Source organism: Phragmites australis, chromosome 19, assembly GCF_958298935.1.
Source record: "Phragmites australis chromosome 19, lpPhrAust1.1, whole genome shotgun sequence".
NCBI lineage: Eukaryota > Viridiplantae > Streptophyta > Magnoliopsida > Poales > Poaceae > Phragmites > Phragmites australis.
In genome coordinates this window covers 236,460-380,638 of record NC_084939.1, presented here as the reverse complement: position 1 = coordinate 380,638, position 144,179 = coordinate 236,460, and the positions used below count along the sequence as shown (strand labels likewise).

The window sequence follows — 144,179 nt, the reverse complement described above, 5'->3', positions numbered from 1 at the left end:
TTGATCCCCTCTCGAGGCAGCAACACCTAGCAACAACTCTCTATAGGCCTATTAGCACTAATCACTTTCTAATCATATACTTACATGCCTTGGATGATCACTTTTAGCACTTTGATGGCTTGAATGTTTTCTCAAGTGTCTATGAGCTTCTCTGACTTCAGTACACTCAAATGACCGAGTGAGGGATATTTATAGCCTCAAACTAACGTGCTAGCCATTACTCTAATGGTCACAAAAGACTGTGAACACCGGATGATCCTATGTCAACAACGATACAAACACCGGACCATCCGGTATGTACAACAGTAGAAACTAGCCGTTGGAACTCCACTCAAATTCATTTATGAACATCGGATATTCGGTGTAACCTTCAGCTCTATCACCGGACTATCTGATATGTAGACTTAAACGTGACCGAGCCACTTCTCAGCATTGTTCATTGTCCGGTATATATACTTCTGATCAATGGACCATTCGGTGTGTACAACTTCTTACACCTCTTAAAACTTTCTGGAAAATCATCCGGTGAAACCCCTGGTGTATTCTTCTCTTTATCGCCAGGCCATCTGATGAGTTCAAAGTTCTTCTGCACTAAAAACTTTCTCCTAAAAAATACTCTAGTGTGCATTTCTCCTTAACATCGGACCATCCAGTGTGTTGAACTGCAGAACCTCTTATGAGACAAAATACTCTAGTATGTATAATCTTCAGAGCATCGGACCATCCGGTGTGGTCTTCACTTTTCTTCTCTAAGACAAACACTTCATACTTAGCACCGGACCATCCGATGAGTTCTCCTTTCTGAGCATCGAACCATCCAGTGAGTGTATTTTCTTCGAAACTCGTTCAATTGAACAATTCTTGAGTTCGGCTTCGGTGGCTTCTTCATATATTGCATCCATGAGACCTACTAAAGCATATACTTGACAAACATATTAGTAACATTAACTATATTATCATTGATCACCAAAATCACATATATACCCTAAGACGACTATATTCACTACAGTGTGCTAATTTTGCCTAATTGTTTAGATTGGTACTGTGATGCACATTACATAAGATCGATCATCTAGCCATACATATATGTTTGTTATGACCATGACTTGGCACATTACATTATTTGATTAGATCGAGCTATACAATATGATGTACCAGAAGATTTGTGTGTAGATATGGATGAATATATCCTGTAAATACGCTCACAGGAGTTCACATGCAATCAATTATCATATGTAGGACATGTTTTGATAGAGTTTTAGCTCTAATTTTTTTTGAAGTTGAATATCTCTAACTTCAAAAATACTTAGAGCTGAAGCTATGGTTAGAATTGTGAGATGTTTAAATGAAGCATCTTGTTCGCATCTTAGGTCAAAAGCAAATGCTTAAACAATTTTATATTAACTTATAAACTCCAGAGCATGAATTCTAATGTTAAAGCTCTGCCAAACGATCCTTTACCCCAAATTCGCGGATCACTCCCTCTTAATGAAGAGGGGCATCTTCGCATGCGGTCTCGTTCATTTTTTGAGTTCACATGCGATTTATTTACAGCTTAATCAGCTGGTCTTTTCTGTTCAAGTGCATAGACGACGAATCTGCTACACGCAATTGATCATCAATTACCCAACGACCGATTGTTAGGCTAGGCTGTATGATATAGACTGCACCTTCCTTCGCCAAATAAAGCCGTGCAAATCCCAGTGGTCAAATTTGCCCGCAGTTTACTACTACAGATTGATGACAAGTCAATCACCGTGTCGATATATTGAAAAGCAGCTGGCAACTCGTACTAGCTTCTGTGTGGATTGTCACTGCAAATGGCGATCGAAACCTAACAAGCAAATCCCAGCGATCAAATTTGCCCGCAGTTTACTACTACAGATTGATGACAAGTCAATCACCGTGTGGATATATTGACAAGCAGGCTGATATGATGGTGTAACTCCTACTAGCTTCTGTGTGGATTGTCACTGCAAATGGCGAAACATTACTAGCGTGGTGGGTGTGCGAATTGCCACTAAGGTTGTTTTTGGTTGGTGGAAAACTGATAGATAGATAGATACATACATATATGTGAGATTAATTTGTATATATCGATCGACGACCAAGACCAAGACTTGGCAGACCTGGATATATCATATCGTACGTGTGTGGATATGTATTGGATATTGATCTCAGCTACATATATAGCCAATGGTAAACGGTGAGAGACTCTCAATATCAAGTCAACAGCGAATATATATTTTACACACTTCAGGTACGTTCGCGGCAATTAACGTTATTAGCGTCCATCTTGTATATCCTGCTTCCTGGATGGGGGAAATTAACGTACGTACGTGTTGTTTAAATTAGTTCACTGCCTGTTGATATACATGATAGATACTGCATGATGCACAGAAATGAGGGTGTAGCTATACCTACTCTTTCAACAAAATCGGCCCATCAGTGTAGTAATGTAAAGCGCGCGCGTAATTAGTAATGAAATTAAAAATTTTGCGTTTCCCTGATTTGTTGGAAGCTTGCACAAATAAAATACACTGACCTTGCACAAAGTTGATAAGAAGCTTAATAGAAAGTATAATGTTTTTTTACCCTTCCTTAGAGGAGGAAGCAGAAGCCAAACATTTGTATAGAATGGCCTTCAAGTGTGAAAAGTTCATTGGGCCTTCAGTTGGAGGATCTGCTGGCTGCTAGGCCTGCCTGTATAGTAACAGAAAGTAGCTTTTCAGTGCCCAAGAAGCCAGCAGGCTGTGCTTGTCGAATCCTGATAGCACTGAACTGAATTGCAGTGGGTAGTGACAGTGGCTTGTCACTATTTTTCATGACAAGATCGTGACAAGAATCTATATGTCATGCAATGGGTATAATGAAATCTCCACCCTACTGTATTGTCCATACATCAAAACAATATCTATTTCAGCACTACTAAGAATCCCCCAAAAATAAGGCAGCATGACTGACTGACTAATGGATAAAACACCACCAACTTGATATTTACTGTAATTTTAGCAAGCAGCACGGCGGCATTTCAAAATTCAAAAGGTTTCGGATAAATCACATTTCTCAAAAGGTTTTAGCAATGATAAGCTGAACATTTCTGATGAGAGGGGCAGCAAGCACGGTGTTCTCACAAGCAACAGATTTGTTTTCTGCAGTTAATCTCTACATTTGTACTGTGAAGGCCACAATAACCAGCAATATTTTCTATTCAATTCATAGTACGCATAGGATGAAACGATAGAAAATTACCTTTAAAACCAAAAAAGGAGACCTTTTTAAATCTAATTGAGCAAATGACGCCTTTCATATGAATCAACTCATGGCCACCAGCATTTAGATTGGGTACATGTAAATCACAAGCTGCTATGACCTCTTTTTCTATGACTCTGCGCACGGCGAATAAACACGTGAACATGTACACTAACTCGTCTACTTCACGTAGACCTATAGATATAGGTATAAACATATATTTGTACAGTAACTTGTCTACTTCACGTAGGCATGATACACTTATACATGTACAAATACACAAATCAAGCTTCGTCATCTCTTGATCCATCCTAGGCTTCCACAGAACAAGAACAAAGGCAAAAATAAAAAAATAGACGATATACCAAATCATATTTAAAAAAAGATAACATGATGTCGTATTACAAATGTAGCATGTGTATTCGGTGTCTAAATCACTGAATACGGGTTTTTGGTATATCGCACATCGAAAAATGGCGGACCTAGGTGTCTTCGGCACCTCATGTACTAAATACGGTGCACAGTGTTATATTCGGCTCATGAGGTGCTGAAAACCCACTGTATTCAGCACATGAGGTATTAAATACAGTGCGCAGGGCGTATTCGACACCTCATGTGCCGAATACAGCTGGGCCCTATGGCGTTGTCACCTCTGTCGCGTAATGTCTCTTGTCGCCTCTGTTGCGTGCGGTGTGAGGGCTCTGTAATGAATTCGGTTGGATGCGAGGGCTACATACCTACCACTTGCAGCTAACGAGTTGCATGCAAGTTGAGTTTGTGTTGCTCAAAGACAATGCATGTTCAAGGGAGAGTTATTGCGATGTCAGGGTAGGTCTTAGGAAATCCTGTTATGTTCGTCAACAGAGAGAAATAGTCGTGTTGTCATTTCAGGATAGAGGTGCTGTCATTTTATGTTTAAAGCTATGTCGTATAGTCACTCCATGTTTAAAGCCCGAGTCGGGATATTGGTATGAACATATCTCATGAAGTGTAGTAGTCTTCCTAAAAATCATGTGTGTGATAGATGGAGAAGGGTCATGCAACTATTTGAAGGTCATCCACCAAATGATTCAAGTAGGGACATGTTCGATAACCGCTTACTAACACTTCTCGTCTGCAGGCAACAAAATTGACAGATGAACATGTATGAATCAATTATTGTTGCTGAGGCCTGTGACCTTATCCTTGTTGCTGAAGTATGGAACGATGTGGCAATATTCCCTACGGTATCACTGATCTCAAGATGCATAGTGCATAACTGTTGAATACTTAGATCATCTTAAGATGACGGTAGAAAGTGGTGACGCAAATTAGTAGAAGAATACCAGTTGTGCGACTCAATGCTATTAGGGTAAGATGGTTGTCGTCTTCAAAGTGGTGATGAAAAGTTGTAAGGATGGGTACTAGCAAATCCACTATCATCTTCAGGATCATTAATATCCTCCGGAGATGCAGACCTCATAGGGAGGGGTCATTGTGGCATGAAATCGTTGTCGTTATCGTCATCTTGAGCTATCACGGTAGGAGCACGTCCTTTTGTAGTGTGCATAGAACCTTCTCCTGTATTGCTGATGAAACATCGAGGCTTTAGTGGTATGAAATCATCATCCTCGTCGTTCTTGTTATTTTCGGGTTGAATAGTAGAGGGCACCCATATACCTCTTAGGTTCGCTGATCTTCGTCGTCTTCTACGCAAACTAGGCATTACACCCCCTCCGAAGAGCATATATATCACCAAGAAGTTTGGGATGTCTTTGTTGATGAACTCCGCGTCTTCCAGGAACGCCTAACGCAAAATAGGAGCATTCGAATCAATGGAAAAAAGATAAGCAGGGTGATCAAATAGAAAATGATGAACTTGAATGTGGGATGCATACTGGACAGGCAACATACTATCCTTCTTTGCCTCCTAGAGAAACCTAGCACAGAAGGATGGTTGGCTAGTTCGCACACCCTAAGATACCTTTGACGCCGCTCGTGCAAGAGGACGCTAAGGTCGTCGGTGGTTACATGTTGGAGTATAGCGGTTAACGCAGAACACAAAGGGTCTTGCATGCAATTTGGACACAGCTTGAATTAGGTTGTTCTCCTAGAAGGAATCATCCTTCCCTTCACACACAACCTACAAGGAGACATTAAGTGTTATATCGATCGTTGCAGGTGTCTATAGAAAGCTTGTACTAAAAGATCCCGCTATAGATTTATTGATCCTTGACTGCAATGTTGTGGCTCTGCACCAAAGTACGAATCCCTAATTATTTAAGAAACATTAACAAGTACTAAATGTCATAATTAATATGTAACAATGCTTAAAAATAACTAATAAATAAAGTTATGTCCCATAATTATTTAACAAACATTAAATAAATTAAAATTAATTACATTAAAAATACAGTGAATAAGACATAATAGAGATGACTATGACAATAAAACGAATAATACATGTGTCATGAACAACTACAAGTTCACCGAACAACTGCACTTGCTACTCAATGACAACGATGTTGCACGCAATCCCCACGAGTGTAACGTTTGGTGGGTGTGTGGCCCTCATCCCAGCGCCCTGCGTTGGCCTTGTCACGTGCTTTTGCTCGTCATCTTCATCGTTCTGCCCTGTGGGACCCCACCGAACGTGCATCCAGACCCGCTAGCTTGGCCCTGCATGTACCATGATGAAGGATCCTCATGCGGAAGTCTGGACGCCTCTAGTATGCGTGTCAATGGAGTCCGGTGTGCCGAAGGCTCACATTGCTGGTACCACTGTGAACCCCTAGGTGCATCGGAATAGTGGGGGTACTGTCCACTGAGGAGCTTGGTGAAGCTAGAGGCCTGCATTGCAGCAGCCCAGTCAAAATCTTGCGTGTCGCTCCATTTAGGCGTCTGCTGCGTGTAGTCAATGATGACCTCTTGATGAGTAGATGCTGCAAATGGAGGTGTCATCGTAGTCTGAGGAGGCTGTGTCCACTATGGGGGCTGTGAATCCAGTGTACACTGCTCGAGCTCAGGAGCCCGCATGCACTCCTCTGCCTCAGCACTAGAACATGACACACAATACTCCACAACCGAAGGTGCCTCTCGCAACTGTGCCTGAACGGGTTCCCACGAGCACTGGATCAGCGCCTGTTGTGGGAGGCACGAGACAGGTCTATTGTTGGTTGGTTGTACCCCCTCCAACGTGGGGCACAACTACCTAGACCACGTATAGTGAACAGCAAGCGGGACCTTCTCGTCCTCATGTAGTCCCTGAGAGGGCTCAGATCCATCTGCGTTGATGACCCACTTGCTTCCTCACAAGCTTACTCCACCTACGTATGCATCTTGTACGCTTCTTTAGTTTGTATAAGATGAGGGCCATATCAGTAATACGAATGTTTAACCAATAAAAATTGTTAGAAGTACCGCATCACTTACCACAACATGAAGAAGGTAGGCATGATTCTCGAGGAATGGTCTGAGGGCCGGCTCTACAAGTCCGTTGAGTAAGGGGGCACACGTGCGCAGATGGTACAATGAAAGGTACTCCTAGTACATGGTGTCGTCGTATTGTCCAGTAGGAATGACAACATCTACCATGACAAATTCCGTCCACCTCTATATGTGCTCGACATTCACGGATGCCCAATCCTGCATGCCTCTGCTCCCTTATGCACTCCTCTTGTATGTGATAAAAACAGTTATAATTTCTTAACATGGATCACCTAAGGTACTAATGTTACGTATAATAACACACTTACTTATGCGCCCATCCGACATCTCGTGAGGGAGGTACTAGCACCACCTGTCGGTACCTGAATTGTCTCTATACATGCTCAAGAGAATATACTTCAGCGTTGTTCATGTACAACAAGAAGCATCTGGTCATCCATTCGTCTGAGTCACGCAAACAAAAGGATGTGATGAGCGCTCCAGTCATAATTCCGACCACTCATACCATACGTCATGGATCCCACTCCACGAGATCGGCACTGAGGACGTCCAGATCACTGATCACTCAGAAGTAGCTACCATGATCTTGCTGCTGACTCCATCTTAGCCTGGCATGAATCCACTGATACCCCATCGTAGGTCTCATGTCATATGCAACGCTATTAGAGATGGGGACTGGATAGTAGCTCTTGCTCACCCAAGGCCGACAAACCTGGAGTTACTTCCAACTTCATAGTTGTAAGAGGTGTAGGCAGCTTGTAACAGATCCCTTCTTCTTTGATCGCTAGGTTGCAGCACACAATCCTCAATAGGTTATAGCAAGCACAATAAATCTCCAACTGTAAGATGTCAACTCATAAGGACGTGACGCGAGTTGACCCGCTAACCATACAATATAGGGGAGGACATAATTGCATGTCATGTTGCAGAGTATGATACCTCCCGGCAGGATGTACATGTACACCTCATAGTGCTACAAATTGTAGCATCGTCCGCATCCGATGGGCATGGACCGAACTATAGCAGCCCATGAATCCAAGACATGGAGAGTCCAACATCCTTCATGTCATATTGCACACCATACCTATAAGATGCAGATGATCAATGAAGCTTGAATAGCATAGAACATTTGAAGTGCATTACATAACAAATAATTATCTGGCCTCAATGTAGCCCTTCCACTGCTCCTTTGCTGGCCATGGAACTACTAACAGGGCACCCCTAATAGACAGCCCGTCAGCATGGCCACGTCTCTCAATGTTACAGCCATCTTACCAAAAGAAAAGTAGAACGTGTGCGTCTCAGGATGCCACAAGTCAACGAGACCTATGACCGGTGCCGCCTCAGTCGGTGGGAGAGGTGTCCTGCCACTGCTCGCCATGGGAGCTCCAACCATCATAAGAGCTAAATGTAGCAGTCCTGCCCATGCGAGTAGCTCGTGAAATTGAGTGTCTCACTCCTTAATCGTCTGGACACTCCGGGCAAGCAACGGAAGCAACCGCAAAGGTATCCAATACATGTTATCAATAAGTAACATATTATCATGGCAATTAAAGAACATATACAATCGTGGTACCTCCTGCCCTGTGAAAATCATCCTTCTCCTACAGCTCTCATCGTACCGCTGCTGAAGACGCTCAGGAAGACTACCATGAGCTATGACAATAATTTCAAGTTTCAAGGTTCAATAAAAAAAAACATCATCTGTTATGCTAGTACCTTACGATATATTACAAAATAGGTAGTACAATTAATATGTGAATAACAATTTACAATACAAACTATATCTATGAATAACTTCATAAAACAAACTAAATTACAACAACTCTAATCCAATATAGTACGATAGTGGCCTGAAAGTTTACTACCGGGTCGGGCAAGTCCGCATGTCATAGCTAGGTTGTTTGCAAATTTTGCACTTGCATAGGCCATCAACAGCATCTGCTGCATCCATGTCACCTTGCAGTTTCGTAGCTCTAGGCCTTCTAGGATCCGTGCATCGTGATTGGGGATAAGGTACCCACTTAGGCCCCTCAATCGCTTTATAGCTCCTTCCGATGTTGAAGGAACACATCTTTGCAAGTCATGTGCTCCTCAATGCATCGATCGTGAAGTATAGTGATACGTATTGTGATCCGTCGTTGCCGCCCATATCTCTGCAAGCGGCGAAGACATGGGAGCATGGGATATGGTGCAATTTTAGCTTATTGCATGTGAACTTCACCTCATGAGACCCAAGTTAATATTGTTGCACGGTGTCCCCTGCACTATACCCTAAAGCAAACCTGTGGCAGCATATGAGCTCAAATTCATTGTTTGCCAGGTCGTAGATCCTAGTCCGATGAAAGTGTGCCTTGTTCCTCATTCTGGATATGATTTCCTCCACCTTAGGTGTGAGTCACGTGCTGCACTTCATATCAGCATTTCCACAGTCTCGAAAGTAGTTTGTCATTCTATAGAATGTGAGCTCAATGATGACACACAACGGGAGACCCCGTACACCCTTTAGGATATTATTGAACACCTCAGTTATGTTTGTTGTCATGATGGTGTACCTAACATAGGATACAATAATTTTAGAATAGCTATTTGTAAAGAAAGGGTAAAATAATATTATTAAAATGCTATGTGCTAACCTAACACCATCAGTGTTATGCATTAGGGCCCGACGCTTAGCCGGCTTCTCCGTTATCCACTGGCTGAATGTAGCACATGAACGACTAACAATAGTTTGCCCCCCCCCCGCCCCTACCATTTGCGTTTGTAGATGGTCCTCCTGTGCTTGCTGCTCTGCCATCATCTTGCGAGTGGTCTAAATTAACTCTCTCCATATCTCGTTGAACTTCGCATGCTAGTTCTGAAGACACAACCCTTTGAATATCTTTACAAGAGACTTGTTGTGGTACCTTGTGTACAGGTTCGCTCTCTCATGCATCACCTTCTCTCCACATCAGACCATGCAATGAAGTAGTTTGTGCTATCATGCAACACGTCCAACGCATGCAGAAGGCCCTTGTTGCGGTCTGAGATGATGCAAACGTGTTCCCTATTGCCCAGGATATGTGTCCTCAACAAGGTGAGGAACTACAACCAGCTAGTATTGTTCTCACTCTCAACCATTGCAAAGCGAGAGAAATGATCTGATTATTTGCATCCTCTGCCATCACTGTCATAAGGATACCATAGTACTTACCACTCAGAAATGTGGCATCCACGAATACAAATGATCTACAATGTCTGAAAGCTTCGATGTATTGTCCAAATTACTAGAATAACCTAATGAGGTATCAGTCAGTGGTGCAGTATGACCTATCCTCTAGCTTGATCGGCTCATCCGCCATGGCCCACTAAATCCCTGGATTTGTCATAGCAATTTTCTGCAATAGCCTCGAAGCATATTTGTAAGACTCTTTGAAGCTTCCAAATAGCATCTCAACACCTTTTGCTTTGCTCGCCACGTGATATAGTAATTGATTACCATACTCATCTTAGTCTATACTTCCTCTATAATTGATTTTGGCGACAAATATATGTTTGTGCCAACAAGGGTGATGAGGAGTTGGGCTATGAACCTTGCATTAACAGCGTGACTCACATTTCTAACAACCTCTTTGCTGCATGTATGTGGAGTGTGTCTACTGATCACAAAATAGTTCTCATATTTTGGCTTATGTGCTCATACGAAATAAGGATAATTCGGGTGTGTAAGACCACAATCTCAAGATCTCCTATACCTCCTATATCAGTCACTGGATAAAGTAGCTGATACGCACAGTACAACAGTTGTAGTATCATAATTACTAAGGTTAAGAGTACAAAAGGTTACAACCCATAATGTATATTACAAACCTGACTGAGAGGCCAAGAAAACACAGTGAAAAGCAAAGTCCAAGACACAAGCAGCTTAACGTGACTTCTAAGACTATTCTTCATCCTCGCCTTCACATTCGGCGAAGTCGGCATCGGCTTCCTCATCCGAATGACAGCAAGAATGAGTACGGACAGTACTCAGCAAGTCCTATATTACTTTAAGGTGTTGATAGATGCATAAAGGGGATAATTCAAGGATAAAGCTATATGGTTTAGTTTTAAGTGTAAAGCAGGTTTTATGCAGGTATCCAGTTATATTCTCTATTGTTAATATTTTGAAACAAAGGTAACCTTCTAACAAAGCTTTTGAAACAATTTTAAATCCAAAAATAGTAACAAGTTATATCTGTGAATTTTTCTGTCCTGGGAGGGGCTACACCTCACTTCGCAGTCCCTTTCAGCACATTTGGTGTACCTCTAGTACCACACAGATCCTGACGGATTTAGCCAGCAACATCATCACATGGACATCTAGTCCACACACTCACTCATGAAGACACATGCACCCAGAGTCTAGTCAAAACAATTACTGCTTTTGCATGTCCATGACCATGGACACGGCTATTCGAATAGGTTTACACTCTGTAGAGGTTGTACACTGTACCCACACGATATGCTTAGCCTCCAATCGTTGCAAGTGAAGGAGTGAATCATATTGAGACATGCTAATCACCTTTCCTATCGGGCTTTTCTACAAGATTTACCCCCAAGCGCAAGAGTCCATGTACTAAAGGCAAGTCCCCTTTTTAAACCTAAGCCAGTGAAAGGATCGAATAGCCCAAGAGGGGGGGGGGTGAATTGGGATATTTTTTTTTTTAATTAACTACTGCTTGACCAAATAAAACTTATAAGAAACGCAAGTAAGGAATTTTAACTAGCACAAGATAGCTACCACGCAAGAATTAACTAAGAAAGACAATTCCTAAGAAGAACTTGCAATAATAACAAAGCTCAAAATAAGATGCAAGAAAGTAAAGAGTTGGAGAAGACAACACCGATTTTTTTTCCGAGGTTTCGAGAAGTTGACACTTCCCCCTAGTCCTCGTTGGAGCATCCACCAAGGATGTCGCTCCCCCTTGAGTCACCAAGGCTCAAGTGCTCCCTCTTGATTACCCCTTCTCCATCTCCGGATTGGCGGGTATCAAACCAAGTACATCCTCTTTTTCCGGGGCTCCCACAATTGCTCCAAGAGCTCACCGAGAAATCCTCCGATCACTAAGACCGTCTAGGTGTTGCCAACCACCAAGAGTAACAAGCCTCAAGCTTCACTTGACAAAGACCAAGCCTAGACAACAGCTAGATGCACACTTGTTACTCTCCAAGCACTTAAAGAAGTCCTTAATCCTCAACTAAGAACTTAAAATGGACACAAGTGCTCCCTCTCTTGCCTCTAAATGACACACCAAGTGTATGAGCTGCTACAGGGTCGCAAGAGCAACTGTTGAAACCAACTGAGTGGGTATTTATAGCCTAGAGATCAAAAATTAGCCGTTGGCTAACCACTCTCATTTTACTGCAATCACCGGATAATCCACTGGCTATATCCTTAAGATCACCGGATAGTCCGGTGGGTTCAAACCCAGAGCCAGCTGTCACTAGCCGTTGCACGGCAACATTTGTCCGGTGATAAACTCCGGTGAACAACAGTCAACACCGGATAATCCGGTGAGTACAACTCACCCGACCCTTCGAATTTCAGAACCTTCTGCAAGAAATACTCCGGTGATATTTTTGCTAGCACCGGATAATCCGGTGAGTTCAATTTGTCTGAGTTTCTTCACAACATTTCTCCGGTGGTCTGCCAGCTAAGTCACCGGATAATCCTGTGAACGTAATTTTCCACTGTGGCCCGAAGCAATGCTCTCTGCAAGAAATAGTCCGGTGTTCATATTATGCATTCACCGGATAATCCGGTGGGTACAAAATTGTTTTTCTCCGAAAATTTTCTCTGCTGGAAAAGCTCCGGTGGTCACCGGACTTTCATCACCGGATATTCCGGTGTAACACTTCTGAAATTTTTCATATAATTCGGATGCCTCAATTAGTGTTTATCCGGTGAGTATTAGACATCCATCAGAGGATAATCCGGTGAATAAATGTTTTGTGAGCTTGTCCAATTCAACTCTCTTTGAGCTCTAATTCCTTGACAGCTTCACCATGGACTTGTATGCTCTACCTAGTGCTAGAATTTAACAAGTGTGCATCATCTACGTCTAGACTCACTAAGTCAAGCTACTACTTTTAGCCCCCCTTTATAGTACGGTCAAAAGACAAAAAGAAAAGGAGACCTATACTACTCTAAGTATCCTCCATCTCCTTTGTGACACTTAGAACTAGAAGATCCTTAGTCTTAAAGCATATGTCCTTTGATTGTCCATATAAGCACTTTAGGGACCAAGATTAACCAAATGTCATTGTATACTGAATTTTTGATTCCCTTCAAAACAAATTGTTAGTCACAGTAATATGGTTGTCATTAATCACCGAAATACTTACCACTTACCTAGGGGCCTAGATGCTACAATCTCCCCCTTTTTGGTGATTGATGACAACACAAATAACAATAGAGATATGAACTTGAAGAGCAACCTATCATACTAGGCAAAAGAATGTATAAAGCAATAAAAGCGAGATAAAGCCTAGCGCTACAAAACTATCATGCTAGAATAGGTAGGAATTATGCGAGCATGAAAATAAACACAATGTGATGACAGGCGAAACACATCCATATACAGAGCCAGATAGCCTGTCATAACATCAAAATAGCCTGTCATAACATCAAAATCAATCCATAAGATCCAACATTTCAAAACTAGCTACCCAAAAATCTAACCTCCCCCTGAATCAAAATCTCACTAGACCCACCAGCTACTTTCTCTACCAACTCCCCCTATTACTAGACTCTCCCCCTTTGGCATCTAAGCACCAAAAAGAGAAAACTAGGACATGACTAAGCAGCCGGAGCTGGAGAAGATGGAGGACCCGATGCTGTCGAAGAAGGTGCCACGACGAACTGAGAACCGTCGGCCTCGGAGTCGGAGCTGGACGAACTGTGACCCGCAGCTGCTGTCGCCTCAACGATCTGATCCTGCACTGACTGAAGAGTAGCATCTGGAGAGTCAAGTGCTGGCTCAGCGACTGAAGAAGGCACAACTGACAGCTGAGGGACATGAGGAGAGATGACTGGCTGCTGCTGCTCGGGGACTGTCGGCTGTGGAGTGTCCTCGAAGCTCAGAGGGCCAGTGGGTATAGGAGAAGTCAACGATGGTAACACTGGCCTCTAAGACATCCCAGCAGGCAGAGAGTACACTCCGGAGGCCAAGAGAGCTGACAGAGGGAAATCGGACCCTGGAGTACGCAAGAGTGCACTGACACTGCCTGGGAGATGACTCGGGGCAGGAGCCGAAGCAGGTGCTGGAGCTGGCAACTGAAGGCCCTGTGCCTGGAAAAGAACGGAGAACAATCTGGCGTTGTTCTCACGGTCTGCCTGAAGTGCTGCAAACATGGCCTGCTGCTGCTGCTGTAGTGACTGCATCAGTGCAAACTGCTGCTCCTCTCGGCGGCGAGCATCCTCCGCCTGAGCTGCCTGCTGCTGCTGCATCTGCCGAAGGATAAGAGTGATCTCCGAAGGCACTGCAGCAGAGGGCTCGGTGGTAGCTGTCTCAGTATCTGAGGAAGGAACTGAAGTCTGAGGCGCACCCTGAGTAGAACCACCAGCCTCAGCATCATGACGTCTCGGGAGTGGTGGAATGAACTCGATATCCTCCGAGTCACTATCGTCGTCTTCCAAGTCTATGAAGGCATGAGGTAGCTCTGCCTCGGCCTCTGCAAGGGCCTGGTCCTCAGCGGCAACTCTGTCTCGCTCCTCTGCTGGGATTTGCCGCTGAGCCTGCGCCATAGCACGCTGTCCGCGACGTCTGTCCGTCGGAGCGCTAGGAATATAGTCCGGGAATCGCTTCGGGGATCGCTGGTAGACGCCAAGATGCTCTGGATAATGAATCGAGCGAGCCAACAAATATGAGATGAAATGCGCGAATGGCTGCTGTCTGCCCAGACCCTCTGCTATGTTATCCTCAATCTCACACAAGATGAGATCTAAAATGTCGAACTGCTGATGAGTGAGGATAGATAAGAGCAACCACTGCTGGATACTGGTGATAGCCTCTGCGTTCCCGATCCTAGGCAACAGGCTGCGTCTGAGTGCAAAGTGAACTGCCCTCGCCTCCGGAGTCAGCATCTCTGGCAGTCTCAGTGAACCTAGAGGAAAGGGCGACCTGAACAACAGACGGATCTCGTCATCCGTCGGGAAAACGCCACCGGTCAGAGGACGACGAGGAGGATGAGCGTTCGGATGAACGACCTCATGCAAGAATCTGGTACTCTCCTGAAGCCTCAGAGCCTCGAGCATATCTGCCCGGTACAATTTGTAGACCTCTCCCTGAAACATGAACTGAATGAACGACCTGTCGGGAGCGATCCATACTGTCGCATAGAATATTCTGACCCAATCCCCAACATATCTGTCCACCTGAGTGAGGAGAGCGGTGAGACCGGGGAATGCATCAAAGTGTCGTCTCACATCTGCTCCCCCTGCAGCTGACTGCAAGTACTCCCATCTCAGCGTCCTGTGCTGGCTTAACTGAACGCTCTTCCTGCCAAATGAGCAATAGAAGCTCTCCTGTACCACTGTCCAGAACCGGGGATCAATCCCCTCCTCTCTGACCTCAGGGAACCACTCCTCGACTGGTACGAATCTTAGCCTCTTGATCCTCGGACCCTTGCAGGACGTGAGATCAAGCAAACGGACCTCTCCCTGAGCTGGAGGCTGCTGCTCAGACTGCTCGGACTGCTGCTGCTGTTCAGACTGCTCGGACTGCTCGAACTGCTGCTGCTGTGTCTCTACTGCCTCTAGCTCCTGGCGAACCCTCTTCCGGCCCCCTGACCGGCTGGAAGGCGTCGAACCTGACCTCCCGGAAGCACGAGTGCGGGTGGAACGGCGTGTAGGAGGGGTGGTCTCATCTCTGATCACAAAACCCTCCTGCCTGTTGTAGGCATCAACAGCAGCAAGCGCTCTGTCCCATTCCTTCTGAGTCTTTGACTTCTTCTGCTTCGGCTGCTCAATTGCCTTGCCCTTGCCCTTGTCACTGCGATTACGACCCATCTGACAGATGCAACGTGAAATAGAGATGAGTGATCATATTGGGTTTAAGATTTCGAATGAAATTAACCCTAAACGGAACCCTAAGCATGGATGGATATGAATTGAGACAATCATGCTATGGATATAGGCAAGAGACAATAGATATTGATCAATTGCATAGAGTAAGACTTGAATTTGGGCAAATTAATCAAAATAGGCATGAATTTGAAGCAAATGTGAACGATTTTGCTTGAATTTGAGTGAAATGAGCGATATATGGTACAAACAGATGAACATGCCCTAGTAGGTGATGAAAAGGTGGAGATGAAGCTAATTTCTTGATTTGATCACGGCAAGAGGCAAGATTTGACAAAATTCATCTAATTTGACATGAATTTGAGGCAAATTTGTATTAAAGTCAACGGATTTAACAAGGAAGACGCATAATTGATGAACATGCTCTCAATTTATGTCAACTGAAACTGAATGATCACAAATTTGAGAGAAATTGACTCAAATTTACATGAATTTGAATGAAATTTGCATGGATTGTCTTGAATAATCACGAATTTGGCCAAATTATGCGCAATTTTGACTATCATGTACTCAATTCATGTCTAAAAGATGGAATAGCAACAAATTGGATCAAATTTGCTTTGATTTTTGAAGAAATTTCATGAATTTTGGCACACAATTGTATGAATTTGATCTAGGGCTTCATCAATTTGAGTACACCGGCCACAAATGTGCTCACCACGATGAAGGAGAGAGAGAGGAGGTGGCGGTGATGTGGTCACGATGGCCGGCGGCGCAGGAGGGGCGGCGGCGGTGAGTGGGGCACGGCGGAGGCGGCTCTGCGCGCGGGAGCTCGGGGCAACGACGGGCGACGAGCCGGCGCTGGCAACCTGGTGGCGCCGGTGGACGGCGCGACTCCGGCGGCGGTGCTAGGGAGCTGGGAGGCGGTGAGTCGGCGAGGTGGCGCGAGGACGTCCGAGCGGCGGAGAAAAAACGAGAGAGCCGGCCGACCGGGAAGACATATATGACAGGTGGGTCCCGCAGTTTTTTGAAAGCACCGGATAATCCGGTGGAGGAAACAGAGAGCACCGGATAGACCACCGGACTAATTCTTGCAGAACCAAATTTCAGAGACCGAAATCTTCTGTTCACAGGATGTTCCGCTGAGCTTATATTTAGCACCGGATGACATCACCGGATATTCTGTTCACCGGATATTCCGCTGATCACCAGGAAAAGACAGCGGACTAATTTTTGCAGAACTAAATTTTTGAAGGCCGAAACCTATTATACTCACCGGACTTTCCGCTGATCACAACATAACATCACCGGACTTATGTTAAGATTTTGAAGTTCACTGAACTGATGAGCACCGGAATGTCCGCTGATAACTAACTGATCACCGGACCATTGCCATGGTTGAACTGATCTGAGACAGAGATCACAGGATATTCCGCTGGTAAAATGAAAGGAGCGCCGGACTATCCGGTGATATGAGAAAAACCAGGCTGAACTAATTTCTCTCACTGAGTCCAAGTTTCAAATAACCACTCAACATAAACACATATTTGGACCTGTTTGAGTGAATCCCTTACCCTCTCAAACTCTCATTTACAAATATTTGCCAAAAAGGCTCTAACATATATAATTTTTGAAATAATCAAATAAGAGCCAAAGAAGATGGTAGAAAACACCAAGGAAATATTTGAGCCATATTTCCTATGAACTTAAAGATGAAGGCTTTAAATTCGCTAGGACATGACTCAATAGGCATTAAGCACTTATATCTTTCTAATCACACTTTTAGAAGTGTACGTTCACATTGAGAGCGAACTATAATCTCAAAGAGTGATATTCTCCTTTGTGATCTCTCTACCACCAATGCTTAAGCAATGTAAGACATATGCATGAAAGTAGACATGAGTGCATATTATATGACATGTGAATGCGAAGCGTAAAATTAATCTATCTTGTCATATTACTTCCCTTCTCAAGCTTCTTCATGGTGAACCCAACAACATGCCTTGAGAAGAACTAGTGACTTACCATTTCAAGCAAAACCCATGTCCACCATTACCTTGAGAAGGTTAGACAAGGTCCTATTATGAATGCATCTATATGACAAGGTATCAAATGACATTAGAAGCATCGATCACATTTAGTTCATTTCGTAATCTATTAAAAGTGGCTTCATCTAGAGGTTTAGTGAAGATATCCGCCAGTTGATCTTCCGATCGAACACTACTAAGAGAGATATCATTGTTTGCCACATGGTCTCTTAGAAAGTGATGACGGATATCAATGTGCTTTGTGCGGGAGTGTTGAACGGGATTGTTAGTAATTTTTACGGCACTCTCATTATCACAAAGGAGTGGAACCTTCTCTAGACGAACACCAAAGTCTAACAAGGTTTGCTTCATATAGAGGATTTGAGCACAACATGCTCCGGCGGCAATGTATTCTGCTTCAGCTGTGGACAAGGCTACTGAATTTTGCTTCTTAGAACTCCAAGAGACTAGGGATCGCCCTAGCAAGTGGCACCCACCCGAAGTACTCTTGCGATCCACACGGTATCCGGCAAAGTCCGAATCCGAGTATCCAAGCAGTACGAAACTAGCGCCTTTTGGGTACCACAAGCCTATGCTAGGTGTATGCTTTAGGTATCTAAGGATTCTTTTTACCGCACCAAGATGAGATTCCTTAGGATTAGCTTGAAAACGAGCGCACATGCATACACTAAACATTATGTCGGGCCTAGATGCGGTAAGGTAAAGGAGTGACCCAATCATCGAACGATAGAGTTTTTGGTCAATCGATTTACCCGTTTCATCCAAGTCGAGATGTCCATTTGTAGGCATGGGGGTCTTGATTGGCTTGCACTCTTCCATCTTAAACTTCTTGAGGATATCTCTCGTGTACTTCTCTTGATGGATGAATGTCCCTTCCTTTAATTGCTTGATTTGGAATCCAAGAAAGTAATTTAGCTCGCCAATCATCGACATCTCGAACTCCTTAGACATCATATCACCAAATTTCTTGCAAAACTCTTTGTTAGTTGAACCAAATATTATATCATCAACATAAACTTGACACAAGAAAAGCTCATTGTCGATGATCTTTGTGAACAATGTGGTGTCCACCCTCCCGATCTTGAATCCTTGGTTGATGAGGAAGTCACGTAGGCGTTCATACCAAGCTCGTGGGGCTTGCTTGAGACCATAAAGTGCCTTGACCAACCTATAAACATGATTAGGATATCTAGGATCTTTGAAACCGGGGGGTTGTTCAACATATACGAGTTCATTAATAAGGCCATTTAAGAATGCACTTTTCACGTCCATTTGATAGAGTTTTATGTTATGATGTGAAGCAAATGCTAGAAGGATACGGATGGCCTCAAGCCTTGCCACGGGAGCAAATGTTTCGCCAAAATCCAAACCTTCAACTTGTGCAAAGCCTTGTGCGACAAGTCTTGCCTTGTTGCGTACCACCACACCATGTTCATCTTGCTTGTTGCGAAAGACCCACTTTGTTCCAATTATATTCTTGTCTTGAGGCCTTTCCTCAAGTATCCATACCTCATTTCGAGTAAAGTTGTTGAGTTCTTCTTGCATTGCCATCACCCAATCAGGATCAGTGAGAGCCTCATCTACATGTGTGGGTTCTGAACAAGAGACAAACGAGTAATGTTCACAAAATGAAGCACACTGACGAGAGCGAGTTTGTACTCCCCTAGATGGACTTCCAATGATCAAGTCAATCGGGTGATCCTTGGAAATATGTGTATGCTTCACTTGTGGTTGTTGAGGTGTATTTTGTGGTGATCCAACATCTTTAGCTTGAGCTTGAGCTTCCTCTTGAGAGATATGGACATCATGTGATGGAAGTGGTTGATCATCTTTGTCTTCTTCTTTATCAACTTGTGGTGGCATTGAGGTGTGTGGTATTGAAGTAGAGGGTACATCTTCATCGTCCTCCTTAGGCTTGATATCCCCAATTGCCATATTCTTCATTGCATCTCTCAAGGGTTCATCACCTACATCATCACAAGAAATATCCTCTCCTTGGGAGCCATTAGATTCATCAAACTCCACATCACAAGTTTCTTCAACAAAACCAGTGGCATTGTTGAATACTCGATATGCTTTGGAGTTTGATGCATAGCCAACAAGAAAACCAATGTCACAACGTTTTTCAAACTTGCCTAGGCGTTCCTTTTTCTTGTAGATAAAACACTTACACCCGAACACCCGGAAGTAGGAGACATTGGGTTTTCTCCCAATAAGAAGCTCGTATGGCGTCTTTTTCAATAGTCGATGGAGGTAGACTCGGTTAGAAGCATGGCATGCCGTATTGATTGCTTCCGCCCAAAACTTCTCCGGAGTACCATACTCATCTAACATTGCTCTTGCAAGTGTAATCAAGGTCTTGTTCTTCCTCTCTACTACGCCATTTTGCTGAGGTGTGTAGGTTGATGAAAACTCATGTTTGATGCCTCTTTCTTCACAAAAATCTTCAATTTGAGTGTTCTTGAACTCCGTCCCATTGTCACTCCGGATCTTCACAAGTATAGACTCAAACTCATTTTGAGCCCTTTTTGCGAACTTCTTGAAGATTTCAACGGTCTTTCCTTTGTCATCTAAAAAGAAAGTCCAAGTATATCTTGTATAATCATCAACAATGACAAGACAATATAAATTACCACCAAGACTTTTGTAGGTAGTTGGTCCGAAGAGGTCCATGTGTAGAAGTTTCAAGGGTCTTGACGTAGACATCATGGACTTGTATGGATGAGGACTTGCAACTTGTTTTCCGGCTTGACACGCACTACACAACCTGTCCTTCTCGAAAACCACATCCTTCACACCAACCACCTTCCCATTTTTGAATACCTTCTTGAGTTGGCTCATCCCAATGTGTGCAAGCCGACGATGCCAAAGCCAACCCATAGATGTCTTGGTGAAGAGACATGTAGTCAAGCTAGCATCATTAGAGGAAAAATCCACAAGATAGATATTCCCATGTCTAAATCCTTTGAATATTAGGTCATTATGCTACTTACTCGTTATGATAACATCAACATCACTAAACAAGCATGTGAAACCCAAATCACATAGTTGAGCTACGGAGAGTAGATTGAAGCTAAGTGATTCTACTAAAAGAACATTGGAAATAGAGAGATCTTTTGAGATAGCCACCTTACCCAAACCTACCACATTTGCCTTAGAGTTATCACCAAAAGTGACTTTATCATGATTATCCACTTCATCTTCTAGAGAGGTGAACATCATTACATTGCCGGTCATATGTTGTGTACATCCGCTATCAAGCACCCAATGTTTTCCACCGGCTTTGTAGTTCACCTACACACATGTGATCAAGCCTTTTGTTTAGGTACCCAACCAAGTTTGGTACCTTTTATGTGAGATACAAGAGATTTAGGCACCCAAAGTTGCCTAGGAAGTTTGCCCTTAGCTTGAGTTCCAATGAATTTTACCATAATTTTACCATTCTTAAGCTTATGCAATAGAAAATGATGATCATTAAATGTGGACTTGTATTTAGAAGGCAAAATAGGGAGAGGTTTGGTAGGAATTGGACACTCCCTTGTGTGGTGTCCGGTGACTTGACAATGTTGGCAATATGAACCAACTTCCTTGATGAAACAATTCTTGATCTCCGGTGTCTTTATGACCCTTTTTACCGGGTTGGGGAAGCATCCAAGTCCTTTCTTGTTGTAGTACAAAGCATTCATCATGAGGATTTTCTTGTGCTTGTACTCCCCCTTAGTCAACCGGGCCACACAAGATTTGAGACTTGCAATTTCACTTTCAAGCTCTTGCTCCCTTGCATGGTTAGTCTTAGATGATGATGTAATATCACATGATATATCAAGAAGATCATCACAAGAGGTAGATGCATTGACCTTAACTACATCATTATCAACCAATTCATCCAAGCTACGATCAATGGCATCATAGGCATATTCAAGTTCTTGGTGTTTGTATATTAGGCCATCATGCTCAAGTTTTAGCTTATAGTTACTTGCTTTAAGAGACTTGTTGGATTCAACTACTTCATCATATTTTCCAAGCAAATTATTGTGTTTAGTGAGCAACTCATCATGTTTAGAACTAAGCATGGAGTTAGCATTTTCAAGCAACTTGATTTTAGCCTTTTGCCTCTTGATGATAGCAGCATAGTCATTCATTAGCTTAGATAGATCATTAGGAGAAAGACCATTATCATCACTACTATCATCTTCCTCACTACTCACCTTGTTGTTACCTTTTGCCATGAGGCACATAGGTGGTGGAGGTAGAGGTGGATCATCATTGACGATTGCGAGACCCGCGAAGTTGTTGTCATCATTATCACTTGAGTCATCACTTGAGCTCTCACCGGAGACCCATTCACCAACAATATAGGCCTTACGTCCTCCACCTCTCTTGTTAAAGAGCTTCTTCTTCTTCTTATCTTGATCCTTCTTCTTGTACTTGTCCTCATCTTCACTTGCATCAAGCTTCTTGGACTTGTTCTTGTTTCTCTTGTCAGGATGAGGACAATCATATGATATGTGACCAAGATTACCACAATTGTAGCACTTCTTCTTGTCTCCACCACCGAACTTGTCAAATTTCTTCGGACGAAATTTGTTCTTCTTGGGATCATAGTTGTAGCCCTTCTTTTGAAACTTAGAGATCATCCTTGTGGTTCTTCTCATGAGAAGAGCAAGCTCGGTGTCGGAGTCATCATCATCATGTTCATCATTATCGTCATCTTCATCACTTTCACTTGATGATGAAGGAAGCTTGATCTTCTTCTTCTTGTTGCCGACCATCTTTGCTTTGAGAGTAAGGTTTTTCTTGGATAAGGACTCATGATCTCCAAACAAGAACATTTCATGCGCACATATCTTTCCAACGGCATCTGTGATGGTCATGTCATTGATGTCTCTTTCATGAAGAAGAGATATAACAATATTGTATTGTGGCTTGGGAAGTACCATCAAGATCCTACGAATAACATCTCCATCGGACAATTGAGTGAGTTCAAGAGAATTGATTTCTTCCACAAGCATGTTCATACGAGAATACATGTCATTGCATAATTCATTTGGAAACATCCTGAATTGATTTAGAGCATTCATAAGCACATGATATCTTTCTTCACGAATTCTCCTAGATCCCTCATGAATTTCACAAAGAGCGACCCAAATGTCATGAGCGAATTCCTTACTTCTAACTCTAGAGAAAACTTCTTCACTAATTCCCTCAAATATAGCATTCTTAGCCTTAGCATTCCACCTAACTTCTTGTTCGGTAAAAGGTTGTTCAAACCCAACGGAGGTTGCTTGCCAACACTCGGGGGAAATAGCCTCTAGATAGCTCGCCATGCGAACTTTCCAATACGCAAAGTTCTTTCCCTCGAACCTTGGCACGCTACTTCCGCTCCCCGGGGCCATTTCTCTAGGATTTTAAGCCTATCAAGAGAACGTGGCTCTGATACCAATTGAAAGGATCGAATAGCCCAAGAGGGGGGGGTGAATTGGGATATTATTATTTTTTTAATTAACTACTGCTTGACCAAATAAAACTTATAAGAAACGCAAGTAAGGAATTTTAACTAGCACAAGATAGCTACCACGCAAGAATTAACTAAGAAAGACAATTCCTAAGAAGAACTTGCAATAATAACAAAGCTCAAAATAAGATGCAAGAAAGTAAAGAGTTGGAGAAGACAACACCGATTTTTTTTCCGAGGTTTCGAGAAGTTGACACTTCCCCCTAGTCCTCGTTGGAGCATCCACCAAGGATGTCGCTCCCCCTTGAGTCACCAAGGCTCAAGTGCTCCCTCTTGATTACCCCTTCTCCATCTCCGGATTGGCGGGTATCAAACCAAGTACATCCTCTTTTTCCGGGGCTCCCACAATTGCTCCAAGAGCTCACCGAGAAATCCTCCGATCACCAAGACCGTCTAGGTGTTGCCAACCACCAAGAGTAACAAGCCTCAAGCTTCACTTGACAAAGACCAAGCCTAGACAACAGCTAGATGCACACTTGTTACTCTCCAAGCACTCAAAGAAGTCCTTAATCCTCAACTAAGAACTTAAAATGGACACAAGTGCTCCCTCTCTTGCCTCTAAATGACACACCAAGTGTATGAGCTGCTACAGGGTCGCAAGAGCAACTGTTGAAACCAACTGAGTGGGTATTTATAGCCTAGAGATAAAAAATTAGCCGTTGACTAACCACTCTCATTTTACTGCAATCACCGGATAATCCGCTGGCTATATCCTTAAGATCACCGGATAGTCCGGTGGGTTCAAACCCAGAGCCAGCTGTCACTAGCCGTTGCACGGCAACATTTGTCTGGTGATAAACTCCGGTGAACAACAGTCAACACCGGATAATCCGGTGAGTACAACTCACCCGACCCTTCGAATTTCAGAACCTTCTGCAAGAAATACTCCGGTGATATTTTTGCTAGCACCGGATAATCCGGTGAGTTCAATTTGTCTGAGTTTCTTCACAACATTTCTCCGGTGGTCTGCCAGCTAAGTCACCGGATAATCCTGTGAACGTAATTTTCCACTGTGGCCCGAAGCAATGCTCTCTGCAAGAAATAGTCCGGTGTTCATATTATGCATTCACCGGATAATCCGGTGGGTACAAAATTGTTTTTCTCCGAAAATTTTCTCTGCTGGAAAAGCTCCGGTGGTCACCGGACTTTCATCACCGGATATTCCGGTGTAACACTTCTGAAATTTTTCATATAATTCGGATGCCTCAATTAGTGTTTATCCGGTGAGTATTAGACATCCATCAGAGGATAATCCGGTGAATAAATGTTTTGTGAGCTTGTCCAATTCAACTCTCTTTGAGCTCTAATTCCTTGACAGCTTCACCATGGACTTGTATGCTCTACCTAGTGCTAGAATTTAACAAGTGTGCATCATCTACGTCTAGACTCACTAAGTCAAGCTACTACTTTTAGCCCCCCTTTATAGTACGGTCAAAAGACAAAAAGAAAAGGAGACCTATACTACTCTAAGTATCCTCCATCTCCTTTGTGACACTTAGAACTAGAAGATCCTTAGTCTTAAAGCATATATCCTTTGATTGTCCATATAAGCACTTTAGGGACCAAGATTAACCAAATGTCATTGTATACTGAATTTTTGATTCCCTTCAAAACAAATTGTTAGTCACAGTAATATGGTTGTCATTAATCACCGAAACACTTACCACTTACCTAGGGGCCTAGATGCTACAGCCAGTACTAGCAACCTTCAAACAGAGGGACAGATGGACACTTGACTGCTCACTGCTCTCAGCCTCCTAGTATAATGCCCAGCTCAATCCGGTGAAGGAGAAGTCAAGTCCTGCCCATTCAGGACGTATGGTTGTACGGGGTCTCTAAGCATGACGGCACAATAACTCGGTCCTTAAATGACCAGGAAGGTATCTTCCAGCAATGAATACCACAGAGGTAACTCAAGCCCGCAGAAGCATCCTCATCCAGAGTACTACTCCACCTGCCCCCGCTACACAGTTTTCACCCATTTTTATACATCACCCACCATATCCTACATGACATCAAGGATTTCACAACCATCACAGAAGTCACAACCATCAAGGATTCATGGTATATGAGCTATCATTGATAACAATAAATCTTATCTCTGAGGAGAGGTGTTTTAAATCGACATCTTCGAGGAAACATATTCAATCCTAAGCATGCTAGATATTAAGACGTCGTTTGTCATTAATATATATAACAACATATAATCTTAGAGTGATATGTATTTTGGATGGGATCAACTACGACAAGCAGTTTGTAAAAGCGTAATACATAGCACATGCGATATAAGTCCAATTTTAGTTGATCATGTAGATTAGTTGAAAATATAGGTTCAATATGATCAAGAAGATAGGACTTGCCTTCTTTGAGGGTTTTTTTCAAGATCTTAGTTGTAGTCAGGATCTTCCTCGTTCTTGACGCTTCCCGCGCATCACTAGTAGAATTTTGGCAATTCTGCAATTGTGACTATGATCATTAATGGACTATACTAGGGAAGAATCAAATAACATCAAATAAAAATCCAAATGATCCCTAATGGATATGACACTATGATGGATAGATATATCTCAAATTTAGATGAATTTCAGCGAAAGAATCGTCGGAATCGGAGCTAGAACGGAGAAGTTATGACTCCCGTAAGATTTAAACTAAAATTAAATTGGGAAATTATGAAACTGCACTATTTATTAATGGGGCCCATGGGTGGGACCCACATGAATAGTAACTTGGTGGGACTCATATGAGCAGTACCAACTGGGCTGTAATGGGCTCTGTTTGGGCTATGTCTGAGCTTAGATGGGTTGGGCTGGGCTTGGGTTGCAAGTGTTAGGCTGTATAGTGCTGGCTCGCTCGGGTTTGGGATGACTGGCTTAGCTAGTTGCGGAGCTGGGTCGGCCCACTGGGGCACGACCTTTTGTGGCTAGGCTGGCCTGCCAAGCCAGCCACTACTAAGCCTAGGCCACAGCCTGCTTGGCCAGGCCGAGCGGTACGCAGATGGTGGCCCAGCCATGCGCGCGGGCTCGCGATGCGTGACGAAAGGGATCGAACGACGATGAGGAATCATGGTAGAGCCGCGCCGGCAAGCTTGCCGGATTCAAGCTCCAGCTGGGGGTTCTCTAAGAGGAGTGGTCGCCGGGCTTCTGCACAACACAGCGAACTCGACTGGGGGCTCATCGACAGTGGGCCGGGACCAGGACAGTGCCAGATGGTGGCCGGAGTTGACAGCGGTGGTGCAACAAATCTCGGCAGCACCTCCCTCGCTCTAGCATGCTCTGGGCCACATGCAATCCTATGGCTAGGTCCACGTGACTAACACAATGCGAAGGCCACCTAAGGTGAGGGCTAAGGGTCACCAGCGGTGTGGAATTTCGGCGGCGGCTGGGAAAACTCACAGCCGCATGCGACTACGCGAAAAGAAGGCACGTGGATGGCTATACAGTAGATAAGAGGATACGGGAGGGGACGGGATGCTTACCGAGCTCAAGGCTAGCGAGAAGTTGGTCGGCAGCACACGTACGACGGCGTCCTCCTCGAGCTCCTGGGCAGCATGTGGACGGTGGATCAACAACGGTGAGCTACGGTGGCATGCAATGGCAGTGGTGAATTGGGGAAAATGGGAAGGAGAGGACCTGGGCTATGCTATTTATAGAGGGGAAGGGGTGCAGTGAGGCAGTGGGCACGTGACATCGGGCGGACGTTAGCGGGCAGCGCTGCAACGAGGTGGCAGGGCGGAGAGAGAAAGAACATGAAGGGTGTTGCAGCAATATTTCTCGGAGAAGGTGGCCGGCATGGTGGCAGGGACAGCGCGATGCTGTGTCGTGCTGGAGGAGGGAAGAAGATGACGGAGGTGCGGGCGCGGATGGCCAACACGTGGGTGGCTGAGCTTTCGCGTGGGCGCTCAATCGGGCAGGGCGGTGCGTGGTGAGGCTGGGTTGGCAGCGCACGCGAGTGGGCCGAGCGCAGAGGAATGAATTGGGAAAAAGGAGCCGGGCTGGCTAGGCGCGTGACAGAGAAAAGAGGGGGAGGAATGCCGGGCCGACTGGGCTGAAAAAGAGAGAAGAGAGGGGGAGATTGAGCCGGGGGGGAATGGTTGAAAAGGAAAAAGGGAAAAATGAAAAAAATAGAAAAATAGGTAGGGTTTTGGAATAAATTCAAAAGAGCGTTTTTGAATTTGGATTCAAGTTTGGTCTTGTCATAAATTTAAATGAGGACATTTGGATTTGGATTTGGAAGTAACACTTTGGGATTTGGAAGATGATTTGAATCAAATTGAATTTGAGCTGAATAGAATATAAGAATATATTTGAAATTGGGAGACATTCAATTTCAAATCTCCACACAAAGAACCATAAAAACCATAAGCCAACATATATGAACCAATTTAATGCAGGGATTATTTTGGAAACAATTTTAGTGCATTTTAGAATACCCGGTCAACTTAATATATTTAATATATGAATGTATACATACTGGTGTATATATATACTGGTGTGTGTATATATATATATATATTCTATACATACCTTGATTTTAGTTAGTCTAATTAATTACAAAAAGTTTTAATTTGGAGTGAAATTTGTAATTAATTAGCATGTTAAACTTAGGATGTTACAGGGTACTTGATACACCTGACCTCATACTCTGTATGGTTAGACCGGACGCACTTATTGTCCCTTCTTGTCACTACAATATAGTTTCTAATAAAGTGGATGACATCATCCCTGTTACGAAACCGTTGTCTGACCTGGATGTTACTATTCTGATATCCCTAGTTAGATAAGGTGTTATACTCAACGATGACACAATCCAGTAGCCTAGCACCACGAAAGTACTAGATCACTGGCTTCGAGTCATCGTTGTCAGCAGCTTCTTCATCCCTGCTACCACTGGTTTCATCATCCATGCATCCTGCATCTACTTCAAAAGGGTCCACTCCAGTTCCCTCTGTATAGAAATTGCCCTCCCCGACATGAACTCCCTCCTCTTCATGCATCACCTGCTGGCCTGATCCTTCCACACTAGTTACTGCATTAAACCATGCACCAGTCATGAAACTATATTTATGTACACCCTCATTTCAAAGTTCTCCTCCAATGCCTAGCATAAGTACAAAGCTCATGCATTATTTCTTCCCATCTCGAATAATGTATGGGCAACGACCGAGCTATTTGGAACAAGCTATCACAATAGACAACATTATGTAACTGCGCGTTCACACCCAAAAGGATCATAACATATGATTTCATGCCATCTAGGTCAATAGATAGCTCAACTGCACTATCTATGTGCTGGCAGTTCTGAATTATTACGAGTCTCTCGTGTAAAACAGTGAGACGTTATCCATAATAAATATAGATAGTTATATCGTATCAGCTAAACAAATGTATATGTAATAAATAACTACTTAGATATATGTACGATACACAACTAACTACGCCTCTTGAAAAATAATAAGTAAATTAACAATGCAAATTAGATAGTACATTACTTAACAATGTTAAATATTTAAGTAATTAACAATGCTAATTAAATCATCAATATTAAATTCAAAAGAAATAATTAATATTTAACATTGAATTAAAATATTTAATAAACATTAACTAAGTATTAATATACAACTATTGTGATTAAATATTTACTAAATATTAAAAATAATAATAAATATTTACTGAATAACTATTACATAAATATTAAATAAATTCCTGATTAAATAATATTTACTGAATAGCTATTAAAAATCACAATATTTAAAGTTACACGCCATAATTATTTGATAACCATTAAATAAATTTATAATACCCTATGACAACCATTAAATAAATTCACAATAACCTATTTAAATAATTCGATTAATCATATTACTTTACTTAACCTAAGTGATAAGTCTAGTTAATCAAATTAGTTGAATTAAACTAATTAATTCAATTAATCATGTAAATCTAATAACTCTGATTAAATTACGTAAATACTCTAATTATAGTGGTTAATGACATTAATATAATTATATTGAAAAATAATCTAATTATACTGATTAATTAAATTCATGTTATTAAACTAAGTGAATAATCTAATTACACTGACTAATCAAATTCATATAATCAAACTAAGCAAATAATCTAAGTAATTTAATTTATCAACTTAATATAATTAACAAATATAATTGAACGGATTAAACAATCTACTTACTCTAATTATTACTACTAATCTAAGTATTAATTAAATACACAATCTAAGTACTTACTATAACCGAAAGGAGCGCTCTCGAAATATTTAACTTGTGATGCTGCTCCTCGTGTTGCTCATCTTTTGCTATTCCTCCTCTCCTCACGCTGCTGCTCCTTCTCTTCTCTCGCGATGTTGCTCTTCTTCTCGCGCTGATGCTCTCTTCTCACGCTGCTGCTCACTCCCTTAACTGATGGTGCTCTCATTTTATAACTCCAGCTAAAAGCATCGAAACCACTGGACAGCAGTAGAAAGCGGGGACAACAACACGCCGACGAGGCTGACGTTGAAAGCACCGACAAAAGGGGAGCTGCTATATTCACACTGTGCATTATATTTGACACATCATGTGACGAATACGGTGTTCATACTATATTCGACAAATGAGTACCAAAAACCCTGGGCCTGTCCTTCTCTGGTGCATAATATATTGAAAACCTATTTTTAATAAATATGATATCAAATACATATACTATATTTATAAATACAATATTATATTATCTATTTTTATAAATACAATCTAGCATATTATCTATTTTAGATTTTTGCCCACGAACAAAAAGCGCTCTCTCTCTCTCTCTCTCTCTCTCTCCAGACAACTCCTCCCCTTCCTCTCCTCGTCGTGCTTCTCCTCCCTTTCGCTTCTTCCCCCCAAACTCACCAAGCCACACCACACGCGCGCGCGCGCTCGACATCCCAGCAACACTCCTCATGCCTTGTACCCTCCGCATGCCGAGTCACCGCATGGCCGCCGCTCCCCCGCAGCCGTGACGAGGCTCCCCCCTCTTCCTGTGTCATCCGTCCCCGCCCTTGGTTCTTGATTCGCCTCGTGCCTCTTAATCGCTCTCCTTGATTTGCCATGCCGCCGTTACGCGGGGCCAAGCGCCGTAGGAAGGCGGCGGCGGAGAAGAAGACCGCGGCAATGGCCGCCGCCGCCGCGGCGGGCGCGGACGGCGCGCCCGGCAACTGGTGGGACGGCTTCTGCATGCGGATGGCAGGTGCGTCTCTCCCGTCCGTCTCTTGCAAGTGGTGGTGGTGATGGCCGTACGTCTCAATTAAGATTTGTGCAGATTGTGTAGCTTGCAAGCATCAGGTGGCGATTGGTGGATCTAAGTTGCATCGGGGACGAATTATTTCAGTAATCTTGTTGTTGTATCGATCGTAGTGGGAAGTATTCGGCATAAATGTGCTAGTATCGTAGGAGTTGGAGCAATGCCATTGGGCTACTTGAGTGGTGTCTGTCGAGTTCATTGGTTCTGCATTACATCGTGGTAGTGACACTCGCTTTCTAGGTGTGATTTTGGATGCCGGTGATGCATAAGATGTCTTTCTCTGTTGAAATTTGGGAGAACAAAAATTAGGTTCCAAAGAACTTAGCTCCGAATTGTTTATCTCTGTTATGATTACTGGGCAGGCAGGATAAAAAAAGTTGAGTTTTTTTTTCTGTTCATGTGCCTAGTGTAATTGATTGGCTACAAGTTGAGATCAAATGCAGGCTTCAAACACTTTGAAGGCATAAATTTTGGTATTTTGTTTGATTACTGAAGCTAGTCAGTGCATTAATACAGTGGGCATTTGTGTTGTTGCATTAATTTCTTACAAGTTGCAGGACGTCTCAAATGCTAATTTGGTGAAGTAGAATTGTGGTACGAAAGTCATTGTTCAGAAAGGGTAGCGCTTTCTGGCTATATTTGAGAAACACGGTCAACCCCAAAGTTTATTTCTGAACTTATTCGAACATTAAACTTTGCTGTCCCGATTTCCCTTAGTTTAACTGGAAACAAGTTTGAAGTTTCTAAGAGAGCAAGTTTGTTTATATAAATTAATGATGATGCCTCTTATACTGGAGTACTGGAAATGGACCTTAGTATAGCAATTACTAGTTGTAGGAATATGATGCCTATCTTGTTCATTAATACCAGTATCCAATTTAGGTGCCCTCCACGAGATCCGCAAATAATCTCCGTGTTCCCTACGGTTACCATATCATGGATGACAATTACGGAGCTTGAAATTTTATCTTCACCTGACTAACACTTTGTTGACAATTTTTTTTTCTCGACCACGAGGAGAGACCCCCCCCCCCTGGGCAGTTTTTAAATTTAAGGTAGGAGAGTACCGAACCTTGGTTGGCCAGAAAACTCGCTGAAACTAGTTTCTCAGGGAGATACCCACAAACTGGTGCGCCCTAGGTTCAAGCCCGGGTGGTCATCCCCCCTACCAGAGGCACTAACCAACTGAGCTACTGCTTAGTTCGCTTGCTGTCATCTTTAACGAAGCTAGATTAAGAATGTTTTGATGTAATTCATTTGTGGCTGCTGGAGTCTCTTTTAACACTTGCAGAGTGAGCTTTTGCCTTGCCAGTTATGGATTTTGTAACCAGCTTTATATTTCCTTTTCAGGAACCTTATCTTCCATCGAGGACGCACAAAGATTTGAGTATGTCTTCAAAATGCCAAGAAGAACCTTCAACTATGTCTGCAGCTTAGTGAAAGATGAAATGATGGTGAAGTCCAGCAGCTACACCTTTCTTGATGGGACAGTGCTGTCTTTAGAAGATAGAGTGGCCATTGCTCTCCGAAGGTTGAACTCTGGTGGGTCACTGGTGACTGTAGGATCCTCTATTGGTGTGAACCACTCAACTGTCTCGCTGATAACTTGGAGGTTCATTGAGGCTATGGAGGAGCGAGGAAGCCACCACTTGCACTGGCCAAACTCTGGCGAAATGGAGAAGATCAAATCCAAGTTTGAGAAGATCCATAGTCTGCCAAACTGCTGTGGTGTTGTAGATACGACACACATCACAATGTGCCTTTCTTCAGCTGAACCGAACTGCAAGGTCTGGCTCGACCACGAGAAGAATTACAGCATGATCTTGCAAGCTGTTGTCGATCTGGATATGAGGTTCACAGACATTGTGACTGGATGGCCTGGCAGCATGAAAGAGTCGAGCATTTTGCACAGCTCTGGTCTTTTCAAGCTGTGCGAGAAAGATGAACGGCTGAATGGAAGCAAGCTGAAGTTATCAGATGGATCAGAAATTGGGGAATACATGATTGGCGATGCAGGGTACCCCCTTCTACCCTGGCTCCTCACACCTTACCCTGAAAAGGACCTCACTGAGTCCAAAACCGAGTTCAACAGGAGACACTCTGCAGCAAGAGCAGTCGCTCCGAGGACATTGGCGAAGTTCAAGGACACATGGAAGTTCCTGCAGGGGGAGATGTGGCGCCCTGACAAGCATAAGCTGCCCCGGATAATCCATGTGTGTTGCTTGCTGCACAACATAGTAATAGACCTCCAGGATTCAGCCATGGAGGAGGCACACACGTCGAGCGACCACGACATGAAATACAGGCAGCAGGTGTGCCAGCTAGCGGATGAGAATAGTGTCAGGGTGAGGGACAAACTGTCCCAGCACTTGACCAGCAGGTGACAAAGAGGAGAATAGCTTGTGCGTCTATGAAGAGAAGTGTACCGTACTGCTTGTTTCGTCTGTTGCCGGCAGCTCTGAATCTTTTTGGATGTTCAGTTTTGCAGAGTTGTATGAGAGGACGAGGGCATCGGTCGTGACTAATGAAACTCACTGTAATCTTCTTAGTGCTGTGGCCCGCAATTCAATCTGGCTCGTTTGGTTTATCATGTTGGTAGTGCTGAAAACGGCATGACTGCTTTTGAAAAACTTTGGGTGAAAATGCTGCCATCTTATACTGGAAACGGTTGTTATCGTCTAAGCTGCACCTTGTGTAGTGTAGATGCTCTATTTTTTAACTTTTACTTCTAGAAGGCATCTGAGGTTTGGGTTCATTTCTCCTATAGAACCCCCTGAAGAAGTTTAAAGTACAAAGAAGCCCTTGGAAGTTTCATAGAACTCGAAATGTTGCAGACCGAGGTGGGAGCTAATCAGCAAATTGTCGACGCCCTCACAGCATACTTCTAGACTTTGTAACGATAACACGAGATAAAACGAGGGCCTAATAACAAAACTAACATCTTAGCACTTAGCCATCCTCCATCTCTCTCGTCCACCCATGTGTCTCATTGCCAATTTTCGATAGTCTAAATGGGAGTAATACCAGACAGGTCGAGGGTTCCTATGCAGAATTACCTCTCTAACCAAAGATAACTAGCCAAACAGAGCTCCAATGGTAGCGAAAAACAGCATCACCAACATATTTAGGAATTGGCTAATAGGGATGGGATCAAAGCGTAAATCTAAAATTCTCGTTGGGGCTGCTGCTCTTTGCGGTTAAGTCACAAATGGTATTTGTCTTTTTGACAAAACAGAAGCTAAATCATATCTGCTTCAGGAAAACATGCTGGCTCCGGTTCTGGTTCTTGCAGCAACAGGAGGATAAGGACATGGTATGACTGGAGTGTCACACCTAGATTAAACTACAATCATGGAGATTTCCACGAAAGCGTTGATGGTGATTTAGCAACATGTTACGTGCTTGATATTTCAAAAACCTTATTGATGACATCCGTTTGCTATCTGTTAGTAGTTTGTTTATTTTAGCCTAGTGCTGCAACAATGTAACAAGTTTGGTGACATGCATCTTGGGCCGCAGACACTAGGATAAGATTTTATTCCATTATCTAAACGTTCAATTACTCTTTCCTCGATGTTGTATGGCCAAGTTTGATCCCAAGGTAGGAAGAAAGACGAGCAAGACTCTTGTGAGGAACATTGATGTGCTGCCTCGCTGACATGGTGGGTCCACATGTCAGCGTAATAGCAAGAACGGCCATGCACCGAGTCCAGCACGACACTCCGGCAAACCCCGCAGCCGTAGCATGGCCGTTCTACTGCTGTCAAAGTTGCGGCGCCCATCAGATGCTTCGTTTCATCACCACCGCCATGTTCGATTCACCAACCATGTCAACACCTCCAGCTCCACCATCCGTGGCCATGACAATGTCCAAGGCACTTGCCATCACCTTGGCGCTTGCCACCGTTGTCGCCGCGGCCGATGAGCCGGCGGCGCCGTCCACCACCAACCTCACCCTCCACAACCTCTGCCCCTACCCGGTCTGGCCGCTGATCACCGCCAACTCCGGCACTCCCTTCATCCCCGCCGGCCGCCTCGACGGCAACGGCGAGGGCCTGGCCACCCTCGCGTTCCCGCCCGGCGCGTGGTCCGGCCGCGTGGTGCCGCGAACCGGCTGCGCCGAGGACGTGGTTGACTCCTCGCCCTTCCGATGCGAGACCGGGGACGTGCCGCCGGTGACGGTGGCACAGGTGAGCGTGGGCGGGCCGGGCGGGCTGGCGGCGTACAGCGTGAGCCTGGTGGACGGGTTCAACGTGGCCGTGATGATCACGCCGCACGGGTTCGCGGAGGGGCGGCAGTGCCCGACGTTGGGGTGCGCCGTGGACCTCGGCGCGGTGTGCCCCGGCGACGCCAGGGCACCGGGGGGCGGCTGCGGGGCCGGGGCGACGGAGGCGGGGCTGTTCAAGGAGAGGACGTGGACGGACGTGGAGGCGACGCCGCAGGACTGCATCGCGCCCGGCGAGCTCAAGGTCGTCTTCTGCCCGACACAGGGCAGCGTAGTGAATCACCACTAGGCACGGCGTGTGTTGCATGAACATGGTGAGCGGAATAAGAAGCGACAGCGCTAGATGTGTACGCAGTGGATATTATTGATTGAGTACTTTGCAATCCAATTAGTCGTGATAATTAGCTTGCTAGCTAATTTGTCAGTCATTTTAGTGGTTCAATGGAATATGTCTCGATCCCAAGCTTGAATGATCGAGGCTCATCTGCTTGGACTGGTCTTGATCCATATGTGCAAAGCCATCACGTTGAGAAGACGAGTGCTACAGAAGAAGAGACTGTCTTTCAGAAAGAAAGGAAAGAAAAAACAGAACAAGAGAAGAGACGGAGCTGTTACTTGCAAGCACAATGGAAGGAACAAGGAAACAGAAACAGCCATGAATGCGCGTATCCGTCAAAGGCATCAACAAATCCTCGTAACCATCGTTGGTCGTCTTGTCCACTTTGTGCCGCCATTCATTAAGGCATGCATCACGACATCTCAAAATAATCTCGTCGCAAACACCTCCATCATGCTTCTTCAACTACCCACGCCCATGCCAAATCGAGCAAGAACGCATCCAACGACCGGCGTGCAAATTGATCGAAGCTAGCCTCCTGCACGCTCGATCTCGTGTGTCGTCGATGGCAAGCCCGTCGACGTACCGGACGCCGGTGTTCATTGGCCTGCTGGTCGTCATGTGCGTGGCCGTGGTGCTCCTGCTGCACCACTGCGTCCTCGTCACCTGCTGCCACGGCGCCGACAGGAGGCGCCGCCTCAACCAGCACCACCGAGGCGCAGCAGGAGGAGGAGGCGAGTTCGTCCTCGCGGGTGCAGGTGGCGCCGGTAGTGTGCTCATTCCGGAAGGAGGAGGCGTGGAGCGAGACAACGTGCCCGGTGTGCCTGGCCGACTTCGCGGACGGAGAGGTGGTGCGCGTGCTCCCCGAGTGCATGCACTACTTCCACGCCGACTGCATCGACACCTGGCTGCGGGGGAGCACCAGCTGCCCCATGTGCCGCGCCGAGACCACGCCGGCGCCCAGCCCTGGGTCGCTGCACCATCACCTCTCGCTCTCCGTCTCCCTCCAAGAGATCCTCGTGCGCACGTAGAAGCGTCCAGCTACTGCTAGTTCTTGTCCTTGGGGGACCGACGGCGTACGTTGCGCCTGATCGGCCGGGCAGCGAGCCAGTCGCCGGAAGCCAGCGACAGAGCAGCGCACGGTTCAGGGAGACGGTGCCCGGCGGGGAGAGCGGTGAGTCGGTTGGTCAGAGGAAGCAGAGTGTTGCTTGCTCTGTTTCGTTTGCTCTTGGTTGGAAGCAGAGTGCTGAATTGCTCCATTTTTTAAAGGAGACTCGGAATTAGCTGGAGAGATTTATTTATGATCTAAAAATGATTAGAGCAATTCTTGCTGTGAATGGCGCTGAGGCTTTTGGTTGACTCGGAATTTCTTTTTGTTTGTGTGTGCATTAACCTACTACTGAATGGTTCCTTCTCTTCTGTGAACCAAGTTTCACCGACCTTTTGGCCTAAAATTTACCCGGCGCCGGCGACGGTGGCCGTGGAGGTGGTGCAGTCGGTGGGGTCGCTCGTGTGTAAACACAAACTTGATGTAATCCTTTAATACTTTGATATGCATATTTTAATATATCTCGATCTGAGAGAAGATAAGATTATGTGTATATACATACATACACCTCCAAGTATCAATTCTTATGTGTGCGCGCTCCATATGCTATGTGTTAGACTTCCATGCGCTTAAAGCCCTTAACGTCGTTGATTCCCTCAAACAAATGACGCTCAGTCTCTTTTATAGATCTCAGAGGGACACCCTTTCATTGAACAGGTGCCTGTCCATTCATGCGAACAGTTGTCCATCACTCTAATCAAAATGAAAAGCAACTGCCATATACAATAACTGTTCACGTTAACTAATGACACCCTTTGATTGAATGCCAAAGCACTAACTGTCCACACAATGTGCATGAAGAGCTTGCTTATGCACATCAGTTAGCATTCTTCTTTACGCGTACATAGGCTAAATATGAAGTATCAAAGGGTGAGGAGAGGGTATTTAAACCTATAATTCTAATTCTTTTAGTCTAGTAACCATCACAATAAAATGTTTATTATAATTATCCGATAAATTACATATGTCACATTGAATATTAAAAATATTTTTACAGGGTGTTCTTGTTGAAGCTGACCGAGAGTGAGGCCATCAGGTTCTGTCGGTGTGTGTGCACCGCCGACGTCATCGAGTTGCTACGCATGCTACTTGCCCGCTTTATCGCGCCCGTTGGCCTCTGCCTGACTAGGCCTGGCAACGGGGTAAGTTGGGGCTTGGTGCAATAAGAACACACTCGACCCGAAATTTGAATCAAAAAGTCTGATCTGGACCTGATAAGCCTAATGGGTGCAAAAATGCTCCCGGCCCCAAATCTGATGGGGACCCAAAACCCGCGTAGGGACCCACGGGCGGCGGCGCGGCACGGCGGTGGTCGAGAGCCAAGGCGGGTGTGCTGGCGCGGGTGGCGGCCAGAAGGTGGGCGCGAGCAGGTGGCGCCTAGGAGCCGAGTGAGTGGCGACCGGTAGGCAGTCGCGGGCGGGAGGTGGGCGAGCACGTCAGCGCGGGGGGAGGGGGTGGCGACAACTGGGAGGCGGCCAGTGGCAGGCAAGTGGTGGCCGGAGCTAAGGAGGGTGCAACGGGATGAGGCCTGGGGCAAGCCGACACAGCGGGAGGCAGGCGTGGGCGGGCGACAAGCGACAATCTACCCTTGCCCTCGACCTGATCTGACTCGTGACCCCCAGGCAAAAATATGGCTCTATCCCCACTAGATGTAAAACCCACAAAGACCCAATCCAATCCGCCTTGTTGCTAGCACTACGCCTAGCATAGTTTTTTTTAAGATAAGGAAAAGTGTTTCTAGCCTCATGTGGTGTACATGGTTAATTATTACATCGTTGCAACATGAAGCTGAAACATCAAAGAGGAAAATAAATTAACAAACTACATAATATTTGAGATGTCATCTACCACATAGTCTATTATTAAAATATTATCTATTCTTGGCGAAGACTCTCATAGCCACCACTTCCAACATGCGGCACCTCTTGCACATATTTTTCATCTCTTCCAATTTCTGCAACAAAGTGATCTAATACCTCAGTCAGTATGTACCCCAAATAGTGTCTACTTAAAAGATGTATTGTCCTTTTGTGAAAAATAATATCAGCGTGACATTATCATATGACCCAACATAGAGCAGCTAGTCAACAAAGTTTTGCTTCTTATGTTTGTGCCTAAACACCTACACTCGGGAGGTGCTTGATTTTATTTTGAAATATATTGTTCATAGATTTAGCATTTCGTAAACTTTAATTACAGATCAATGTACTTTATTTATATCGTATCAGGTACATGAATTTGCTGAGTCATTAAAAATTAAACTTCTTAATTTATTTTCATATTATACTAAGACCAATAGTCAGACCGAATCTAGTAATAAAATTTTGATTAAGCTTATCACGAAGAAAATAAAAGAACACCCTAAAAGATGATATAAAATTTTATCGGAGGCTTTATGGACACATCATATTTCTAGACATGGCGCCACTAAAGTAACATCATATAGACTTGTTTATGGACAAGAGGTTGTACTACCTGTTAAAGTAAACCTTAGTACTTTGACATTGGCCGAGCAAAATAACCTGCCAGCTATGGATTATTATGATCTAATAATAGACAGGATTGATGAAGTGATGGATAAAATGTTACATGCTTTGAGATAAATTGAGAAAGTTAAATTAAGAGTAGTCAAGGCCTACAACAAGAAAGTGAGAGAAAAGTCATTTCAAATTAGAGATCTTGTATGAAAGACTATCCTACCGATTGGGTCAAAGGACAATAAGTTTAGCAAGTGGTCTCCGAGCTGAGAAAGTCCATATAGAGTTGTAAGTATCGTCCCCTAAAATTCTTATTTGTTAGAAATTTTGCAAGGGGAGAAATTGCATAGAGCTATTAACGGACGATACTTGAAGAAGTTTTATCCTAATATGTGGCAAAGTACTAAGATAAGATATGGCCGATGTTTTGCTTACCATCGTCTTTAGGAACAACTAAGGATATTGTTTTGTATCAAATATGTTTGTTCACCAAAAATAGGAGGGGGCATATGTTAACAACAAGATTTGATATCTATAATGGCCACTACAATGATAATTGGCTTAACATGATATTATAAGACTTGGTCAAATATACGGGAGGTGGTCTTCAAGTAGGTGACCACGGCTAGTGACCACAACCAATGACCATGACTAGCGACCAGGCGATCACTAACCACGATAAATTTCAACAATTGGTCTCTGAACATATGGAAGAACTGGTCAGATTCGAGCACATAGATATATCGAGCAATGAGTCTCTAAATAGGTAGTCAAAACGAGAAGGTAGTATGCGAGTAGATGTTCGGGTCGAGTATGTAGTCGAATCTAAGAAGACCGAACTACAATAAATGATATTTGGGTAGATATATGAGAATTTATATGGTTGAATAGGAAATGTATGTTAGTTATAGAAAGTTTGGAGATCGAAAAGCACAGATAGATCATATCTATAAGTCTTGTTCATTTTGAATTAGGAGTCTTGATCTTGTACGACTAAGACCTACCGTCCTTTAAATATGAGAGGACAATGACTGATTGAGAATCATCATCTAATTAATCAAATACGATTTACATTACCTTTCGCTTTGCCTAGTTCTTATGGTCCCGTTCATTTTTTCAATCTATATTGCTACGCATTTTTAATCTCGACAACCAAGGATAAGCCGCTGACCATCCACGCTACGACGGGTCCCTCTTGAGCGTAGGTGACGACGAAGATCCGATGATGTAGCGCGACGATCAGAGTATCCTGAATGCTGCACGCTGGATATTGCACACAAGGTGCTCGGTATTTGGTGTGGTATCTTTTCGCGTTAACAGGGGCTAATAATCATGTTTACATTAGATTTTTTTGTTATCCAATGAGTGTAATGCGACAGGGGCTTTATCCAATTCAATCTAACTTTGTTTCGGTTTTGATAACTTTTCTTTGTTGATATCTTGGTTTTTCTCTAGCCTATTAAAACTAGCTAAGCCTAATGTGTATCACTGCTACGGTAGAGACGTCTACCACGGCGGCCGGCACAGCTACCGCGCCTCGCCGACCTACGCGACCTTGGCCGTCATCGTCATCTTTCTCTTCGTCGTCGCGACTCCGCCGCTGGAGCAGGTAGCAGGAGGGTGGTTGTGGCCCGAGACCGAGCGGCCACGGCCGCGGATGTTAAGATTGTCTTAAAGTCCTCCCTCATGTAACTAAAACCACCATGCACGCCCCCCCCCCCCCCCCTCTCCCGATTTGATGTGTATATCATCTATATATATACTACAATAAAAATGGACAGACAGATATAATCGAATGCTTGCTTGTCTTGTGATCACTTCCAATACCTGAATCATTTCATGACTACGCTGCCATTGCACTAGGAGGTTGCAGCAACATATTGTCCTCACTACATCACCGGTAATTTCATAGGAAACGGTTCAATTCCCGCAAGAATATGAGAATATTTTCGTGTTATGAACAAGGCTTCCATATACTGAGGTCTGAGGATTGTCACACGGCTGCATTGTATTGTGGACAATGCCACCAAGAAAACAAGGAAAATTAATATATCCCAATGTTCAGCAAGTAATATGCATGTTCTCCGAATTCTTCCATCACCAAATAAGTCAAACGTACACCAAGTCAGTACCATAAGTAGAACATACCCTCAACACTCAATGGGATTATGAAGAGAACGCAAGGCCTAATGAGTGGTACAAAATATATACAATGGTCGATGTCGCCCATCCATACTGCAAATGAGATGTGAAAAAGATTGCCGAAATGGCTATGTATATATGGTACAAAACTACAAACAAAGTGTTGGGATATTTTGTCAGACTCCAATGATCACATCTTCCTCAGATTATCAAGCCGTGCCTGCAAGTCATCGTCTATTCCACCATCCGCCCCACCTGCGGCTTCAGCTTGGGCAGCAACTTTTCCGGCTGCAGCTGGCTTAGCAACTGCGGTCGCAGGAGCCTTGACAAGCTGGTTTAGAGCAGAAAATCAGTGTTGCATTCTGACCCATAAAACTACTAGCCAGCATATTTTATTCCAGGATCAACAGAAGAATACATCAACAATTTTACCTCTGAGTTGATGTCAATGCCTATTTCGTCAAGGACTTGGTTGACAAGTTCTTCTGTTTCTTCCTCCTCCTCGTCACCCTCCAAAGCGTCATCAATGGCATCGCCCATCACTTCGCTAACCATCTCCATCTTCTCATTCTGCATCTCAAAGTCCCGCATTATCTTCTGCAGCACTGGTAGATTCATCTGCCTGTTCATTTGTGCCATGGCCTTAGTGACACCCTTCATAGCTTCTCCCATTGCCTGTGTTGATTTCAGCGTCTACAAATTAAGCACCAGTTATTAGGATATTTTCACAGGGTTCATACTTCAACAATAAAACACTTCCACATTATAGTCAAGCTCACTAAGAAAAGGCGAGTCACCTCAGTTTGCTATGATTGATTGCATCACAATTTACTGATAAAATTGTGCCTAACTGTCTTGAAATAAATTTATCAAGTGCATAAATTCTTTAGCTACCTGAATGCGAAGAGATACGCCTTGTAGCTGGGACTTCAGAGCATAAAATTTTGTGATCTGATGCCTTGTGCGGATAAGGTCCTTTGCCATAACTTTCACAGCTCCCTGTAAACAATGTCCAGCACATCAAAACATATTATGCGAGCAAGCAAAGCCTTTGTTAAAAAATTGAAAGATGAGCATTTACACACACAATAAAGAACATGCACGCAACAGACACACATACTATGACCTACAATTTAAGGGAAAGGTTTCAACACCACATAAACAATGAATTTTGCATCCTGGAATAGAAAATTTCAACATGCTCGTTTAGTCATGCAAGTGCGCATTCAAACAATATTCAGAGAGTTACGGAACAATAAAATGCAAATAGGGATGCCATATTTGAAGCATTTGACCAAACCAATACTAAAAGCACCACCACAAGTTAAAACCATGGCAAAAGGCAAATTTAAGGAAGAATGATATTTCAGATGATCTTCTTTCTTGCATCGTTGTGCTATGACCAGGCATATTCCTTTCTACGTAACTTCACTTTTATTTTCTTTTACTAAATCTGCATCACTTCATTAGAATGTTGGAATTATCACAATGCACAACTGCACATTTCTAAATTAACATTCACAAAGACCTCAAAATAAGGGTTAAATCAGGTCAAACAAGATCCAAGGGGCTTGTCTTTCGCACGCACCATTTGTCCCTGCTTGGCCATCTTCTTGATCTCATTGATGAGCTTCTTCTCCTGGGCCTGCAGGCCCTGCCTCTCCCTCTCAATCTCCCTGATGGATTTGTCCAGCATCCGCTTATTCTCCCGCAGCAGCTCTGTCATAAGACCATCTCCAACAGTTACCTCAAATTTTCATCTTCAAAATACTATTACAGCATCCTCTATCACTATTATAACATCCCCTATCTCTAACACTGTAGCAGTACTGTATCACTGACGAATTTCTAGTAGTACAGTACTCCACAAAGTACTGTAGCACGAGAATTCTCAAATTTACAGATCCTGTTGGAGAAGGCCTAAACCAAACAGAGGCAAACAATAGAACACATAAACAGTTAATGAAATCAAAACGACAACATATCCAATTGTACGGCACAACAGTGGCATTACTATAGCAAAACAATTGACCAGAACAAACTCCACGGGCCCATGTTCCTTGCATTCCTAAATTGATTGGATATGCCAGAATAGTAACCAGACCATATTACAGTGAAAAGCCCACAGCTTTGGATCGTCAACAGGGGAAACAGTCAAGTTTTGCGATTCGATTGCATACGAGGAGCAACGAAAAAATAAAGATGTGCAATTCGTCGGTTATTGCAATTAATCCACAGCAGGAAAGAGGAGGGGTGATACCGGCTGGGGTCTTCCTCTTGCCGAAGATGAAGCTCATGGTGGCGGGCGGGAAGGAAGACGATGATTTCCTCCGATCCGGCGATTGGAGATCCCCCTCTTCCTCTTGTGATTTGTGGTCTCCGCTTGGGATTGGGAGGTCCTTTTGGCTGGGGATGCTAGCCTAGCCTAGCCTAGGTTGATTCGTCGCCAAGGCTTTGAAGCTTTGGATGTTGTTGGCTTCCATCGCCTGTCCCCTTCGTTACAACGCGGGATTGCGGCTGCCGACGAGATGGATTGGATGCCTCTCTCTCTCTCTTGATCTCCTCCTCGTCAGACAACGAGAAAAAAATCTCGTATTTATCTTCTCGCTAATCAAGGCCAGATTGGTAATCTTGTGAACAAAAAAGAAGGGAGCAAAGGCGATAAGTGACAGATCCATGGTCCCTCCGGATTCAGGACAAGGTGTCACTGAAGGATTTTTTATTTTTTTAAATAAAAAAATTATAAATATATATGTTCATTTTAAATTTTCGTAAAAATATACTCCTATTATCCCTCCAATAAGGAACATATTTATATATAAAAGGCTACGTCTAGCCTCCCTATGTATAACTATACTTGTTTGTTGCTTTCCCACTGGCGCGCAGAAGAGAGGTATAGAGAGAATCCTTCTCTCTCCTCTTCGTCTAATCGAGAATCATCAAAGGCCAACCCTAGTTATACCTTAGCCTCACCAACCGCTATCTTTTCGCCATCGTCGTAGCCGCCACTTCCCCCTTGCCACCATAGCCAGAGCCGTGCTGCCTCGTCGTCACTGTCGCCGGCCAGATCCGCCCCCACCCAGGCCAAATTCGGCTATCACCACTCTATTTTGCTAGTCGCTGGAGCTGCCACCGCTCGATCTTGCCGTCGGCCGCCACCATCTCATCCACCCCTCCTCTCTGCTCACCCCCTCCCTCTTGCTCTCGTTCCAATCGGATCCAACCTGAGCCAACCTTATCTCTCCCGCATGACATGTGGACCCTGCCCTTTAGCCATTTAACTGAGCCGTCCACCGGCCTGAAACAAGCTGACCAGTGAGCCACTACCTAAGCCGCCAATAGACCAAGCCAAGCCGACCCACGAGCCAAGCTGTGAGTTGAGCCGAGTCTGAATATTATGGGAATATTCTCTCTTTTCTTTTTCCCGAATTAAACTCCCGATAAATCTTTCAAAACTCGTTTCTCCTCCGTTCTAACTTTGTTTCTGATGATTTTTCATTGATATTCATCTAAATTCGAGATCTATCCAACCATATCAATTTAATATTCTTTAATATAATTTGTTTAAATTATTTATGCGTTGCCGAAAACCTAAAATTAGCTCTCTAGCTAGTTTTATAGTAGTTTTATATGTAGATAAATTAGACAACCATGACCTAGGTTATATAAGAAATATTAGTGCCTAGTTTAATTTGTGTAGATAATAATTAAAAGTAAATTTCCTTTATGATAAATAGTAACTTAGTTAGAATAATTAATAAGTAAATACATGTTAATTAGGTAAAAATGTTAGATACATATGAATCAAGGAATATGTCACACGTGCACTTAATAGTGTAGAGTAATCACTTAGATCTCATGTCTCAATTTCACATAGCAGTAAATAGCAATAGGGCATATCCCTTTAGAGCCGCTAGACCTGCTCTCCCTAGTGTTCATTCCTCGTTAGAAATTCGTGTAGATATTACCCGATCAAGCGCTTATTGATGTTCACTTTCATAGATTAGAAGAAGTGTTTGAAGAAGACTCCAAGGACCGGACTACAAAGAAGAAGCATATGAGGACCATAACAAAAGCAAGTCCTACACCGTTGATCATGTTGAACCTATGTTTTCAAACACAACTAGTAGAGCCGATGTTTCAAACTACAGTAATATGCATGCCTAAGTTATTAACTCTAATTTAAAATACTGAAATAGTTATGACCTAGCTTGTTTAAACTATAGAAGGTCCCCAACATCAATTATATTGATTGTTTAGATGATTTCTTACCTACTAGCATGCTTATGACTACTCTGTTTAAACAAAAGAATCATCATAATGATCTGAATCATGTTTTTTGAAATGTGTGAAATATGGTGTGCTCTTGGTGGTGTGAGTGAGTGTGTTAACAAAGAAACTCCAAAGATGATTTGACAGGGGGGTGAGTAAGATGAGCATAATGTTGGGAGACACTCATCTCGGTCGCATAAAGACTGGTTCATTTTGACATCTCACCTAGCGACCATCGTGCAACCATGCATCCTGTATGGGCAGGGCTTGCCCCAACCCTTTTCAACTTAGCTCGGTACCCACTCGAAGGCCGATAGTGGCAACAGGGACCAGGAGAAGACTCGGACGATGTACAATCGAGGTATGGCAGTTTGATTCATGGGATTGTTGTGTGGTCCTTCCCTTGATTTATTTAGGCCATGTTTGAGCCATGGGGTGGCTAAGTGATCTTCCCCTTATGTTATTCTAAGGCCCCTATTATTTTAGTATCCCGTGAGTGGATATTGTGGCTAGGTTGAGAGTATGTTGTGTCTCATTATGCCAGTTACAACTATGACGGTGGTGTGGGTCTGTGCATATCGTGTGAGTAAAGCTGTATAACCTCTGTAGAGTGTAAATCTATTCGAATAGCTGTGTACACAATCATGGGCAATGCTACGGTGTGATCTTAATGATTAGCTCTATGGTGTGAGTATTCCTTGGTGCGTGAGTGGGCAGAGTGCTCGCGTTTTGGAAAGTACAAGCTATGCATCTAGAGTTGGAGAGGACATGGTGTCCACCAACTATAAAACTTAGGAACTGACGGGACGGATTGCATCTCCCCTAACGCCAACAACCCTATTGTAACATCCCGAGTTTTAGCATTTATAATATAGCAAAATTCACCCATTTTTAAAAAATTCTAATTATTTAAAACAACATAAAATCAAGAAAATATATATTTGAATATATACATACTCGTATGCATATATTCAAATATATTATTTTGGCTAAGTATTCCAAAGTGCACCAAATTAAATTTTAAATTAATCATCCCAATAAATTGAATCATATGCATTTTGGTTTATTTGTTTTTATGGTTCTTTGAGTGGATATTTGAATTTGAATGTCTCTCAAATTCAAATCTATTCTTAGATTCATTTCAGCTCAAATCCAAAATGAATTCAAATCTTTTGAATTCAATCCTCTCCTAAATCTCGGAGCTTCAAATCCAAATTCTAATTCAAATACAATTTGAATTAATTCCAAATCCTTTTTCAAATCCAAACCCTAATTCAAATATTTCCATTTGAATTTGTCCCCAATCAATTACAAAAATCATTTCTCTCCCTGGGCCACCTCTCTCTGTTTTCTTTCTGTGCCAACCCGCTAGCACGTGGCCCAACGCACCTCTCCGCATCCCCCTGCACAAGCCTAGGCCGTAACGCCTCCATGGCCCGACACCGCGGACTCGCCCACGCGTCCTAGCCGAAGCGCCAGCCTACCGTCGCTCTCTACCTCGTGCATCACACGGATAGCGACTGAAGTTGTCTCCCTCCTCTAGCTCACCTCGCCGCTCACTACTACTAGTCGTGCCACTGCTTTTCCCTCCTTCAATGCTCTGCGACTTCTACGCCTCTCTCTCTCTCTCTCTCTCTCTCAACTCTCAGTGCGCACGCACCAAGAAGCATGGCGCACCGCGACTTTGGTGACCGTGGCCCGAATGGCCGGCACAGAGCCACCACACGCCGCACCTTTCCCGGGTAGCGCCTCAATCCATTGTCTCTCACCCCCCCCCCTCCACACTGTCCAACCGAGAGAATGAGCCGCTCATCACCGCCTCTCTGTTCCTCCCCCTCTCTCTATAAAAGTGGAACTAGCCACCAGTTTTTCTCCTTTCCCTCTTCCTACTTGTCAGCAATTCACCGCCGCTGCCACCTCATCCATCGCCGCCTCTTCCCCATGAGCAGCTGAGGAGCAAGTGGAGACACCACCGACATTGTGCCACCCCTTCCTCATCCAGACGTCGGAAGGAAGCATGTGGACATAGAGCTGTGCCATCACCATCGCCTGAATCTTCCCGCCCCCGGTTGCCTTCCTTCGCTTCGGTCCAGACGCAAGTAAGCTTCTGTAGCACCTCCTAACCCCCCTAGATAGCATGTCGTCGGTTGTATGGCTTATCCTTGTGCGCTTGACTTGGCTGCAGGATTTCCCCCTGCCACACCAATGAATTGCTCACCGCCGGGCCTTTCTCTCTTTCTGTGTGAGCCGGCTGTCATGCCATGTAGCCCAAGAGCACTAGGCTCATCTCCCTTGCAGGCAAACCATGCTCTAATAGGACAAGTGCTGCTCAATTATGCTTCGCCACCGTCCACGCCCGATGACGATAAGCGCAAAAATGGGTTCCCCATCGCACGTAGATACTCGGCCTATACATCTCGTTGTGAACCCCCGATGGAAACCCATCGCTAGCAAGCTTCCCGGCAAGGCGCCACAATGATTCCTTATCGTCGGCTGTCCTCTGCTTCGCTCCAGCCGGCAGGAGCACACGCGCCACGCGGGCCTTTTGCCAGCCCGACCAGGCAGGCCATGGCTCAGCCACTAGTGGGCCTGCCTGCTGACCAGCCCAGTGGCCAAAGACACTATTTAGATGGGTCGATCCAGCTGCAGTTAGCCCACAAAGCCAGTAGACCCGACCTCGATGGGTCGACAACTATACAGCCTGGTCCAAGCTCAAATCTAGCCCAAACCCAAGTACTATGCAGTGAGCCCCACCAGACATTGTTAAGTGGGCCCCACATAACTATTCTATGGGTCCCATCCATGAATAGTGTCATTTCATTTTTTTATTTAATTTTAGATTAAATCTTCCGAGAGTCATAACTTCTTCGTTCTGACTCCGATTCTAGCGATTCTTTTGCCTAAATTCATATAAATTTGGTATTCCATTGGTGTTATTTGATTTTACTCTAGTATATGTCATCATTAATTGTAATCACATTTGCAGAACCAGAGGATTTTGCGAAGAACCCGAAGGATCAGGACTTCGACCAAGGGTTACAAGAAGGCAAGTCCTAACTCCATGATCATTTTGAACCCATGTTTTCAATGATTTAATTTTTTAACTTAAAACATGACCTATTATCGCATGTGATATGTATTGCGTTATTTCAACTGCTTGCAGTAGTTAAATTCTACCAAACATTTTCCATTTCTTAAATGTCATTATCCATAATACATATCACCTTAGGATTTACCTATTATTATCTATATTAACGTCAGACGATGCATTGATATCTAACATGCTTAGGATGGAATATATTTCTTTAGAGATGTCGCTTCACTAAATAATAATTTCAACTTATATGCCATGAATCTTTAGTGTTTCTGAAATCCTTGATGTAGTATGAGATATGGCGGGTGGAGTGTAAAATAGGCGAAAACTATTTAACGATGGTAGGTAGAGTAGTCCTCCAGTGAGGATGCTCTTGGGGGCTTGAGATACCGCGTGGTACTCATTGCCAATTGTTGATGTAATAGATAAGAGGGCACCACACGAGGTGGGTCCCTCACTGCCAAATGTCGGCCGACAGTAGGTATTGTCAAGACTGCGGCCTCATTGTGCGACTAGGACAAGGCTCGGGCAACCAATCCTCTGGTCGCAAAGCAAAATTCTACGACCAGCTAAGGGCAGGTACTCACCTAACCAGTCAAGCCTTATTTAATGTTGCCCACTAGAATATTTTCCTTCCCCAGGTGCTCGCTTTTGGAGAGGCATGGTCGTGGGGCGGCATGGTATTGCAGTGACCCGTACTGTAGCATTTAATCCCGTGGGATGGTCAGACGGGTGAGCGTGATGTCAATTGGTGATGATACAGGGCATGCAGGACGACTAGAGAGGGGTGGGCGTGCTTACCCACCGTCATAATGAGCTAGGAATAGCTAGGCTTCGTCAGGCGTATGTCTGTCACCTGTTTTGGCATGGTCTGTTTGTATGAATATCTTTTTTCCCTGGTATATAAAGGAGTGAAGACCCTATTTATAGGCACAAGAGAACACACTTTGTAACAAGTTCACCCAACTCATAAGACAATACACAGGACGTAGAGCTATTATCCCATGGGAGGCCTAAACTTGGATAGACCCTTGTGTTTTTAGGTCCAGTTTGATATACACCCACTAGAAACATAGATCAATATGCCCATCGTCTGGTATACCCCGGATTCATTGTCAGGGATCATCCTCCGATAGTTGGTGCGCCAGGTAGGGGCGCGTTTTGTGCGTTTTCTGCTAGTTTGGATGCTATGGTTGGGCTATCCACATCCGGATTCATGATGGCTGCAGAGTCCTGTTCCAAGGATCCTAACCATCATGAGGTTTTCGTCATGGGGTACGACTCAGATGAGCCCAGTGTGCTGCAAGCATGCGACACCGAGCTAGAGTCCGAGGACTCTGAGACCGTATGTGAAGTTTGCATGGTGACCCATGCAGTGGGGGGCAACAACGATGCTCGTGCCACGGGAACCGGAGGTGAGCCCCATGCCATAGGCGAAGAGGGAAACCAATCTAGCGCCAGGCATGGAGATGGTCCTATATTTCCCCAGCAACACCAACACCACCTAGAGGAATGCCCACATGAGGTAGAGACCTTGGCGATAACGTTTTCAAGGCCATCGCATTGCACATGGAACACGAGCGCCGAGGGCTCCCCCCCCCCTCACGATGTCTCACCGCTCCGCGGTCAGCGGCTCAACTACGAGGCCATGACCCCCGCGCAAAACTTGCATAATTCATGAGTACTTCTTAGCCACCCGCTAGTGGTGGTATTAGAGGAATCACCGATAGCACCATGGTTACACGATCTCACTCTCTTGGTGGAGATCACCTGGCGCCAGACTGTGGCAGCCGCCACCTCGTCCACCATAAGGGACGATTGAGATGGTGGCCGACAGGGTTCACAGTGGGCTCTATGGCAGGAGGAACCCCGGGCTCCCTCAACGGCAGGGAGTACAAGGAGACTTCCACCACATTGGGACAGTCCACCTACTAACCTACGTGACTCACTTTGCCACCGTGACCTCCACGACGTATTCTGGGGAGAGAGGGCCACCCAAAAATAGGAGGACCACACCCGGCGAGAGAAATAAAGGGCAAGTGTCCCTATCACTCACTTTCCCCTCGTGGGGAGGCGTCGGACTCCTCTGTCCCTTCGCTAGGGCCGCGAGACTGTTGGCTCTCTCTCCGAGCTCGTGCAGCAGCCCAACAGCGAGCGATTCCCCGTTACGAGATGGGGTGCTACGCTTTCTCTGCCCTGCTGCAAGAGGTGGGCTGGCCGGACAAGTTTTGGCTGGTCCTAACTGAAAAATACAATGGCTCGACCAACCCGGAGGAGTTCCTGCAGATCTATACCACCATGGTGCAGGCCGTATGAGGAGACAGGAAGGTCATGGCAAACTATTTTTCGACCGCTCTAGCTGGTTCAACACGGTCCTGGATGATGAACTTCCCCCACGGGTCGGTTTGGTCCTGGGAAGATTTATGCGACCAGTTCGTCGCCAACTTTCAGGGGACCTACACCCGACCAGGGGTCGAAGATGGCTTGTATCAGGTCAGGCAACAGTATGATGAGCTGTTGTGACACAACATCTAGTGTTTCACCGAATGTCAGAATACCATTCCAAAGATCACAGGTGAGTCCGTGGTCATAACATTCTGGAGGGGGGTTAGAGACCAGAAGATAGTCAAAAAGCTGGCCACCAAGGAAATCCAGAGCACAACCGAGATCTTTGAGCTTGCAGACAAATGCGAGCAAGCCATTGAGGCCCGAGAGCGCTAGAACGGCGTGAAGTCACATCCAACCTCCGACCAGCCCTCTTGTTCCAAAGGGGTCGAACAAAAGGAGAAAAAAAATACAAGCGCAAGGCTAAACCACGCGATGTCATGGCTGTCAAGCAAACCAGCCAACAACGCCGACGCTTCGAGAAGAAGGATGGGAAGAATGGTAGAGGCTACTGCCTGATCCACTGTACCGACGCCAATGACTTGTTTGAATGCAAGGTCGTATGAGACATCATCAACTAGCAGCTTGGGGATCGCTAGCCCAGGCGCAACGATGATGGTGAGGATGGGGCCAACCCCATCCAGTTGACTCTAGGCTTTCAGCAAGCTGAGCACATGATTCACCATATCTTTGGGGGTGCCGCAACGTATTCCTCAAATAGGGAGTATAAGTCAGTGGTCCGCGAAGTATGTGCGACCATGCTGGGCCCGAGTCCACATCTGAAGTGATCGGAGGTTCCCCTCACCTTCAACCAGGCGAACCACCCTGCATACGTCAAATGCCCGGTCGTTACCCCATCGTAGTCGAGCCCACAGTGCATACTGTCCGAATGGGGCACGTGCTGGTCGATGGAGGGAGCTCCATCAACCTCCTCTTCGCCGACACGCTAGATGCCTTGTAGATCCCGAGGAGTGCGTTGAAACCATCTCCTCCCTTCTTCGGAATCACCCTTGACTCTTTGGCCAAGCTGTTGGGGAAGATCGAGCTGCCCATCACCTTTGGTTCGCTGAGTAACTTTAGGACCAAGAAGGTCCTATTCGATGTGGTGGACTTACGGACTGCTTACAATGCGATCCTAGGGTGACCAGCGATGCCCTAGTTCATGATCGTCGCCCACTATGCGTACCAGGCGATCAAGATCAATGGTCCCAAAGGAGCCATCATGATTTTGGACAATCAAAAGATGGCCTTGCACTACGACAAGAGGAGCCTTGACATAGTCAAGATAACTCCCGGGTCATAGCCCAAGAGCGCCAAGCCTAGTGGTCGCCCGATGAAGGTCCACGTCGTCGCCAATCCCGACGATCGGCTCAAGGCAATTTGGATGACTTCGACCTATCTAGGATGGTCCAGATAGGGGCTGGCGTGGACCCCAAATAGGATCTCATGCTCATTACTTTCCTCTAGGCAAATGCGGATGTATTTTCTTGGAGTCCATCTGATATGTCCAGAGTCCCTAGGGACATGATCGAGCACAAGTTGTCTGTGTGACCTGATGCGAGACCTGTCAAGCAAAAGACACGTCGATTCACACCCGACAGAAAGGAAGAACTTTGCGAGGAGATCAACAAGCTCCTAGAAGAAGGCTTCATCCGAGAGGTGCAATACCTAGAATGGCTGGCTAATCCTATCATGGTCCAAAATCCTAATGGTAAGTGGAGGATATGCGTCGACTTCACCGACCTCAACAGGCGAATTCCCCCGGTTATCTGTAACGTGCACCAGCATGCTCAACACGCGGAGGTTGTCCAAGGAACTGTCGTCTTCGAGGTAGAACTAATCCTCCCTCTAGCCCGATCGCGATGACTTGTGGCCCACCTCAATGTAGGAGTCCACGGCACCATCGTGAAGGTAGAATCCGTAGCTTCCGATGGCCGGCCCGGTCACCGACTGGCAAGTGTAGAAGAACCAAAAGAGGTCGTGGCACGGCTCGACCCCAACAAAATTCTCACACAGGTGAGCAAAGATGCTCAGCATGGGAATGGAGTTGGGGTTGAGACGGAGGTGGCAAACGTCGTAGAAGGAGATGACGGTGGTGAGAAACTCGGAGAAGGGTGGCACGAGGCCTGCCAAGTAGAATGAGACGAACATCACAATCTCCCCCTGGCGGGGAGCGGGCGCGCTCTCCCCAGAGTGGTACCCTGAGGTAAGGCAGCTGGTGAGCAGACCGGTGTCATACATCATCTTCAGCTTCGCTCTGTCGCACTTGGATCTGGGGAAGACGAGCTCACTGCCAATGCATGCCATCGGATGAAATGGATTATGCGACGAGGGCAAGAACGTAGACGGAGACGAAGAGCTCTGAGTGCAAAGGCTCGGAGGATAAGGGAGATGACGAAAGGATTCGTGGGGAACCATGGGTACTCCAATTTAAAGGGCTGATGCGGTATCTCAACCATCGCGGGCTCTAATCCGCGCAAAATTCGAAAGGCCACACGTGAGGAACTAAAATTCCCTCTAGCCTGGCGGAAATTAATGTTTAATTAATGTTTCTCTCTCCCACGATTTCCTCTCTCTCTCTCTCTGGATGTTTAACCTCCCTTCGGGATACGGTTTCCTGAGTCAATAACTAATGTGGGCTGCATCGACGACCACTCCTTGGCAAACTTATGATCACTTGGGGCCCAAGTGGTGCGACCAGACTCGACCACGACCACGTGGCATGCAGCGACCACGTATGTGACACCCGTTCCTTGCTGTCGGCCCGACCCATCTCCCTGCGCTCGAAGCCCAGCCCACTCCCCAGCTCGCTCTCTCACCGGCAAGCTGGGCCCACCTGTCAGCACCAACCTCCCGCTATCTTGTTACCTTGTTTACTCTATTCAAAGTTAATAGTAGAGAATGTAATGGTTCATCTGCATAAACCGCTTTACTCTTAAAACTAAACTGTAAAACTTTATCCTTGAGTCATCCTTTATGCATCTATCAACACCTTGATGTAGTATATGACTTGCTGAGTATCTTTCGTACTCATTCTTGCTATCATTCAGATGAGGAAGCAAATGCCGACTTTACTGGAGATGAAGGCAAGGATGAGGAGTAGATTAGTGGATGCATTTGCACCCTAGCTGCATGTGGCTTTGCAGTTGTTGTTCCCTTGTGCTTTTGATGGCCAGTAGGCCATGTTTGTAATATATCGTATAGTTTGAAGATATTTTGTACTCTGTAACCTTAATATTTTTATGTATGGGGTATAACTGTAATGCCATAATTGTTGTACTATGTGCATCAGCTATTTGATCCAGAGACTGATACATAATGCATAGGAGATTACAGGAGTGGGGTCTTACACCCATGATCTTAAACTCAACTATGGTCTTCTCAACTGCTTTGAAAAGGTCTTTGCAAATTGAACCCCTGCATCAAAATCTGGCTTTTCGCAAAATCTATGCATCTACTTATTCCCCTTGTGGTGGGACTTGCTAAGTACCTTATATACTCACTCTTACTATGTTAAACTTCTCTGAGCATAACTACACTGATGGCGATGAAGAGTAGAAGACTAAAGTTTCGTCCGCACCTAAGTTGCCTATAGGGCTTGGGTTTGCCCGTTGAGTTCTGTTGTATCGTAATATTTTAAACCAGGTATAGTTTTTGAAGTATGTCTGTGATATCTATTTTTGTTGAAATTGTACATATCAGCTACTGATCCAGGGATTGATACTGCTTGCACAGGGAGACCCAAAGGTGGGGTCCGACACCGAGGCTACTTGATCCACGTGTGGATGACAGGCAACGCTCCTACGTGACCACTGTTAAGGTGGAAAAACTCATGAGGTTGGACAAGCGTTAAATCTACAGGTTTGCAATATATTCCCTCACGTGCTTCTATTGTTTATGAAGTCTTGTACTTATATTATTATTTTTGTTTGTAGGCTGCACAAGAGTACTTTAGTGACTATGTTACTTATATAAGATATTATTGACATCTTATTTTTCTATGTTAGTATCCTGCATGCATCCGGTTCATTTTTTCAGCTTTCATCCTCCGTCAGCATCGCTATAGAGTACTCCAAGCAATCGTTCCATCCCCTAATCCATACAGTAGATTCCACGTTTACCTTTGCAAATTAAATTGTCAATTTCTACCCCTCGTATGATTAATACACTTTTAAAAATATCTCTGGAATGAATTCACAACAATTTGAAAAAAAAAAAATCAGAAATTTCTATTTCATAATCATTCCTAATTTTATTTAAAAATTAAATAAATTAAACTACTTGTCGCCTGTTGGAAGAGCGACATGTACCTGCCGCCTTTCCAACAGACGACAGGAGTATAGAATTGCAAAAATTTGAAAACAGACATATATATTTACAATTTTTAGATTTAACAAATATAAAAATAAAAAAAATCTCGCTGAAGTAGTCTTGTCGAAAAGCCGTAGCTGATGTGATGCCAATCGTGCCTGCAGATGCAGTAGTATACGTGAGCCGAGGCAGGTTAAATTTCCAGTTTTGCACCTTCAATTTCGTCATGCGTGCAGCGCAACTGCTACCGTGAGTGACGTACGTAGTGGCACTCGCCACGGTGGGTGATGCTCCAATTCATGACGCCGCGCCGCAGAGACCTTTGCAAAATGCAGCAACACGTACGTTGCAAAGTCCATCACCATTTTCCAGTGTCTATATAGGTCCCCCCTCTTCTTTCCACTACCAAATTAAAAGATCCATATACAAAGATCGCTAGCTTCTCCTCTTGACGCGTCTACTACCAAAAGTTCAGAGGCAACAGAAGAAAGAGAGTATGTATGTATCCTTGTCTTGTTGATGAAGAACAAATCCATGGATTTTTACTATCCGATGAAACTTGTTCAGACCTGCATATCTATGTTGCTAACTTATCGCTACGGAATGGCGAGTTTATCCACGGTTCTTTTATTTTCCCAACTGGATCGTGACGACTCTTTCTTTCTCTTCGCTATATTTATTTTTGTATGGTCGGTTTGCCCCCGCTCCGGTCGCCATGCATCATGGTTGATGAGGAAGAATTTATGGAGCAGGCAAGCACTAATAGTCCAGGACCATACACATCTTGCCTGCTCATTCATTTCGTTTCTTTCTTTCTTTCAGAGACTGACTGTGATAGCCTCGCAGCCATGGCCAGCAGCATCTCATATAGCAGTCCACACCACTAGTCTCAAATCTCTACTCTCAAGTGATGGATCTCAATGGTTGGCATGCGAAATCCAGCCCCAATTCTGATGTTGTTGTTCGTAGTTTGGTACTGCATGCCACTCCTAGTAGCGAGCATGCCATGTGGCCCTTTGCCTCAAGCATGAATGCATGATCTCAGCTTCATACCTGGGCCACTCACTCATCCTCTGGGGGCCACTTGTGGGCAGGAGACACCAACAAACCCTCTTCATATGCTGCATCTTGACTGGTGATTTGGTGGTAGTAAGATGAGTTGATGTGTAACCTAATTGTATAGTAGTACATCTCTTGATCCATGCATGAGCACTTTATTTCCCTTTCTTGCTCTCTGGGCTCTGCTGTCTGATGGCCTGGAAATCTGGAATGTGTCTCCTCATCAGGGAAGATATACTGCTTGGAAAACATGAACATGCACTACCATAATCCCTTCTCCTTTCATTCAGCTGTCTGTCTTAATGTTCATGTGCTCCGGTCCTGTGATGTAGTACTATTGCTACTGATAGTGTTGGAGAAAAAAGCTGCTCACTGCTCAGTGCTCCGTGGAAAGCCAAAAAACATTGATGGGAATATGCACTGTGCACTTGTGTATGTTCATTGTCAATGATAGATGGGCCTGTAAAATCAAGCTTTTGAATTTTATGTCTCAGGATTTGTGTGTGCTCGTGCGTAGTTGTCTTGTTGTATCAATTCTAACCTTTTTTCCTTTGATGACATGTAAATATTCCACCTGGGATGATTCATCATTGAGCTTCTGAAGTTAACAGCACCATTTTCAGGAAAACACGAGATGATAGTAGTATAGTACTTTCTGAAAGAGGAAGAAAAAAGAAAGAAGGAAATATATCCATGCTGATCATATAATTTTCAATTGAACCAGCTAACTCTCCACGGATTCACTTTATAAAAAGCTTCAGTCTTGTGGTGGCGCAACGGCTAAACTGAGCACATAGTGGTACAAACCTTTTGATAGATATATATATATATGCTAACCTTTCTGCAAGTAAAGGTTAGACCCATACTTGCTGAAAATTTTGTTAGTTCTTGCAGAGGCAGGATTTAAAAAATTTCCTAAGTGTATCTTTACACTGAAGGTCGTCATATTCGATTGAGGACAGACATTGGAGGACCACACAGTTGTACTCTCTGTCTGTATACATGGCTGTATACATCTGCAGTTATATGGTTTGCGAGAAACTGCTGAAGAATGAGCACAAGTATTGTTTGGTTTCGCATATACAACATTTCAGTCTGTGAAGCTAGGTGGCATGTATTGGACTCGAGTTGGGACCAGACAAGGATGTCCCTTCTCGCCTTTGGATACATTTTTTTTCGAAATAACGGCATGACCTCTGCCGATTTTATATTAGAAGAAGAGAGTTGACCTAATTTAGGAGGAAAATCAGACCCAAAAATCGTACAACTGTACGGTTAATTAGAGAGAGAAAAAGCAAAAAACCCCAAATGACACGATGACAACGACAACTAAACCAAAAGGTTCACATACCACTCAACACAGCTCTAAAGACGACGAAGTCCAGAAGTCCAATAAAAGGTCATTGTTGCCAAGCACGCTGCTCCAGCGACACAACAGCTCTAACTTTCTACAGTGGACCACAACCAACATCGAAACTTCATATCCTCATATGCCCCTAACGAGGCAAGGTGTGTATAAACTTTGTCGTCGACCACAACCACGTAGCACCCAAGTCGACAACCACCAAATCATAGGGAGAGTCCTCCAAGGTGATGCCTCCAAGAAGGACACGACGCCAAAGGCGCCACCATCGCCGGCCCAAAGCATAAACTAGGTTTTCACCCGGAAAGACCCATTGGGTGGGAAGGGAAGCCACATCAACAGACGCCTCCATGGAGGGGAACGACGCTTGAGGGCGTCGCCATTGTCGGCAAAACCGGGCTAAGCTTTTGCCCTAGGCTCCCCCAGCCCACCCACTATGAAGATAGACGGACAGTGGGCATGCCACCACTTTTGCAGTCTGCTGTCACCGTCCTCATGAGAGCGCACCACCCCATAGCCTCCCGCACACCGAAAGGCTCCCCGAGGGCCAGATCTGGGAGAATAGGCAGGTTCGGCAAGGGGAAGAGCCCGAGCAACGGGGAGACGGTGGTGCCAACATAGCCAGGGAGACCAGCAGCTGCAGCAACAACCGGCCATCACGCGCAAAGTGGCCGCGGGGAACATTGTGCGCCATCACAGCCCCCCACGTAGCCCTGCCCATCCATCCATGACTCATCTAATGTTCTCGGTCGCACATTGCAACGTTGCTCTCCACCCCTGGCTACATGCCGCCATCTCCCTGCCGCCTCGCGCTGGTGCCCACCATGGTGCCAGCCGAGTCACGGCGTCGGGGAAGTAGAGGGGCTCGAGCACGGCTACCGACCTCCGAGTCCTCCTGCACAAGCTTCTCCATTGCCGTGACCACGGTGGCATGGCTGTAGTCACCCACAATCATCAGGAGCGACCCGATGATCTCCTTCTTAATCTGGGGAGGCGCCACGAACAACACCTCCATGAACTTCTCGATGAACACGTCGGCAATGACAAGGAAATCCAACCAACAGAATTGCGCGACGATGAGCCTCCCCACGTTGTCCTACAACAGCAAACCATCGAGCGCGGCGACGACGAAGTGCTCAGGCAGCACCGCGAGGAGGAGCGCGAGGAGGCTGACAGTAGCGCGAGCACAGAGAGGAGCACACGCAGGGTGGTACGGAGGAGGGATGGTGGAACTGCGTGGGGAAGGACGCGGCGAAAGCAGTGAGGCCCGCGAGGAGGCGTGCCAGGAGGATGGCAGGATCCTTGGTGAAAGGGTGTTGCGATGGGAGGGACAGGGGCTGGTGTAGCAGGGCGAGGACGGCGGTGAACAAGAGCAGGACGAGACATCCCGGACCGCACGTCGCCGAACTGGAGCCGCGCGGCACTGTCGCATTGCCTCCCATCAGCCTAGCCCTGGATCCGACCGCTGGGCATCCGAATCTGCCCGCTGCTGCAAGCTCCATCGGAGATGGGTTGGCGACCTCAAACCCCGCCACCACGAGACGTTGCACCGAGAGGAGCAAGCCCCGCCACTGTCGTCCTCGCCACTGCGCGGGCTTTCAGCAGCCGGCTCAGATGGTGGCGAGGTAGGAGGGAGGGGGTGAGAGGGGTTGGCGACGCCAGGGGTGGAACCGCCCGAGTCACTCCTGGGAGCGACGCAGGGGCAGGGTTCTATTCCCTACTAGATACACTTATTTATATTGTTATGCCTGAAATGTATCGTACAGTAGAAGATTGGAAAAAGGGATTCAGGGAGCCTAGCATGTGTCATTAAGCGTACAAATCATAGCCCTTGTCTCGAGGTGATTAAAGTTCTAAACTCTCACAAAAGCTAGAGGATTAGTGCATTGAACTGAGACGAGTTGTGCACTAATTTCATTTTCAGAATGACTGTAACGGCTAGGTCTTGTCACCTGCATACGAAAATCAGTAGAATTATCAGTCAATTTTGGCGTCAGTTTTTCTTTGCTGGTGGGTATCTTGGTGGGAGGGAGGCCAGTAGACCTTCCAACGATCAAAATTTCAAACAAGGTCACCACTATCACCAGAAAACAATCCAATACTAATCATCGTCATCAGCATCACCTAAGCTAATCATCGTCATCAGCATCCGCAATCCAATCCATGACTTGCTCCAAATCCAGCCAGCTCTACTTTATTTTATTTTGTTGGACAAAAATCTAAAAATAGATAACATACTCGTCACATAAGAAAATATTAGTGAAATTTTCCAGATTTTTAGAATTTTTTTTTTACACTAACAATTGTTAGAAGTTATAAAAATAGTTTTTTTGAGAATTTTAGTTTAAAATATACAAAGGATTTTTGAGTGAATCCAATTAAAATAAGTTGTACATTGATTATAAAACATGTAAAAAAAATTTAAATTTTTTAGAGTAATAAAAGACCATAGTTTTAAAGAAGAGTAAAAACAAAATTTAATCGATCCGGCTACTGTTCATGCACGGGAGTAGATGGAGAGATGGGCTCTATTCGGTATCTAAGTTGCCGAATATAAAACTGTTCACTATTTTCGGTAAATAAGATGTCAAATACGTATGTTAAATTTATAAATACAATAATATATTATCTATAGACCCAATATATTACCTACTTTTAAATTTTTACCTATTTTATTCTATTATACGTCCTCTCCCTCTCGAAGACAATCTTTGCTTGGCTTTTGCACACACTCTCGAGTCTCACTCCCTCTCCACCTCCCCATGTGATGTGAAGGCGTGAAGTCGTCCCCTGCCTATTTCTCTCTCCTCCCTTGGACGCAGAGCCCTTGCCCCTTGGCTTGCCTTATCACCAATTCACCATACAAGTCAGTCACTACTTCATTTGTTTCGGTGCACTCTGCCTCTGTGCTGCTGCTTGCTGCCTTTGGTGGTCTCTGGTTTGGTCCTCTTCTTCCTTCCTGGAGCCCCTCTCCCCCTCCCTTCCTTAACACTGGGTTGGGTCAACTGTCTCTGCTCTTTCTTCTTCCCTGCTCTTTGTTGCTTCCACTGTTGCAGCTGTTCTTGGCAGGTCTCTCTGTTCCTGCAGTTGTTGCTGTTGCGGTTTCTAACTGTTCGTGTTTCTGTGAATCTGTCATACCGTCATGTGGTAGGATACAGCCAGATAGGTGCCAAAACTTTGAGCTTTATAGATTCAGCTTCCCTGCTCTCTGTAAATTTCTAAGCGAGTTCCGAGTTTCTCTTGGTAAAAGAAGCAGCTTTTGAGGCAGCTTGCAGTTTTCCTTGCTCTTGCTCTTGTGTTCTTCGATTCTTTCCTTCATCTAATGGTGGATCCGAGTTAGTTTGCTGCCAAAAGGAAAAGACCCCACTAGGAAAGAAAAGATGAGAGCTTTGAGCAGACTAGGCGTCGGGCTCGCGGTGGTGTCTGCGCTGCTCCTGCTGGCTCTCACCGCCGAGCTCTACTACATCTTCGTGCACAAGCGCCGGCTGCGTCGCCGCGCCGCTGCCATCTCCCACGCAGCCTCGTCTCCCTCTTCCTCCTCCCGCGAGCTGCTCCAGCTCTTCTGCTTCAAGAAACCGCCCGCCCTTGCGTCCACCTACACGGTCCAGGAGCCGCACGCCGGCGACGCCACCGCCGTGGCCGTGGCCGTCGGCGATGAAGATGACGACGAGACGGTGGAGGCGCAGCTGATGCGGCTGGGCAGCCTCGTCGGCCCGCCGCGGCTCCTGTTCACCATCAAGGAGGAGACCAAGGAGGACCTCGAGTCCGAGGACGGCCGGAGCAGGCGCGGCAGGAGCCGGAGCCTCGGCGAGCTGCTACATTGCTCCGAGACACCGTTCCTCACGCCGGCGTCCTCGCCGGTGCCAGTCGCGATGGACAACTCCTACAACCCACTGTTCGAGTCCCCGTTGGCGAGCCCGGCCCCTGCCCCTGCCCCGGCGTTGTCGCCGCCGCCCAAGTTCCAGTTCCTCAAGGACGCGGAGGAGAAGATGTACCGGCGAGCGCTGGCCGAGGAGGCGATGAAGGCGCGGAGGTCGCCCTCGCCGCAGCCGCTGTCACCGGCGGCGGGCGAGGAGGACGGCGGGTATATCACGATCGTGGTGGGGAAGAACAACCGGGTCATTCCACTGCCGTCGCCGCCCGGCGGTGACCATCAGTGAATGAGCTCTTCAGATGGAGGATTTCATTTAACTAGTTTGATACTATGCAGTGCTCTAGTGTAGCTCTTGTGTTGTAAACTTTTCTTATTTTTTTTGGTTTGGTCTATGGTCTTCTGATCATGCCGAATTGAATGATTGGATGTACATAACATCAAAATGATGAGGAATTGATAATTTCGTATCAATATGTTTTTGTTGGATGTCTGTTTGTGACTTGGTGCAGTGCTTCAGTGGAGCTTTTTTGGGTTTGAAATATTTAACTTTTTGCCATATTACTGGAGTGGCAATTGCTCAATGAGGATGACAAATGAGTTCTACTGAATCTATGACATTGTGTTTAGTGGCAAATTTATCACTCTACCGGAGAGTAGATGGTAAAAAATCAAATGCCCTTTTGGTTAGGTTCTTGATTGTACTTGTAAACAATGTATGGGAAGATGTATACAACCCCACATAATATGACGATGACTAACGGATTATGCTACCTGAAAGCCCATACTGACTTGTCTGAAAGTTCAACTTTTACTCTTTCTGACAGTCAACTTCGCAGAAGTACATATCCTAATGCAATTCCTGTCATGTTTATTGATTCCTTTCTTACTATTTCGGTAGTTTCACATTATTCATACCACCACCTTTGGTTAGTTCACAATGCAAATTCGTTGCAATTTTTCCCAAGTCTTCTTGAGTCCTTTTTAGCTGTCTTTTGGTCACACCTTTGTTCATTCTGCCTTTAGAACAAGCAGGGAGCAGCGAGAACAATGTGAAGAAAGAAACCATACCATCACCACTTTATCTAGTGTTAGCAAAGATTTTCTAGGCCTTTTCCAGTTTCCAAGTCCAAAGCATGGAATTTCTTTTTCTTTCTGCCCTGAAAGCATCAGGGAAAAGTTGCTATATTCCCATGGCTGTTGATCATGCCTTCATGTGCTGTGCTACCATTGTTATGCTAGGAAGATGTGGAAGCCTGCTGCCTTTATCTACTTTGCATTTAGTTAGTACTTTCTTCCAGCTCTTGATTTCTTTTCTTTTCTTGTTCTTTTGAAAAAAGGAAGCTCTTGGAGTTTTGAGACCAGTGTGCACAACACAAGCCTACCATCTTTGTTTTTTGCCATGTATTTTTCCCTGATTATATTGCTCTGTACAGTCAAAGTTTATGTGAAAGATGCAGAAAAGATTCCTGAGCCAATATCAGACACGCAGTGTACTTTAATCAAACCTCATAGTCTATGAACTGTTTCCTTGGAAGCATATATAATTGCTATATAATTGCATTGTGGACTAATCAACTAGCAATGCCAGGTTACGTCATACCTCTTTCTGAAGGTAGTGGGTGTGGGTGAAGTAGAAATCAGAAAGATAAATTCAGGATCAACAAGTCAGGAACTGTCATATCTTGCTTGGAATTGTCAGAAGTGCATAAATAGACAAAATCAGCTGTTATTTGGTAGTTAAGCACTTTTTCCCGTCAGTCCATCTTTATATCAGTCAGTAATATGGGCTATGATTTACCTGTCGTCGTTGTCTGCGTAGATATGCGAATGCTCCTCTATCTTTTCTCTCCCATTGAGTGACAGTGAAGACTAAGAACACACCAAAACGACCATTGTATCAATGACACGATGATATATGTATATGATATAGCTTTAGATTAGACAAGTGGTGTGAAAGGCAACAAGAATGTGCTGACCATGCAAGAACGGCGATTGCATCCTCATCTGCTCCTCTCCTCTCATCTATTCTGAATATTAGCAACAAACCAACAATTTAATGAGTGTTCATAATCTTAGCAACACCCAGTTTGATGCTAATTAATCATTTGCTATAATCTGGTGCTCAACAGAAAGATACCCTGCATGCATGCAATTGACTGGTTGCCTTGTTTAGGCTTTAAGCGTAAGATTCGTCTGGTAGCCTAACAGGGGATGCTATGCTACTCCCTCCCGGAGCTGGCATCGATCCCGGCATCAATGAAGCAGATGGAGATGACACGTCGACATGAACACAAACCTCTCACCGAATACAGATTGCGATCTGCAAATAATATATGCAGATCATCATGTGAGGGGTTTTCTATGTTCTAAAGCTGAAGTTGCAGCACAAGCCTTCTGAGTGAGATGCATCAGAGAAATCGAATTCAGATTTACGTCTGTTCTGGTAGCAGTTTGCAGAGTACCAGTAGATTTTGCTCTTGTTCTTCGAGCAGTTTGGAACGAGTTGTGGGTGCTTGTGTTTGCCACTGTCTTATCCAAAACCTCGACGTGTCATTCAGGGAAAGAAGAAAGATTGTAGGTGATATACGTTAACATATACCTACAACTGCATCTAATTAAGAATCCATCCATCCTGCTTCAATAGTTAGTTTGTGCAGCAAGCACTAGAGGGATAAGCGTGAGTCTCACTGTCAGCTAGTGCAAGCGATGCTCATGCATGAATTGGCACGACTGAGACATGGGGATTATATTTGGAGGTCACGTCTCAGCGCTTAATGAGCAGCACTCTTGTACATAAATGTCATGTGAAATCAAATTGTCATTTGTACATGTGCATGCTGATATATACGATGCTATCTATCTATCCTAACAGTCCTTAAAGGCTTGGGTAGGTTACTGTTCCCTGCCTTTTGATTAGGTGGTTCATTACTGAAGAATGGTGGGCCATTTCATTTGAAGGGACCATTTTGGGGAAAATGTGTGACAACTCAACCATCTGAAAACCTGATTTATGCTTTGCAGTCTTGCAGATACACAGCATGTGTACCGCAAAGGTGAGCAATTTGACCTCATGGCCTGCCAGGTGTCCAAGATTTAGGTGATACTGATACAGACAGGTCGAGTTCAGGTAAATAAAGGATAAACTGTAAGAGTTACTATCTGAATGTCGGTGGCTCCCTCCTTTTCTGCATTGGAATTATTGACAAGCCCACCAAACTAGCTCAAGTGGGCCGACACAACATGGGCCATCCGTACTCCATACCGTTTTCATTTTGATTTTGATTTATCTTTCTTGCTCCAGGAATCTTGGAACCAGCATACCCTAGCCGCCGCGCCGCCCACCATCCAACGGCAACCAACCCCATCGTCGCCGGAACCTTCTCAAGCCCACTCCTTCTCCTGCGATAAGTTCCCACAAAATCCTAGCCACCGCCATTACTCACCATCCTCCTCCAGCGGGTTCAAGTCCTGTGGAGGGAAGGGAGATGTCTGACAAGGGCGAGGGCCCCGCCATAGGTATCGAGTGATCGATCATGGCACGACCTACTCCTGCGTCGGCGTCTGGCAGCATGATCGTGTCAAGATTATCACCAACGATCAGGGTAACCACACCACCCCTCCTATGTGGCGTTCACCGGCTCGGAGCGCCTCATTGGAGATGCCGCCAAGAAGAAGCATATCCAATGAGACGCTCCGAGTCAATGAACGCCATCAACACAGTCTTCGGTGTCCACTAAAAAAAAAAACAGTCTTTGGTGAGTGATGTGGACTTTTCTTTAGCCATATGTTTCATGTCGCAACAGATATTGCTAGATGCATTTGTTTTACACTCCAGTTGCGCCACAATTTGCTTACGAGCGTCTTGTTATTAGGCTGTGTTACGTAGCCCGAAAAACTTCCTATTTTTGTGAAGGGGAGAAGTGATGATGCTTTATCCATACCACACGTCTGCATCTCAGATGATGATCAATCTAAATCATGCACTACCATCTGATCTCCGCTCTATACAGCTTTCGCTTTCAAAAGTCCTCTTTTGTTTCTGTTCTAGCATATGAAGCTATGCAATTGTTAACTGAATTTCAATGGCTTTGCCCTTTATGATGTAAATTTACTCATTTGCTCAACTAAAGTGATTATTCAGAAAACAATCACCATCTTTCGGCTGAGGTTGCATGCTTAGTTAAATGTCATTCTTTTTAATCAACGAAGAAACTTTAGGATGCTTGTAATGCCATCTGGTATCTGACACATGGGCTTCTTTTGTGACTATGCGTCTCGAAATATGGCAAATAACAAGGGGGGGACGGATCTTGCGACACTGGTTGCTCCTAAATGAGCCTCCAGTTACTATATAGCTGTTTACATTTCTAGCTCTCCTAGTTAGTCAATTGTGTAACCTATCTTGGTGCCTTATTTTCTAGGCTACAAGAATCATGAATCCGTGAACAAATATAATGCTAAGTCGAACTGTAAACACGACAACAGTTCAATTTCTTTTATGAGATGCAGATATAGTTCGCATGATTTAAATGTTTGCTGAACGATACGTCCTGCCATTTATATAATGTAGTTGCCTCCTTGAAATATATTCTGCTTGCAAAAAGTTACTAGTGGTAGTGATTGTCATGGCGTAACATTTAGTCGACTTTTTTTTCTCTATCATGTTTGGGTGATTTTTTTTTTTTGCAATGTTCTTTATTTACTACAAGCATCATCTTGTTACTGAAAAATTATACTGCGATTTGACAGAACACCTTCTCTGCAGATGCAAAGAGGCTCATTGCTAGGAGATTTACTGATCCTTCTGTCCAGGGTGACATTAAGCTCTGGACCTGGTGACAAGGGTGAGGAGAAGCAATTTGCAGCTGAAGAGATCTCCTCTATTTTTTCTCAAACTGGCAGGAGAGATGCGTGTCATTATATTAATAAGAAGAATAACCTAGTTTATAGGTAAATCAGGCCTGAAAACCTAACAACTGAGCGGTTTGAACGAACCGGCAAACAACCCCGAGACGATAACATGACCTTAACACGAAACAGACTCCCACACGAAAACAGACTCCCACACGAAAAGGCACAACCAGACAAACAGACAATTCCAACCTAACTCACCTCGCGCGCTAACCAGTCTGGCAATTGTGTCTCACACAACTTGATCAACGAAGCCCAGCTCTCACGCTGCAACTCCCTCACTCGGCTGGCAGAGGTCTGCTCCCACGCTGCACCTCTTTGACACACAAGTCAACAACACGTCGCTTCGGAGGAGCACGCATTGGACCAAGTCGCTGTCGTGAAGCGCCATTCGGAAGAAGAGCCATCGCAGATCAAGGATGTAGGGGTAAAACCTACAGGAGAAACAAGCAAACACTGAAGAGTGCGAAGGCCATCTGAAGTGACACCTTCAGGAAGGGAGCGACGATGATGTCGCTGTCACTCGACTGGAGAGCCGGTCAGGGTTTTCACTTGGAGAAGTCACAAGGGAGACGAATTCACCCCAATGATGCCTTAAGGAAGAAGATGACACCCAAGGGCGCCAACGTCATTGGTATCAACAGGTAATTGAGCAAACTTTTCGCCCACAACTCCACCGTCCCAAAGTCCACGCCCGAAAACTAGCAGACCTCCAAGCCGCACCATCCCAACACCTCCCTAGTGTCGGAGACCCTATAGCCCCACCAGGAGCCCCCACGAAGGAGGGGAGAAGCCGGGAGCAGCCCAGGCCAAGGGGGTGGGTAGGGGGAGGGTGGAGCAGCACACCCTCCGAGACGCCAAGCCGCCAACCCACACCGAAGCCGTCCATCACACAGCTGCGTAGCATAGAAAAGCGGTGTAGCGTGGCATGGCACGAAGGCGCAGCATGACGGGGCTGGCGCTGCACAACGCAGCACATCCTATATGGTGCTCATTAAGATGAGGGAGATTGCTGAGGCCTACCTAGGCACCACCATCAAGAATGTTGTTGTCACTGTTCCTGCCTACTTTAATGACTCTCAGAGGTAGGCCACCAAGGATGCTAGTGTGATTGTTGGTCTCAATGTTATGTGTATCATCAATGAGCTGACGGTTGTTGCTATCGCTTATGGTCTTGACAAGAAGGTTGCCAGTGTTTGTGAAAAGAATGTTCTCATCTTTGACCTTGGAGGTGGTACCTTTGATGTCTCTCTTCTCACCATTGAGGAAGGTATCTTTGAGGTCAAGGCCACAACTGGTGATACTCACCTTGGTGGTGAGGACTTTGACAACCGGATAGTCAACCACTTTGTCCAGGTGTTCAAGAGAAAGAATAAGAAGGATATCAGTGGCAACCCAAGGCTCTCAGGAGGTTGAGGATATCTTGTGAGAGGGTGAAGAGGACCCTGTCCTCCACTGCATAGACCATCATTGAGATTGACTCGTTATACGAGGGCATTGACTTGTACTCAACTTTCACCTGTGCCAGGTTTGAGGAGCTCAACATGGATCTCTTCAAGAAGTGTATGGAGCCTGTGGAGAAGTGTCTCAGGGATGCTAAGATGGACAATAGTACTGTTCATGATGTTGTCCTTGTTGGTGGCTCCACCAGAATCCCAAGGGTGCAGCAGCTTCTTCAGGACTTCTTCAACGGGAAGGAGCTTTGTAAGAGCATCAACCCGGATGAGGCTGTTGCCTACTGAGCTGCTGTCCAGGCTGCCATCTTGAGCGGTGAGGGAAACGAGAAGGTCCAGGACCTCCTCCTGCTGGATGTTACCCCTCTTTCTCTTGGTCTGGACTCTGGAGACGGCTGGAGGTGTCATGACAGTTCTGATTCCAAGGAACACCACCATCCCCACCAAGAAGGAGCAGGTTTTCTCTACCTACTCAAACAACCAGCCTGGTGTCCTTATCCAGGTGTACGAGGGTGAGAGGACCAGGACCCGTGACAACAACCTGCTGGGCAAGTTTGAGCTCTCTGGCATCCCTCCTACTCCCAGGGGTGTTCCTCAGATCACTGTGTGCTTCGACATCGACACCAACAGTATCCTGAACCTCTCTGCTGAGGACAAAACCACTGGCCAGAAGAACAAGATCACAATCACCAACGACAAGGGCAGGCTGAGTAAGGAGAAGATTGAGAAGATGGTCTAGGATGCTGAGAAGTACAAGTCTGAGGATGAGGAGCATAAGAAGAAGGTAGAGTCCAAGAACTCCTTGGAGAACTATGCCTACAACATGCGCAACACCATCAAGGATGAGAAGATCGCCTCCAAGCTTGACTCTGCGGACAAGAAGAAGATTGAGGATGCCATCGACGACGCCATCCAGTGGCTCGATGGCAACCAGCTCGTTGAGGCTGATGAGTTTGAGGACAAGATGAAGGAGCTCAAGGGCATCTGCAACCTCATCATCGCCAAGATGTACCAGGGCACCGGCGCTGGCTGGTGGCATGGACGAGGACGCTCCCTCTGCTGGTGGCAGCGGCGCTGGCCCCAAGATCGAGGAGGTTGACTGAGCGCATAATAGTGAATTGCGCTTCCAGTTATCCTGCATTATCCGCTTTTGTTATGCTAGTGCTTCATTCTTGAAACCACGGATTGTAGCACAAAACTATGTTATCTTGCACCTGGTTACTTTGGTTGGACTGTGTTGGAAGGTTAGTCATGGCTGGGTTATTAATATGGTGTGGTGAATTATTAGTTTTTTGTGCATGTCTATTACTTCTGTAAATAATTTGTTGATGCATTTACGTGCTGATTACTTAAGTTGAATTGTGCTGGATGTTGGAACATATATTGTTTGAATTGCTATGATGTGCTGGTGAATAATTATTTTTCATGCTTTTTCTTATTTCATCTGCAAACGTTTTTGCTGCATTTCTGTGCTAGTAGCCTGGTTTCATCATCAGCATGCTCTGTTTGTGTTCCATGTTGGCTTTATTGTAGTCATGTTTCACTCTGGCATCTGCTTGTGGTTTATTATGAAAGATTTCATTAGCATTGTTCATTTGTACCTAATGGTAGGGCTGCCCTTTTTTTGTCATTGTACCTAATTGTTTTACGTAATCCTGATTTGTTTTACATCACCTACGCTCCAATTTTTCAGTAAAGGAATCGTTCAGTGCAGAAGGTTTGAGGGGAAAGAAACATGCTTCGGAACAACGGACGATAGTGTTGTTCGCCTGTTCCTGTATGTTCTCTGCTGATAACTGAGCTGAAAGGCTACACTACTTTGTTAAACATCCACAAGCGTGGTATAATTATTGGTGCCGCTTATTGTTGCCATGCTTATGATGTAAGTTGCATGAGCTCGTATGGTATACATGAATTTCTTGTAGTGACAAGAACTTCAGTAAATACTCTTCTGTAGTTAGTAATTTGGTGGAGCAGTGGTTCAGGGCTATAGTTTTCAAGGTGAGTCCCTTCATGAGTTTTGCCTAAATGCTGGTACCTAATTGGCAGATTAACCAGAGTTCTGTAGGTATAATAAAACAGTGGGGAAAAAATATGCCCCAAATCTGGGGCCAAATTTTAACACAAGGACTCTCTAGCTACACTATAATTAACCCAAAATTACGTGAAAGTTGCATTCGACCTTCTCTCTTTATGAATAAACAGGACAATATCTGTCTATTCACTCTTGAACGCCCGATTGTGTGTTGTCAAATTGAAGCTTTTCTGATCTCCCAAATATTTGACTCATTCGATGCACCGCGTTGCGCAGCCCACCAAGGATGAAAATAATTGTGTTGATGAGGAAGGGCATCATAATATCATATACTACCTGCCAGGCAAGCCAACAACTGATGATGAGACAAAGTTAAGGCCAAATCAAAGTATGTAGCTGCACATGTTACTATGAACTGATGATCATTTTATCATTTACTACCGTGTAGATATATCAGGCATCAGGCTAGTTCACCGACTGATCCAACCTGGTCTCCAGACTCCAGTTGCAAGTGCGCCTCTAGCAGATGGACTGTATATAAGCAATAGAAGAGTCTCGATTAGGAATGCAGGTAATCAAGTGGATATTATGTATTGTTTGCTACTCCCTCCGATTTTAAATACTTACACTTTGATTAAGATCCAATCAAACTTTTAAAATTTTGACTATCAATATCTTCTAAAATATTTAGTTTGAAAACATAAAAATCATACGTGTAAATTTGTCTTAAAAAATACTTTCATAATATGGGAGAGGCTAACGCCTGCACGCGCGTCCAGATGAAGTTTCGCCCGCACACCCTCATTAGGAAACAAATCCTGATTAGTACACTTCCTAATTAGGCCACCTACCCAAAGAAGCAAACCCCGCGCGGGAGCACGACCACACCCAGGCGCTCGCGGTCCCACCGCACGTCTCCAACCCCCGCATGCCACCTCTTGGAGCAAGACGTGTAGCGGCGGAGGCAGCTCCAGATCGCCATTGCTGCTGCGCACCAAGAAGAAACACAGGTATGCATCTGCAACTTTCCTCTGCCCCTTTTTGCCCAACTGATCGACTTTTTTGCCTAGAAAGAAGAGCCCATAATGTTGATAAACTGCAGATCTAAACACAAATTTACTAAAAAATATGCATATCTAAGAAAAGACAGAAAGGTTGCCTATGCATCACAGATTTGCTTCCCTACTGCTATGCATCACAGATCAACATCTGTACCAATTTGGATATGGCAAAGATGCTGCCAGTTTTGATCCCCTACTGCTATGCATCACAGATCAACATGTAAATCTGCTTCCCTATCAACACAGCATATTAATAGTGTAGATCTGTTTTTCATCTCTTTATCAAGACAAATTGTCCCAATTCATATGCATGATAGATTAACATGCAAGTTTTCACAGCACATAAATATGTGCACAAGTTTTAAAAAGGCTGCCTCACATATTTCTAACCATATATTTACACATATTCACATACCTAACCTCTTCTGCATATAGCACTGTAGTTTAAACTACATAAGAAAAACAGATGCACAGATCAGGTAATAGAGTTTGAACTAAAAAAAGCAAACATAACTAGAAAAGCTTCACAATTTGCTTGATCCCAAATGAGTAGATTATTCTTCTCTTGCATAATGCATATACAACAAGCATTGCAGTGACAATTTGAGTACCTGCATTGCAAACAGAGAAAAAGAAGGGTGTATGAGCAATCTCGCTATATATTTACTTTGTACTAAATATTTGGCAGAAATGCTTATTAGTTGACAAAAATATGCTTCTCCGAACCAATTAAGTAGCCTAACACTGAATGCAAGCAGCAGTGGTCCATTTTACTTTGTCTAGGGCAACAGCCAATAGGGGATAGATGACCAGATGAAAGAAACAACCTATACTTCGTCTAGGGCAGTAGCCAGTAGGCTAATCTTTGCTTGTTTATACTTGTTAGTTGTTAAATTTTGTTTCTCCAAATATTTAATTACCTTAACTAAATAAGTAGGTTTGCTTGATAGATACCACAACAATATATCTAAGTGAAAGAAGCACAACAGATCTGATTTGGACACTAGTTACCTTACTACAGGCTGTTGCTTGGCATGAAACACAAAAGTGCTCCCTGTAAAAAACAAAAAAGAATACATAATTTAGTATTCTCTGTAGCATGTATTCCCACACAAAATGCACAAATGTTTATAGTATGGCATGACTAACATAATTTTTTTGTTAAAAAAAGCAAACATGTGAGTGTGATATGTCATTCAATTCAGGTTTTTGTTTCATGTCCATGCAGGAAAAAAAAAAGAAGCGATACAAGATGGATCTGAATAAACTACCACCTGATGTTGACTTGATTTCATTTTTGGAGCTAACATAGATACGGCTACAAACAATCCAACCTTTTGCACTTAGGTGGATACTGTTGAGCAGCGAGATGCTCCTAGCGCCCCAGAGGTTAGAATGTCACTTGAAGAGACACACTTATGCTATATGCTTATGCAACCATTGCATATATTCTTATGCAACCCATTGCATATATGCTTATACAACATATGCTTGTACATACTATTACATTTGCTTCTATCTTTTGAAAATATGCTTCTACAAAGGAGAAAATATGCTTATACAACACAAATTTTGCTTCTTGTTCATTGCATATATGCTTATGCAACATATGCTTCTACATACTATTACATTTTGCTTGTATCTTTTGAAAATATGCTTCTACATACTATTAAATTTTGCACTCAGGTGGATCCAATTGAGTAGCGAGATGCTCCTAGCGTTTCAGAGGTTAGGACGTCACTTGAAGAGACACACCGAGAAGAAATTTAGCAAGTTGTTCATACCACATAATTGGATGGTGGTCAAACTGGTACAGAAGGTCTTTTTCCAGATGCTACTGATACAGAAGTGTGGTCTACACCTCAAGGGCCACACAATGGAATGACATTCAGCACTCTATCGGAAGCAAAAGAGTACTACAATTCATATGCTAAAAGAATTGGCTTCTCAATTAGGACAAACACGTCACGCAGATTAGCATTTACCAAAGAGGTAGAAAATGTTCAGTTTGTTTGCAACAAATAAGGTAAAGGAAAGAAAAGAAAAGTAAATCTGAAGAACAAATTGATGAGCTCATAGATGATTTTGATGATTATAATTCTTATCAAGAGGAGGGTGCTGAGAAGCTAGGAGAATGAGAAGACAGGAAGCATAATAAAAAGAGTGCTGGCAGCAAAAGAAAGAGGAAGAAAATGAAGTATACGCAATACAAAGCAAGAATGGTTGTGAAGCTCATTGGTGCTAGGTGACATGTGATTTATTTCATATCTGAGCACAATCATGCACTCATTACCAAGCCTTCACTGACAAGATTCCTGAGGTCACATGAAGAAATTCCTAACTAACAAAGAGAAAGCCTTTATCACTTTGAAAATTCCTTAGGTCACATAAAGAAATTCCTAACAAAGAGAAAGCCTTTATCACTTTGCTGCATGGTTGCAACTTAAAAATAGGGCGCATTATGCAGCTAATGTCTGAATTCTATGGCTCTAGGCAACTAGTACCATATGAAGATAAAGATGTGCACAACTTCCGCTCAACACTCCGTACAATTGAAAAGTATAAAGATATGCAAGAAACGCTGAAATATTTTGAAGAATTGAAGCAACATGACCCAGATTTTTTTTACAAGTTTAAGTTGGATACTGATTACAAGCTTCAAAACCTATTCTGAATAGATGGTGCAGCAAGGAAGACGTATGAAACATATCATGACTTTGTGTCTTTTGATACAACATATATGACAAACATGTATGATATGCCCTTTGCACCCTTCATTGGAATAAACAGACATGGTCAGTCATTCCAGCTAGGTTGTGCGTTCCTAAGAGATGAAAAGACACCAAGCTTTGTCTGGCTTTTCCAAACATTCTTGGAAGCAATGAAAGGGAAAGCTCCGCTGAATATTATTACTGATCAAAATGGTGCTATGAGAAGTGCAATTGAACATATGTTCCCACATGCAAATCACAGGAACTGCCGATGGCACATAATGAATAAAGCATCTGGAACTGTAGGTCCATTACTTAAGGAAGATAAAGATTTGGAGGACAACTTCAAGGATTGTATAAACTACAGTGTGACGTCGGAAGAGTTCGAGACAAAGTGGCATGCTATGATTCAAAGGCATGGCTTAAAGAAGTAAAAGTTTTAACGCAGTGTTGAAGTTGTATGTCAGCCCAAACTTATCAATACTGGATTTTGTCAAGCAATACCAGAAGATTCAAGATAAGTGCCTTGTTTCTCAAGATGGGCAAGACTTCAGAACCGATGATAAGACTCGAAACACATGGTCGAAGAACCCTATTGAGAAGCATGCCTCAACCGTGTACACGAAGAATATATTCTCGAAAGAATTTGAAAAGATCAAAGAGTATTTTGTGCAGCCTATAGGTGACTACCAGTTCAGGCTTGTAACGAATGACAAGTTTGTTGATGGCTATGGCACTAGGTCATATGATGTGATAACAATTGAAGAAGAAGAAAGCTACTATTGCGAGTGCAGCAAGTTTGATAGGGATGGCACAATTTGTTGTCACATCATCAAGATTACGAGCAGATTTGGTGTCAAGAAGGTGCCTGACTGATACATATTGGAAAGGTGGAAGCAACAGGAAATACCAATTGGTACAAATGCTAATTCAAATCTTCAAACTAACGTTGGGACCAGTGGTATGCCTTTGCAGAACCAAAGGACAGTAAGATTCAGCAATCTTGCCTCTATGCTCACAAAGTTTGCTCGTGAGGGTTCAAATTCAGAAGATGCTTATGAAATTGTTACAAAGCACATTGAAATGATGTAATCTAAACTTGAAGATCTCAAAAGAAGAAGAAAAGAACACAGTGGAATGAGACATCAGCTAATACTGCTGCTGGTGCTCTCAATAATCCCAGCACTCCTGATGCTACAACTGCACATATTACGGCAGCTGCTGCAGCTTTAACTACTGCAACTTCAGTTGCTGCAACAACAGCTGCTATGTCTAGTCCTACTGGACTTGGGACTATTGGCACAAATCTACAGGATGCTTCTGTTCCTAGTACCTCAGGAAAAGTAAAGAATCCTCCAAGATCAGTTGTCAAAGGGCGAAAAAACTCAAAAAAGACTATCTAATGGAATGAATGCACAACCAAAAAGAAGGAACCAGTGCAGCATTTGCCACTCTAATAAGCACACAGCTCCCAAGTGTCCGAATAAAATAAAAAAAGAGTTCCAAATGCAGAAATGCAGCTATTCACATAGCAGTTATGCAGAGATATAAATATTAGAGTGTTTATTTAATTTATTTATGTAATGAACAATGAGGTGGTTTACTGAACCAAATGCTTGATGCACTTTACTTAATGATTTTGAAAGTCAGGTTGCTTCTCTGTTTTTAGAAATATGCTTGTACATACTAATACATTTTGTTTCTGCCTTTTGAAAATATGCTTCTCTTATATATGGCAGATCATCCATGATCTTCATCAGTAATCAACAAGTGAAAATGCAACAATATATACTAGCCAACAGAAAATTTGCTTCTTGTTCATTGCATATATGCTTATGCAACTCATAAAATTGCTTGTACGTCGAATTGAATGTAATAAAAATTCAACCATAGTATAAAGTATCAATTGAGATATTGTAGCAAGCAAAATGCTTCTACATACTATTTTGAATGTCAGAACATGTGCTTATGCATACTGACATTTTGCTTCTGCTTTTTTGAAAATGTGCTTCTCTTACATATTGCAGAACATCCAAGATTAGTAACCAGCAAGCGAAAATGCAATAAAACAATAGAAAATGTGCTTCTTGTTCTTTGCATATATGTTTATGCAACTCATAAAAATGCTTGCACGCCGAATTGAATGGAATAAAAAATCGACAATAGTATAAAGTATAAACTGAGATATTGTAGCTGGTACCTATTATATTTTTAGCTTCGGCTTCCAATTTATATTATTTTTAGGGTGGTTAAGCCATTTATATGTCAGCAACTTACGAATGTTTGGCATATGTTCTTCCTTGAATGTAGGTAGGATTCTACCATTCCAATGTTCACAATCTTAGCTGAAAAAAAAAGCACATAATTTCGCAATTTGAACAGACAAGAGTAAAATAAAAGGAAGATAAAAACATAAGTGATAGTATCGACTTACTTATTGGTCTGCAAAGGTACTTGAATGTCTATCAGTTCATAGGAGTCTATTTTCTTCTTTGTGTCTTGTAGAATATTTTCCAACACTCCTTGATTCATTGTTAAAGGGTAGCACAACAATTTACTAGCTTTTCATCATTTAGAGACCTCATGGAGTCAAGCACCTCAAAACACTTTGCCTACAAGTTCAAAACCAAAAGGAAGTAGTGCCGAATTTTTTCATCCAGCCCTTGTGATGTCCATGTTTGAAGGATAGGGAACAATACCTATATTGTTTCTCAAAATTATAAGCAACACAGCTTGATAACATACTACTTGTACTTAATAATTAAATAAAAAAAGGAGGCAACATAGAGCGAACCATTTGAAAACAATCCAGATGTTCTATACGTTTGTGGAATGCCCTTTTGACTTCAGCATGGTCCAGCTGACCATCTTGCATGTAAGTCTAGCAAAAAAGAAATACAGAGTAAGTGCAAGCTATATTGTTTGGAATGATTGAAAAAAGTAGAATGAACAAGAGGAGAAGGGAAAAGCATGTCATGACATTTTAGGCAAAAGCAAAACTGCAATAATTTCAAGAAGAAACCAAAAAATTTACAGCAATTCTTAATGGTAGTATTCATTTTGCTTGTACATCGAATTAAATGTAATAAAAATTCAACCATAGTATAAAGTATCAACTGAGATATTGTAGCAAGAAAAATGCTTCTACATACTATTTTGAATGTCAGAACATGTGCTTCTGCATACTGATATTTTGCTTTTGCTTTTTTGAAAATGTGCTTCTCTTACATATTGCAGAGCATCCAAGATCAGTAACCAGCAAGCGAAAATGCAACAAACATATACTAAAACAACAGAAAATGCATCAAACATATACTAAAACAATAGTATAAACTTATAGCAATTCTTACAGTAATTATCTTGTCCATATATGCTTATGCAACTCATAAAATTGCTTGTACGTCGAATTGAATGTAATAAAAATTCAACTATAGTATAAAGTATCAACTGAGCTATTGTAGCAAGCAAAATGCTTCTACATACTATTTTGAATGTCAGAACATGTGCTTCTACATACTGACATTTTGCTTCTAATTTTTTGAAAATGTGCTTCTCTTACATATTGCAGAACATCCAAGATCAGTAACTAGCAAGCCAAAATGCAACAAACATATACTAAAACAACAGAAAATGATTGAAATACAGAGTAAGTGCAAGCTACATTGTTTGAAATGATTGAAAAAAGTAGAATGAACAAGAGAAGGAAAAATCATGTCATGACATTTTAGGCAAAAGCAAAACTGCAACAATTTCGAGAAGAAACAAAAAAAAACTTACAGCAATTCTTAATAGCAGTATTCGTTTCATCCGGTACCCACTCTCGAAATTATTCAGTGCATATATTCCGATTTCAGCAATAGTGTTTAGTAGCTTCCCTGTTGGTCTAACAGACTCTGAAAGATGAGCCAAACTAGCAAAGCAGGCGAGGTAGTTGATGATAATAAGGCTGCACAAAACAATAAAACACAAAAAGTATCACGAACGAAGCTATTTATGCACAATTAAAACTGCATAAATAATTGTAAAAATATGACAGCTATATTGCTGAATATGGTAAATGAAAATGAAGATGGCATACTTTTTTGGACTGGAACTTTGGCTGGACCTTGTAGACCTTCCACTGACTCGGAACACAACATTGTATAACATGCATATTTCCTTACTACACTTGAAAGTATTCCTCTGCATCCCCAGAAGCCTCTTTGTCTTCATTCTCTGAAATGACATAGGGAGTCGAGTTAAACAACCAGCAATGTATAAAATGTAGTAAGGCTAAACTGAACCAACAACAGGAAATTCAGAAATGATACAGATTGAAGGAGCAATCGGATAAATAAAATGAAGCGGTTATGTTAATTCACCTTCAGATTTGGAAGAGCTGTTAACGATGTTTGTCTCCAAGTTGAAAGGATCTCTTGTGTACAGCACGTACCATTTCCTTTCAGTATCTCCATCGTTTGCATATGCCTTGACATGTTGAATATGGCTAAAGTTGTCCCACTCACAGCTAGATTTTCCTGCGGCTATGGAAGTGAGCAGTGATAAGTGACAATCTAGCTGCAAATGCCTTGGGTTCACATCCTTCAGGTATCCAGGGAGCGTCTCAGTGTTGTAATCCTCCACGTCGAGTCTTTCGAGTGCAGAGACACCCTCCAATACCTTCAGCTTTGGGCACATAGATATGTGAAGCTCCTGCAACTTGGGGAGATTAGCAATCCTCTTCAGGTCGGGGTTCTTTTTCACTTGGAGCTGAACAACAGAAGCAAAATTCTCCAGGAAGTTGAGGTGCTGAACCTCATGTACTTTTAACTTTTTCAAAGACCTCGCATGGGAGGCAAGGCCAGAAGGAATACACCTCAACTTGCAACTCTTGAGAAGAAGCTCCTCCAAGTGAGGCATGGCTTGCACTTGCTCCTCCCACTCCCACTCCTCCCATTCCACCATTCCCATGAAGTACAGGTGGTGCAATCTGGGAAACGCAGCAGACAACTGGGAAGGATGGTGGTGATGATGGTAGGGTTGCAGGAATTCTGGCCCAACACGCTTGATGGCTGGGGCTCGAACAATCTGAAGGAGCTCCAAGCAAGGTAGATGACACAAGCCATTTGGGAGCTCGGTGCAGCAAGCCAGATCATCCATTGTTATAATCCGCAGGTTCTTGAGGGGTGCAGCTGCATTTGATGTCATCCACCTTGGGAACCACCGCCCAATATATCCTTCAATTTGAAGAACATCTAAGCAGGGCGGAGGGCAGAGCTCATCAAACACATCCATGATTCGTTGCTGCTCTTCCTCAGAGACTCCTTCATCCTCTCTGACCAACCGGCCATCATCCCCTAGTCTACTAGTGCAATTTAAGAGCAGATAGCTCAGATGCATTTTTTTCACCAAGCTTGGCCTTTGTGGCGAACGAGGCAGCAACTACATCATCTAGACCATATACAGAAAGGCCCATGAGCCGGGAAAGAGGTCCCAACACTTGCAAACTACACCAGTCACCATCCATGTGGTCTGGAAACCCATACAGTTTCCTCAAGTTAGTTAGAACGTAGAATCCCCTAGGTATATTATTTATACTTGTGCCATTAAGGCTAAGAAACCTCAGCTGCCGTAGCTTTTCAATGCTACTAGGAAGCTTCACCAAATTTTCACAGCTATCTAGGCTGATGTACTGCAAGAATTTCATCTTGCCAATGTTTTCGGGCAGTCTAGATATGTTAGTGTCGTCGATAGAGAAATACCTCAAGTGTTTGAGTTGATACAATGATTTGGCCAATACATCAAAATTTGTTGAGTCTATATGCAGGGTCCGTAGACTTGAAAAGGCAGCCAACGAATCACCAGCTTTAATCCCTATATGCCCAGCTACTATTAGTGTTCTCAGTGATTTCTGTGCTTGCAGAGAACTCCATGCTAACTCATCCGATTCCGATCCTTCAGTTTCCAGTGATATCCGAATAAACTTTTGTGAGTTAAGTTTACCAATAATATCGATTTGCCCTTCGTGAGCTACTAGTGCTTCATCTCTAGCCACATATTGAGCAAATGAGCGAACAACATCATGCATGTTGCAAACCCATCGATCAACGTACCAAGGATCTGGCTCCATAAGGTTCCTCAGTATTAACTCATTGTAGTACTCCGTTCCTAATTCTTCTAATTCATCCGAGTTGTCGTCAATAAATCCTTCACTAATCCACATACTAACAATGTCATCAATGAAGAACACTGTGCTCTTATTAGGGATGAGGGAGTAATGTAAAAAGCATTGCTTCAAAGAAGGATGCAAGTCTTCATAGCTAAGGTATATTGCATAGTTTAGCTCTTCAGGCATTTGAGATACTGACCATATTGAATCATTCAGGACTTTTTCCCAATCTCTTCGCCTTGCCATTTTCTTGCACAGGAGACCTCCCATTACTTTGACAGCAAGTGGCAAACAATCACATTTTGCTATAATTCTCATCCCAATGTCCTTTAGCATATCAATCAGAGGCTCATCATTTCCATTTCCGATTACCTGCAAGCAGTTCAAGCCAATAAAATGAGTAACAACCCTTTCAAAAAATAAAATAAAATGAGTAACAGATATATCACTAGTGGCCAGTGCCGCTTGGTGAGATATGCTTTTACTAATAAGCACATCACAAAAGAAACTACTCTAACGCACGATTTTGATGTATTTTATATATACGCAAAACCCTAAGAATACATTGTTGAACACTAAGGAGTATATTGTGAAACAAATGTAGTAGCTGATAGTGAAGCTAACCTGATACACAGATGCCATACTGACAACAAGATGCATTCATGGATGGGAATTTAAGTCTAAACTTGGTGTTTAGTTAGAGGAATTAGAGGGTGATGGATCATTTGATCATAGCTCTGAACCTAACCCACTTGTTTGGTCTGAGAAAAGGAATGATTTGATCCATCACGACCCCATTCCTCATAAGCATATGTTTTGATGTAATACATACGAGGAATGGGGTCATCTCACTAGAATTCACGAGATGGTCCTATGATGGACCATCATATTTAGGATGGATTGATCCCTAAAGCCAAACACCCTACTGATGATTTAGATTATATGATACACCTCGCAAAAGGAAAAGAAAAAACATAAAAGAAAAATAATACCGTACTGACCTGCTTCTTGAGCAAGGACCAGGCATCTTCAGGGTCTAGTTTGTCGACATGGTGGTAGGGTTCCCTGGATTTCATAGCTCGTGCAACCATTTCATGCCTTGTGGTGACTAGGACTCGGCTACCACGACCAACGGCATTTACCAATGGTGTTTTAAGCACATCCTCCCATGCTTGGTGATTCCAAACATCGTCCATTACCAGAAAGGTCTTGTGCCCCTCTAAGGCATTCTCCAGGATTCGCTGAAGGGTTGCTTTTGCATTTCCGGTTACATGGTGGTCTCCCCCAGCTTCAGTGATGGCTCTCCTTAGCATCTCAGCCTCACTGAAGTCCTGGTTGACACTCAACCATATTTTCTTGGTGAAGTCACATTTGACGGTGTCGTTGTTGAAGATCTTTTGAGCGAGGGTGGTCTTGCCGATCCCACCAACACCAACAATAGCGAAGACCATAATTTTCTTGCTATTGTCATGGCTACCAGTGGTTTCCAATTCCTCTGTTAGCATCTCCACCAGCTTCCTTGTGTCCACTTCAATCTTTTCGCCGACCACACTTGATCGGTCGAGTTGCCCTGACGTCTCACGGTTGGTAAGGTGGGATGATGTCACCTTCCTGCTACGGTCCTTGTAGGAACCGAGGTTGATGAAGCTGAACGCAGTGCTCCGCTGCTTGATGTCATCCAGCTTCTTGTTGAGCTTCTTGATGCTAGTGCCAATGTCATGGGCGAAGAGAGGATTCCGCATGCAGAAGAGCAAGGGGTTCAAGCACCCCATGTCCAAGGATGATGGGCCCCGCCCCATGGCCTTGAGTTGGCACAGGTCGAGTATGTCGGTTGCGTCGTACATGGTGTCTCTAAGCTCTCTCACCCATGCCTGCACACTCTGGTCGGTGATGTTCCTCCTATCAGCGTCACCGAGGAAGTTCTTGATGTCCCCGAGCTTGGCGCCAAGTTTGTCGATCTCGTCGGAGACTCCTAGCAACATCGCCACCTCTTCTTTGGTCATCTCTGTTAGCATGTTTTGGACGTAGGATGCCAAGGCATCCAGGACTGCCGCCATCGATTGCAGTTTCAGTTAGTAGTCTGCAAAAAATAAAGATTGCTCTCCATATAAGCTTGTGGAATTTACCGACTCATAGTTGTACTTGACACTCTGCTCTTACATTTCTTACTTCCCACATTCCAAGCCCTCTGCTTGAAAGCGGATGTGCAAGCATGCTTCGGTTTATATAACTAGCTACTTGAAGCATGGGAAGAACAAAAATGGTTTCTACTTCCAATATTGTAGTGCAAAGAAAAAAACATGAAATCAATGTCACCAACGCAAGAACAGTAGTCAATAAAGCGAGAGAAGAAAAGTTGATGACGCTTCTTACTTATTTTGCAATGAAACAGTCAGTACACCACATTTTCTTTTACTGTGTGGTTGCCCAGCAGTTGTGGGCTGCCATTTCTGAAACGATTGGTGTTCATATTGGTTCTGATTTGGAGTCTGTAGCTAGATTTCGGGTTAGCAATAGAAACAATGGAATCGCGAATATGATTAGCTCTGCTGCCCTGTGTCTGTGTGGGTGGGGGGGGGGGGGATTTGGAAGCTAAGGTGTTTTCATAATAGGATCTGGAAGGATATCAGTATGTTGTGGAGAAAAGTTCTCCCCATGCTGAGAAATTGAAAGTTGCTCTGTCCCAAGAACAATTGGCCCAAGTAGGAGCAATTCATCAACAACTTGAAGAAGATTGCACTAAGACCTGGGAGGATCACACACAATCTGACAGATGGAAGGCTTGTTACCTGGGGGACTAAATAGGAGCTCTAGAAGGCCAATCATATGTCTGAAGTCGTGATGGGGGAGTATGAAATGTAATATCTGATTCTCTGATGATTGGAAACTGCTTGTACCAGTGAGATTTTGTGATTACTGAGCTGTAAACGATGTTTTGTCTGTTGAAATGCAATGAGACTGGGGCATCGTCCCTAAAACTCTAAAAACGACGGCTAATTAAGTACACAGGCATGCAAAATTGTGAACCCGGTGGGACAAGATTTGAAGCAAGACAGTTGAGTAGCTAAGGAAAGATGGTGGTCACCTTAATTTGCAGGCGGGGCGGGGCCGGGCTCCCTTGTTGCTATACCGGCATGGAAATAGGGCGCTAGGATCCATCGAGTCCTTTATAAACTTGGCATGAAAAACTTGCGGTTGCAGAGGCAAATGATGCTATTCCTTGCTTGACGAAGCAAGCAAGCAAAGCTTTCTTCTACCTTCACATTTGGGCTGTGCCAAGCTTCAGTGAGATTCCTTTGTTGCTAACATTGCTTCTTCTTTTTTTTTTTTTTTTTGCTTTTTTTTAGAGGAAACACTTTGCTTTGCTGGGCCGTGAGTAACATGGAATTACGTAGCCCAAGGCCCATCCCGGCGCGACGCATATTGGGCACGGGCACCATCCACGCGAATTTTTTTATATATTTTATTTCTTAAATATTATCAAGAATACACGGCCGTTTCAAAAAATCGCAGGTCTAACCTACCGTCGCCCGTTCAACGAGTGAGAACAAGGTCTCACCCGTCGAATGGGTGTGAGATCTTGTGGGCTCCAGCGGGCAGTGAATTTAAAAACCGGAGAGAGGAAGATCTCGTCCGTTCAACAGGCGAGATCTTGTTCTCGCCCTTCATGTCAACGGGCGACATGTTGTACTCGCCCACTGAATAGACGATATGTGCATATATAGATTTTTTTTAATTTAACTTTTTTGTATACGGCAATTTAAAAAATAGTGCATATTCATTCGGCGAGAAATGTTAGTTATGCAAATAGTTGTCAACAGTGGTTATTGTTTTGAAAATTTTAGTTCGATGTAAATTTGTCGAGATTTGTTTAGTTCTTTGATGTAAAATTGTATAAGTAATTTTTTAGTGAAGTTATGTTGGGAGGATACAAAATTTATTTTTTTGAATAATTATAGTTGTGAAGCACTATTAACATAGAACCCGGCACAGAGATTACATACGCTGACAAACATTATATAGAATATGGGGTTTATTGTCGCTGCATGAAAGGACCCTAACCATAAAGAGATGACGACAACAAACGTTGGCATGTACGGTACGCCAAAAGACTAATCTAATAGTGTGCTGCTGCTAATCCTAACATGCCTTAGGGAATGAAAAAATATCGGGTTACAATAGATGCTCTCTACTGAGTGCACCTAGGATATTTGCCCTTTCACAGGGCTTTGGGGCGCTACGCCTTAGCGTGATGGGCCTTCTCCCGCTTCCTTTCCCTCTCTGATTCGCGTGCTTCAGCTGCGACGTGTTCCTTCGCTGTCTTCCTCATGAGCTGCTCCTCTTGACGTTTTAGTCGTAGTTCCTTCTACCGTTGCTCCTACTCCTGGCGTTCGTACGCTTCCCTCCTCCACCGTTGAAGGTGCATCTAGCCCTTAAGTGTGGTTTAGGTAATTAATGACAATACCTATGGACTAACAATTGTGTTGAAAATTATTAGCAGGTTATTCTATAGGTGATGCGTGGAGAATTGAGCATGGATTCATTGAGGAATGCTATATGATCAAGAGAAATGCATCAAGATGAATGAGCTCTAGATGATGCTCGGGTAAGTGGTGATAATACCTATGGACTAACAATTATATTGAGAATTATTAGTAGGTTATTCTATAGGAGATGCATAAGTGATAAAACATAGATTCGCTGAGGGATGACATGAGATCAAAAGATATGCATCAAGGTCAATTGAGCTCTAAGTGATGCTTATGTGATAAAAAAAGAAGCTAGAGAGGAAGAGACCTCGGAGTTTGAGGATAGTCTTAAGAATATTGACAATAAGCATGAAGACCAAAGTTACTTATGAAGATCAAGTAACTAAAGGTATGGAATTGTCAATTGAGTTTTATGGACTAACCCATGTGCTATGTGCTTGAGAGTAAGTTGGGGTTAGGTTCCATATAAAGGCAAATATTGAATTGGAATATTCAATATGCCGAGTTTGAAGAGCAAGATCAAGACAAGCTTAGTGAATAACTTGTGTGCTTGATGCTTGCGGTTCATACCTTGGTGGTGAACCGGATGAAGATGGTGTGAAAAGAAAAGTTTTCCATACTTGGTGCATGGGAAGCAATCAAGTGTATTTCATCAAGCTTCCGGAAGATCAAGAGAGGATCGAAATGGGAAGCGAGGATGAACATCGTCATCAAGCATAAATGAAGAGTTTATGACAAGCCTAAAAGAAGCATCGGGACTTGGATGATGTGTTCGTCAAGTCCAAAGGGATGGCTAGCTCAAGGCAAATATATAAAATATAGGGCATTTTCTTTTACCGATCAATGGTTATTAGAGAAGAGAAATGATTAGATTGATAGGATAAATGCCGTACTATTAAGAGGGGTCTTGACGATTGCTTGAGTTTTTACTATGTGTTGATAAGCTCAATCTTGCATGTGCATACCCTCTTTGGTAGGATGCTATTGTTTGCAAATGGATTTTGCAAATAGCTCAAGCCCTTGTTCCTACTCCGTGTGGCATGTCACAAAGTTTGCAAAGGTATTTTGCAAGTTTTCATAATGAATGCCTTAACCCTTGGTCACATGAAACCTTTAGGTCGCAGATTTGTTTTGCAAAAGGTTAAGGTTCATGCAGTTTTCATTGTGGTGGATCTTTAGACTTTGTTTTAGGGTTGATCCAATGGGTTTGAGATCAAGAAATCAGTTGGGATGTGTAACCCTCTAAATAAGCTTTCCGTAGAGTCCAAGATCACCTAAATCGGACATTGGGTTCAAAAGTTATCGCCGTTTCTCTGAGTGTCGGTAGTGCTGTTCTGGGAGTGGCGGTCCGACCGCTAAGAATTCCGGTCTGACCGCCAGGGTGACAGTCTGACTCCTGGAACTAACAGAGAACTCTCATCTCTCTGGATCGGGTGGCGGTCCGGCCGCCAGGGTGACGGTCTGACTCCTGGAACTAATAGAGAACTCTCATCTCTCTGGATCGGGTGGCGGTCCGACCGCCAAGAGGCCGGTTTGACCGTCGGAGCTTGCAGAGAACCTCTATTTTCTTGTAGAGGATGGCGGTCCGACCGCCAAGGTGGCGGTCTGACCACCAAGAGGGTCGGTCTGACCGCTGGAAAGGTGAAAATGCTGTAATGGTTAGTTTTAGAGTCATTGGTCCAGTGGCGGTCCGACCGCCAGGTGAACAGCGGTCTGATCGCCAAATGTGCAGAGATGACATCTTTTGGTATAACGGCTAGTTTGGATGGTGTGGCCTATATATACCCCTTTTCCAGCGACTTGGAGTATCACTCCTACCCTCATTTAGCATACTTGAGCTAAGTAAAGTCCTCCCCAAACATTTGTGCATGTGTTGCACATAGAGAGGGGTGTGAGGCAAGAATCAAGTGCATTTGCATTAGAGATTGAGCTTTAGGCACTTGGTGAGAGTCGAGTTCGTCTTGGCTTGTTACTTTTGGTGTTTGCCAACACCTAGACGGTGCGGTGGCGTTGTGATCCGGTGATCTTCTCAAAGAAGCTTGTGAAAAGGCCCAGTGTGATTGTGAGAGGCTTTGTGCACGCCTTGCTGGAGCGGTAAAGTGCAACTCTAGTGGAGTTGAGGTAGTGAGTGGTTCATTGGATTAATCCGGCTCAAGATCAAGTTGCTCGTGGTGAGCCTCTTCTCGTGGTGAGAATTACATACTTGATAGAGGAGCAGTTAAAGGCTTGAACCCACCTCAACGTGGATTAGGGGAGACCGGTAAGTCTCTGAGACCACGATAAAAAATTCGGTGTCTCCTTTGTGGTTTGCCTACTTAAGCTTATTTACTTTGAGCAATTTACATTCATAGAATTATAATTGCTTACATGTCACCCTAGGTTGCAAACCATGACATAGACATAGAATTGATCACTTTCATTGAGACATAGATTTTGAGGGTTTCATATGTGTTGTAACCGATTGTTTTTAATTCTGCATCTTTATCGGTTATATCTTGCTAGAAATTTTAGAACCGCCTATTCACCCCCCTCTAGTCGGCGTCTTTGATCCTACAACCGCAAGCTCATGTCGACCCACCGCTTCTGGTGCTCATTTTGCTCCATGCTGAGCCATTCCATGAAGTCACAGATAGGTGGAGGAGACTTGACAAATGAAAGAAGATGGGAGATTAGTAAGACAGTGCATGAAATCATATGGAAAGTGCCACATAAGTGATCTATGTAGCTATACCGGTGGGTACTCGTATGGTACATGTCGAGGCTTGTTGTACTGTTAGTTGGCACACATGAAGAAGCGTAGGCCATATGTGTAAGAGATGTCATGGGACTCGCGAAGCTTACAAGGGTCGCCACAGAAGCACATCGGCGGTTCGACCCCCTAGGGGATGAAAATCCCCTAATGTTTCTTGGGTGGGCTTGTTGGAGCTGAGGAAGACATTGCAATTGAGAGAGCTGAGGAAGGAGTGGTGTATCAATGGATAAGAGTAGGATTATTTATAGTGGCTAGGGGCAGGTGCATGGACTGAGTGCATGGGCTTGCATGGGGGCTGGAGCATAGGATTCACTATGAAAGCAGGAAAAGTTATGGCATTGATGCTTGAGAGAGATTCTCTATGAAAGTTATTGCTTGGTGTGGTCATTTCATTCTGCAAAAGTTCAGCAATGAGTTATTGTTGCCTCTGTGTTGGCGAAAGAATAAGTCTTCCATGAACAAGTGTGGCGAGATCCTCTTCTAGAGAGGAGACTCAAGCTTGGAGAAGGAGTGGAGAGGAAGGACAACCAAATGTGTTTATCGTCAAAAGATTGCCCCCCTTGGTCTGATGGCCAAGGGTCTGTATTTATAATATCATTCAAGATGTAAACATACAAGTATGCCCTTACGGGGATAGAGATATAAGCTATCACTATACCACAGGGACCTAGGACCGGTCGAATCACACAGTGTGGGTCTAGGTAGAGTATTTTTACCCCTAATCAAAAAATATTATCTACTATGGTAAACATAGTGGTGTAAGCAACCCCAAGGGTATGGTGCTGAGCCGGTCATCAAGTGCGGCATGGCGCCGCACTGTCCTGGATGTCAGGATGGTCTCCACTTGCACCGGAATATTAGGGTGGACACCACTTGCACCGGCCTTAACTGCTGGTCACTTCGTGTCAGACCAGTTGTAGTTGTTGTCCTCCCTTTGCTGATATTCCTTCCGAAGGGCAGCTTCTTCCCTTGTCCGGAGAGGTAGTGGCTGGAGGGGTTCACGGTCCCCGGGAGCCGGACTTCCTTTTGGGAATTCAGAGCCTCAAGAACTCCGGAGAGGCTCTTGATAGCGACCCTTTAGTAACGTCTGTGGGCTGGGGTATTTCCCCCAACAGTACCCCATCATCCGCTGGCCTCGAGGTATAGATGGGTGAGCGGATGTAGAAGGAACTAGCTCCAGCCACGCATCATAGTCATGATATCCTAACATAGCTTCTTGCGATTGAGGAGCCTCTTCGTGGTGACTGTGAGTAACGACGACGAAGCTTGATGGTGATAGCGTAACCCGGAGAACACTGCGTGACTGATGGGGGTGCTGAGGGAAGGAATCTATAACCCCCTCTGTCGGAGGGTGAGCTCCTATCGCAGGGATCCGGAGGGACCCCTTTTTGAGATTCGGCCGGGGGATGATTCTGAATTTGTTTTGCGGGTGAAATAAATGGACGTAAATGCGATGGCAGGTGGAGTGGAAGGATCGAATGCAGAAGTAGTAAATACGCAGGAGGTTTTTTAGACAGGTTGGGGTCGCACTGAGCATAATACCCTACTCCTGTGTGTATGCTATAAATGTTATGAGGACATCTCTTAGAAATGTGCTGGTTACAAGAATGTTTGTCTATCCTAGAGCCTCGGGCTCCTTGTTCTTCGGTGGTCTCAGCTTCTGAGCTTGTACGGGGGTGTTCCTCTGTCTGTCCAGCCTCTGTCGAGCTTGTTTTTCTCCTCTTCGATCTCTCATCCCAGAGTCCGCCGGCCCGTCTTAAATACCCGCCGGCGGTAGCGTGTCCCGAAAGGGTGGGCACAAGTTCCAAGGCACCATAAATGGAAAAGCAGGGCGTCATCGACTGCTGCGCGAAGTGACGGGGGTTGGAAACGCGCCCCCGCATGGTCTCGGACGTCATGATGGCGTTCCGCAATGGGCGCCGTGGAGGCGGCCCACCGGGCAGCCACCGAGCAGCCCGGCGTGCCCGTTCGGTCTTGTACGCCTTCCACAGCAGGGCGGCAGACGGGGCATCTTGGGCCTCGGGATGTTATCCCGAGGCGCGCCGGATGTCGCGGGATGGGACCCGTGCATTAAATGTCTCCACGCCCCCCTGCCAGAACGTGGCAGGGGCTGTCAGGAAGCGTGGGGGGAGTAGTTGGAGGCGACAGGCCACACGCCCTCTTACACGCGGCATCGGGCCTTTCACTGATTGACACCTCACCGTTGGACCTCTGTGGGGGCCACCGGCGAAGGACTTCTGAGGTCCTTGGGGAACCGGGTGCTCGGGGGCCACTGTTCACAGCCCCGAGTACTCTCTCCCGGATATGCCCTTCCTTGGTCCTCGGGGAACCGAGTGCTCGAGGGCCACTGCTCGCGACCTCGAGCACTTTCTCCCGGAATCTGGCTGGTTGGGTCCTCGGGGAACCGAGTGCTCGGGGGCCACAGCTCACGGCCCCAAGCACTCTCTCCCGGAACTAACTTCCTTTTGGTCTTCGGGGTACTCGGGCACTCGGGGGCCGTTGCTCGCGGCCCCGAGCACCCCCTTCCCGGTACTCGGCTCTTTTGGTCGTCGGGGGACTTGGGTGCTTGGGGGCTACTGCTCGCGGCACTTGGTTTTCTCGGGTCATCGAGGAACTCGGGCACTCGGGGACCACTGTACATGGCCCCGAGCACCCTCTCCCGGGACTTAATCTTCTCGCACCTCAGGGAGAAAAATCCCTGAGGGAGTGCGCCACGTGGCACTCTGCTGATCTGGCCTCGGGACTTGGGGACCCCTGGTTCCTGTATCACTGACAGCAGCCCCCGGGCCCATTGGCAGGCGATGGCCCAGAGACTGCGGATGGGACCCTCGTCTTCATCGAGGCCGAACCCAGCTCCGATACCACGTGGCTGATTCACAAGCGTCGGTTCTCTCTAGCCTGGGCCTTCCGTACGGCCCAGCGGGAAGCCGAACGGGCGCGTGTCCGCCCAACTTCTGAGGATCGTGATAACGAGGCGGGCGGTGCGCGTGGCAACCGCGCAGATCGAGGGTAGTGCGCCTGGCAACCGCTGACAACTGCGCAGGCCGAGGGAGATTCACCTGGCGCTCACGTCGATCGAGGAATTCTGTCTCACCGAACGTGCCACGGCAGGCGTCGCCTGAAATCCCTAAAATATAAAAAGGAGAGGAGAGCGAACCGTCCCCCCTTTACGCCATCTTTGCGATCAAGTCTTCACCTTCTTCTTCCTTCTCGCACCCAGAGCTTTCGCCTTCTCTCCGGCCCGTAGCAAACCCTTCCTCCCCCACCGTTCCAGCACACTCCCCATCCCGAAATAATGCCGAGGGCAGGAAGCAGCCACCGCGACAAAGGGCCTGACAGCATATTGCTGGAGTCACGGATCGTTAACGAGGAGGGGGTGGACAAGGTGCGGAAGATGATGGTGCCCATAGGCCAGCGGGAGGCCTCGGTGGTGAGGCCGGCGAACTACCTGCCCATCACGGACCGGCCGGAGCGTGTCGTCATCTTCGTCTCCTTCATGGCAGCCGGACTGGTGCCGCCGTTCTCGACATTTTTCCTCCAAATCCTCGATACGTTCCGGATTCAGATGGCACACCTCAGGCCAAACTCGGTGGTCATTTTGGCGATCTTCGCGCATTTCTGCGAGATGTTCGTCGGAGTGCCACCGTCAGTGGCGCTGTTCCGCCATTTCTTTGTCCTGTGGCCGGCCGGGAAGAAGCGAGGCTACTCCACCGCGGACGTCGCCGGCTGCTGCAACTTCCGGCTGCGGGACAGCTTGACGGAGGTGTACATCCCCCAGGTGCTGCGGAGCAAGTGGGATGATTGGCAGCGCGATTGGGTTTATGTCGACGTTAGCCCCCACGACCGCCTCACGCTGCCGGAGATGGTGGCGGAGCCCCAGAGGTCGATCTGGGAGACGGCACCGGCGGAGGACGAACGGATGCGGCCAATGCTGAACCGCATCAATGACCTGCGCCGGGCGGGGTTGACGTCGGTGATGGTGGTGGTGGACTATCTGCGCCGCCGCCTGGCGCCTCTGCGGGAGCGGGCCCGCCCCTGCTGGGTATACACCGGGCCTCAAGACATTACTAGGACCTAGATTGGTGAGGATTGGGACCTGGATGAGGCGGCGCTAGCGGGCTTGCTCCGGGTGGTGACCGGCGTGGAAGACCTTACCCGGGCGGTGCTACCCCGGGAGCAGTTGGCGCTCTGTGCGGACCCGGGGCGGGTGGCACTGCAAGCGACGCTGCCCGAGTTCGACGCCCAAGGCCTGGTCGACCGGCCGGGGTGCCGGAACCCCGGGACTATCCATATTCCTGAGGTGGACGAGGAGACCGGCGGCGCACGGAGGACCAGCGGCGGGGACGCCGCAAGTGGCAGGCCGCAGGCCACCGGTAGGGACGCCGCGGGTGGCTAGACGCAGACCAGCGGCAGGGACGCCGCGGGCCGGCCGGGGGGCTGCCGCAGGCAGCAGCCATCAGGTCGGCGGAAGAGGTGCCGTCGGTGGCCCCGGGGGACAAGGGAAAGCGCCCCCGGATGTTCGTACCCCAGCCGTCGTCCTCGTCGTCGTCGTTGCCTCCACGGCCTCGGTCGTCGGCGGGTGGTGCGAAGGAGGGAGGCCTGGGCAGCGAGTCGTCCGGCACGGGGTCCGCGACGGAGGCGAGGTCCAGGGCGCGGGAGCCCGAAGACCAAGGCCGGTGCGGGAGCGTAACTACAGCGAGTGCCCAAGCCGGCCCGCCACTGGAGACGGGCTCCACGGTGGAGGCGAGGCCCAGGGCGCCGGAGCCCGGAGACCAAGGTCGGTGCAGTGGGAGCGCGCCTGAGGTGAGCACGCCGGCCGAGCCGGAGCCGCAGGCGCCGCCCTGCCCAGAGCCGAGGGCAGCGACCGCGCCCGAGTTGCCAGCGCCGGCCGAGCCCGCCCCGAGTACTTCGAGGATGGGGCGAATGGCCTCGGCGAGGGTGGTGCCAACGTGGCAACAATCGGGGACCCCGAGCGCCTCTGCAGAGAGGGCTCGTAGGGGACCCAGCACCCAGCCGTCGTCCAGCCAGGCCGCCGAACCCCTCCCGGACGTGCTAGGAAGCTCCCGGGAGATGATCGAGCGGCTGGAGGCAGCCGTGGTGGGGGAGCGGGCGCAGCTCGAGGCAGACCGCACCGCCCTCGTCGAGGAGAGGGGGCGTCTGGAGGAGGTCGGCCGGCTTTTGGAGGCCCGCATCGCCTCGGCCAGCGTGAACCATGAGAGGGAGAAGCGCGTGGTGGCCGAGGAGCAGGAGGCGCTGGGGGAGATACGCGAAGAAGCCGTTGCCGCGCAGGAGGAGGCCACCCGCTTGGGGGAGATATCGTGGTAGCGGGCCGCGGAGCTGCTCGCCAGGGAGCGGCTGGTGCGTGCTCAAGAGGAGGCTATCTTGCCGCGCGAGGAGGCTGTGGAGGCCAACCGGGCCGACTTAGCCTGCCGTAACGACGAGCTCGAGCAGAGTCGCACCGAGGTCCACCGTCAGGAGGAGGAGGTCGCGATCCGTGTGAACGACGTCGGAATCACGGCGACGGCTTTGGACGCCCGGGAGGAACAGTTAACTCGCCGCGAAGCAGAGGCCGCCTCGGCGTCGGTGACCCTAACTGCTCGGGAGGAGTAGGCCTTCAAGTGGGAGGCCGAGCTGACCACCCAGGAGCAAGCCCTTGCTGCCCTTGCCGAGCAGGTGAAGCGGGGGCAAGCCGAAGCCCCGGCGACCAGCGTCGCCCCGACCAGCGCGGCCGAGGAGATAACCCTTGAGGAGTGGGTGCAGATCTTGAAGGACGAGCTCGAGACCGCCACCGCCGAGCGGGCCAACGTCAAGCTGATGATGCGAGACATCCTTTGGCAAGCACAGTGGTCCGTGAGGGTGGCCGGACTCGGGCGAGTCAACGTGGGCGACAAGGGGATGGACCAAGAGACCATCAGCCACATCGCCCTCAGCTTCGAGGAGATTAGCCGGTGACTGAAGGCGCTTCCCCGGGCCGTGCAGGAGTTGGCCTCCCGGGAAGGGCGCGCTCTGGCCCAAGCGGTGGCCGAGCACGTCCTGTCCTGCTACCGGAGCCGGGACCCCAACTTCTCGCTGGAGCTAGTCCGGCAAGGAGTGGCCGAGGCCGAGGAAGGGGCCGCCCGAGAGGCTGTCCGGGGCGTCGCCGGCGAGGTGGCGGTGTGCTTCACGCGGGAGCCACCGCCGGTGCCGAGCAGTGGCAGCAGCAGCGAAGACTCCTCGCCGCCTTCAGAGCCCGCCGACCTAGATTGGGCTTTTATTCTTGTTTTCTTTTGACTTGTTGTAAATATGGGAGTGATCCCTCCGAATATAATGAAAGCTTTTCTTTGGGATCGCAACTCCAGTGTTGTCTTGATGCTTGATGAAGTCTTTTCTCTTTTCGCCTGATGTCCCGAGGAGTACATAGCCGGACCGAGCCCGACCTCCCCCCCCCCCCCGAGAACGAAGTCGCCCTGACCACTCATCGTCCGAGTGGTGAGGCCAATCCGCGCGTTCAGCCCCCGAGCCCTCGCGAGTCCGCAGCGGCTAAGTCAAGAGACAAAGGCACGAACTTCCTTGCTCGCGTGATAGGTCGATCCAGCACGGAGCACGCCACGAACAGTGAACACTTTTCCACTTTACGACCACTCAAACAAGCAGACCGGAGACACGTGCGGGCGGAAATGCGACCAAGAGTCCCCACGGTTTGGTGGTGTCTGGGCTAGGACAGACCAGGCCGAGCACCGACAGCCCGCCCCCGGGGTCTAGGCAGTCTCGACCACTCTTTTCTCAAGCTGTAGGACTACCCGATAACCCCAGAGGCTCGTTAGTGCCCGGGGTACTGCAAAGCGGGCCGAACACCACGACCACCATGAAGGACTTCGGTCAGACATCGCCGTTCGTACGGTACACCTTTCTACTGTTCGTTCTGTCGTTCCGGGAAAAGCGAACACGTGGGTAGGGTTTTGTGCGCGAGGAAACCATCTCGTCGAACGGATTAGAATGCGAGGGCCCCGAGGACAGCTCGGGAACAAAAGATTGCTGAATATGTAAGAATGTAAATTCGTATGACTTTAGCCACTCACTGGACAGCTATCAGCTTTCCGGCCAATCCAGGAGGGATGTGCGCTCCGAGCTCGGGGTGCCCGGGAACCTAGTTCCTTCGGTCGGAGCACCCGAGCACTGGAAAGCATGAGAGGGAGCTCGGGGCCAGGCGGTCCCGACCACTCATGCCCGAACGGTAGGACTGCCCGGGGACCCCTTATGCTTGAGCAGTGGCCTGGGCACTGAGGCCCTTGCGGTCGAGCTGCTTTTATTCTTGGTTGTTGATCTGTAGCATAAGAAAATAGGAAAAGATTCTTTGTTTGGTGCGCTCTGTTAGTGCGGTACTCATTAGACTGCTCTCATTTTTGACCTGAGATCTTTCGAATACCCGGACCGGCGAAGTATGCAGACAGAGGCATAACCCAGAGGTCCTATGGTTCGGTGGTACCCAGGGTGGACTGACTAGGCCGAGCACCGACAGCCCGCCCCTGGGGTCTAGGCTCCCGAACACTCTTTGCTTAAGCGGTAGGATTACCCGAGAACCCCAGAGGCTCGGTGATGCTCGGGGTATTGCCATGCAGCCGGGGCACCACAGCCTACCACGACAGACTTAAGCTTAGCAGCTACTGCCCGTGCGCATACCGATGGGATTCTTTTATCAACGGGAAAAAAGAGAGAGCATGTTTTTCTCGCACAATCGAGCATCTCACCAGACAGATTAAACATATGGATTCCAGAGAGAAAGTAAAACTGAAATAAGAACTGGACAATGAGAGTATATGTATATTGATAATTTTGTACAAGATTGGGTGACTTACATGGTTGGTGGTAGCCCCCGGCCAACTTGGGCGGGGGGGGGGGGGGACCCCGGCCTGGTTGGCCCGAGCACAAACATGGTCACCTAAGGATAGAACTTGCGCAGATGCTCGATATTCCACGCGTTGGGGAGCGGCTGCCCATCCTCCACAGCCAGCCTGAACTAGCCTTGTCACGGGACACCGATCACGGTAAAGGGGCCTTCCCACATGGGGGACAGTTTATTCCTTCCTTCGCGCGATTGGACTCATCGGAGAACTAGATCCCCAACCTCAAGTGACTGGGCCCGGATGTGACGTTGATGATAGCGCCGCAGGCTTTGCTGGTATCTGGCTGCTCGGACGGTGGCTCGTCGCCGGCGCTCCTCCAGGTAGTTGACGTCGTCACGCCTTCGCTGTTCCTGTTCGCCTTCAGAGTAGGCATGCACCCGAGGGGAGCCAAGAGTGAGCTCGAAGGGGAGGACCGCCTCAGCACCGTACACGAGGAAGAAAGGAGTCTCCCCGGTGGTGCAACTTGGCGTGGTCCAATTGGCCCATAACACAGCAGGTAGCTCATTGATCCACCCTTTCCCGTGCTTTGCGAGCACGTCGTAGGTCCGGGTTTTGAGCCCCTTCAGAATCTCAGCATTGGCACGCTCGACCTACCCATTGCTCCGAGGATGAGCGGCAGAGGCGAAGTAGAGCTTGATGCCGAGGTCCTCGCAGTAGTCCCCGAACAGGGCACTTGTGAACTGAGTGCCATTATCGGTGATGATTCTATTCGGGACGTCGAAGCGACTTGTGATACCGCGGATGAACTGAAGCGCCGTGTTCTTGGTAATCTGGATGACTGGGACCGCCTTCGGCCACTTGGTAAACTTGTCAATGGCGACGTAGAGGTACTCGTAGCCCCTGATTGCTCGGGGGAATGGACCCAGAATGTCCAACCCCCAGACCGCGAAGGGCCATGACAGGGGGATGGTATGAAGAGCCTGAGCTGGTTGGTGAATCTGCTTTGCGTGGAATTGGCACGCCCTGCAGCGCCGAACCAACTCGGAAGCATCCTGGAGAGCTGTAGGCCAGTAGAAACCTTGCCGGAAGGCCTTCCCGGCCAGCATGCAGAACGATGCATAGCCACCGCACTCGCCCTCATGGATCTCAGTGAGAAGCTCAACGCCTTCTGCCCGGGTGATGCATTTCAGGAGGACACCGTCCGTGCCGCGCCGATAGAGATCCCCATCTACTATGGCATAGCGTTTTGACTGCCGAGCAATCCTTTCGACAGAGGCATCATCCCCGGGAAGGAACTTTTCTTTCAAGTACCCTCGGATCTCGTCGATCCACAAGGCATCTTGAGAACCACCGGTAAGCGCAACGCACTCGCTGGACGGCGACACCCTGACGGGGCTCCCCACTGAGGGCACCGCCTGGGTTCCCTCAACTAGGCTCGAGAGTTCCCCTTCGCCCTGGTCGGCAGGTAGGACGGAAGGCCATGTGAGCCTTTCTTCAAAGACTCCGGCAGGGGCGCGCGCACGGGAAGAGGTCAAGCGAGAGAGGTTATCGGCCAGATCGTTGTTGCAGTGAGATATGTACCGCAGCTCCAAGCCGTCGAAGTGCCTCTCCAGCCTCCTGACTTTCGCCACGTACGCCACCATTTGAGGATCCGCGCACTGGTATTCCTTGGACACTTGGTTGACCACCAATTGGGAGTCTCCCTTGACCAGCAGGTGATGAATCCCGAGGCCCACCGCGGCTTGGAGGCCAGCGATGAGGCCTTCATACTCCGCCATGTGGTTGGTTGCTCGGAAATGCAGCTGTACGACGTACCGGAGTTCTTCACCCGTTGGGGAGGTGAGAACCACTCCAGCCCCCGCGCCTTTCAGCGTGAGGGAACCGTCAAAGTGCATAATCCAGTACCCGGGCACGTCGTGCCCGGGATATGCGGAAATTTCTTCACGGTCGATCTCGGGGACGGGCGTCCACTCTGCCACGAAGTCAGAGAGCGCCTGGCGGCTGACGAAGTGAAGATCGAACTCCGCCAGCTCCACCGCCCACTTGATGATGCGCCCAGTGCCTTCTCGATTCCGGAGGATCGGCCCCAGTGGATACGTGGTAACCACCGAGACCTTGTGCGCTTGGAAGTTGTGACGCAGCTTCCGGGAAGCGACGAGCATGGCATAGAGCAGCTTCTGGGCTTGGAGATACCTTGTCTTGGCGTCTCGGAGGACTTCACTAACGAAGTACACCGGTCACTGAATGCGGCGGGCCCGGACTGAGGCCTTACCTGAGGGCTTGTCACAGCCCCCGAGCTCGGCATAGTGGTCGGGGTTGGCCGAGTGCTCGGGCTCAACTCCCTGGTCGGGAGGAGCCAGGTGCACGGGCTCGACCCCTGGTCGGGAGGAACCAGGTGCTCGGGCTCGACCCCTTGGTCGGGAGGAGCCGTGAGGACAGAAGGCTGCTCGGGGGCAGCCGGGAGCTGGGACCCAGCACCTTGCTCCGAGCACTCATCACGCTCCACCACCAGTACCATGCTCATGACCTGACGGGTGGCCGAGACGTAGAGCAGTAGTGGTTCACCCCGGAAGGGGCCACTAGTACGGGCGGTGAGGTGAGATATTTCTTCAAGTCGCGGAAGGCCAGATCGGCCTCCGGCGTTCAGTTGAAGCGACCGGTCTTCTTGAGGAGTTTGAAGAGAGGGAGCCCTCGCTCCCCGGGTTTGGAGATGAAACGCCCGAGCGCCGCCAGGCAGTCGGCGAGGCGCTGAACTTCCTTGAGTCGAGCCGGGGGTCGCATTTGCTCGACGGCCCAGATCTTCTCGGGGTTTGCCTCGATTCCTCGGCTAGAGACCAAGAAACCGAGGAGCTTGCCCGCGGGTACCCCGAAGACACTTCTCGGGGTTAAGCTTCAAGCGGGTAGTACGGAGACTGTTGAAAGTCTCGGCCAGATCTTCTAGCAGGGTGGCGCGGTCTCGGGATTTGACCACGAAATTGTCGATATAAGCCTCAACGTTGCGGCCAACCTGCGAATCAAGGGTAATGCGCACAGTGCCCTGGAAAGATGACCCAGCGTTACGCAAACCAAATGGTATCGATACATAGCAATAAGTTCCCATCGGAGTGGTAAAAGAAGTTTTTTCTTCATCCTCTACAGCCATGCGAATTTGGTAATAACCAGAGTTTGCATCTAGAAAACATAAAAGATCGCACCCCACAGTTGCATCTACAATCTGATCTATGCGGGGTAATGGAAAAGGATCTTTTGGGCAAGCCTTGTTTAAGTCGGTGTAGTCGACGCACATACGGAGCTTGCCGTTGGCCTTCGAGACGATGACTGGGTTCGCCAGCCACTCGGGGTGGAGGACTTCTCGGATGAAGCCGGCGTCCAGGAGCTTACTTACTTGCTCCCGGATGAACTCCTTGCGCTCGAGCGCCTGCCGCCGGACTTTCTGTCTCACCGGCCGTGCATCCGGGCGCACAGCCAGGTGGTGCTCGATCACCTCCCTACGGATCCCGGGCATATCGGATGGCTGCCATGCAAACACGTCGACGTTAGCCCGAAGGAAGGTGACGAGAGCGTTTCCTATTTGCCACCCAGGTCACCGCTGATCCGGACGACCTGGGAGGCGTCTTCGCCCACCACGACCTCCTTCGTAGGAACGGAGGCGTCGGCAGCGAGTCGGGGTTTGGATGAAGAGGGTCCCGGGCCCCCTGGGTGTCCTTCAAGCTCGGCCCGAGCTGAGACCAAGGCTGAGTATAGTTGCTCGGCGCAGGAGGCGGCGCTGCCGGTTTCGGCGGCCATAGAGATGGGGCCGCCGGGCAAGGCATCTTGACCGTGAGGTACGCATAGTGCGTGACCACCATGAACCGAGCGAGCGTCGGGCGCCTGAGGATGGCGTTGTAGGGGAGGGGGAGTTCCACGACATCGAAGATGACGTTCTCCGTCTGGAAGTTATCCCGGCTCCCGAATGTCACGGGCAGCTCGACCTGTCCGAGGGGGAGGGAGTGCCCGGGGGTCACCCCATAGAAGGGGAGCGACGGCTTTAGGTGCCTGGGAGGCACCTGCAGTTTCTCGAAGGCCTCCCAGGAAAGGAGGTTTAGGCCTGCTCCCCCGTCGATCAGCACTCTGCTGACCTTCACGTTGCAGATGGTGGGGGACACTACGAGGGGTAGTCACCCCACGCCTGCAGTACTAGCGGGGTGGTCGGCCAGGCTGAACGTGATCGGGGAGTCCGACCACTTCAGGGGCCTTGCGGCCTCCGTGCTCGGGGTCGCCGAACACACCTCTCGCCGCATGGTTTTGACACAGCGGCGGGATGAGGGCGTGTACGCGCCCCCGTCGATGAAGGCGACGGTGTGCTCAGGCTCCTGGAACCCGAGCTCTTGATTTTCGGGGGCGGCTCTGTCGTCGCCGCCCCTACGGGGCTCTTCGCGGTCCCTCTGGCGCTTCTCGATGAGACCTTTGACCGTGCGGCACTCCGTGAGGTCATGCCAGCGGGTTTGGTGGATCTCGCACCATTTTCCTGGCTCGGGCCCCGCGGGAGCGGGAGCCCTCACTGGAGCGGGGGCCCTTGCGGGAGCAGGAGCCCTCGCGGGAGCTGGAGCCCTCGGAGGGGCTGGAGCCCTTGCGGGCGTAGGCCTTCTGTCGGTGGCCGCCCAGCATGCCGGCCGGCGGTCATGCTCCTCGGCCGACCTATAGCCAGGGCCCTGAGCCGGCACAACAGCGACGGCCTCGCGCCTTCTTCTCTTTTTCTTTTCCCACCTGTCAGAGTGGGAAGGACCTGGTTGATCGGTGGCAGGCTGCTCAGGGCGCGGAACATGCCATGCCCGAGCTTCCGCCGCCTTGGCGCACTTTTCAGCCAACGTGAAGAGTTCCGCGGTGGTTTCGACCTCGTGCGTGCCCAGCTTCATGAGCATCCGCTCGTCGCGGACACCCTACCGGAACGCGACAATTATGGCGTGGGGGGTTATCCGTGGGATGGTGTTGCGGACCTGGCTGAAGCGCTAGATAAAGCACCGCAACGTCTCCCCCTCCTGCTGTTTCACGGCGTGGAGGTCGCACTCCAGGCCGGGGCGCGTGAACGTACCCTGAAAATTAGCCACAAACTGGGGGCAGAGGTCATCCCAGGAGCCGATGAATCCTGGGGGTAAGTTCATAAGCCAAGAGTGGGCAGAGCCCCTCAAGGCTACATGGAAATAGTTGGCCATCACCTTTTCACTTCCACCGGCCGCTTGGATAGCAGTGGTGTAGATTTGGAGGAACTCGACAGGGTCGATGGACCCGTCGTACTTCTGCGGCAGTTCTGGCCGGAACTTGGTGGGCCAGTTGACCCAGTGGAGCTCTGTGGTGAAGGCGCAGCAGCTGGTGCCGTACCCTGCTGCGCGGGCAGCACCCTTGGGCAGTGAACACCGCGCGAGCCGGGGAACCCCGGCGGTCATGGGCCGGCATGGAGGAGGCCTGGTCCTCGGCTTCGGCCTCACGCCGGGACTCCCGCTGGCGCTCGAGGGTGACACGCGCATCTTCCACGGCCCTCCGCTCGTTGAGATGCAAGCAGAGGTCCTGGGCACCGGTTGTGGCCAGGGGGGCGGCACTCCGCCTGGAGGCCCCCCGGCCGGTTCGACCGCCACCCGAGGATGGACTGGGCTTGGTTGCGCCGCGGTGGGAGGTGGCGCGGGAGCTCTCGGCCAACACCTGACGGTGAGCCGTGGCTACCAGAGCGGCCACCTCCTGGAGCCAGCGGCCTTCTGGGGTTTCCCCCGCCACTTGGACCGGCGGGTGCCTGAGGAGCGCTTGCGCCGCAAGGAGTGCGTTCCCCGGACTGGCATCGCCGTAAGCGAGCCTGCACCGCAGTGGCGCCCGGCGCTATCCAAAGGCGGACCTCGTGGCAGAAGTTTCCGCCGCCTGCTAAGGGTTAGGCGGCGCGCCCGCAATGGCGGCGGCGGCCCTGCTAGGCCCAGCGCTATGGTCCCCATGAGAGGGGAGCGCCGTGTGGGTGAACCGTGGCTGCTGCTGAGGAGCGGCAGTGGCTGAGGCCTCCTGTGCGAGGGGCTCCATTTCCTCACTAGAGCTGGAGCCAGTGCTTCGGAGGCGATGGCCACCTGCCATTTTTTTTGCAGGAAACAAATCAAATTCAGGGATGCAACCCCCATACCTGGCGCGCCAGCTGTCAGAGGGTGAGCTCTTATTGCAGGGATCTGGAGGGACCCCCTTTTGAGATTCGACAGGGGGGATGATTCTGAATTTGTTTTGCGGGTGAAATAAATGGACGTAAATGCGATGGCAGGTGTAGTGGAAGGATCGAATGCAGAAGTAGTAAATGCGCAGGAGGTTTTTTAGACAGGTTGGGGCCGCACTGAGTGTAATACCCTACTCCTGTGTGTATGCTATAAATGTTCTGAGGATATCTCTCAGAAATGTGCTGGTTACAATAATGTTTGTCTATCCTAGAGCCTCGGGCTCCTTGTTCTTCGGTGGTCTCAGCTTCTGCGCTTGTACGGGGGTGTTCCTCTGTCTGTCCAGCCTCTGTCGAGCTTGTTTTTCTCCTCTTTGATCTCTCATCCCCGAGTCCGCCGGCCCGTCTTAAATACCCGCCAGTGGTAGCGTGTCCCGAAAGGGTGGGCACAAGTTCGAAGGTGCCATAAATGGAAAAGCAAGGCGTCATCGGCTGCTGCGCGAAGTGACGGGGGTTGGAAACACGCCCCCGCATGGTCTCGAACGTGATGATAGCGTTCCGCAATGGGCGCCATGGAGGGGGCCCACCGGGCAGCCACCGAGCAGCCCGGTGTGCCCGTTCGGTCTTGTACGCCTGCCACAGCAGGGCGGCAGGCGGGGTGCCTTGGGCCTCGCGATGTTATCCCGAGGTGCACTGGATGTCACGGGATGGGACCCGTGCATTAAATGTCTCTACGCCCCCTGCTAGAACGTGCCAGGGGCTGTCAGGAAGTGTGGGGGGAGCAGTTGGAGGCGACAGGCCACGCGCCCTCTTACACGCGGCATCGGGCCTTTCACTGATTGACACCTCACCGCTGGACCTCTGTGGGGGCCACCGGCGAAGGACTTCTGAAGTCCTCGGGGAACCGGGTGCTCGGGGGGCCACTGTTCACAGCCCCGAGTACTCTCTCCCGGATACGCCCTTCCTTGGTCCTCGGGGAACCGAGTGCTCGGGGGCCACTACTCGCGACCCCGAGCACTTTCTCCCGGAATCTGGCTGGTCGGGTCCTCGGGGAACTGAGTGCTCGGGGGCCACAGCTCACAGCCCCGAGCACTCTCTCCCGGAACTAACTTCCTTTTGGTCTTCGAGGTACTTGGGCGCTCAGGGGCCGCTGCTCACTAAGTGCTGGTGGCGAGGCTGACAGTTGGTCTGAGGAAGGTGACCCGTGACCCCTCGGCCCTCGAATGTTGTTAGGCTGTTGGGTAGTGGTTTTGATGTGACCTCTACGGCATCTAGGCATAGATATGCCTTCCAGGTGATGGAGGGCTTTCGTACTTCAACGGCACCTCGGCATTGATGTGCCTTCCAGGTGACGAAGGGTTTTCGTACCTCAATGGCACCTAGGCATAGATATGCCTTCCAAGTGACGGAGGGTTTTTGTACCTCAATGGCACCTAGGCATAGACATGCCTTCCAGGTGACAGAGGGTTTTCGTAGCTCAACAGCCATACCTCAACGGCACCTAGACATAGATGTGCCTTCCAGGTGACGGAGGGTTTTACACCACTCCGGTTTGTAGCAATGCCGAAGGGACCATACCACAACAGCACCTAGACATTGATATACCTTCTAGGTGACGACACCACTCCGGCATGTAGCAATGCCGGAGGTGCCATACCTTAACGGCACCTAGACATAGATATGTCTTACAGGTGACAGAGGGTTTTACACCACTCCGGCATGTAGCAACACTGGAGGGACCACACCTCAATGGCACCTAGACATTGATATGCCTTCTTGGTGACGGAGGGTTTTACATCACTCTAGCATGTAGCAACGCCGGAGGGGCCATACCTCAACAGCACGTAGACATAGATATGCCTTCCAGGTGACGGAGGGTTTTACACCACTCCGGCATGTAGCAATGCCGGAGGGGTCATACCTCAACAGCACCTAGACATAGATATATCTTCCAGGTGACGGAGGGTGTTACACCACTCCAGCATGTAGCAATGCCGGAGGGGCCATACCTCAACATCACCTAGACATAGATATGCCTTCCAGGTGACGGAGGGTTTTACACCACTCCGGCATGTAGCAATGCCGGAGGGGCCATACCTCAACGGCACCTAGACATAGATATGCCTTCCAGATGACGGAGGGTTTTACACCACTCCGGCATGTAGCAATGCCGGAGGGGCCATACCTCAACGGCACCTAGACATAGATATGCCTTCCAGGTGACGGAGGGTTTTACACCACTCCGGCATGTAGCAATGCCGGAAGAGGCCATACCTCAACGGCACCTAGACATAGATATGCTTTCCAGGTGACAGAGGGTTTTACATCACTCTGGCATGTAGCAATGCCGGAGGGGCCACACCTCAATGGCACCTAGACATAGATATGCCTTCCAGGTGACGGAGGGTTTTACACCACTCTGCTATGTAGCAATGCCGGAGGGGCCATACCTCAATGGCACCTAGATATAGATATGCCTTCCAGGTGACGGAGGGTTCTACACCACTCCGGTATGTAGGAATGCCGAAAGGTTCATACCTCAATGGCACCTAGACATTGATATGCCTTCTAGGTGACAGAGGGTTTTACACCACTCCGGCATGTAGCAATGCCGGAGGGGCCATACCTCAACGGCACCTAGACATAGATATGCCTTACAGGTGATGGAGGGTTTTACACCACTCGGCATGTAGCAATGCCAGAGGGGCCATACCTCAACGGCACCTAGACATAGATATGCCTTACAGGTGATGGAGGGTTTTACACCACTCTGGCATGTAGCAACGCCGGAGGGGCCATACCTTAATGGTGTAAGCAACCCTAAGGGTATGGTGCTGAGCCGGTCATCAAGTGCGGCACGACGCCGCACTGTCCTGGATGTCAGGACGGCCTCCACTTGCACCGGAATATCAGGGTGGACACCACTTGCACCGGCCTTAACTGCCGGTCACTTCGTGTCAGACCAGTTGCATTTGGTGTCCTCCCTTTGCTGATATTCCTTCCGGAGTGCAGCTTCTTCCCCTGTCTAGAGAGGCAGCCACTGGAGGGGTTCACGGTCCTCGGGAGCCGGACTTCCTTTTAGGAATCCGGAGCCTCAAGATCTCCGGAGAGGCTCTTGATGGGGACCCTTTAGTAACGTCTGTGGGCTGAGGTGTTTCCCTCAACACGCTGCATGGAAGATAGAGAATCCTATGAAAGCATTGGGCTTAGAAAAAAATGTATTGGTATAATGATAAAACCCGGCCATTTCATTGAAGAAAGTAAAGTACATCACAAATAAGGGTCATCGTAAGCATTCATTGCCTGTCTGTAGGTACAATGCATAAGGCAATATGCACCGACTCGTACATAAATAAGGGTCATCGTAAGCATTCATTGCCTGTCTGTAGGTACAATGCATAAGGCAATATGCACCGACTCGTACACATTCTATGACAAGTTACAATGGCATGTAGTACTCCATCGCTAAATGAAGCATGCCTTATGGAAAGACAGATTGCCGGGTGCAAGAAAATATCTACTGGTTAGGTGGAAAAGATGGAGGCTTCTCATCCAAATATTCCTATCGGATCTCTTGGAAGTTGCATCCATGGGGGTAGGGCGTGCTGCACACGTACCCTTGTGCCATTCCGTGTGCCACAGGCCCCGGCACAGCTGGTATGCTGCACATGCATTGTGGAGGAACCTACATGTTACCGCATGTAGTGAGGTACTTGTCCCACCACTCTTCATTGAGCTCCTGTAGCCTCATCTTTGGCCGTTCAACAGCCGCGCGCCTCATTGTCTCAGCCTCATCGTAGCCGTAGTTGATGTTCGTATACTCTTCTTCATCCGCGTACCATTCGTACTTGCACCTAGGCTTGTCAAACTGTTGGAGGGAAGCAGGTGAATTAGATGAAATTCGTAGCATGGTAGGATGTCATGCACACTTACCCCACAACAGAACCAAGCAACCGTGGCAAGCGGGAACGGTTTTAGGCTTGCTATTATACCGCAGTCGCACCGTGACATGCGTGCCTCATGCTCTTCTATCTCCAACTCCAGCTCCCTCTTCTTCTGCTCTTGGTCTTCATTTCTCCTTCGCTCTTCGTCCTCATGCTTGCATCTATTAAGGATGTCACGCCATAGCTCATAAGGGCCCATCTTGCCCTTACCCTTGTCGGGCCCGGAGCTGGACCCGGAAGCCATGGAAGGGATTGTGTTGGACTGTGTTGGAGAAGAAGTAGCCATGGATAGGTTACCCTTACATACACAAGGGGGGTATACTGCTAGGAACTGTTGAGTGTGTTGGAGGGATTCCTTTCATGCGGATGTCGAAAGCGTCCACCGACAGAGAGAGAAAGATACGTAGTACTATAGAAGAAGGGATAAGGTCACGGGTGAGTGTTTCCTCATCATTTAATTGCATGTAGTCAGGATGTGTCCAAGCTATAGGATAGGATGCTTAAAGCTCTATCGTATGATCACTTCATGTGTAAAGCCTGAGTCATGATAAAGGTGTTGTCATTTTATGGTTAAAGATGAGTCATGTGGTCACTTCGTGTCTAAAGTGTGAGTCACGACAGAGATGCTATGCTGCAGCAAGGTGTTGTCATATCATGCTAAAAGCTGAGGCGTGTGGTCACTTCATGTCTAAAGCACCACGTTCTTGTTTGGAGCCTGTGACGGCAATGCCTTTTTACTCAATGATAAATGATATTTACAGAAAGTTGAGTATACATCTGATTTTACTCGATGTGATCTTGCGGTAGGTAGAGGATTTAATTTCGTATTTGACAAGTACTGTTTTTCATTCCCTAAGACATGTAAGGTGAAGCGCTGGTACACCACAAGGGGTATTGTATATGCTATCGTACGTTCGGTTGACATGTTTTTCATGCCACTGTTATGAAATGGTCGTTGTACGAGTAGTTTGAAGAAAGATACTATAACAGTAACAATAATCAAAGCTGCTTGAAGAAAGACAATTACATAACACCATGAAAGTAGCAATGACATAACTGCCTACAAGTTATGTCCCCTCTTAGGGATGAGGCCCCTGGTCGCATCCGTCCTTGGGACCCTGCGCCTCCTCGCTCTAACCTGGTTAGCTGAGTACGTGAGGTGGTCTGGTGGAATGATTAGCCGCGCAGGACGTCCAGCCGATGGTGGAGTGGCGTACTCGTCCTGGGAGGGCTGTGTCCCTGGGAGTGACGCGCTAGGTACCTGCGATGCACCGAGCTCATCACCCTGTCCGAAGATGAAGTTGTACCCAGGGATCTGAGTAATGTCCCTGCTAAGCAGCTCCATGTAGCTACCATGCGCCTCTACGTCCCGGAGATCCTCGATCTCTGCACATGGAACAACGAAGAAAACATGTTAACATCGATAAACCGTGACATATGTAACAATTTGTTATGCATGAAGCGAGTGTCGTACTTGAGCTAGGGACACGGGAACTCGAAGGACCTGGGTCTGCGGAGTAAGGGTGCGTCGCCCTGCTGGTGGCGTAGAAGGGGTTACCAGCCTCGGTGAAGGACTGCCTCGCTGCAGTAGGGGTCGAATAGGAAGCTGGGGTCGAAGATGTCCTCGACGGGTCAACGGCGAAGCTCGGACGTACCGGTGGGTGCGGTGGCTCGGTGAAGGTGGCGGACGGGTGTGACGGGATATGAGTCGACGCTCGTGGTCCTGTCGTAACATCCGAGGATGAATAGCAGCTCATCGATCGGAAGACCTTGGCCACATTCTGGATAATGCGGCCAAACGCCGCGCTCATCTCCGCCCTTGGGACCTCGCCACCACTGTCGAGCCATAGCTTCGACACATATGCCTCGACATCAATCTAGCGCAGTATGTCCCTCTGCAAAGGAAACATTTAGTTAATTAAACAATTTTTTTACCATTTTTTGTAGTAAATACGTACTCGCGTTGTGTTATTCGTACCGCAAGAGAACGCGACTGGTCCCTACGCGTCGGGTACGTGTCCCACACGTCCGCCATGTGGCGTGGAAGCTCAGCCGATGTGTACGTGACCCGGATCCGCGTCTGAGGCACGAACCACGAGAGGTATGCTGCGTAAGCCTCCTCAGAGTGTGGCCAATCCTCGTCGATGACGTGCTCAACAGCTTGGTCCCATTCGTCAACCCACCGCTACACACGCGATGCAAACGCACTCGTGGAATGAGCCCCCCTCCGTGTCAACCTGCAAAAAAATATATATATGTGAAAACAGGTGTAGAAGAGTGTCATGTGAAAATGTAATTACAACGTTACGCACCTGTGTATGTTGATAGGCATCGACCTAGCCACCTGTAGCGGGAACACCTGGAACTTCCTGAAATGCCGCATCACACGATGTGGTGAGTACTCGATGCAGATGTCAAAGACGAGGGTGCAAGTCATGAGCTAGTACTCCCGATCACGTCAGCAGAGCACCGAAAGTCCAAGCGGAGCGCGTCGATGTACCTTGGCCTCAGTATACAGAGTCCAGCGGACACAGTCCACCGTCAGCTCATCGAACTGGTGAACAAAGTCCGGGTACACGCGGTGTATCTGCACGCTGGACTAACTCGGCTGTGCTACCAAACTAAATTAGAGAAACAAAAATATATCCATAATGAACATATACATACACAAGTAGCATAGTACTCACCCTACGTCTGCACCATAAGGACCCCATGGTCGAGCCGTCGATGCCGTCCACAACGAACTGGTACACGCTATGGTCGACAACGGGCCTACCGATGGCAACGCGCTTGTACGACCACATCTAAAGCAGCAGGGGACACCCGGTCATGATCGCGTTGATGTCGGTCCTCGTGCAGCCATCGCACAGTCCGTGGTATGTCGCAGCCAGCACAGCTGAAGCCCAGTTGTACTACGGAATCTCCCAGGGGTTGGCGTTCGCAACCTCTCTAGAGTAGGGGATCATGCTCCTCGAGACTGTGTTGCCGTGGGTCTCGGTGAACATGACCCAACCGAACAACCACAAGAGGTACGCCTCCAGGTGGCGGGAGACGTCCTCGTCGCCTGCTTGAGGGTGGATGTTATTAGCCTGTAAAAAAAGGAACAAGTACCAATATCTTATTGCGTTAGTAACGTATCGGAGATGAGAAAACAGTACGAGACATACGTACAACAAACTGAACGAGAAAGGCTTTCGTTGGGCTGTGCTTCTCGGTCCCTGGAAATGGTCTGAACGGGGCTACGCCGTCCCTCCGTTCAACGACAGAGAAGCGGGCTAGCATCTCGTCACGCCAGCCCACGCCCACGTTCCTAGCTCCAACAACAGCACCCGTGCAAGGCAGGCCCATCAGGAGCGAGACGTCCTCGAGCGTGGCCGCCATCTCGCCGCACAGGAGGTGGAACATGTGCATCTTGGGACGCCATCTGTCGACAAGGGCCGTGAGGAGGGCCCTGTCGTAGCTGAACCGCTTGGCTGCCTTTGAGGCCCCCACCAACGCGTCCACCTCCACCAGCCGGCACAACGGAAGTAGGCCAGCAGCATGCAACTTGCAAACATAATACAGTTAGTGACGAATAACGATAAAAATCGGTATGAAACATTAAATGTAAAATGGACAAACCTCGGAATCCAGCGCTCGTCAATCCTCATGAGCTCACCCAGCACACGAGGTCGTAGTACCGGGAGCTCCTCAGCCTACACCACGGTGCGGTATGAACGGTGCCTAACGTCGTCCTCAGGGTCAAGCAGCTCCAGGTGCGCCATACCTGCATGTTCACATGTTATTTACATTTGTATATGCAAAACAAACACAGAGTAAGAAGTGTCGACCACTCTAGACCTGGTCTAAACTGGTCTTTATTTATAGGAACTAAACAAGTAAATGTCCAACATACAACATGACATAATAGATTATTCAAATCGTACATAAATATGTGAACAAATCACAACCTAACACGTTACAACCTCGCACATAGTGACAGTCTCAGTACTAAAACAGTAAAGTACAATGTTGTGCACATGAATGTCCATCACACCACGAATTACAACATTAATCGATCTAAATGAGCCACCGACCGACGACCCCGAGGACGTTTGCCCTCTGTACCAGACCCGAAAGGACCTGCTTCCACGAGGTTCACACTTGGGACACCAGCGGTGCATTTTTTTTGTAATTGTGTCCTGTTCTGTTGCACTTGCTGCATAATTTCACGCAACACCCAGCTTCTACTTCATCCATGTCATTACGGAATCTCGTAGTCCTGCGTCGTCCCTTCTTCTGCTTCATCTTGTCGGGATCAGGGATGAACACACAATTGGGCCCAGGTTCCTTCGTGAAAGAACCATAAATTCCGAAACCGTAGACCTCATGGTTCCAAGTGTCGAACAAAGCTTCTTTCTTGAAGTAGTCGGAGACGTACCTCCGAGTCCTCATACCCGTCACAGCACATGCGACAATCACATGGGAGCATGGCTTCTGCGGTAGCATCAGCTTGTAGCAGGTGCAAACACACCTGTCATCGAAGATGGTGTACTCGTGGATAACTCTCTCACACTTGCCCCTTCTTCTTCCTTTGTCCCTGCATAGAATTTCATATCTGTGTTGTGCAGTTCCCATGATATTTACTCGATGCATCTTTGCCTTCTCCGCCTTGTCTTCCATGTACTTAGTCATCTTCATCACATAAATCATACTAGCATTATTTAGCACCGTGTGCGCTACTGCATAGCGGTCCCTAAAATATTTGCATGTCCCTTGAAGTATGAACTCTACAATCCCCACCAGCGGTAACCCCCTCACACCTTTCATCACCCAGTTGTAAACCTTTGCTAAATTTGTAGTCATAATGCCGTACCTAGCCCCATTTGTGTCGTAGAGAAGAGCCCACTTCTCCTTCAGCTCATTCTCAATCCACTCGCTAAATGACCTAGTAGATGACCCGGTTCTCCGCGTGATGCCAGCTTCATTGTCCTTTAGTAGGGACTCAAGAGGTACTGGTTCATCCTCCGGTCCCCTCATGGGCCTCCCTACACGCTCCCTGTCATAGCTGAACCGCTTGGCTGCCTTTTTCGTCAGCTCATCCAGTGTCTTCCAAAGAGCATCAAACTTCCGCTGCTGGTTCTGGCTACACAACCGCTTGAACATGTTCATGAGGTTCTTGTTCTTGAATTGGCGGAAGAAGTTTGCACCCAAATGCCTCATGCACTACCTACTCTGTAGATTTGGCCACACAGGTCCAATCAAGGCATCGTCTGTTCCATTTTCCAGATCCAGAATTGCCTTGAGCATCCAAGCATGCCGGTCATGTATAATGCACACGTTCGGCCGACCACAAATAATTATCATCCTCACACGGTACAAGAACCAATACCAACTACTGTTGTTCTCACCCTCCACAAATGCGAAGGCCAACGGTAGAACTTGATTGTTCTCATCGACCCCAATAGCAGTTAGGATCTGTCCCGTGAACTTGCCGATAAGGAAAGTGTCGTCGATGCACAAGATAGACTAATAATGCTTGAAAGCTTCGATACATGCCCCTATTGCGAAGAAACATCACTTCAGGACGTACTTGCCAGGTTTGGACAGCAATGGGTACTTATCAATGTCGTAATACATCCCCGGATTCCTTCGAGCAATGGTCTGCAGTAAATGTGGCAGATTCTCATACGATGCTTCGTAGGTCCTGGACCTCATCTCGATTGCCTTCCTCTTCACCCTTCATGCCTTGTTGTAGCTGATAGTGTACTTGTACTCCTCCTCAATTTGCCTGATTATGGACCCTGGTTCGTAGTTCAGGTTGTTCACAATCTGGGCATACATCATATTGGCGACAAAGGATGAGGTTATATTCCTGTGGCTGGGCTAAGTTTGTCCATGATGCAAGTGTGCTCGACCACAATCGACACCTCCCAATAGTCAACCCACTTCCCCTTGAAGCCGTGCACCCGCCATGGGCAACCCTCATTCGCGCACTTGACATCATATTCCTTCTTACTTGACTTGACAACATAAAACTGTCGTCGAAGTGATATCGCCTATTGAGTCACAGCATCCTTCATGGCCTGACTGGTAGGATACCTAGCACCTTGAGTCACCTCACCAGAGCATCGTCCTCATCATCTGAGATGTCATACTCAGGGGATTCGTTAGCCTCATGATCATCCTGCTCCATCTGTTCAATTAGAGAAGGGATTCGTTCCCCCTCGTTTGCCTCACCGGTAGGTTCATTCAAATAATCCGGTGAATATGCACAATCCAGATCGACATCCTCCTCATACTCTTCCTCAGCACCCTCCTCCTCCGCATAACCCCCACCCTGCATCTCCCCAACTGCCTCCTTATTCTTTCATTGCACAAGCAACATAGGAGGCCAACCTCTGTGCACAACATCCTGTAGGTATCTCTTCCACACTTCATCTTCCCAGAGCAGGAACACCTCCCAGTACACACCCTCTCTGTAACGGTTGCCCACAATGCTAATGGTCATCTCTTGAATCTCAGGGTCTATTTTGAAACCCCGCATCAACCAGGCATATAAGTGTCTGACACTTTTGTGCATAGGTATGGAGATACCCTTGTCCATTGACTGAAATACGGACAATACTACCCCTTCCGGACCATATAATATTTCACTGTCCCCATAAAAAATCCTAAACTGCCACATATCCGACATACCTGGCAACCATCGACAAAAACCCTAACATTATTGCAACAAAACATAAATAATTATGTAAAACAACATCTAAAATGGAAAATCCATTACAAACATAGCCCAACATGTAATCTATACTGCAACAAAATATTCTCGGTCCATACATCAAACACCTCTAAATCCTACATCTACCACATCAGTTATGACTACACTATGTCTAAAACCTACATTTAATACCTAACATATGTCTAAATACTACATCTAATTGCTAAAATATACGTATAAACATGATCTAATTGCTAAACTATATCAAACCCTAATTCTAAAACTAGATCTACATTCTAATCTACGTCTAGTGGCTATCCTACCAGATTTGTAAAAAAATTCTAGATCTAGCATCTAACCTATGTCAAAACCTAGCACTAGTGACTATCCTACCGGGTTTATAAATAAATCAAAGAAAAAAGCATACCTTTTTCCTCCAGCAGGGCTTCGTCGCACAATTTCCCTCTCTCCCCTCCCCTCCCCTCCCCTCCCCTCCTCTCCTCTCCTCTCAGCTCAGTGGGAAACAAATGAGGCGTGTGACATCGGCAGGGTCGGCCGCGCAGGTTTAAATACCCAAAAGGTCTCGCCTGGGCCCACGCGGCGGAGACACCATGAAGGTCTCGCCCGAGATCTTCCTCTCTCCGGTTATTTAATTCGCTGCCCACCGGGGCCCACAAGATCTCGCCCGTTCAATAGGCGAGACCTTGTTCTCGCCTGTTCAACGGGCAACGGTAGGTTAGACCTGCGATTTTTTGAAACGGTCGTGTATTCTTGAAAATATTGAAGAAATAAAATTTATATAAAAAACTCCCTTCCACGCCACCTTCCACAGTTCCAGCCACCGCCAGTCCCTCTGTCGCTCCTCGTCGCTGCCTCCCTCGCACCTATGTGCTCCACGTCCGGCTCCGCGCCCTCCCTAGCCAAGACGCACCCCTCCCTTAGTCCCTCGCCCCGGCGACGCGCCCCTCCCCCGCGCCGGCAGCTGCAACTCAGGATTCAAGGTGAGCTGTGACCATGAGCCATGTGTGATTCAATTTCGGCTGTGATGTTAATTAGATTTCAGTTGTTCATGTGTGATGTTAATTAGATTTCAGCTCAGGAATCAGGATATGTTGATGTTAATTAGATTTCGGCTATTCACAAGTTGTAAGAACAAAATTTTCATCGCAATATAATTCTTCGATGACCAGTTATTCTATTGGACCGTTGAGGACATGAACAAAGCCAGTGAGCCAGTGATGACGTATATGCCTTTGGAGCAACTTAGGGCATAATTTACAAGTCACCAAGGCGCAGAGAAATTTCCGAGTCCTACTCTCTATGCATAATATGCTACAAGTATATTGGTGGACTTTAGCAAATTCTTCAGTGGTTAGGCTTATGAGAAAATTTCTTGTTTGCCACTAAAACTTATATTTTTCCCTTACGTGTCGTTGAAGAAGCATGTCAATTCTTTCAGCTCAACATCAAAACCAGACTAACCAGAGGCTCGGACCAGGAAACTTCAGAAACCAAATCTTAACTATGCCTTTTGTACACCACTGATTGAAGGGATCATGTTGGGAGTAAAAAGCTTGCATTGTCACATACTAATCAGTCATCATAGCTCAAACTTAGTTGTAACCCTCTCTTGTTTTCTGCTGAACCATTCTAGTCTGGCAGAGTTGTGAATTTCAGTGTGATTCATAGCTTTTTTGTTGCTATGTGACTATTTGACTGCAATGATTCTTCATAGGAATACTCTTTAGTGCCATTGAACCAATTTGCATGTCAGTTTGATGTCAGGGTAGTGTTTTAGTTTCTGCTACATTATATCACTATGCATGAATCTTTGTTGTTCTGTGTTATTTATGATGTTACATGGATTGGAACTAATTTCTAGGGAAATCATGCCGAATATATATATATATATATATATATATATATATATATATATATATATATATATATATATATATATATATATATATATATATATATAGAATTTGTCTGGTAAATCCGATTTCTTCGAGAAATTGGGTTTACCGGTGACCCCCGGCAAATTTTATTTACCAGTAAGGTTTTCCCTGATCAGTTCCCCATGTTGCTGAGCAGAGATGTGGCGGCGGCAGCAGCAGGCTCTCCTACGGCTCCTCCTCCCGCCCGTGAAGACGGCGATGTGCTCTCCAGCATCATGGGCGGGTGGTGGGCTAGGCCGCCACTATGGATCCAGGTCTGCACTGGAAGGGAGGAAGGGAAAGGCGGCGCCTTTGCAGGTCTCTGGCTCCCATTACTTCCTATTTCTGATTCTTCCATATATTTACCATTTATCTCCTTACCGAGGGGAGGTATGCATTGTACTGCGGGTGCAGGCGCAGGGCATGGTGGACAGGTTCCAACTACGTGCCAACGGTGGAGATGGCGGCAATGGCTACATCAGCATCAGGCGCTCCAGGTCCGACCGCTAAGGCATGCCTGATGGCGAGACATCGCTTCCATTTATCTACCCCTCTTGTGCTGCCTGTACTACCTTTCTTATCATATATGATGATGCTACAGTGAGAATGATATCTGATGCTAGTTCTAGCTTTGGATACTGTTGGGGGAAACACCCCATCCCACGGATGTTACTAAAGGGTCGCTGTCAAGAGCCTCTCCGGAGTTCTTGAGGCTCCGGATTCCCAAAAGGAAGTCCGGCTCCCGGGGACTGTGAACCCCTCCAGCCGCTGCCTCTCCGAACAGGGGAAGAAGCTGCCCTCCTGAAGGAATATTAGCAAAGGGAGGACACCAACTGCAATTAGTCTGACACGAAGTGACCGGTAATTAAGTCCGGTGCAAGAGGTGTCCACCCTGATATTCCGGTGCAAGTGGAGGCCGTCTTGACATCCGAGACAGTGCGGCATCGTGCTGCACTTGACGATCAGCTCAGCACCATACCCTTGGGGTTGCTTACACCACTGTATTTGCTATAGTAGATAATATCTTCTGATTAGGGGTAAAAATACTCTACCTAGACCCACACTGTGTGATTCGACCAATCCTAGGTCCCTGTGGTATAGTGATAGCTTGTATCGCTATCCCCGTAAGGGCATACTTGTATGTTTACACCTTGAATGGCTCTATAAATACAGACCCTTGGCCATCAGACCAAGGGGGCAATCTTTTAATGATAAACATATTTGGTTGTCCTTCCACTCTGCTCCTTCTCTAAGCTTGAGTCTCCTCTCTAGAAGAGGCTCTCGCCGCACTTGTTCGTAGAAGACATATTCCTTTGCCAACAGCGCGCCATCCGTGGGGACTCGAATACAGGAGTACAAGGGGAGGTAGGACACCACCAAATACCACCAAGGCACTAGCCCAAGCAGCCATTTCTATCGCCGCACCCATGTAGAGATATGCATGGTAGCTGTGACCAAGCACATCGTATACCCCCACCAGCTTCATATCTAGGCGGAACAGTGACCCTCCAGCCAACACCGACCCAATATCTCGGGTTGGCATGGAGGTCCAAGCTGGTGTGGAGGCTTTCCCGCAGTGGCGTGACGAGGACCTTGTCGCACCCCAGGAGGTTACGGCCGAGGCCGCATCCAGACAGACCGCCCTCCAGTGGTTCTGGTCGCTCGAGCCCAGGGGCACTCATGTCTGGGCCCAGCCCCAGACGCCTCCTGTGACGACATCTGAGACACCTTCGCCAAGGTAGTGCTCTCCGAGAGCTTGATCGCCCGGCAGCCTCCTGGGCCTCCCATGGTGGAAGGGGGTTCCGGGGAGACCACAGGCTCTGGCACGCACAGACCCCGCTGGCGCCGTGCGTGCCGCCTACAGGCTCCAGCACCGGCACCACCGGGAGGGCACCAATGCATCTTGCACGGCATCGGACGTGGCCACAATACAAATGACTGCCGAACCCTCGTAACTTTCCGAGAGGAGTACCTCGAAAGGCAGGCAAACCACCAGGCAAGGGAAAAAGCTAGCGACAGGCGACCCAGGGGTCGAAGATCTGCAGCGAGCCACCAGGCAGACGGCCGGGCCTTACCTAGCCCCCCTTGGCCCGCTAGGCCACCTCCAACTCCGCCACCAACGGTGCAATACCCCAGCGATGAGAACTGAGTCGAGCAAACGGCCCGCCTGAGCCTCCGGAGCTGTTAGGGGCCCCCGACTCGACTCCCGTGTCGGGTTCAACATTGGTAAAGGTTTCCTAGCCTCTAGGTTGTACAGGTTTCCTAGCCTCTGACCTTCATAAGGAGGCCTCATTTTGGCAAAGGTACGCCCACATGTGACCACCTTGCAATAGCTTATCAAGCTAGTATTTATACAGCAAGGTCAGCATACTCTGAAAGTAGCCAGCCTAGCTAATTGAAAGTCTCTACGACAAATAACTACTAGGCAGGAGCAGGATACTGTAAGGCTTAAGTCATATTTCTATTCACAGTAAACAGCAAAACTTAAGTTATATATTAATTTGGCATCTGTTAAGAATAGCCATCCGATCTAGTCATAACTTGTGCTGCAGCTAGCTACTCGCTAACAACGGTAAACTGATAAACTTAAGCCATATCTCTGTTCAACACGAAACAGTAAAACTTAAGTTACATCTTTGCTCAAATAGTACACAGTAATGAAGACCCCATGTGGACCCTACGGCATTGCTACATGCTGGAGTGGTGTAAAACCCTTCGTCACCTAGAAGGTATATCAATGTCCAGGTGCCGTTGAGGTATGGCCCCTTCGGCATTGCTACATACCGGAGTGGTGTAAAACCCTCCGTCACCTGGAAGGCATATCTATGTCTAGGTGATGTTGAGGTATGGCCCCTCCGGCATTGCTACATGCTGGAGTGGTGTAAAACCCTCCGTCACCTGGAAGGCATATCTATGTCTAGGTGCCGTTGAGGTATGGCCCCTCCGGCATTGCTAAATGCCGGAGTGGTGTAAAACCCTCCGTCATCTGGAAGGCATATCTATGTCTAGGTGCCGTTGAGGTATGGCCCCTCCGGCATTGCTACATGCCGGAGTGGTGTAAAACCCTCCATCATCTAGAAGGCATATCTATGTCTAGGTGCCTTTGAGGTATGGCCCCTCCGGTATTGCTACATGCCAGAGTGGTGTAAAACCCTCCGTCACCTGGAAGGCATATCTATGTCTAGGTGATGTTGAGGTATGGCCCCTCCGGTATTGCTACATGCTGGAGTGGTGTAACACCCTCCGTCACCTGGAAGACATATCTATGTCTAGGTGCTGTTGAGGTATGACCCCTCCGGCATTGCTACATGCCGGAGTGGTGTAAAACCCTCCGTCACCTGGAAGGCATATCTATGTCCAGGTACCGTTGAGGTATGGCACCTCCGGAATTGCTACATGCCGAAGTGGAATAAAACCCTCCGTCACCTGGAATGCATATCTATGCCTAGGTGCCGTTGAGGTTTGAAAACCCTTCCGTCACCTGGAAGGCATATCTATGCCTAGGTGCCGTTGATGTACGAAAACCCTCCGTCACCTAGAAGGCATATCTATGCCTTGGTGCCGTTGATGTACGAAAACCCTCCGTCACCTGGAAGGCATATCAATGCCTAGGTGCCGTTGAGGTACGAAAACCCTCCATCACCTGGAAGGCATATCTATGCCTAGATGCCGTAGAGGTCGCATCAAAACCACTACTCAATAGCCTAACAACATTCGAGGGCCGAGGGGGTCACGGATTACCTTCCTCGGCCCAACCAGCGGCGTCGCCACCAGCACCCACCGTGGGGCTCCGGATGGCTCTGCCTCGAGAACCTCACCGTGGCTAAGGGCCAAGGGGTCACGAATTACCTTCCTCGGCCCAACCGTCGGCCTCGCCACCGGCACTCGCCCCGGGGCCCCGGATGGCTCTACCTCCAAAGCCTCACCACGGCTAAGGGCTGAGGGGATCGCGTATTACCTTCCTCGACCCAACCGGAGACCTCGCCACTAGCATCCGCCGCGGGGCCCCGGATGGCTCTGCCTCTGGAGCCTCACCGCAGCTAAGGGCTGAGGGGATCACGGATTACCTCCCTCGGCCCAACCGTCTGCCTCGCCACCGGCACCCGCCGCAGGGCCCCAGATGGTTCTACCTCCGGAGCCTAACTACAGCTGGGCAGTGGGGGCCGCAGACTGCCTCCCTTGGCCTAGCCATCGACTTAATCTCTAGCAACCACCACCAGGCTCCGGATGGATTACTTTGAGTTGGAAATCTGGAATAAATTTGGAGAGGAGCCTGCACCGGTATCAGATAGAAGAGAGGTTGCATCGAGCAAGAGCCTAGCAGCAGCTAGGGCTGAGGGGGGTCGCATACTACCTCCCTCGGCCTTAATCGCTGGCATCGCCTCTATCTACCCCTGCCAGGCTCTCAAACTACCTCACCTCCATCAAATAATCCATCCCGTACCCCTAGCTATTAGCTACACCTCTTCTGCCAGGAACGACGAGGTCCATATCCTCCGCTCGGAACATCTGTGGCCTACCGCTGTGGATGCTAATGCAGTAGCCTCAACCTGAGCTATCAGAGGACGAGGATGAAGAGAACTCCTCCGCGGCCTTCTTTCCCTCCTCCTTGGCCTCTTTCTTCTCCGCTTGGACCGCTTCCTTCTTCGCATCCACCTTCTCCCCCTCGTCGATCCCCTTCTCTAGGAGATCCCAATTGACCTCCTCTTCATCGTCAGAGATGGCGATGATCTCGACTGGAGCGGCCAACCGGACTGGAGATTGAGATGAAGCGGTAGGGGGTGGCTCCCTCTGCAAGGATGGAAGCACGATGGCCGCCGGCTCCAACCTTGCAAGCACCGGCTCCAACCGCGCAAGCATGCCCGCGGGACCACTCGCCCCCGGAGGCACCACGTCAGGTGGAGCCATCGCCGGCATCTGAGGTGATGAGCTAGTCGAGACCATCGTCATCTCCAACGATGAGAAGGAGGAGGGCGCCATACTCAAGCCAAGGAGAGGTGCTCCCATACACAACGGTGAAGGATCAAACGGGTGAAGCCTGGCTTTTATAGCCGGGCCAATTGATTGCGCACGCCTGGGGAAGGGAACAAAACCATTGTGGGCATCATTCCACGGTACTTTCAATTACTCCTCTGGGGGTCCGTGGCCACGCCCTGGCCGATCCGCGTCCATGTGGCGACATCTTGCGATGGCACCCTGATTTCTTGCATGCACATCTCATCACATTTATGATTCGGGTCTCTTTCGGCGCATGCCAAGGTTGTGGGCACAAGACCCAAGGCAAACCTGCACAGTACACCGTCAGACGCACTGCCATTACCGCATGTCACCCGGTGCCTGTGCCAAGAACGAGGAGAATACCTTGCCTCCACACACAATCTCCATTGCGGCGGTCAAGTGACGAAAGGACTCACCATCAGAGAAGCTAAAAAGACTACACCTCTGACCTACACTTAGGCTCCGGAGCGCGTTGCCTCCGTCGGAACCTCGACGGCCTTCGGCTCCAACAACAACTACGCCTCCAGCCTACACCTAGGCTCCGGAGCGCGTCGCCTCCATCAGAACCTCGATGGCCTTCGGCTCCAACGACGACTACTACTCCGGCTTACACTTAGGCTCCGGAGCACGTTTCCTCCGTCAGGACCTCGACGGCCTTCGGCCAACAACGACTATGCCTCCAGCCTACACTTAGGCTCTGGAGCGTGTTGCCTCTGTCAGAACCTCGACGGCATTCGGCTCCAACGAAGACTACGCCTCCAGCCTACACTTAGGCTCCGGAGCGCGTTGACTCCGTCAGGACCTCGACTGCCTTCGGCTCCAACAACGACTATGCCTCCGACCTACACTTAGGCTCTAGAGCGCGTTGCCTCCGTCGGAACCACGACGGCCTTCGGCTCCAACGACGACTACACCTCCAGCCCACACCTAGGCTTTGGAGCGCGTTGCCTCCGTTAGAACCTCGATGGCCTTCAACTCTAACGACGACTACGCCTTCGGCCTATACTTAGGCTCCGGAGCGCGTTGCCTCTGTCGGAACCTCGACGGCCTTCAGCTCCAATGATGAATATGCCTCCAGCCTACACCTAGGCTCCGAAGCGCGTTGCATCCATCAGGACCTCAACGGCCTTCAGCACCAACGACGACTACACCTCCGGCCTACACCTAGGCTCTGGAGCGCGTTGCTTCCATTAGAACCTCGACGGCCTTCGGCTCCAACGATGACTATGCCTCCGACCTACACCTTAGCTCTGGAGCGCATTGTCTCTGTCAGAATCTCAACGGCCTTTGGCTCCAACAACGACTACACCTCCGGCCTACACCTAGGCTTCGGAGCGCATTGCCTCCGTGAGAACCTCGATGGCCTTCGGCTCCAATGACGACTACACCTCTAGCCTACACTTAGGCTCCGGAGCGTGTTGCCTCCGTCGGAACCTCGATGGCCTTCGGCTCCAACGACGACTACACCTCCAGCCTACACCTAGGCTCCGGAGCGCGTTGCCTCCGTCAAAACCTCGATGGCCTTCACCTCCAAGGACGACTACGCCTCCGGCCTACACTTAGACTCTGGAGTGTGTTGCCTCCGTCAGGACCTCGATGGCCTTTGGCTCCAACGATGACTACGCCTCCGGCCTACACCTAGGATCCAGAGCGCGTTGCCTCCGTCAGAACCTCGATGGCCTTCGACTCCAACGACGACTATGCCTCCGGCCTACACCTAGGCTCTGGAGCGCGTTAACTCCGTCAGGACCTCGACAGCCTTCGGCTCCAACGATGACTACGCCTCCGGCCTACACTTAGGCTCCGGAGCGTGTTGCCTCCGTCAGGACCACGACGACCTTCGGCTCCAACGACGACTACGCCTTCAACCTACACCTAGGCTCCAGAGCGTGTTGCCTCCGTCAAGACCTTGAATGCCTTCGGCTCCAACGACGACTACGCCTCCGGCCTACACCTAGGCTCCGGAGCGCGTTGTCTCCGTTAGAACCTCGACAGCCTTTGGCTCCAACAACGACTACGCCTTCGGCCTACACCTGGTCTTCGGAGCGCGTTGCCTCTGTCAGAACCTCGACGGCCTTCGGCTCCAACGATGACTACGCCTCCGGTCTACACTTGGGCTCCGAAGTGTGTTGCCTCCATCAGAACCTCGACGGCCTTCATCTCCGACGTCAACTACGCCTCTAGCCTACACCTAGGCTCCGGAGCGTGTTGCCTCCACCAGAATCTCGACAGCCTTCGTCTCCGACCTGGACCGCGCCTCTGACCTTCACCTGGGCTTCGGAGCGCGTTGCTTCCGTCGGGTCTCGTCGCGACGAGCCACTGAGGGGGTTATAGATTACTTCCCTTAGCGCCCCCGTCAGTCACGCAGTGTTCTCCGAGTGACACTATCACCATCAAGCTTCGTCGTCGTCACTCACAGTCACCACGAAGAGGCTCCTCAATCGCAAGAAGCTATGTTAGGATATCCTGACTATGATGCGTGGCTGGAGCTAGTTCCTTCTACATCCGCTCACCCCTCTGTACCTCGGGACCAGCGGATGATGGGGTACTGTTGGGGGAAACACCCCAGCCCACGGATGTTACTAAAGGGTCGCTGTCAAGAGCCTCTCCGGAGTTCTTGAGGCTCCGGATTCCCAAAAGGAAGTCCGGCTCCCAGGGACCGTGAACCCCTCCAGCCACTGCCTCTCCGGACAGGGGAAGAAGCTGCCCTCCAGAACGAATATCAGCAAAAGGAGGACGGCAACTGCAACTGGTCTGACACGAAGTGACCGGTAGTTAAGGCCAGTGCAAGTGGTGTCCACCCTGATATTCCGGTGCAAGTGGAGGCCATCCTGACATCCGGGGCAGTGCGGCGCCATGCCGCACTTGACGACTGGATCAGCACCATACCCTTGGGGTTGCTTACACCACTGTATTTGCTATAATAGATAATATCTTCTGATTATGGGTAAAAATACTCTATCTAAATCCACGCTGTGTGATTCGATCGGTCCTAGGTCCCTATGATATAGTGATAGCTTGTATTGCTATCCCCGTAAGGGCATACTTGTATGTTTACACCTTGAATGGTACTATAGATACAGACCCTTGGCCATCAGACCAAGGGGGGCAATCTTTTGATGATGTACATATTTGGTTGTTCTTCCTCTCCACTCCTTCTTCAAGCTTGAGTCTCCTCTCTAGAAGAGGCTCTCGCCGTACTCGTGCGTGGAAGATATTTTCTTTCGCCAACAGATACCAATGGGTTGTTTTCCTAATAATAACACCTCCATTGATAAAGCTCTGAATGTTGAGATACTCTCCAATCCAGATACAAGGATGACTCGATTATGTTCATTTGGACCATCCAGTCATTTGTTAACCATTCTTCTGATTTTGTTGGATCAAGTAATCTGTTTGGATCACCTACAGATAATGTGCAGAGAACTAGATGTTACGCTAAGCCACTTACGCTATTTGACTATTTGTAAATGTTTCTACGTTTGATCTGTCTAAGTTGGTAGAAATTAGTCCGTGCTACGTAGTCTAATTTTAACACTATGGTGTTGGGATTTATATTTTTATCACGATTATATGGAGCAATCGATCCTGATCGGTTGTTCCCAAAAATGCAGGTGGTAATGGAGGAAAAGGTGGTGATGTCATTCTTGAGTGCTCAAGGTCTATCTGGGATTTCAGTGGCTTGCGGCATCACATGGTATGTTTACAAAATATTATAGTAGTTGTCTGTTTTGGCCTGAGTTAGGTATGTTCGCTGCACTGATTTTTGAGTTTGATGTAAGATCCTCTTTCGTACAAAACTGTGCCCTAATTGGAAATTTAGCTTGTGAATATATTTGAATTAGAAAGTTCCAACGCTGACTTTTTTTATGAACCAAAAGTGTTAAACTAGACATTATGGTGTAGCTTAATATGATATGAAGCATTTGAAATCTGGAGAATTCACTGAAAACTAACTTCAAGTCTGTGTACTTTTGGTTTTCAGAAAGCAGGCCGAGGAGGCAATGGAGTTTCTAAGAATCAGATAGGAACAAGAGGTTCTGACAAGGTTGCCACGAGTTTATGTATTAATATGTCCTTCTCGATCTTATTAAGTTTAGTTTTCGAAAGAAAACTGATGGTGTTATAGTACCTTCTATTCTTATATCTGACAGATCGCACAAGTACCAGTAGGCACGGTGATTCATCTAGTCCAAGGGGAGCAACCTTCTGTCGTAGTAAATAAACCAACCAGAGCTCTTGATCCTTGGGATATCCCTGATGCTGTGGAACACTCAACAGCTAGTTTGAATAAACCAACCAAAGCTCTTGATCCTTGGGACAACCCTTATGCTGCGGAATACTCTGCACCCAGTTCAAATCAGATGAAAGATTTGGATGGTGGCTTATTCCATCAGCATGTTGCTCGCAAGGATTATACTGATGGAAAGGGAAGCGGCAGTAAGTCGGAGAAGCAAACATACTTAAATACATGCTCCAAGCCTGGGCTCTCCAACACTGATCATGATGCAAATAGCTATCCACATCAGGTGGAGATAGATGAAAAGGATCAGTATGAGGATGATGATAAAGAATTTTGGGAGGATGAAGACGAGTTCGACATGGACAATGAGGAAGAGGTAGAGGAAGAGAGGGAGGAACAATACCAGGTGCAATATTTTGTTGCCGAAATGTCAAAACCTGGGCAGCGGTTGATCATAGCACGAGGAGGGGAAGGTGGGCTGGGGAATGCTTTTATCATCAAGGAGATGCGGCTGTCCAAAGAAAATAGACAAGAGGAGATAGCCTGCTTGAGTACTGGGCAGCAGGAACTAAGACCTTGCTCATCTTGGAACTGAAGAGCATTGCTGACGTGGGTCTTGTTGGTTTGCCTAATGCCGGGAAGAGCACATTACTGAGTGCTCTCTCTAGGGCTCGCCCGGAGATAGCTGACTATGCGTTCACCACACTGAGGCCCAATATTGGTAGCCTAACCTATGAGGACCACTTCTCAGTGAAAGTGGCCGATATACCCGGTCTGATCAAAGGAGCCCATGAGAATTGTGGCCTGGGCCATGCTTTCTTGAGGCACATAGAGCGCACCAAAGTTCTCGCTTATGTGCTTGACCTGGCAGCCACACTCAATGGCAGGAAGGGTGTCCCACCATGGGAGCAACTGCAAGATCTGGTCATGGAGCTGGAGCATTACCAAGAAGGCTTGACAAGGAGGCCATCATTGATTGTCGTGAACAAGATAGACGAAGAAGGGGCTGACGAAATGTTCGAGGAACTGAAGAGGAAAGTGCAGGGTGTTCCAATATTTCCAGTATGTGCCATCTTGCAGGAGGGGGTACTTGATCTGAGAGTCGGTCTAAGAAACCTTATGGATGATGACTTGGATCCATAGGGCGTTGATTTGAGCAAAATTATTTTTGACTAATGCTGCATTTTTTTTGTCCCTTTTGATACTGATGCGGTGGAGAATTGTTTTACGAATTTCACCCCTCATCACCACAGGTTTAGATGCAATGGAGATTTGTGTTGCACATTTTTCTCTGACTTTGTGCTTCTTTTTCTTTTTGTTTGTTATGACAATAGATATTTCACAATGTTTTTGAAAATTAGTGTATAATAATATCAAACGGTTGCCAGTATCCTTTCTTCTTTTAGAAGAGCAGAAATGTATATACCACTACAAATATTTTTTCGGTACTTGAAACATCAGCCTTGGTCAGAAAATAAAGGTAACTACTGCACTTGCCACTTGCTCTTGGGAACAGAAATTTTGTGACCATGTATCTTGCCTTGGTAAAGCAAGAACTAGTAGGTATCCTATTGGTTCTCTTTCATGCTGAAGATGGGAAATCCCGAGGAATGTTTCTGGTGAAACTGTACTCTACTCACTGAAGACAATCTTGTCCAGATGGTATGGATTGCTCTGCTGGTGGTTTGTGCTGCGGCTTTACTGCCAAGCTCTGGCGAGCGATGCTGGTTCCATCCAGGACCATGTGCCCTGGCTGTGGCTACTCGGGGTCTGTTTGGATACAAAGTATATTTAGAGTTTTGGAGAATACCATGTTCTCTCAGGAAACAATGGTATGAAAAACTTTGAGGTGTTTGGGTACGAGTGTCGGTGTATCAGGAACCGGGGTTCCCCGAATCCTGAGGCTGGGCCAACAATCCGCCACGCGGCGCCCTCCCGCGGAGTGTCCTCCGCGAGGTAAAAAAAATTAAGTCCCGGGAGAGGGCGCTCGGGGACACGGTCGGTGGTCCCCGAGCACCCCAGTTCCCCGATGATCCACGAAGTCTGAGTGCCGGGAAGGTGGTGCTCGGGGTTACGTGCGCTGGCCCCCGAGCACCCAGGAACCCCGAGGACCCGTCGAAGGAAATTCTGGGAGAGAGTGCTCGGGACTGCGGGCAGCGGTCCCCGAGCACTCAGTTCCCAAGGATCCGTACAAGCGTTCTCGGGAGAGAGTGCTCGGGGAGGTGAACAGTACCCCCGAGCACTCGGTACCCCGAGGACCAAGGAAGGGCGTTCTCGGGAGAGAGTGCTCGGGGAGGTGAACAGTACCCCCGAGCACTCGGTTCCCCGACGACTCAGGAGGCCCCCAGACAAAGGCCCCCGAGGGGCCCACCGATGAGGTGTTAGCAAGTCAAAGGCCCGATGCCGTATTTAAAGAGCGTGCGTGGCCTGTTCTCTCCAACTGCTCCCGCCGCACTCAGTGTCAGTTCCTGCCACGTTATGGCAAAGAGGCGTGGGGTCATTAATTGCACAGGTCTCGTCCCGTGCAATCCGGCTCGTCTCAGGATAGCGCTGTAAGGGCCGAGGCGTTCCGTCTGCCGCGCTGCTGTGGCAGGGGAACAAGACAGGGCGGGCACGCCGGGCCGCTCTGCGGCTGCCCGGCGGGCCCGCTCCACGGCGTCTGTTGCCAGAGCATTTATGGCGACGGGTGACCAGGCATGGAACGCTTTTTCCACCCCCGGTCACTTCGCCTAGAGGTGATGATGACGCCCTTTCCATTTAGGGCACCTCGAAGTTCGTGTCCCCCCGTGAGAGGCAGACCGCGGCTGGCATGTATTTGAAGAAGCCGGCGGCAAAAGGAAGCTCAACCCCCAGAAAAAAGACAAGAACCCCGAGGACACCCCGAAGACAAGAACCCACCGATCATCGGAAACCAGATCAGAGACCCAAGCCCCCGACCGATCGATCGAAACGGAGGGAGCACCCCCAAACCACCTCTCTGAAGAGAGGACGTTACACACAAGCTGAAGAACAAGGAGCCTCAGCTCTAGAGTAGACAAATATTCTTGTAACCTGCAACATCCTTGAGGGACTTCCTCAAGGCATTCACAGTATCCATACAGGAGTAGAGTGTTACGCCCCCGTGCGGCCCGAACCTGTCTAAATTCCGGTGCATTTACTTCTTTTTGCACTAGGTCACTCCACCACCCGCCGGCCATCGCGTTAATTTCCATTTATTTCTCCGACGAACACCTTCAGGATCATCCCCCCGGCCGAATCTCTAAAAAGGGGTCTCTCGGGATCCCTGCGACTGGAGTTAATCCTCCGACAGCTGGCGCGCCAGGTAGGGGGGAAGCATCCCTGAATTTGTTTGTTTTCTTCTGCAGAAAAAATGGCCGGTGGTCACCGCCTCCAGCGTTCCGGTTCCGGCTCCAGCGGGGAAATGGAGCCCCTCGCTCCGGAGGCCCCGGTCGCTGCTCGGGATCCCTAGGGAGGTGATCGAGCACCACCTGGCTGTGCGCCCAGACGCACGCCCAGTGAAGCAGAAGGTCCGGCGGCAGACGCCTGAGCGCTAGGAGTTCATCCGGGAGCAAGTCAGCAAGCTCCTTGATGCCGGGTTTATCAGAGAAGTCCTCCACCCAGAGTGGCTGGCGAACCCAGTAATCGTCCCGAAGGCCAACGGCAAACTCCGCATGTGTGTGGACTACACCGATCTAAACAAAGCTTGCCCCAAAGATCCTTTTCCTTTGCCCCGTATAGATCAAATTGTAGATGCGACCGCGGGATGCGATCTTTTGTGTTTTTTGGATGCAAACTCTGGTTACCACCAGATTCGTATGGCCAGGGAGGATGAAGAAAAAACTACCTTTGCCACTTCGGTGGGGATTTATTGCTATGTGTCGATGCCTTTTGGTTTGCGCAACGCTGGGTCTTCTTTCCAGCGCACTATCCGCATCACCCTTGATTCGCAGGTTGGCCGCAACGTCGAGGCCTACATCGACGATCTCGTGGTCAAATCCCGAGACCGCGCCACCCTGCTCGAAGACCTTGCCGAGACTTTCAACAGTCTCCGCACCACTCTCCTGAAGCTCAACCCTGAGAAATGCGTCTTCAGGGTGCCGGCGGGCAAGCTCCTCGGTTTCTTGGTCTCCAGCCGAGGAATCGAGGCCAACCCTGAGAAGATCCGGACCATCGAGCAGATGCGACCCCTGGGTCGACTCAAGGAGGTCCAGCCTCTCGTCGGCTGCATGGCGGCCCTCGGGCGCTTCATCTCCAAACTTGGGGAGCGAGGACTCCCCCTCTTCAAGCTGCTGAAGAAGACCGGTCGTTTCGACTGGACGCCGAAGGCCGAGCAGGCATTCCGTGATCTGAAGAAGTACCTCACCTTACCACACATGATGGTGGCCCCGTCCGAAGGCGAGCCACTGCTACTCTACGTATCGGCCACTCCTCAGGTCATAAGCATGGTCCTGGTGGTGGAGCACGACGAGTGCTCGGGGTCCGATGCTGGGTCCCAGCTCCCAGCTGCCCCCGGGCACTCCCCCGTCCTCGCGGCTCCCCCTGAGCAGGAGGTCGAGCCCGAGCACTTGGCTCCTCCCAAGCAGGGAGCCGAGCCCGAGGACCCAGTCAGCCCCGACCACGTCGCCGAGCTCGGGGGCTCTAGCGGGCCCTCGGGTGAGGTCACAACCCGGGCCCGCCGGGTACAGCGACCGGTGTACTTCGTCAGTGAAGTTCTCTGGGAAGCCAAGACAAGATACCCTCAAGCTCAGAAGCTGCTCTACGCCGTGCTCGTCGCTTCCCGAAAGCTGCGCCACTACTTCCAGGCGCACAAGGTCTCGGTGGTTACCACGTACCCGCTGGGGCCCATCCTCCGGAACCGAGAGGGCACTGGACGTGTAGTCAAGTGGGCGGTGGAGCTGGCGGAGTTCGACCTGCACTTCGTCAGCAGCCAGGCGATCAAAACCCAAGCGCTCTCTGACTTCATGGCAGAATGGACGCCCGTCCCTGAGGTCGTCCCAGAAGAGATCTGCACATATCCCGGGCACGACACGCCCGGGTACTGGATCATGCACTTTGACGGTTCCCTCACGCTGAAAGGCGCGGGGGCCGGAGTGGTTCTCACCTCCCCAACAGGTGAAGAACTCCGGTACGTCGTGCAGTTGCAGTCCCGTGCGTCCAACAATATGGCGGAAAATGAGGGTCTCATCGCTGGCCTCCGGGCCGCGGTGGGCCTCGTGGTTCGTCGCCTCCTGGCCAAGGGAGACTCCCAGCTGGTGGTCAACCAGGTATCTAAAGAGTACCAGTGCACGGATCCTCAAATGGCGGCGTACGTGGCGGCGGTTAGGAAGCTGGAGAAGCTCTTCGACAGCCTAGAGCTGCGGCACATACCGCACCGCGACAACGCTCTGGCCAACGACCTCTCCCGCCTGGCCTCCTCTCGTGCGCGCGTCCCTGCCGGAGTCTTTGAAGAAAGACTCACACGGCCTTCTGCCCTGCCTGCCGAACAGGGCGAAGGGGAAACCTCGAACTCAATTCAGGGGACCCCGGCGGCGCCCTCCGTGGGAAGCCCCGTCAGGGTGCCGCTGTCTGGCAAGTGCGCTGTGCTTGCTGATTGTTCTCAAGATGCCTCGTGGATGGACGACATCCGAGGGTACTTGAAGGAAAAGTTCCTCCCCGGGGATGAGGCGTCTGCCGAAAGAGTTGCTCGGCAATTCAAACGCTATGCCATAGTAGATGGGGATCTCTACCGGCATAGCGCAGACGGCATTCTCCTGAAATGCATCTCCCGGGCAGAAGGCGGTGAACTTCTCGCTGAGATCCACGAGGGCGAGTGCGGTGGCCATGCATCGTTCCACACGTTGGTCGGGAAGGCCTTCCGGCAAGGTTTCTACTGGCCTACAGCCCTCCAGGATGCTTCCGAGCTGGTTCGGCACTACAGAGCGTGCCAGTTCCACGCAAAGCAGATTCACCAGCCAGCTCAGGCTCTTCACACCATCCCCCTGTCATGGCCTTCCGCGGTCTGAGGGCTGGACATTCTGGGTCCATTCCCCCGAGCAGTTGGGGGCTATGAGTACCTCTACGTCGCCATCAACAAGTTCACCAAGTGGTCGGAGGCGGTCCCAGTCATCAAGGTGACCAAGAACACGACGCTCCAGTTTATCCGCGGCATCACCAGTCGCTTTGGTGTCCCGAACCAGATCATCACTGACAACGGCACTCAGTTCACAAGTGCCCTGTTCGGGGACTACTGCAAATACCTCGGCATCAAGCTCTGCTTCGCCTCCGTCGCTCATCCTTGGAGCAATGGGCAGGTCGAGCGCGCCAACATGGAGATACTGAAGGGGCTCAAAACCCGGACCTACAACGTGCTCGCAAAGCACGGGAAAGGGTGGATCGACGAGCTGCCTGCCGTGCTATGGGCCAACCGGACCACGCCGAGCCGCTCTACTGGGGAGACTCCTTTCTTCCTCGTGTACGGCGCTGAGGCGGTCCTTCCCTCCGAGCTCACTCTAGGCTCCCCTCGGGTGCATAACTACTCTGAAGGCGAACAGGAGCAGCAGAGGCGCGACGACGTTGACTATTTGGAAGAGCGCCACTGGCGTGCCGCCGTCCGAGCAGCCTGCTACCAGCAAAGCCTGCGGCGCTATCATCAGTGCCACGTCCGGGCCCGGTCTTTCGAGGTGGGGGATTTAGTTCTCCGACGCGTCCAGTCGCGCGAAGGAAAGAATAAGATGTCCCCTATGTGGGAAGGCCCCTTTACCGTCATCGGTGTCCCACGAGAAGGCTCTTTTCGGTTGGCTGCAGAAGATGGGCAGCCACTCCCCAACCCGTGGAACATCGAGCACCTGCGCAAGTTCTTCCCATAGATGGTCATGCTCGCGGCTCAGGTCAACCAGGCCGGGGGCTTCCCCCCGCCCAAGTTGACCAGGGGCTACCACTAACTGGGTAAGTCACCCAACCTTGTAAAAAATTATTGTCAATACAATATGTATATCAATGTGCAATCCTTATGTCAAATTTCGTTATTCTGGATTCTATATGTTTAATCTGTCTGGTGAGATGCTCGATTGTGCGAGAAAAGTTCGCTCTCTCATTTTTCCCGCTGATAAAAGAGTCCCGATCGGTATGTGCCCGGGTAGCTGCCGCTGGCTTACGTCCATTGTGGTAGGCTGTGGTGTTCGGTGTCGTGACAGTCTCCCGGCACTACCGAGCCCCTGGGGTTCTCGGGTAATCCTATCGCTCGAGCCGCTCGAGTAGTCCGGAGCCTAGGCCCCAGGGGCGGGCTGTCGGTGCTCGGTCCGGTCTGTCATACCCGGGCGCCACCAAACCATAGGACCTCTGGGTTATGCCTCTGCCTGCTCTTGTCCGCCGGTCTGGGTACTCGAGAGGTCTTGGGTAAAAAATGAGAGCAGTCTATAATGAGTACCGCACTAATAGAGCGCACCAAGCAAAGAATTCCTCTATTTTTTCTCAAGTCACAGATCGACAATCAAAAGCAAAAGCAGCTCGACCACAAGGGCCCCGGTGCCCAGGACGCTGCTCAGCCTTAAGGGTCCTCGGGTGGTCCTACTGCTCAGACGTGAGTGGTCGGGATCGCCTGACCACGGGCTCCTCATGCGCCCCTTGGTGCTCGGGCGCCCCGCCGTGGGAACTTGGTTCCCGGGCACCCCGAGCTCGGAGTGCACACCCCTCCTGGATCGGTCGGCCGAGAAGCTAACAGCTGTCCGGTGGGTGGTTAAATTCAAGATGAATTTGCATTCAGTAATGCTTTGTTCTCGAGTCATCCTCGGGGGCCCTCGTACTCTAATCTGCTCGGTGAGATGGTTTCCTCGCGCACAAAACCCTGCCACGTGTCCACTTTTCCAGGAACGACAGAGCGGTCAGTAGAAAGGTGTACCGTACGTGCGGTAATGTCCGATCGAAGTCTTTCATGGTGGTCATGGTGTTCGGTCCGCTTGTAGGGCCCCGAGCACTACCGAGTCCCTGAGGTTCTCGGGTAATCCTATCGCTCGAGCTGCTCGAGTAGTCCGGAGCCTAGGCCCCAGGGACGGGCTGTCGATGCTCGGTCCGGACCATCCTAAGCCCGGGCACCACCAAACCGTTGGGACTCTTGGTCGCATTCCCGCCCGCACGTGTCTCCAGTCTACTCACTGAGTGGTTGCAGAGTGGGAAGGTGTTCACTAGTCGTGGCGTGCCCCGTGTTGGATCGATCTATCTCCCGAGCAAGGAAGTTCGTGCCTTTGTCTTTTGACTTAGCCATTGCGGACTCGCGAGGGCTCGGGGGCTGAACGCGCCGAGAAGGACGGTCGGGGCGATTTCGTTCTCAGGGAAGGAAAGGTCGGGGTCGGTCCGACTGAGTACTCCTCGGGGCATCAAGTGAAAGCAGCAGAAACTTCATCAAGCACTTAGGAAGAATACTGGAGTTGCGACCCCAAAGAAAGGCTTCCATTATATTCACAAAAGAAGGACAGCTATTCTGAGGGATCATTCCCATATTTACATCAAATCAAAAAGAAGAAGAAAAAACTACTACAAAAGCCTAGTCGGAGTCGGAGCCTTCGCTGCTGCTGATCAGGACTGGGGGCGGCGGCGCCTCCCGCGTGAAGCCGGCCGTCACCGCGGCGGAGGTACTCCGAACTGCCTCCCAGGCGGCCTCCTCCTCGGCTTCGACCACCCCTTCCTGAGCTGGTTCCAGCGGGAAGTTCGGGTCCCGGCTCCGGTAGCAAGCCAGGACGTGTTCGGCCACTGCCTGGGCCAAGCCACGCCCCTCCCAGGCGGCGAGTTCTTGGATGGCCTGGGGCAGCGTTTCGAGGCGCTCGCTGACCTTCTGGAAGCCCAGGGTGAACCGGCCAGGGCCCGCTCCCTTCTCCTCCACGAGGAGTCGCCCGAGCCCGGCCACCCTCATGGACCGCTGCATCCGCCGGAGGGTATCCTCTAGCATCAGCTGTAGGCTGGCCCGTTCGGCCGAGGCGGCCTCGAGCTCCTCCGTCATGGTCCGCAGCCGCTCCTCGAGGCCCTGCCCTCCGGCCGCACCACTGGAGCCGGTGGCGGGCACCTGAGCCTCAGCCGGCTTCGCCTGCCCCACCAAGGCAGACAGGGCCTGCTCCCGGGTAGCCAGCTCCGCCTCGAGCTTGGCCGCCCACTCCTCCCTAGTAGCAACGGCTGCCGCCGCCTAGGCAGCCTCCGCCTCCCTGCAGGCCAGCAGATCCTCCCGGGCGCCCAAGTCTGCCGCCGTTATCTCAGCGTCGGTCTCCCGGATCGCGGCGTCCTCCTCCCGGCGTCGAAGCTCCCCATCGACGTGCTGGAGTTGCTCCAACCAGTATTGGAGCTCAGCGCGAGTCCGGTCAACCTCGCCCTTCTGGCGAGCTAGGTCGGCCTGGAAGGCCTCTGCTGCCCTCTCACGGTTCACCGCCGCCTCCTCCCGCTCCTACGCCTGCCTCTCCCTGGCAAGGGCCTCGGCAGCCTGCTGCCGCGATGCCTCGGCCAGGCGGGCGAGGTCTTCCCGCTCCCGCATGGCCTCCACGCGGGTCTCCTCCAGAGCCTTCCATTCCCGCGCAACCTCCGCGCAGGACTCCTCCGAGGCCTTCCGCTCCTCCTCTATGGCGCGTCGTTCATCCTCGTTGGCGGCGCGCGCCGCGGCAAGGTGGGAGTCAAAAACGCTCCAAGCCGCGGTGAGCTGCGCTCTCTCTATGGCCAGAGCAGCGCGCTCCGCCTCCCGCTGCGCCATCTCCTCCGCCACGGCCGCCTCCAGCAGCCCGATCACCTCCCGGGCGCTCCCAAGCACGACCGGGAGAGGGTCGGCGGCCTGGCTGGGCGGCGGCTGGGCGCTGGGTCCCCTGCGAGCCTCCTCCGGGGGGCTCGGGGTCCCCGAAAACTGCCGCGCGGTCACCCGCCCTGCGCTCGGCACGCTCGGAACGGGCTCGGACGGCGCCAGGCGCTCCAGCGCGGCCGCTTTTGTCTGCTCGGTGCGGGGCGGCGGCTGCACTTCTGCCTCGGCCGCCGCTTTCGCCGGCCCCGGCTCCGCCGCCGCTTCCGCTGGCTCCGGCTCCGCCCCCGCGCTGGGCAGCCCCGGTTCCGCCGCTGCGATCATTGTCCCTGGCTCCGCCGCCGTGCTTGACGGCTCTGGCCCCGCTGGCGCACTCGGCTCGGGTGCGCTCGACTTGAGGGCTAGCGCCAACCTTGGTGCCTCCGGCCGCCCCTGGCTCTCGGCGGCGCCCGTAGGCGTCCTGCAAGGGAAGAATGGGATCAAAACTCAGAATATTAATCCGGGCAAGGCACGCTCGGGAAAGGAGAGAGGACGAAACTTACGCGGCCACGGGTCTTCGGTACTGCCACCTTGCTGCTGGAATCCTGTACTCCGGATTCCTCCCTCCTCCTCTTCCGCCAGGGGCTCTGCGGGACCGCCGCCCAGTTTCCAGGTGCCGAATCGGGCCTAAACCGACCAAGGTGCGGTTCCAGAACCGCAGATGTCGCCCCCGTCGACGGCCCCGCGCTGCGCAGCTGGCCGTCCCGTGTTCCCCCCTCGCCTGGCGACGGTGATGGCGGGGACTCCAGCGCAGGAATATAAAGCCGAGGGTGCTTCCCCCAGTCCTCCGGCGCCACCGTCGCCGCCGCGCTGCTAGCGGCGCCTCCTCCTCCGGTGCGGCGGCTGCTGCCTGCGACAGTCCCGCCACTGGCCTGCGACCCGCCGTCCACTGAGCCCGCGCCGTCGGTTTGCGCTGGGCCGCTTGCGGCCCCCTCGCCGGCCGCCTCGCCCACCGCGGGGGCCTCGATGTTCTCGGGACTCCACCGCCTCGGCCGGTCGACCAACCCCTGGGCGTCGAACTCCGGCAGCTTCGCCTGAATCGCCACTCGGTCAGGATTGGCGTAGAGCGCCATCTCTTTCCACAAGAGCTCCACTCGGCTCAGGTCATCCACCCCGGTCACCACCCGGAGCATGCCCCTCAACTCCGGCACGCACAGGTCCCAATCCCTGCCGATCTGGATCCAGGTGATGTCCTCAGGGCCGGTGTAAAGCCAGCAAGGCCAGGCCTGCTCCCACAGGGGCGCCAGACGACGGCGCTGGAAGTCCGCCACCACCATCACCGAGGTGAGCCCGGTGTCACGCAGGAACCCGATGCGCTCCATGACCGGCTCCACCCGCACGTCCGTCGGCGGCGGCACCTCCCAGGTCGCCTTCTGGGATTCCGCCGCCACCTCCGGCAGGGTCAGACGGTCGTGGGGGTCAACGTCGACGTAGAACCAATCGCGCCGCCATTCCTCCCACTTGCTTCGCAGCACCTGGGGGATGTATCGCTCCCCCAGGCCGTCCCACAGCCGGAAGCTGCAGCAGCCAGCGATGTCCGCGGTGGAGAGGCCCCTCTTCTTCCCGGCCGACCGCAGCGCGAAGAAATGCCGAAAAAGCGTCACCGACGGCAGCACCCCCATGAACATCTCGCAGAAGTGGGCGAAGACCGCCAGGATGACGACGGAGTTGGGGCTGAGGTGCACCAACTGGATCCCATAGGTGTCGAGGATTTGGAGGAAAAACGTTGAGTACGGCGGCACCAACCCGGCCGCCATGAAGGAGGTGAAGAGGACGATGCGCCCTGGTCGGTTCGTCGCCGGCGGGAAGCTCGTCGGTGTCACCACCGAGGCCCCCTGCTAGCCTTCGGGGACCAACAACTTCCGAATCTTCCCCACCGCCTCCTCATTCAACAGGCGGGACTCCGGCAGCACGCCGTTGAGAGTCCTGTCGCGGCGGCTTCCTCCTGCTCTTGGCATTTTGTCGGGGCGGGGGATGATCTGGGCGGTGGAGAAAGGAAAGACGCTCTGATCGCCTAAGGAGAGTCTCGGGCTCAGGAGTGCAAAGAAGGCAAGAGCTTGATCGCAAGATGGCGTAAAGAGGGGTGCGGTCCGCTCCCTTCCTCCTTTTATACCCTAGGGAAATTCAAGCATCGCCTGCTGCAGTACTAGGCGGGACGGTTTCCTCGATCAACACAACCACCCGGCGAACCTCCCTCGGGCCGTACGGGCGTCAACCGCTGTCAGGCGCATGTCCCTCAATTTGCGCAGTTGCCGCGCGTGACGCCTGCCTCGCTATCACACGCCGCCCGTCCCGTTATCGCACGCCTCGGAAGACGGACGGACACGCGTCCGTTCGGCTCCCCCTTGGGCCATGCCAGGGGTCCGGATCAGAAGGACCACCATCCGAAGCTTGCCACGTGGCGTTAATACCGGCCCCAGCCTCGTTGGCGACGAAGGGCCCATCCGCAGTCTCTGGGTCATCGCCTGCCAATGGGCCCGGGGGCTACTGTTGGTGTATCAGGAAGCGGGGTTCCCCGAATCCCGAGGCCGGGCCAACAATCCGCCACGCGGCGCCCTCCCGCGGAGTGTCCTCCGCGAGGTAAAAAAGATTAAGTCCCGGGAGAGGGCGCTCGGGGACACGGTCGGTGGTCCCCGAGCACCCCAGTTCCCCGATGATCCATGAAGTCTGAGTGTCGGGAAGGTGGTGCTCGGGGCTGCGTTCGCTGGCCCCCGAGCACCCAGGAACCCCGAGGACCCGTCGAAGGAAATTCCGGGAGAGAGTGTTCGGGGCTACGGGCAGTGGTCCCGGAGCACTCGGTTCCCAAGGATCCGTACAAGCGTTCTCGGGAGAGAGTGCTCGGGGAGGTGAACAGTACCCCCGAGCACTCGGTACCCCGAGGACCAAGGAAGGGCGTTCTCGGGAGAGAGTGCTCGGGGAGGTGAACAGTACCCCCCCGAGCACTTGGTTCCCCGACGACTCAGGAGGCCCCCAGACAAAGACCCCCGAGGGGCCCACCGATGAGGTGTTAGCAAGTTAAAGGTCCGAAACCGCATTTAAAGAGCGCGTGTGGCCTCGGGGTAGTGTCTAGTTTGATGATTTCATCGTTTTGCTCTAGCTTCCAATTCAGCTGCCTTTCATTATTATTTGCTCGCAAACGTTTCAGTTTGTTCATTTCAGTCTTAAAGTTAACAGCAAATAAAGCACCTTTCAGAAGCATCGAAGTTTGGCACTACCTTTTGTTTCTTCCCCTCCATGCAATTCCCTAGAAACGCACGCCAAGTTGTGGTTGTGGACGAACCAATCCTCCAAACTTGGAGCAGCGACCATTTTTAACTGACAAGTGACAACTGACTGCAACATTTTGTCTGTTTAAAATTCAGGCATGAAAAAATACCTCCTTAGTTTGCACTGTGTAAACAACCAAGAATAACAGATGCATTGTTAAATGATGAAGCCAATAATTTCAAAGTATTAGTTGAATTCGATAAAAATCCCTATACAAAATTTGCTACTCATTTTTTCACTGAAGTCTGATATAATCTGATTTCTGAGTTTCTGAACATTCTTAGGGAACCTTGAAGACTAAAGTAACGAGGATTTTGACATAATCTTTGTTAATGCAATGTGATAACATTTTTTGCGCCCGTCTCCCTCTTTTTATTGTTGACGTGGTGGATGTGATGCTTTTATTGTTGTCTCAGGCAAGACAGCTGATACACACAAGTTGGCAACGTAGGTTACATGTCAAGAAATACAAAGAAAGTACTAGTGATTTCTTGTAATAATAGAGTACTGGTATTTAATTTGTAGCCATTAGTACAGATTGTAACTTTTTTAACAATGCATAAAAGGATTATTGAATACATACATCGGTGTCTGAAAGCTACTTGCTGCTTTAATTTGGGGCAGAAGAAATTGAGATAAGGAACAAGAGGCCCATTTCTTGCCGGCTAGCAATCGATGAAGAACAAGGGAAGAGAAGTCAACCACGAATTCTTACTTTAGAAAGCAACAACATTTTTCAATTCAGAATACTTTAAGTTTGAAATACACAGAAGTACACAACTCAATTAATAAAATTTATCAATTTGTTGCCCCGATGATCTACTGTTCTTAGGGTTTAATTCTCTTTAGAATAGTCTTCTTTTTTTGGAACTAACACTGAGTATTTTCGTTCAGAAAAGATTTCACCGAGTAGTATAGTGTTAGCCTTGTGTGTAAGGTTAATTTTCAGTTGTTCCTTGCTATATTAACCTTTGGGTTAACCCAAGCTAGCAGTCATCATCATTACCAGTGATGGAGCCAGGTTCAAGACCAAGGGTGGCCAAATTTACTGTAGCATGATGGCGCCTGGAGACCGGCAACAGGGAAACGGACAAGAAGGCCCTGTCCAGCGACAGATTCGAAAGGAGGAGGAGGTGTCAAAGAGGTGCGCGACCAAGCTAGGAACTCGTGGATGCGATGAATCGAGGGATGACTCACTGGGTTCGACGAATTTGGGAGCGCAATGTAGCACTGCGCGGCTATCGGACTAGGGGAAGAAGGCGGTGCAACTCGGGTCGATCCGTGGAAAGGAGTGGATTGAGGCTCAGAGTCGACGTAGAGAGTAGTGGCGAGGCTCCTCAGACCGACTGGAGTAGCGGGGCGCTGCAGGAGCTGCTTCAGTGGTGGCGGCAAAGCTGCTGCCTGTTGTTGCAGTGAAGCTTAGCTGGGAAGAAGAAGAGGTCGGGGAGCTCGAGCTCGGCGGGGAGGCCACCACCGGTAGCGAGGATCCGGCGGAGGATGTCGTCGCGGAGCTCGCCGGCGTGTCCTGGCCTCTTCACTCTTCAGAAAATGTTGCACGGTAAGAGGGGCCGGAGCCCAGGTTGGCCGATGCCTGGCTCCGCCCCTGATCATTAGGGAACCGGATCCTCTGACGTTGTGCCTCAACGTCAGAGGCAAACAGTAAAACGAGTCTACTGCTACAGTGTCTCTGATGTTACTATTCACAGGAACTGTATATAGTTACTGTACAGATTTACTGTTTATTCATCTACTGTAGCTCCAAATCCGGTCCGTCGCTTCTTGAATGCACGGCTGAGATGGAGCAAAGTAAGAGGCACTATAGCTCTCTGACTTTGTGTGACGCCCGTTTCTCTCTCTCTCTGATCTCCATGTCTCCTTCTCTTTCTCTCGCTGACGCGCCGGACCCGCCTGTCATCCTCGTCCCTCTGCTTCACCCGCGCCCACGACCCCGCACCGGCCGGCCTCTCACACCTTTTTACCATCCCCAACCCCCCCTCTCCCATTCTCACCTAGCACCGCCGCCCCTCACCTTTGTTGAGCGCCATTACCAGCGAGGAGCTCCGCCGTCGCCGACCGCCGCGTCCGAGCCTTTCCCGGTGCATCCGAGGCTGCCATCAGCACTGCGGGACCTCGAGGAGTGTGTCCCACCCCTCGGCTTCGCTCCTCCGCCGCCGGAAGCACCTCCCCGCTGAGCTCTGACCCCACCGCCGCTTCGCTCCGTCACCAACCACCGCCGAGACCCCGCCGGCCGCCGTGAAGCCCTCGGTGAGACTCCCCGTCGTCATCTCGTTCGTTTGCGCCATCTCCCGTCGAGTTTGGTAGCTCGTAGCACGTTTCCGTGCGTCTCCGGTGATGTCCACGGTGGCGCCGCCGTCTCTCTGTCGCCGCCGGCCGCCAATTCTCCCCCAAATGCCCTCGACCGTCCGATCATAGATGAACGACCAAGATTAGATCTGGGCGTACCCCTTCGTGGGCCACTAGGAAGCCGCCACGTGTCACATAAACCCAGTCAACCAACCGAGCCACGTCAGTACCATGTGGCGACACGTGTCATCCACGTCATCTTCCCAAGCCTAGTCAGCGTCCCAGTCAGTGCTGAGGTCATCATTGCGAAGTAATTCGGTTTTTCTTTAGAAAAATAATTCAAAAATAGATTTAATCCGAAAATAGGTTTCCTTTTATTACAAAAATTCCAGAAAATAGTTTATGCTTTTAATAGGTTTTTAATTCAATTTTAATTCTGAAAAAAGTTTTAATATTAAGAATAAATGTTTTTAATTGGAAAATATTTTTTAGAAAATATAGATTAATTCAAATACTGTTTTAAATATGTTTTCTTTGATAAAATAAATGCTTTTAATATGTTTTGTTGCAAATAAAAATAGTTTTATTTCTAGAAAAATGTAAATAAATTTTATAAATTTTTTTTAATTAGTTTTATGCTATAAAATAATTTTGGAAAAATTTAAATAAATGTTTTAAGCCTTTTAAAAATTAGGTTTAATTTCAGAAAAATAGTTTTCATCGTTTTTAGCTGTTTAAAAATTCGTTTAGCCGTAGCTTTCGCGTCATAGCTCCGATTTGGGCGATTCTTGCGCCCAAATCTTTCTAAAATCGTAATCTAGCCAGCCTTCGCGGTTGTTTGTTGCGTTAGCTTCATTTTGCGCTTGTTCTTAGCGTGTTGTTCTCTTCGCGTGTAGATGATCATGTCCCGGAGCCGTTCGAGAATATTCAAGATCAAGACTTCAGTGATTTGGAGCAGCACTTCGGAGAAGGCAAGTTTCCTTGAATATCTTGCACATATTTTAGGAATTTATGTTAGTTGTTTATCCTTCATTACATGCTTGTCAATATGAATCCTATGTTTAGGGTTTACTCGTACTTTCCAGATTATCCTTATCGCATGTGTTGTAGTTTGGGTGTCAAGGGTAGAAATATTTAGTCATGCTGTCAAGTCGGGTGGTTTAAATATTAATCTGATTAATGGTCTATGCAACATGAACCGGATTGGGTAATCTTTTGTAGCAACATGGAACATAGGGATCCTAACATGATGGTTGGCTTGATGATGGTTCGGGAATGTACAGTTGGATTGTGGTTTGTACTTGTGTGGGATCCTAAGGACTGGTTCTTGAAGCATGTAATCCGGCTAAACAGCGCAACCACGGGGCCAATATGGGTATAGCCTGGCCAATTAATTAGCCACTCCTCCGGTTCTGTGAGCACCATTGGACGGTTGAGTGGCACAAGAGGGGGCTTCTGCAGCGATAGAATCGTCTGTTAGCGGTGAAACCTCAGTGGGTGCTTACAGGTCGGCAGGAGCTTTGTAAAGGCCTTGTAGTGATCTCCTAGCGCACACCTCAGAAGTGTGTAAGTGCTTGGCCGGCACGGCAACATGGAGACTGTCACCTGGTAATGCGGGTGATGAAATCACGACTCGTGGGTAAAGTGTGCAAACTCTGCAGGGTATAAAACTGATCGATCAGCCGTGCTCACGGTCAAGAGCAGGCTTGGACTTCTTCATGATTAGTGGGAATCTTGGATGGTTTGTCTTGGGTAGTCGGGTGGTGGTACCCCGATGAGTTGGTAGCTGGATATGGAATATCTGGTGAGTCTATTAGTCGGATGGAATCCGATGAGCATTTCCTTTAATGTCAATGTCGTCACACATAGTAAATAGGACTGCTATGTCTTTTGAGTTCTAGGTTGTTATGGCTTAGTTGCAGTAAAGCTGAGTCAAGCCTTCCTTGTCTTAAACCTTCATGGCCTATTTTTTTCATATTTGCGGAGTACGATATGTACTCACACTTGTTATTTTCAATAATAAATGCTACTCAGTTGGAGAAGGCTACACGAGGATCAAGGAAGCTGAAGACTACAATGAAGACAAAGCATCCTAGGTCGCGTTGCCCCCAGTCGATTGCCTGTGATTTGCCCTGAAGCTTTCGTTGGAGTTTTCCCCTTGTTCTTCCCCCGTTGTTCAAAACTCTAGTATTTGTTTCAATAAAGTTATTTTTGTTCGATATAGAACTGTATATCACTGTTAATGTCATCGCATGTATGATGAAACTGATCCTGCCATATATGTGAAATGCACCTAGTTTTTTTTTTGAAAAACCGAGCGTGACACTTTGCTCCATTGATGTCAGAGGATCTCATTCCGATCATTAGGGATTCGGTAACATCTATCATGACAATGATTATATTAAATTATTAAGGTGAAGTCTTTCATGCAAACTTTCACGCTCAAAAGATAATCAATCATCAGAATTGGCCATTGGACAAGCGACAACTCCGAAATACTAATCCTAGAGACAGCCTATCGCATCGTGACACACGCAACAACGTCTTCTTGCGTGATAATTGAGTTCTATAAATAGTGGTGTTGGGGTTGAGGCTTTGCACTGTGCTCAAACAATCTCAAAGCTCTTCTTCTTCTTCCATCCAGAGTTCATTTCGGCTTACAGATCGAGAATATGTCTTGCAGCTGTGGATCAAGCTGCAACTGCGGCTCAAGCTGCAACTGCGGGTACGTATGCAGTATATATGGTAGTTCCTCGATGAAAAACAGCAAGCGGGTTAGAGATCATGAACTTGGTAGCTAATCCCTTGATAAACGTATCTTTTTGATCGATCTTGTCGCTGTGATTAACAAGAGACTAATTAAGCGATCCACTATTTTGTTCAAACTCATGCTACATATATATGCCTTGTGCTGATTCCATGGGTGAATTTGGCGTTGACTTGCAGCAAGATGTACCCTGATTTGGAGGAGAAGAGCAGCAGCGCGCAGGCCACCGTCGTCCTCGGCGTGGCGCCTGAGAAGAAGGGCGACTTTGAGAAGGCGGCCGAGTCCGGCGAGACCGCCCACGGCTGCAGCTGCGGCGACAACTGCAAGTGCAGCCCCTGCAACTGCTGAGGCTCATGCACCGACGCAGCTCGAGGTGGAAGGGTTCAAATTGAAGCTACGGGAGGCAAGCTAGATTCTAGTAGAGGGTGAGAGAGAGAGAGAGTAATTGGAGAGAGAGGGTACCGAGGGCGAGGTATCAGGCTCGACAGGAGGAAGAAGATGAATAGGGCAGCATCTCAGTTTGCTGACATCTTCACCAAGGGGCTTCCAACGTCGATGTTCACCGAGTTTCGCTCCAGCCTGAGCGTTCGCGAAGCTCCCGCTTCGATTGCGGGGGGGGGGGGGGGTTAGAGTGATGAAGTTCAAGCGCCCATGATCCCTGCTTACCAACAAGGCGAGCACCATGCACGGCATATTGGCACAACAACCGGCTCCATATCCTGGCGATTACAGCTCCAACTCACCAAATATTTGCTTCCATGATTATCTCTACGGTAGTTGGAAATAATCTGTTCTTTCCTTTTTATCGGATTTGATCTCCGATCCCCTTGTAATCGCCTATATAGCCGGATCGGCACAATCAATAGAATCATCGACTGCTTGTGCCTTTACCTCCACTTCTTCACTCCCTTTGGCTGGCGGCTGGTGCAAAACAGTTGTCACCGATAGCGAGTAATGTAGCCTTCATTTCCTTTTAAGCTTGCCGTTGTCGGGACACACTGTAGATGGTATGTTGGCGGCGGCTTCACTTTAAATGCGGGTGTCACATTCTTCTCTGCGATATGTTGTAATCGGTCTCTTTTACCCCTTTCTTAATGCAATATACGCAACTCTCATGCGTGTTCGAGAAAAATAACCATGTTCTATGTGTGTATGGAACATCATATAACTATATTACTTGTCATTATATTTACGTTTAAGATTGTTCAGCTCAATAACTATATACTAACTATATAAGATTGTAGGAAGATTGTAGGGAAATGTTATGTAGCCTTTTTCTATTTGACCATATAGGAGGGCTCTCAGACGCGGCAAGGCCGTGCCATCTTTCTAGCGATGGTTCTAACTCTCTAGACTAGTACTAACAATGTTCCAAAGGCTCTCATTTTTTGTAAATGCGCATTACAAGTCCATTTCTTCCACATCTTCGGCAAGAACAACTGAACAAGTACGATGCCACTAAACAATTGTTTTCTTCTATGGATGGGATAACGATGTTCATTTCGGTCTTAAAGTTAACAGCAAATAAAGCACCTTTCAGAAGCATCGAAGTTTGGCCCTACCTTTTGTTTCTTCCCCGCCATGCAATTTCCCGAGAAAAGCACGCCAAGTTGTGGTTGTGGACGAACCAATCCTCCAAACTTGGAGCGGCGACCATTTTTAACTGACAAGTGACAACTGACAGCAACATTTTTTTCTGTTTAAAATTCAGGCATGAAAAACTACCTCCTTAGTTTGCACTGTGTAAACAACCAATAATAACAGCAGCATTGTTAAATGATGAAGCCAATAATTTCATAGTATTAGTTGAATTCAATAAAAATCCCTATACAAAATTTGCTACTCATTTTTTCACTGAAGTCTGATATAATCTGATTTCTGAGTTTCTGAACATTCTTAAGGAACCATGAAGACTAATGTGACGAGGATTTTGACATAATCTTTGCTACTGCAATGTGACAACATTTTTTGCGCCCGTCTCCCTCTTGATTGTTGACGTGGTGGATGTGATGTTTTTATTGTTGTCTCAGTCAAGACAGCTGATCTGATACGCACAAGTTGGCTACGTACGTTACATGTCAAGAAAATACAAAGAAAGTACTAGTGATTTCTTGTAATAATAGAGTACTGGTATTTAATTTGTAGCCATTAGTACAGATTGTAACTTTTTTTAACAATAAATAAAAGGATTATTGAATACATACATCGGTGTCTAAAAGCTATTTGCTGCTCTGATTTGGGGCAGAAGAAATTGAGATAAGGAACAAGAGGCCCATTTCTTGCCGGCTAGCAATCGATGAAGAACAAGGGAAGAGAAGTCAACCACGCATTCTTACTTTAGGAGAAAGCAACCACAATTTTCAATCTTTAAGTTTGAAATACACAAACGTACACAACTCAATTCAGAAAATTTGTCAATCTGTTGCCCTGATGATCTACTGTTCTTAGAGTTTAATTCTCTTTACAATAGTCTTCTTTTTTTGGAACTAACACTGAGTATTTTCGTTCAGAAAAGATTTCACAGAGTAGTATAGTGTTAGCCTTGTGTGTAAGGTTAATTTTCAGTTGTTCCTTTCTATATTAACCTTTGGGTTAACCCAAGCTAGCAGTCATCATTAGGGATTCGGTAACATCTATCATGACAATGATTAGATTAAATTATTAAGTTGAAGTCTTTCATGCAAGCTTTCACTCTCAAAAGACAATCAATCACCAGAATTGGCCATTGGACAAGCGATAACTCCGAAAGACTAATTCTAGAGACAGCCTATCGCATCGTGACACGCAACAGCGTCTTCTTGGGTGCTTGTTTGCACAAATAATTGAGTTGTATAAATAGTGGTAATGGGGTTGAGGCTTTGCACTGTGCTCAAACAATCTCAAAGCTCTTCTTCTTCTTCCATCCAGAGTTCATTTCGGCTTACAGATCGAGAAGATGTCTTGCAGCTGTGGATCAAGCTGCAACTGCGGCTCAAGCTGCAACTGCGGGTACGTATGCGTATATATGGTAGTTTCTCGTTGAAAAACAGCAAGCGGATTAGAGATCATGAACTTGGTAGCTAATCCCTTGATAAACGTGACTTTTTGATCGATCTTGTCGCTGTGATTAACAAGAGACTAATTAAGCGATCCACTATTTTGTTCAAACTCAAGCTACATATATATGTCTTGTGCTGATTATTCCATGGGTGAATTTGGCGTTGACTTGCAGCAAGATGTACCCTGATTTGGAGGAGAAGAGCAGCAGCGCGCAGGCCACCGTCGTCCTCGGCGTGGCGCCTGAGAAGAAGGGCGACTTTGAGAAGGCGGCCGAGTCCGGCGAGACCGCCCACGGCTGCAGCTGCGGCGACAACTGCAAGTGCAGCCCCTGCAACTGCTGAGGCTCATGCATGCCCATGTACCTACCACTTGTGGTTGTCTAGTGTGAGACTGTGAGTGATGATTGAACAATAAGGAGGAGCCATAGATCGATGTATCTGGCTCGA

General features: G+C 48.2%; 5 protein-coding genes, 1 long non-coding RNA gene, 3 other non-coding genes and 4 pseudogenes across 9 annotated transcripts in view; 10 read left to right on the top strand and 3 right to left on the bottom strand.

Annotated features, from left to right (window-relative positions):
* Nucleotides 1–30,107: 30,107 nt before the first annotated feature.
* Nucleotides 30,108–33,226, top strand: LOC133900524 (protein ALP1-like). Its single transcript, XM_062341684.1, has 2 exons — nucleotides 30,108–30,507; nucleotides 31,912–33,226. Exons 1-2 carry the CDS (start codon nucleotides 30,369–30,371, stop codon nucleotides 32,943–32,945), a joined length of 1,173 nt encoding a protein of 390 aa, XP_062197668.1. The 5' UTR covers nucleotides 30,108–30,368; the 3' UTR covers nucleotides 32,946–33,226.
* A 1,113-nt stretch (nucleotides 33,227–34,339) lies between these two features.
* On the top strand, nucleotides 34,340–36,398 carry LOC133900778 (uncharacterized; annotated as a pseudogene).
* Nucleotides 36,399–40,768: 4,370 nt separating this feature from the next.
* Nucleotides 40,769–43,473, bottom strand: LOC133900869 (vacuolar protein sorting-associated protein 2 homolog 1-like). Its single transcript, XM_062342127.1, has 5 exons — nucleotides 43,111–43,473; nucleotides 42,439–42,569; nucleotides 41,745–41,849; nucleotides 41,283–41,543; nucleotides 40,769–41,181 (listed from the first exon to the last, which is right to left on the bottom strand). Exons 1-5 carry the CDS (start codon nucleotides 43,145–43,147, stop codon nucleotides 41,041–41,043), a joined length of 675 nt encoding a protein of 224 aa, XP_062198111.1. The 5' UTR covers nucleotides 43,148–43,473; the 3' UTR covers nucleotides 40,769–41,040.
* A 16,637-nt stretch (nucleotides 43,474–60,110) lies between these two features.
* On the top strand, nucleotides 60,111–61,698 carry LOC133900972 (uncharacterized). The gene has a single exon (XM_062342272.1). The coding sequence runs from the start codon at nucleotides 60,715–60,717 to the stop codon at nucleotides 61,492–61,494; it is 780 nt and encodes a 259-aa protein (XP_062198256.1). The 5' UTR covers nucleotides 60,111–60,714; the 3' UTR covers nucleotides 61,495–61,698.
* A 2,995-nt stretch (nucleotides 61,699–64,693) lies between these two features.
* LOC133900475 (heat shock 70 kDa protein 1-like) lies at nucleotides 64,694–68,676 on the top strand (annotated as a pseudogene).
* On the top strand, nucleotides 65,122–65,208 carry LOC133901122 (small nucleolar RNA Z195/SNORD33/SNORD32 family). Its single transcript, XR_009906656.1, has one exon. It is a non-coding gene; the product is annotated as a small nucleolar RNA Z195/SNORD33/SNORD32 family (small nucleolar RNA).
* LOC133901123 (small nucleolar RNA Z196/R39/R59 family) lies at nucleotides 65,298–65,381 on the top strand. The gene has a single exon (XR_009906657.1). It is a non-coding gene; the product is annotated as a small nucleolar RNA Z196/R39/R59 family (small nucleolar RNA).
* On the top strand, nucleotides 65,435–65,575 carry LOC133901119 (small nucleolar RNA F1/F2/snoR5a). The gene has a single exon (XR_009906654.1). It is a non-coding gene; the product is annotated as a small nucleolar RNA F1/F2/snoR5a (small nucleolar RNA).
* A 6,927-nt stretch (nucleotides 68,677–75,603) lies between the features above and the next one.
* On the bottom strand, nucleotides 75,604–76,231 carry LOC133900121 (uncharacterized). Its single transcript, XR_009906509.1, has 3 exons — nucleotides 76,175–76,231; nucleotides 75,815–76,079; nucleotides 75,604–75,725 (listed from the first exon to the last, which is right to left on the bottom strand). It is a non-coding gene; the product is annotated as an uncharacterized LOC133900121 (long non-coding RNA).
* Nucleotides 76,232–77,469: 1,238 nt separating this feature from the next.
* LOC133900646 (putative disease resistance protein RGA1) lies at nucleotides 77,470–81,604 on the bottom strand (annotated as a pseudogene).
* Nucleotides 81,605–91,285: 9,681 nt separating this feature from the next.
* LOC133900985 (uncharacterized) lies at nucleotides 91,286–92,095 on the top strand. The gene has a single exon (XM_062342283.1). It carries the CDS (start codon nucleotides 91,286–91,288, stop codon nucleotides 92,093–92,095), a length of 810 nt encoding a protein of 269 aa, XP_062198267.1.
* A 21,395-nt stretch (nucleotides 92,096–113,490) lies between these two features.
* LOC133899972 (probable GTP-binding protein OBGM, mitochondrial) lies at nucleotides 113,491–123,748 on the top strand (annotated as a pseudogene).
* A 19,771-nt stretch (nucleotides 123,749–143,519) lies between these two features.
* Nucleotides 143,520–144,179, top strand: part of LOC133900795 (metallothionein-like protein 1B) — an 862-nt gene continuing 202 nt past the window's right edge. Inside the window, exons 1-2 of the mRNA XM_062342040.1 lie at nucleotides 143,520–143,682; nucleotides 143,906–144,179. The exon at nucleotides 143,906–144,179 is cut by the window's right edge and continues 202 nt beyond it. Of these exons, the coding sequence (XP_062198024.1) occupies nucleotides 143,630–143,682; nucleotides 143,906–144,074 (222 nt within the window). The 5' untranslated portion in view covers nucleotides 143,520–143,629 and the 3' untranslated portion in view covers nucleotides 144,075–144,179. The remainder of the gene's footprint in view (nucleotides 143,683–143,905) is intronic.

What these genes read in the sequence shown, in the direction of transcription:
- LOC133900524 (XM_062341684.1), top strand. Translation starts at nt 30,369, where the DNA reads ATGCCGCCGTTACGCGGGGCCAAGCGCCGTAGGAAGGCGGCGGCGGAG. An exon ending in CTTCTGCATGCGGATGGCAG is followed by an intron (nt 30,508 to 31,911) that starts GTGCGTCTCTCC and finishes TTTCCTTTTCAG; the next exon opens with GAACCTTATCTTCCATCGAG.
- LOC133900869 (XM_062342127.1), bottom strand. Translation starts at nt 43,147, where the DNA reads ATGAGCTTCATCTTCGGCAAGAGGAAGACCCCAGCCG. An exon ending in CAAGAGGAAGACCCCAGCCG is followed by an intron (nt 42,570 to 43,110) that starts GTATCACCCCTC and finishes GTCTTATGACAG; the next exon opens with AGCTGCTGCGGGAGAATAAG. An exon ending in GCGTATCTCTTCGCATTCAG is followed by an intron (nt 41,544 to 41,744) that starts GTAGCTAAAGAA and finishes CTTAATTTGTAG; the next exon opens with ACGCTGAAATCAACACAGGC.
- LOC133900972 (XM_062342272.1), top strand. Translation starts at nt 60,715, where the DNA reads ATGAGAGCTTTGAGCAGACTAGGCGTCGGGCTCGCGGTGGTGTCTGCG.
- LOC133900985 (XM_062342283.1), top strand. Translation starts at nt 91,286, where the DNA reads ATGTTCGTACCCCAGCCGTCGTCCTCGTCGTCGTCGTTGCCTCCACGG.